At 53.7% G+C, this 140166-nt stretch overlaps 4 protein-coding genes across 4 annotated transcripts; 1 reads left to right on the forward strand and 3 right to left on the reverse strand.

Annotated features, from left to right (window-relative positions):
• The first annotated feature begins 16172 nt into the window (after nucleotides 1-16172).
• On the forward strand, nucleotides 16173-22289 carry MDFI (MyoD family inhibitor). The gene is made up of 3 exons (XM_032593339.1): nucleotides 16173-16455; nucleotides 19396-19620; nucleotides 22033-22289. The coding sequence occupies exons 1-3, from the start codon at nucleotides 16173-16175 to the stop codon at nucleotides 22287-22289; spliced, it is 765 nt and encodes a 254-aa protein (XP_032449230.1).
• Nucleotides 22290-55723: 33434 nt separating this feature from the next.
• Nucleotides 55724-61597, reverse strand: TFEB (transcription factor EB). The gene is given in 10 exon segments (XM_030315482.1): nucleotides 55724-56635; nucleotides 56638-56677; nucleotides 56679-56758; nucleotides 56761-56845; nucleotides 56847-56891; nucleotides 58057-58204; nucleotides 58786-58802; nucleotides 58804-58862; nucleotides 59477-59533; nucleotides 59628-61597. Coding segments are annotated over 10 exon segments (963 nt in total). The 5' UTR covers nucleotides 59824-61597; the 3' UTR covers nucleotides 55724-56399.
• LOC116738098 (transcription factor EB-like) lies at nucleotides 60753-110542 on the reverse strand. Its single transcript, XM_032593340.1, has 5 exons — nucleotides 110280-110542; nucleotides 62690-62926; nucleotides 62349-62605; nucleotides 61607-61683; nucleotides 60753-60757 (listed from the first exon to the last, which is right to left on the reverse strand). The coding sequence occupies exons 2-5, from the start codon at nucleotides 62879-62881 to the stop codon at nucleotides 60753-60755; spliced, it is 531 nt and encodes a 176-aa protein (XP_032449231.1). The 5' UTR covers nucleotides 62882-62926; nucleotides 110280-110542.
• Nucleotides 110543-111894: 1352 nt separating this feature from the next.
• On the reverse strand, nucleotides 111895-120625 carry PGC (progastricsin). Its single transcript, XM_030314556.2, has 9 exons — nucleotides 120567-120625; nucleotides 118375-118525; nucleotides 117972-118089; nucleotides 116746-116864; nucleotides 116065-116264; nucleotides 114326-114448; nucleotides 113566-113713; nucleotides 113075-113173; nucleotides 111895-112386 (listed from the first exon to the last, which is right to left on the reverse strand). The coding sequence occupies exons 1-9, from the start codon at nucleotides 120623-120625 to the stop codon at nucleotides 112234-112236; spliced, it is 1170 nt and encodes a 389-aa protein (XP_030170416.1). The 3' UTR covers nucleotides 111895-112233.
• Between the last annotated feature and the right edge of the window lie 19541 nt (nucleotides 120626-140166).

Consider the following 140166-nt stretch of genomic DNA (forward strand, 5'->3'; position numbering starts at 1 on the left):
AGAGAGAGAGAGAATCTTAAGCAGGCTCTACACCCAGCAAGGAGCCCAATGTGGGGCTCGACCTCATGACCCTGCCATCATGACCTGAGTGGCACGAAACCAAGAGTGGGACGCTTAACCGACTGAGTTACCCAGGTGTCCCTATTTATTTTTTTAAGACTTTATTTTTAAGGAATCTCTATAACCAACATGGAGCTTGAACTTACAGCCCTGAGATCAAGAGTCACGTGTTCTACTGACTGAGTCAGCCACGCAGCCCCCTTTCTACTTTTCTCTTGGATGATGATTCTTACATACATGTTATATTAAGTCAGTAGCACAGGCATATAATTTGTAAGTAAAGAGACACACATCGGGATTGATGCTCAAGTTTTTAGGGGCGGCTGGGTGGCTCAGTCGGTTAAGTGGCCGACTTCGGCTCAGGTCATGATCTCGCGGTCCGTGAGTTCGAGCCCCGCGTCGGGCTCTGTGCTGACAGCTCAGAGCCTGGAGCCTGTTTCAGATTCCGTGTCTCCCTCTCTCTCTGACCCTCCCCTGTTCATGCTCTCTCTCAGTCTCAAAAATAAATAAACAAAAAAAAAATTTTTTTAATTTGCCGTCAAAACAGTTTGGAAGAAGAAGGGCTGAGACAGACGCTTGTATACCAATGTTCACCGCAGCGTTGTTTAGAGCAGCCACAAGACAGAAACAACCTGAATGTCCCTCAGTACATGAATGGGTAACCAAAATGTGGTCTATCCATACGGTGGAATATTATTCAGCCATTAAAGGGAGTGAGGTTCTGATATATGCTACAATATGAATGAACCTTGATGGGGCGCCCGGGTGGCTCAGTCAGTTAGGCGTCTGACTTTGTCTCAGGTCATGATCTCACGGTTCGTGAGTTCGACCCCACGTCGGGCTCTGTGCTGACAGCTCAGAGCCTGGAGCCTGCTTCCGATTCTGTATCTCCTTCTCTTTCTGTCCCTCCCCCACTCACACTCTGTCTCTCTCTCAAAAATACAGATTAAAAAAAAAAGTTATGCTAAGTAACATAAGCCAGACTCAAAAAGACAAATCTTGTATTCATTTCACTTACATGAAATATCTAGAATAAGCCAATTCATAGAGACAGAAAGTATATCAGAGGTTATCAGGGGTAGGGGGGAAGAAAGAATAGGGAATATTATGGGTTAAATTGCATCTCCCCAACCCAAAATGATGTGCTGAAGTCCTAATCCCTGATACCTGAGAATGTGACATTATTTATTTGGAAATAGGGTCTGTGCAGATTGAACGAGGTGGAGGTCAAGAGGGGGGGCCCTAACCCAATATGACTGGTGTTCTTATAAAGGGGGGCAATTGGACTCAGAGACACACATACACAGAGGGGAGACGATGTGAATTCAGGAAGAAGAAGGCCATGTGACCGGATCCATGTGTGTCCGAGCCAAGGAATGCCAAAGACCGCAAGTAAACACCAGAGACTAGAAGACGCAAGGAAGGAGCCTTGCCCAGAGCTGTCAGAGAGAGCGTGGCTTTGTGGACACCTTGATTTCAGACTCCTAGCCTCCAGAACTGTGGGGACGATAAACCGCTATTGTGTTAAGCCGCCTAGTTTTTGGTACTTTGTCATGACCACCCTAGGAAGCGAACCCAGGGAGTTATAGCTTAGGAGTTACAGAATTTCTGTTCAGAGTGATGAAAAAACTCTGGAAATAGATAGCGGTGATGCTGGCACAACATTTCGAATGTAATGTATGCCAGCGAATTGCGCGATTAAAAATAATGTGGCAATTTTTTTGTGTTATATATATTTTACCACAATTTAAAGCAATTCATAACGTAATATACACCAAATCATTGAATTGTACGTTTTTTTCAAATGTTTATTTATTTTTGAGAGACAGAGCATGAGCGGGGGAGGGGCGGAGAGAGAAACACACACAGAATCTGAAGCAGGCTCCAGGCTCTGGGCTGTCAACACAGAGCCCGACGTGGGGCTCGAACCCACGACTGCGAGATCACAATCTGAGCCGAAGTCGGCCGCTTAACCAACTGAGCCACCCAGGCACCCCAATCAATACAGCCACTTTGGAAGAAGTTTGGCAGTTTGTTACAGAACTAAAATACTCTTACCATACAATGTAGCAATCACAGTCCTTGGTATTTACCCAAATGAGTTGAAAATTTATGTCCACACAAAAACCTGTACATGAACATTCATGACATTCTTGAAGAGGCAAAACTTGAAGAGGATAGTGGTGGTCAGGGTTTTAGGGCAGTGAAACAACTCTGTCTGATGCCACAGTGGTGGATATGCTCATTATACATCTGTCCAAACCCATGGAACATGCACCACCAAGAGTGAACCCCGATGTGAACTCTGGACTTGGGGTGATATACGGGTGTATGGTAGATGGGACCTCCCTGTACTTTGTGCTCAGTTTCGCTGTAAATTTGAAACTGCTCTAAAAAATCCTGGGGTGCCTGGGTGGCTCAGTCGGTTGAGCCTCCGACTTCAGCTCAGGTCATGATCTCGCAGTTCGTGGGTTCAAGCCCCGCGGCGGGTCCTGGGCGGACAGCTCAGAGCCTGGAGCCTGCTTCGGATTCTGTGTGCGTGTCTTTCTCTCTCTGCCCTTCCCCCACTCAAGCTCTGTCTTCCTCTCTCTCTCAAAAATAAGTAGACATTAAAAAAAATTTTTTTTAATCCAAAATCTGGCACTGTCCAGAAAAATTTTAACAGGTCAATTTATCATTGTTATAAAGTTAAATTACTAAAAAAAAAAAGTTTGGAGGTCACGGCAAGAGGACATTTATATGTGGATAACAGCTCAGAGTTAACTCACCATAGGGATGACGGCGAAGGGATGGAGGGGAAGAAGTTCTATGTGAGAGTGAAGCAGCGGTGATGACCCAAGCCACCTCCTTTCTCCTGGGGAAGATGGCACCTGCGGAGGGCCGCGGGGCTAGGGCAAGTTGCGTAACCTCTCTGTGCTTTGGTTTCCCCATCTGTGAAATGGGGGCAATACCGGTATTAGCATTAATCGATATTTACTATTTGGAACATTAAACCGGGGAACTAACGCACAGTGCTGTTCATTGTGCCTGTCGCATGGGAAGCACTTGTGTATCACCCGGAACAGCAACCACGGGGCCCTCTGAAGCCCCCCCGCACCTGCTGTGGAGTGAGCGTTGGGGAGGGAAGTGTCGGCAAGAGAGTTAACATTTACTGAGAGACAACCACGTTGTACTGGGCGCTCACTCAATTTCTCCCCCCCCCCCCCCGGTTGTGAGGTGGGAACTCTCCTCCCAGAACTGGACACTCAGAAAGTTGCAGTGATTTGCCCCCAAATCACCGAGCTCGGTAGAAGCGACCGAACCAAGATGCACCTCGGGTCTCCATGACACCAAACCAACTCATTTCCACTCTGCCAAGTGCCCGGGTACCCCGATTACCAATGAGACAGAGGAGAGGTGCAGAGGGTCGTGTCTCCCTATTCGGCAAGCCGCTTGGAGGTGACAGACACATCCTGAAGAATATCACAGTTCCCTCCACGTGCTAAAGGCTGTGCCCGGAATGGAATGAGCACTGCATGTGGCCTCAGAAAATGTGGCACAAGTCCCAGCTACATCCACTACTAGTTGTGTGGCCATGAGCAGGTCACTTTACCTGGGCCTCAGTTTCCTCGTCTGTAAAATGGGCATAATAACTAGGCAGACCACACGGATTTTGAAGGAAGCAACAAACCTAGAAATGTCTAGCAAGGGGATGGCATACAGGACATACCCAGTGCACGTTTACTGAATGTGACCTACCACCAAGAACAGAAGAGAGGGACAGAATCAGGCCTGGGGTCCAAGCTCACATGGCATCTCTTTCAGGAAGGCGGGGATCAGAGCTCCATTCCCCACACGGTGCCCATCAGGGAGGGAGCCAGGGAGGCGAGCTGGAGGTTCTCAGTTCCAATCCAGCAGCCCCCACTGCACACAAACACACCCTCTTCTACACAGCCCTCTGCCGGGAGGTTGCGCCACAGTGTCCCGTCCCCCCCGTCCCCCATTCCCCCGGGCACAGCAGAGACCACAGCTGCGATCCAGCTGCGGAACCGGGCCCAGCCGCTCCCGACTGGCCTTGAGCCAGAGACAGGAAGCCGGGAAGAATTGTGCATGCCTGCCGGACACTGGAAAGGGGTGGACACCAGGGGCTGAGCCCGGGCCAGACTTGTGAGCGCATTGTGTAGAAAGGACTAGATGGGAGAGCTCCATGGGGTCACGGTCACCCTTCATTGCCCGGAGGGCTCTGGGTGGGGGGGGGGGATTTGATAAGCCCCAGGAGGCTGGAAGGAGCACTGGTTTGGGAGTCTAGACACCCGGGATTTAGTAAGATTTTTCAACCCATTCACTGTGTGACATGTAATCAACCCCTTCCCCCTCCGGCCTCTTGGGAAACTGATCTATTGAGCTCTCTGTGGCAGACGCCCTCCAGGGAATACACTGGCAGATGAGACAGAGTCCCCTCTCTCCCGGAGCTTTCCTCCTGCCCATAAACAAACATGTGGAAGAGAAAACATGGCGAAAAGGTCGTGAAGAAAAAGAAAGTGGTGTGAGGGGACAGTGAGGGGTCCCGGATGGCCTCTGAGAAGGTGACACAAGCAGAGGAGACGTGGAAGTGAGGAAGGGGGCCGTGTGGAGATCTAGGGGAAGCACATTCTGAGCAGGGAGTGGAGCAAGAGCAGAAGCCCTGAGGCCGGCACGTGAGGCAAGGAGAAAACACGAACTCAAGAAGCAGCCAGGCTGGAAGAGAATGAGCGAGGGAGACGAGGGTGGTGGTAGGAAGAACCCGTCTCACGGAGCCCGGAGGCCACTGTTAAGCACTCGGCATTTTACTCTGAACCGATCAGTGGGCCCCAGGAGAGCCAGGCAGGGACAAGGGGAGCAGAGCCCGCCTGGTGTGTGTGAGTGGGTGGGAGTGGCATCTTAAACCTCCACTCATTTGCCCTGGGGTCCTACCCAGGTCCTTCGGGGAGAGTGGTGTGTAAGGCCTAGAGTGATCAGGGCACTTGGCTCAGATGAAAAACGTCAAGGGGCATCAGAAAAAACTCCATAATGAAGGGGGGCCTGGGTGGCTCAGTCTGTTGGGCGTCTGACTCTCAATATCGGCTCAGGTTGTGATCTCACACGGTTGTAGGATGGAGCCCCGCGTTGTGAGGGCGGAGCCTGCTTAGGATTCTCTTTCTCTGCCTCTCCCCTACTTGTTCTTGGTCTCAAAATAAATGAACTTAAAAAAAAGAAGAAGAAAACACCGTAATGACAATAAACAGTATCTTCCTGCAATATATCTAAAAATCAAAATTAATGCAAAAAATCCACGGTGCACAAAATGCCAACATTTTGTAAATCAATGCAGGGTCTAACCCTGAACTTGCACGATCCTGTCTCCCTGGCTTCACTCTAACCCCAGCCCTGGTTCCAATAAAACTTTATTTACGGAAACAGGCAGCTAGCTGGCAGGGCTGGAATTTGCTGATTTGGGTGTTTAAAATACTAAAATAATTGGATTAAAACGTTATGTATCTTGGCATCCTTCTACATTTTGCACCCCAGCCAAGTGCCCCGTATACCTTACCCTAGTCCTGCTCCTGGACAACAGTGAAAGGATTGAGTTCGACACCGAGGGCCCCAATATTCATCCCTCCTGAAGCTCAGACAGATGCAAAGATTTCACCAGGGAAACGTATGGATGGTGGGGCTGGGATGTGAACTGTAGTCCCATGACAAGGCCCACCACCTGGCCATCACATCCTACTGTGCTCTGTCCTGGAATGTTGATTTCGATGAGTGTTGATTTTTTAAACCTTTATTCATGTATAATAAACACACAACGAAGCACATGTACCTGAAACGCTCACCTTGCTGAATTTTCACAAACTGAGCACACCTGTAAAACCAGCATGTGGGGCCGATTCAAAGCCTATTTTACATTTCCAACAAAACAAACATATTAGTCCTGGGCCAGATTCCTAGGACTTGGGCGCAAGCAGGCGACTTGGGACCCTAAGGTCGGGGGACTGGACTGATCCAGAGTTTAGGGGCCCTGAATAGAGACTGAGAAGGGAGAAACGGTGCCCATCTAGGGGGTGTGGTTGAAGAGGGGGCCCTGTGGTGCAGGAGAGGGCAGACAGAGACGGTCCCTGGAGACAACGTTCCCCCCACCCCCTTGGAGGAGGGCGAGGCCCACGCCGCTGGCCCAGGTAAGCCGGTAAGAATGCAGCAGTCGCCGAGCCGGGCGCGGGTGCGTCCCGGTGACTCAGCCCTTGCCAGGAAGGGGGAGTTCACTCTGCTCTCCAGAGCTCCCAGACCGCAGCCTGGTCCGGGCTGGCTCCCGGGGCGCCAGGCCAGGGCCCCGCAGCAGGCAGCCCGGCCCCGGGAGCGGGACCTTTCCTCCAGGCCCTCCCCCCCCTTCCGGTCGCAGCCACCTGGGGTCATCACAGGGACGCGGCCGCGGGTGGCGAGAGCGTGGCGAGCGAGCGCCGTGGGGCCACGGCAGTCCTGCCCCTGCCGCGACGGCGCCGCAGGGGCCTTCGAGCGGCGTAAGTAGCGACTGCGGGGGCTGGAGGAGGCCGAGGAGAGGCCCCGAGTCACTCACTCGGCTCCCGGTGTCCCAGCCCCCTGCTTCAAGCCCGGGCTGGAAGGCGGGATTAGGCGAACTGGCCTGGCGCCGCCGCCTCCCTAATTGCTCACTGGCCGGCGTGGTGGGGCGCCCAGACTCGGCTCCGAGGCGGCCCGGGTCAAGTGTGGCCCAGACGCTGTCACCCCAGCGTCGGCCCCACCTGAGGATCATCCCACGGGCACGCCCAGCGGGCCGCAGGCTCCAAGCCCTCCCCCATTCTCGGGGACCTGGTCCCGGGGTCACGCTGAAGGTCCTCGCCCCCCACCCCCCACCTCGGGCTGTCTGATGGCGGCTCCTTCCTGTCCCCACGGCCCCGAGGAGGGACTCAGCTCGCGATTCCAGATATGCTGTCGGGCTGTCCCTGCCTGGAGGGGCCCCTTCTCTCTTTCCCGAACACCCGAAGTTTGGAAGGCCTCAGACTCCGGTCTGGAGCCAAAAGAAGGGCTCAACTCGGAGAACCTCTCTTTGCCTCCAAAGTTGGTTTTCTGACACAAATTCCCACGCACAGCTGGCAGGGCCGGGGCAGGGGGCGGGGGTGGGGGGGTGCGGATTAGGGATGCTCGGGGCTGCTACCGGACGCGGGAGGCTAGATGGTCACTAACCGGATTTCCCGGAGGGACAGCTTCTGGCGGAGTGGGCACGAGGTCTGTGAGCCCCAGGCCCCAGGCGGAGGGGGTGGGCGAAGGGTGCCCGAGGGCCTTAATCACTCCCATCTTTGGGACAACAAGATTTGGGGCCACAATTATTCAGACCATTGGCTCGAGGTGGTTGTGGTCACAGCGGTTTCTCTCTCTCTCTCTGTCTCTCTCTCTGTCTCTCTCTCTGTCTCTCTCTCTCTCTCTCTCTCTCGTTCTCCTGATTTCCCGAAAACTTTTGCAGAGTTTAGGGCAGGAGAAGGCGAGGGCGCGGCCCCTGGTGCGGCCCCTCGGGGCGCTGGGCCTGGGGGCGGGCGGAGATTTGGGGAGACTGGGGCCCAGCCCCGAAGTCGCGGAGGAAACGCGCGGAATCGGCTTCCTGTGGGGGCTCCGGCCGCGGCGCCCCGCGGACAGACGTGTCCGGCCCTGGCAGCGCCCGGCCCGGCGCGGGGAAGGGACGTGGGGGTGGGGGGGAGGGGGCGACGGGGAAGCCGGGGAGGGGGCGGGGAGAGGGTGGGCCTGGGAAGAGGGGAGGGGAGAGGCGAGCGGGGGAGGAGCGAGGGGGCTGGAGAGGGAGAAGGAAGAAGGAAGGGGGCGAGCGGCGCGAGCTGGCGCCGAAATGGGAGAAAGGAGCGAGTGAGAGGGGAGGGGGCGCGGGGCGAGCGGCGGGGAGCCGAGCGGCCCCTCGGCTGGGGCGCCCTCCGCAGGCGCGCATGGCAGCCTCCGCGCCGTGATCTCCGCCGGCTGAGCGAGTAGCGCGCAGCTTGCACGAGTAAGTTGGTCGGGGGACCGCGCTGGAAAGGGGGGAGACGCGCGTCTGTGGCCCGATCACCCCCCCCCTGCGCGTTCCCCCCTCCCCTGCTGGCGCTAGGGGAAGGTCGGCCTCGCCCGCTGAGCCCTGTTTTCTGCAGGTCCCGGGCCGATGTCCCAGGTGAGTGGCCAGCGCCCCCCTCACTGCGACGCGCCCCATGGAGCCCCCAGCGCAGCCCCGGGCCCAGGTAGGACCGCGGCTGAAGAGCGAGACTGGAAGGGAGCGGGGTGGGCGGCCAAGCCGGGGGAAGGAGGGGTGGGGGGGGTGGGGGAGTTGGTTGGGGGGATTTGTTAATTCTCATTCCTCCTCCGGGAGACGCGGGGAGACGGTTCCGGGGAGCTTGGGTGGAGGTGGGGGTGAGGAGACTGGGTATGGGGACTGGGTCCAAGGAGAGTAGAGGGCTGGGATGATGGGGGCAGGGCCGAATGGAGACCGCGGCTGCGCCAAACTGGCTCCAATTACCCCCACTCCCAACACCAGGCGCGCGCGCGCGCACACACACACACACACACACACACACACACACACACACACACCGCGGTGTCTGTCCGTCTGGGACTTGTGTCCCAACCGTTTCTGCCCAGTGTGTAAATATTTATGGGGGCCTCAGGCTGGGGTTGGGGTGTCTGAGTCTTTCTCTCCTTCCCTTCCCCCAATCCAACGAGAGCCTAGCGCTTCCAGAAAACTTTTGTCCGCCGAAAGCTGCTGCAGGACCCGGCCCCTCCCCTCCTTGCCATCTTGTCTCCCTCGTCTTCCTCCCCACCCGGGCCTCGCCGCTCCCACCCTGCAGGCGCGCGCGTACACACACACACACACACACACACACACACACACACACTCCAACCAAGTGCCCATAGCTGGAGTGAAATGCCCCTTCCCCCACCTCGCAGGGTCTGTAACCTCTCTGGGATTCTTGCGGGAGCCTCCCACCCCAGGAAGGCTTTGCGACTCCCAGAGAGATACGGGGTGGGAGCCCTGAGGCTGTGGCTCTCAGTCCATTCTCCTCATTGTGCAGATGTAAACTGAGGCTCACAGTGGCACGCGGGGCCCGGGAGAAGTGGGGATTTGTTGGGGGGCAGTGTGGCGGAGAACAAGAATCTAGGCCCAGATTTCAGGACTTCAGCTCTAGGTTAGTCTCATATTCTTTTGCCTTCCTCTCACCCACCCCCACTCTCCCTTTCTCCCCTCTTTGAGACCCTGAATAAAGAAGGTCTGGTCCTGGGTATCTGACACCAACTCCCTGCGTAGCCTTGGACAATTTCCTTCCCGTCTCTGGCCTCAGTCTCCACCTCTGCCCATAGGGGCCTGTGTGCCTGTTGGAGAGGCTGTCACCTCCCCAGGTCTATCTGGTGCACACCCAGGGCCACCTCAGTGGGGCAAGGACAAGTGGGAGATGTCTGGCCAAGGGCCAGCGCGTAGATGGGACTCATGTGCCTGCTGAGTATCCCCGCTAGCCCTCAGATTCTCTCTCCTCTTTGTGGGGCCCTTGGAGCAGAGACTTCTGGAGAATAAGCTCCTCCAAGAAGTGGACTCCTTCAGCCTGGAGAGAGAGGTTGGGGCGAGGGCCAGGAAGGATCTTTCTCTGTGTCTGGGAACCTCTCTCCCTCTCGGCTTCTCTCACCCCTCCTCACTTTCTGGGCCTCTCCTCTTTCTCTCCCACCCTCTCTCTCCCGCCCTGTCTTCTTTCTCTGCTCATCTGTTTTCTCCGCTCTCTCCCCCACTACCTCCTTGCAAGATCGACTCTCCTGTGTGACCCATTCCGAGTGCTAGCAGGGAGCCGAGGGGGCTGGATGTGCTCAGGGAGGGTGGGCCACCTGGAGGGGTAAACTCTAGGCTGTAACTTAAGGCTCCCCCGACCCAGAGCCCCAGCGAGCCCCCTCCCCAGCCTGAGCTGGGCCAGACAATGTGGCTTTCATAACTCGAGGAGGCCTGGCTCTGCCGCCTTGGGAGAAAGAACCCTGCTGCCCAGGAAGCCCAAACCGCAGGAGACCCAGCCAAAACCCCACAGACGCCGAGACCAGAATCCCCCACACTCCCTGCCGAGGGCTGACAGAGCAGCAAGGCCAGAGCGCTGCCTCTGGGGGCCCTGCTGGCAGGACAGCCTCGGAGCAAGTTCCCCCCTCCCTCAGCCACCCAAGATGCAGACGGGGTGCAAGGGGACTCAGGGTAGCTCTGGCTGGGGCAAGTGGCCAAGCCCCCACACCCTTGGCTCCCCCAGTACCTCCTCCCCACCCACCCCTGTGAGCCCCGGAGAGCCTGGCTCCCTTACCCACGGCAGATTTCTGTCCAGCACTGGGGCGTCACATTCCTGCTTTTGGTTCTAAATTGAATTTCCTGGGGAATTGGAGGCTTCAGACCTAAAATAAAACCAACCCGACCCAGCCTAACTGGCCAGCTCAGGCTGTCTTCAGTCCTCAGCCTGGTGGCTGGGATTGGGACTGATGTGTCACAAGTGTGCATCCAGTGAGCTCACATTCTCGCCTTCTTGGAGTCTGGAGCCAAGTGCTACCCCTAATCCTCACCCCCTCATTTCTCCCTCCTGCCCCTGACCTGGGGCATTCCAAATTCCAGGACTCAGTCCTCACCAATGGAATATTTGTCGAGTGCCCACTGGGGGTGCAGAGATGAACCGTGACACCACGGGAGCAAGCTGGGGAGGGCTGCAGTCTGTCTGGTCAAGGAGCTGTGACCTCACTGTGAGATATAAGTAACAACAGGTGTTAAATGGGTCCTAAGTTCTCAGGAGAGGGGCCACTCCAAGGAGGGACTATTGGCTTGAAGATCAAGGGAAGGCTTTCTAGAGAAAAGGGCGAAGCTGGAGCTGGGCCATGAAGGATAGGTTGGATTGGAGGAGTGGGAGAAGGGAGGGGTAGGGCCTTCCGGTCAAGAGGAGTGTGTAAGCAAGGGTGGATTGGTCAGAAGGCTCGGTGGTGACCTGAGACCATGGAGAGGTCCAGCTGCCTGGAAACAGAATCCCTGTCCATTCATCAGGCTGAAGATGTAGACTGAGGGGCCTTGAATGCCAGGCCAAGTAGAGACTGGGGTCCGAGGTTCCAGTCCCTACCCTCTGAGCAGAGAGATCCTGTCCCTCTCCAGAGACGGGCAGAAGTCCAAGGGGGAGCAGCCTGAATCCACTGCTCACAAGATAATGGAGAGGGCTGGGTTTGAGAGACCAGGCATTGGAGCTCCGGAACAAGGGCCCCAGAGTGAACCCATCCCACCGAAAGAAATTCCCCGTACTCTGCGGTCCAGGAGCACCCCTCACCTTGGAGGACAGCAGGAGGAAGGAGCCCCCAGGGCTCCTGCTGAAGTTGTGGGTCCCCCTACCTTCCCTCTTGGGCTTGCAGATTTAAACGGGACTTTTCCGCTCCCTTCTGGGAGGCCTTTCCAGAACTCAGGGCATTGGCTTGAACCCTATCCTGTGTCAGGGAAGAAAGTGTGTCAAGGCAGAGGGACTGCTGCCTTTCTATAGTTCCCTCTTGTGGATGGAGACCCTAGAGAGAGATGCAGGGCTGGGGCTTGGTCTCTTGGTTGAGCACTTGAGCTCCACCTCTCGTCTGACTTTTCTGCTCCATGGGCTTCTAGGGAAAGCTGTTTCCTGGTCCAGCACCTGGGCACTGGGCCATCTGGGTAGTATCTCGGTCATAGCTCAGGTCTCCCCGCCACTTCTTTTTTTTTTTTTTTTTTTTTTTTAAATTTTTTTTTTCAACGTTTATTTATTTTTGGGACAGAGCCCGCCACTTCTTAATGCCTCCTCATTTTGCTTCCGTGTCTCTGGGCACTCAGCACGAGTTCCTTGTGCCCTCGGGGTCGCATCTGTTGGGTCCCCTCCTCACTCCAGGAGGCCTGTCCTCTGTGTTTCCAGGTCACGATGACTGGAGTGGATTGTCTTTCCTCCCTAATAACCTTCCAGGTCTGAGCCTTGCCCCAGAATGGCCCGTTTCCTCCAGGAGGGCCTCCTCGGAACTTGGGCTGGGCTGTCTAACTTCCTGTCTGCACTGGCCTCAAGGTCACCAGCCCCATAGGTGATCTACAAGGAGAGACCGCCAGAGAGTGGCGACACTAGGGGTGGAGGGCAGAAATGGGGACCAGTCTCCCTAACCCCGCTTTCTCACCTTTATCCCTTTCCAACCCTGGAGGGGGGCCAAGGGAGCTGCAGTCCTGGCTCCCTCTGTGGCAGAACGGATGGTGTCATCCCGGTGCACCCCAGTGACCTCAGGAGAGAGCCTGGGAAGCGACCACAAGGCCCCAGTTCTCTAGGCTCACCAGCCTCAACGCCACCAAATGACTGTGGCTTCCCTTGTTCACGATGTAACCGTTCACCCTGGGATGTTGGCTTCCCGCTGCTATTCTTGAAATGTCTTTTTCCCCTTCTTTGCTGATTATCCAAGACCCAGTATGGTCGTTGTCTTCTCCGGGAAATGTCCTAGAGACACAGCATGCACACTCACCCCTGGATGAGTGCCCATCTTCTGTGCTTCCACAGCCTAGCGTACCTCCTGCCCCCCAGTGTGTGTGACCGCCCCCCACCCCCCACAGAGAACTCCTGGGGCAGTGACCTGGTCTGTCTCATTTTGGTCTACCCAGCACTTGACGTATTGTAAGTCGCATTATAGCTGCTTAATAAATGTTAAACCAATGGCGGAGGGAGGGAGGGAGGGCAGAAGGAAGGAAGGAAGGAAAGGGAGGGGGAAAAGAAGGAAGGAAGGAAAGGGAGGGAGGGAAGGAGGGAGGAAGGAAGGAAGGAAGGAAGGAAGGAAGGAAGGTGAGAAGAGAGAGAAGGAGGGAGGAAGAAGGAAGGAAGGAAGGGAGGAAGGAAGGAAGGAAAGGGAGGGAAGGAGGAGGGAAGGGAGGAAGGAAGGAAGGAAGGAAGGAAGGAAGGAAGGAAGGAAGGAAGGAAGGAAGGAAGGAAAGGGAGGGAGGGAAGAAGGAAGGAAAGGAGGTAGGGAAGAAGGGAGAATGGAAGGATAGAAGGAAGGAGGGAGGATGGATGGAAGGAAGGAAGGAAGGAAGGAAGGAAGGAAGGAAGGAAGGAAAGAAAGGGAGGAAGGAAGGAAAGGAGGGAGGGAAGGAGGAAGGAAGGAAGGGAGGAAGGGGAAGGAGGGAGGAAGGAAGGAAGGAAAGGGAGGGAGGGAGGAAGGAAAGCGAGGAAGGAAGGGAAGAGAGGGAGGGAAGAAGGAAGGAAGGAAAGAAGGAAGGAAGAAAGGAAGGAAAGGGAGAGAGGGAAGAAGGAAGGGAGGGAGGAAAGGAGGGAGAGAAGAAGGAAGAATGGAAGGATAGAAGGAAGGAAGGAAGGAAGGAAGGAAGGAAGGAAGGAAGGGAGGAAAGGAAAGGAAGGGAGGGAGGAGAGGTTCATGAATGGCCCCCTACATGCCAGGGCACTGCTGAACATTTCATCTACTCTTTGAAACCCTGAGGGATAAGCACTAGGACCTGTCTTTACACACAAGGGAACACAAGTTCTGGTCACTTGCCCAAGCTGGTTACTGATAAAAGCCAGGGCTTGGGTCTTCCAGCTCCATGCTCAGGCCTTTTTCATGACACCGCATGGGAGGGACAGTGCTGGCTGTCAGGGCCATAGCACGGTGTCTCCAGGGCCAAAGGCTGGAACGGGTCAGGCTCCTCCCTTCCTGGGAGTTAGGACTCAAACCCTGAACCTCCATGTTCGTGCCAGCTTGGCCTTAGCCCCCAGGAGCCATGTCTGAGCTGTTGTCTAGACCAGGCTCAGGGCTGGGAGAGGTGCCATCTGGTAGGCGTTGCTCCTCCCCGGGTGTCTCTGTGCTCACCTGCTCCTCTTGTCCCACCCGTATGATCTTCCAGAAGGCGTTTGACTCTGCTCTCGTTACCCCAGGTAGTGAGGGGGCGTTCACCGGGCCCAAAGAGTGGGTGGGGCTGGAGGGAACCCTCCCCCTGCCTCCCTGGAGCAGCCATGGTCACCGTGAGGCGCACCCAACACATAACTCTGCTGCCCTCCAAAGATTCAGGAGCCCTGCGCCCCCCTCCCGCCCCGGCTCCTGTCTCTACGAAGGGCCTGTGGTTTTCCCAGGCAGGTGTGAGCACGTCCCTCGGTCCAGTGCTGTCTGTCCTGTTTACTTGGGTTCCCGGGGCCTCGTCCCCTTGGCCATGGGGACCAGGATCTTTGGAACAAGGATTGCTCAGGGCCCAGGGAGGCAGCGGAGCCCCTGGATGGATCCCTCCCCTCCGGCTGCTCCCACCCCCCAGACCTGCATGCCCAGCCCTCATCGACTCCTCTGATGATCACCCTCCTCTCCCTACCCCCTTCTTTTGGAGAAGGATGGAGAAGGACAGCGTATGCATGCCCCTGTGTTCTCTGTGACTGAGTCTGTCTCTGTTTCCAAGACTAGTCTTTGTCTATCTCTCGGTCGCTCTGGGCGTGTCTCTCTCGGTCACTTTGTGTGGTGGGCACAGGCGGGTGTTGATCATTTACTCTCTGGGTTTCTGCCCTTTCTTTTCCTTCTCTGCCTGTGGCTCTCCTCTCCCTGTGCCCTTGTGGTCTCTGTGTCTCTCTGTGTCTCTTGTTTCTACGTCTCCCCTGCTTCCAACATGGCATGCAGTGGGGGGGGAGGGGGGGCGGGGAGCACCCTCTCTGAGCCCCTGTTACCCTGAATACACAACCGGTGGTCTGATGACAGGATCAGGCTGCACCTTGTACCCTGTAATTGCCCGCCTGGCTCCGGGGCCCCATGACCCCCGACTTCACCCTCCCGGCTCCCAGCTTACCCTCAGTCAGGCCTTCCCGCACCCCAGGGGTGGCACCAGGGGGACTGGGAGTCCAGGCCCCTTTCTGCCGCCCTCCCCTACCTCCCATCCCCCTAATCCTCTTGCCCTGGGCCCAGGGGGCCCTAGTCTTGCCACCTCAGGAGCTGTGGGTTTGAAGGTTGCTCCATTTCTGCCTTCCGCCCACCCTGCACTGAGGGGCTGAGCTCCTCACTGTAATTACATGTGGCTGCGGTCCGCCTCTTCCCAGCCTCCTGGGCCGGCTCCCTGCCTCTCTTCCTGCCCGGCCCCTCCGCCTCAGGCCCGTCCTTCTCCTCACCCCCAGGTCTCTGATTCCTTCTCCTGCTCTCATCCTCTCTATCTGACCGGGCTTCGCCCTATCTGTCACTCTCGCCCTTCCGGTAACCATGTTCCCTTCTCTGTGGCCTCTGCCTCTGTCCCCATCCTTACCTGCCTCCCCCTCACTTTCTCTCTACTGAACCTCCCTCCTGTCCCAGGCTGTCTGTCATGGGGCTTCTGGGGGCTCCCTCTTTCGGTGCCCAAACCTGCCTTCTGATGCTGTCTCTCTCTCTCTCTCTACCTTTCATTGTCCCTTTGGTTCTTCCCCTGTCACTCTTTTTTCTTTTTTTTTTTTTTTAATTTATTTTGAGAAAGAGAGAGAGAGTGAGTGTGGGGGAGGGGCAGAGAGACTCCCAAGCAGGCTCTGAACTGATGCAGGGCTCGAACCCCCAAACCACGAGATCATGACCTGAGCTGAAGTCATGAGCCCCCCACCCCCATCACTCTCGATGCCTGTCCCTACTCTCCATCACTGACCATCTGTCTGTTCTCTCCTGCTCCGCGGTTCTGCCTCCTCTCCCCACTTCCCCTCATACTGCACATCGCCGGGGTGCCTGGGTGGCTCAGTCAGCTGAGCGTCCGCTTCCTGATTTCGGCTCAGGTCATGATCTTGCAGTCTGTGGGACTGAGCCCCGCATCGGGCTCCACACTGACAGAAAGGAGCCTGCTTGGGATTCCGGCTCCCTCTCTCTCTGCCCCTCCCCCACTCGTGCTCTCTGTCTCTCTCTCTCTCTCTCTCTCTGTCTCTCTCTCTCTCTCTCAAAATAAACAAATAAACATTAAAAAAAAAAAAACACTGCACATCTCTGGCCCCTTTCCCTGACAACCACATGGACACATGTAAACACATGCACTCACGTGCACACACACACACACACACACACACACACACACCCTTGATCACTCGTGGGTTTTGTTTTGGGAACTTTCTATTTTGGAGCCTGGCACCGTTGCCAGATAGGGTAAGGGCTGGGTAGCTGGTACAAAGAGACAGAGAATGAGGGCTCATGGCATTCTGGGCTGTGGGAAGGGGACCAGGGCTGGGCAGACAGGAGGGCACCAGGAAAATATACCTTCATCGTCTGATTTTTCTCTAGCCCAGACCCAACCCCTCCTGCCTGAGCTGGAGGTAGTAACAGGACCCACGCACCCTGTGGAGGCAGCGCTGGAGGAGGACTCCCTGGAAGAGGCGGCACCCCCCATGCCCCAAGGCAATGGCCCTGGGGCCCCTCAGGCCCTGGACAGCACTGACCTCGACGGCCCCACAGAAGCTGTGACACGTGAGTCCTAGGGAGCCAGGGGATGCGGGTGGCAACATGGAGGGGTCGCGCCAGGGAATCCGATTCATACGGGCTGGCGGAAACGCAGCCGTCGCCCGCGGGAGCCTAGCACAGGGCCAGGACCTTGAGGGGTGGGCGACGGAAAGGCCTGTGACGTGGTCACTGTCCTTTCTGTCTAGGAAAGAGACCGCCACAGACAAAATGACTGGTATAAGATCAGTTCACAAGGAGTGTGGACAGGCTCCAGGCGATATGGTTCAGGACAAGAGGGCGTGTGGCCGTATGAAAGGAAGAAGGGGGCTGGGGGTGCTGGGGGCAGGGAGCCAGAGCAGAGCCCCGCTGGATCCCACCCTTCCGGGCGTCAAGGGTGAAGAGGCAGGAGAGGAGCCCCCAGCTGCCCTGGGCAGAAGGGAGCCCACCCCCAGGCTTGGCTCGAGGAGGCCTCCGAGGAGGTCCTGGAGGGAAGGAATTCTTCCCCTTCGCTCTCAAGAGAGGGGGAGGGGCAGCCAGAGCCATTTGTATTTAATAATAAGATCCACAGAATCCGAAGACACATTTGCACTTTCCAGCCTTCTCTCCCTAAAGGATCTCACGAGCTCTTCAAAGCAGCCTGTAGCGAGGCAGCAGGATAGCTCTTGCCAAGTCCATTTTACAGATGAGGAGACTGAGGCACACAGAACCACTCAGCCTGGACACAGCTGGGGAACTCGGGTCTCCCGGCCCAGTGCTCTCTCCTGTGCCTTCCTGCCCAGCTGGCAGGGCTCAGCAGGGAGCTGCCTTCAGCCAGGGCATCTGGGGCTAAGTTGGACTCCCTGGAAGTCGGGGTTACTAAATCCTGCTAGCGCACTGCCCTCAGCCTCCTCTAGACACACCCACCAGCAGAATCGAGAGAAAGAGGTCAGCGCCGTGGCCACAGAGGAGGGGGCCTGGATGGGAGTCGGACAGACACCTCTGTGTCTATGGGCCCGAGTGTTTGCTCTGTGACTCAGTCCCCACGGCCACCCCCACGGCTATGGCCACAGGCAAGCTCTGTGTCTGCCCGAACCTCCCAGGGCCCTCAGCTCACCACACACTCCCGCCCTCTGGTCACTGTGCCCATGTTTAGGCATCAGGGCAGGGGGCACGGAAGCTGGCCAAGGACTCGGGCCGGTCTCCCGCCACCACGGGGCCAAGAGGTGGGAGCAGGATGATTCAGGCCTGGCTGCTTCCCATGGCCTTACCCCTGTTTACCCAGATGCAGGCACCAGCCACACCTCAGGGCCAAAGGCTCCCAGCGTGGAGCTGCTCCAGAGCCCTGCTCCCATCCTCTCCTGACTCCCCACCTGGTCCTCGGTTCCTTTCTCACAGCCTCCATCCCCTCCCCACTCCACTTCCTCGCTGTGGAAACTTGGGCAGGTTTTACCCTCTCCACACCTCAGTTTTTCCATCTGTGAAATGGGGCCGGTAATAGTCGATCTGTCACAACTACGACACAGAAAGCTCTCGGCACGGTGCTGGTACCTCATCACAGCTCCACGCGTAAGCTACTGGTTCCGAGACTAGCGATGGTTGTGATGTAGCAGCCTATTCCCCAGTCCTCCGTCTCCCAGCCTCTGCTCCCTTCCTGCCTCTGCGTCCCGAGACCCAGCTCTTAGCCTCCAGGCCGGGCCCACCTCCGACATTTACTAGTTGTGGGACTTTGGACAAGTTACTGTACTCCTCTAGGACTCCGTTTCCTCCTCTGTGAAAGGTGGGTCCTGCCCTATGGAGATACTCAGAGGCTTTGGTGAGAGAATCAGCATGACAAGTGCTCAGAAGGGTGGAGGCGAGCAGTCAGTACTCCCTGACTGGATGTGACCGCCGCCATTTCTTAGAAGGCCCAACCAGGGGACGCTTCCCCAGTCAGGGGACGCTCCGAGGCCACCTTCCCCTCTCCTCAGCCTGCCGGGACCCCAGTGCGTAGAGATGGGAGTGTCCCGCACTTACACATTTACAGAGTCCTGCCCAGGGATCAGCAGCCCTGAGTGGCTGAGGGGTCCCAGAGCTCTGCTTCTCCCTCCCCTCCCCCAAACACACACACACACACACACACACACACACACACACCCCTCCCCTCATCTCTTGTGAACAGAACCATGCCATCCAGGTGAGCAAACCTGAGGTGAGGAAAGGGACTGGGTGCTTTGGGGGGGGGGATCCCCAGACCCAGCTTCCCTGTACCCCACTGATGAAGCTGAAGTTTGGTCCCTCAGCCTGAGATGGGGACTCAGAGAATTCCTGGCCTCGGGGACCCCCCTCCCCTCCCCCCCCCCCCCCCCCCCCCCGCTGGCCTCTCTTCCCTTGTCACCCTTCTCAACCAGACCCCCAGGGCCCCACAGCAGACTCTGCCAGCCACCCCACAGAGGCGGACAGGGCAGGGGAGCCGAGGGGAAGAGAGGGGCTGTGAGGGCCCCTGGAGTCCAGGGCCAGGGCGTTCATCTCCAAACAGATGTTTCCAATAAATCACCCAGCACACGAAGGGCAAAAACAGCTGGGGGCTTGGCAGGGGCCGAGGTGAAGGTTAACTGCTTCGCTGCTGTCCTTCCTCACCCCAGCCAAACAGTCCTTACCCCTGACCACCGCCCCTCTTGCCGAAACCCCAGGACTCCAAGGGCAGGAGAATGGAGTTCATGTGGGGTAAGAAGATGGGGTCCAGGGCTCTGAGTCCCTCCTCTTGCCTTGCACCTCTGTCTTTTCTGGAGGGAGCACTGGCCTGGGAGTCATGGGCCAGGCTCAACTCTGCTATTTCCTGGTGTGCCTCCGGGCACGTCAGTTCTGCTCTCTGGGCCTCAGTTTCCCCATCTGCAGAATACAAGGCCGGCTAGTTGGCCTGTGGTGTATCTAAGGACCGGGCCAGAGCTCTGGGAGGTTGTGGCCCCCCACCCCGGGGTCCCCCATTAACCTTTCTCATTATCTCTCTAGGCCAGCCTCAGGGGAACCCCTTGGGCTGCACCCCTCTAGTGGCGAATGGCTCAGGCCACCCCTCGGAGCTGGGCAGCACCAGGCGGGCGGGGAATGGTGCCCTGGGTGGCCCCAAGGCCCACCGGAAGTTGCAGACGCACCCGTCTCTCGCCAGCCAGGGCAGCAAGAAGGGCAAGAGCAGCACCAAATCTGCTGCCTCCCAGATCCCCCTCCAGGCGCAGGAAGGTAAGCACCCCATCCCACCTCTCCCTGGGAGAGGCCTCCGAAGGCATGATGCAGCAGCATTTTCACCAGGTTGCTCGTTAGAAGTTCGGTCTCAGCCCCACCCCAGGCCTACCGGCTCTGAACCTCTGGGTAGGGCCCAGGAGACTGGCCTGGGAATCTGGCCAACTACACCTGGTGGGTAAATCGAGGCACGGCTGCGTTCTCAAGACCAGCCCCTCCCCATCTCTGCTCACGGAGAGTTGCCGTAACAAGGAAGAAAACCATGTGGGCTGAGCCTGTGTAAGCCACCCCGTTTCTGGAAACACAGCTTCCCTCAAGGAATGGACCCTCTGTTTAGTGAGAGCAGGACACCCAGCAGAATAAAATGAGGCACCATCATCAGATACTCACATGGGGGTGCAGCGAGGACTGTGTGCTCCGGCGGGGGTGGGGGGGGGGCGCCGTGGTGCGGCGGGAAGTCAGAGAACCCAGATATGCCAGCCATCGTTCCTGCAATGCAGAGGGGCCTCTGCAGGGCCACCCTGGGCAGCCAGCTTTCCTGCCTCATGAGGCATCAGTTCAGCATGGGTGACGGCCCCCTGTAGCTCAGTGGTACTTGACCTTCACCCCAGAATTTTTAAGTGAGCCCTGTCCACTCCGGGGGACTCCGTCCGGCCTGGTCTTCTGCGAACAGGATTCAGTGTGCACATTTGCACGTAATGTGTTCACCAGCTTTCCCATAGAACAGATTCTGCCCAACAGTCTTAATTATGAAGGGAGTGTTCGTTCATTTAAAATGTACTGCGCATCTGCTACGAGCCAGGCCCTGTGCTGGGTAACCAGTCCGTGGCCTCTAAAGCTCTCATGAGAAAGACAAACGGGTAATCACCATATGGGGTGATAAATACACTGACAAAGCCACACACTGGAGATTATGCAAACAACCCCAGGGGACCCCACACCAGCCCAGAAAGCTGGGGGAGGACGAGTCTGGGCAGGCTCCCGAGGTGTCTGAGCAAGCTTTAAAGGGTGAGTAGGAGTATCTAGCCAGGAGGGGCATTAACACAGAAGTGAGAAATGGCTAGTTTGGCTAGATCATGGAAATTATGTAAGGAATGGGGAAAGGTGAGACTCCAAAAAGGCAGGGGCTCTGGGGGTGGGAGGCACCTGGTTAACTCTACCCTGGACCTAGACTTTATCTGGAAGGCAATAGGGAGCCATTGAAGGGTTTTAAACAAGGTAGTGACTTCCATCAGATCTGCATTTGAAGAGAACGCCCTCATTCAGTTTGCAGGTAGTTGCAGGGGCTCCGAGCTGTCCCTCCACACAGTCCCTCCACACAGAAATGAGGCGGGAGAGTCAGATCCCCCGTGGTGTGAGACTCTCTGGAGGGGAGGCCAGGGGCCCACCTGCCTCGTGCCCAGCCCCTGGGAGGGATGCCAGCTCAGCATCCTGGCAGCACACTGAGTGGAACCAGCCTGCCTGGTTTGGGTTCCCAGCTCCACCGTTTCCCCGCTGGCTGCCCAAGGGTAGGCTCACGCGTTAATTCAGCTACCATTTACTTACCTCGGTGTCAGGCACCTTCTAGGGACTAGTAACATGCCAGTGACTACAGCAGACAAAGACGCCTGCCTTACATGTTAGTAGGAGGAGAAAGCTGTGCAGAGCCATGGAAGGTGATAAGTCCTGGGGGTAGGGAGGAGGCGAAGCAGGCCAGGGGCGGGGCTGAAGGAGCTGGGGTGCGGCCAGCAGGTCACAGAGATGGTGGTTGTGGAAAGCCACAGCAGAGTGATCCAGGGGGACAGAGTGTGGGAGGAGATCAGGTCACGTGGGACCGTGGGGGCCACTGTGAGATCTCTCTGAGCACGGGAGGGATGGACTCCACTGAGGTTTTGCAAGGGTCCCTCTGGGCTACTGTGTGGGGAGTGGGTGCAGGGAGGGGTAGTCAAAGGCGGGGAGTGGGGTGACCAGTGAGGGGGCTGTTGCAGTTGCCCTGGTGAGAGAGCAACAGAATGGCAGGATTCTGCTGGGTCTAGTTTGAAGTGACTTCTCTGTGCCTCAGTTTTTTCATCTGTAGAGTGGGGCTAAGAGAGGCCCCATCTCATGGAATCCTTGCAAGTTTAAATGAGTTTCATTCATACCCAACACTTAGAACAGTGCCTGGGACGGACTACCACTCGGTGCGTGTGTTAAATAAATGACTCAGGGTGTCGAAGAGCGGGCCTCGGGATCCAGACCGCCTGGGCTCAGACCCTGGCTCTGAAGCCAACGGGGCAGGTGCATGTAACTCTCTGTGCCTTGGGGTCATGCCCTGGAAAGAATCCCCATTTCTCTGAGCTGTGGGAGGGTAGGGGAGCGCTCGTGAGGCCCCTGTGGCTGGGTCCCTGGCCCCTTGGCTGTCTCACGGCCCTGTCCCCCCACCCGTGCCCGCAGACTGCTGCGTCCACTGCATCCTGTCCTGCCTGTTCTGCGAGTTCCTGACGCTGTGCAACATCGTCCTGGACTGCGCCACGTGCGGCTCCTGCAGCTCCGAGGACTCGTGCCTCTGCTGCTGCTGCTGTGGCTCCGGCGAGTGCGCCGACTGCGACCTGCCCTGCGACCTGGACTGCGGCATCGTGGACGCCTGCTGCGAGTCCGCCGACTGCCTGGAGATCTGCATGGAGTGCTGCGGCCTCTGCTTCTCCTCCTGACCGCCGCCGCCCCCGCAGGGTCCCTCGCGCCCGCAACCCCGGGGGGCGGGGACGCGCGAGGCCACCTCCGTGGAGGCGGCGGGGGGGCGGGGCCGCTGCAGCGCCGCCTCCTCGCGGTTCCCGGGACCGACGGTGACCCCGGACACCCGGCGGGCGGGCTGGGGTGGGAGCCGCGCCTGGCCCCGCGGCCTGGGCTGCGGAACACTGTGAACGTGGGGCGCAGGGACGCGGGGGAGGCGGGGCCGGCGGGCGGTGCGCTCCTCTACCTCTCACCGCCCCTGGCGCCCGCCTCCCGCCGCCCAGGCTCCGAGGACAGCAAAATGTGAAGTGAGACACCCCAGCCCGCCCTGGGCCAAGCCCCTCCCCAGTCTCCTTCCTGGGACCCGTGGGGGCCTGACCCCTGCGGTGACCCCCGAAGTCCCCCAGAGGGCAGGGCTGGGCCAGAAGGGACGGGAACGGTATAGAGACGACTGGAAGGGGGGAGAGGGAGGGAATGGAGGGAGGGTCTGTTCTATTTGTTGCTGTAAATAAAGTTATTTGTCCAGCTCAGATTTCCTCGGCTCTCGTGACTACTCACGAGTCCACGGACCCCGAGACTCCGAAGCAAACACCCACCTCCCCCCTCACACACACACACACACACACACACACACAAAGCACCCAAATGGATGAGCCTTCCTTCTGGGGTCCCTTCTCTTCATGTTCCCTTCCCTCCTTCACGGTCCCCCGAAAGGCAGCAAGGGTACAGACTCCCCACCATTATTTCCCTCTTCCCATCAAAGGGAAGGGGGGAAGCCCAGGGAGGGAAGAGTTAACCCTTGGCATAGAATTAATTAACAACAGATGTGTTCGGGTTTTGATTAATTAATCTCCTGCTGACTCCTGCTTCTCGAAGCCCTTTCCGTGATGGCTCTGAGGCTTGGGTGCCGCCTGTGTCGGTGGCAGAGCAGTGTCCGGGGAGGGGTCGACTCAGGACGGTGCAGCCTGGGCTTGCCCCCCCGGCTGGCCCCGGAAAGCAAGCGTGGCTTGCATGGGGGTCACTCAGCCCAGCCTCCAGTCCCCTGATTGCCAGGGGGCCTGAGGAAGAAGAAAACTGGCAGGACTAGCAGAAGCCTGGGAGGCCCCATGGCCAGAGCCCTCCGTGTCTGCAGGCAGGACAGCACTGAGCACTGCAGGAGGGGGTTCCAACACTGGGGAGGCCTGGCTGGGCTGAGCCTTCCCTACCCCATCCCCGACCAGGAGAGAGTCAAGAGGGGCCCAGGGTGAGTGAGAGAGAGAACATCCCGTGGTTGGACTTGTACCATCTTGAGGAGAAGACAGGGCTGCAGAAGGCCTTGTAAACTTGAGAAATGGGTGGGCACCGCTTCCAGGAACAAAGGCTGGAATGGCCCAGAGGAATTCTGGAAGGAAGGAGCTCAGAAAAAGGGCCAGATGAAATCTCAACTCTCTTAAGGAGTGTCCTACGAAGGAGCAGCCCATGACTTTGGGAGGGGAGTACAGTTGTAGCAGGAGGAGGTAATAAGAGGTGGTGAGAAAGATTTCCCCGCCGGCCTCCCCTACACCAGCTCCCCCCACCCCCCCACCCCCCACCCCTGCCTCCCATGCACAGGTACACAGCCCTCACTTTCCCAACATCAAGGTTTCCCCGACCTCTAAGACCACATAGGAAACTCAGGACCCGGAGAGGAAGGGGCCTGCCCAGGGTCACATAGTCAAAATGGAAGCCAAGAGAGAAACCCCATCTGCTTGGCCCCCCAGTGTTCATTTATTTATCTGTGTATCTGAATTTTTGTGCTTAGTTATTGCATGCCCAAAGTACGAAAGGCTCTGAAGTCTAGCCTGTGCACATACAAGCCTTTACACCTATTTTCTTCCTTCCTTTTCTTCCTTCCTTCCTTCCTTTCTCTCTTCTTTTCTATTTTACAAAGATGTCAAGGTTCTAGACACATTGTCCTACACTGTTTTTATCCCTTGACCATTTGTCCCGGGGACCTTCCTAGCACACTGAAAAGCGGCCTGAAGTTCCACTGAAGGACGAGCCTCCGTCCAGCTCCCCGGCTCCTGCTTAGTCCCTTCCAGTTATTTCTCTGCTACAAACAAGGACATGCGCTAACATGCCCTTTTCCGTGAACAAGCCGTGCTGTAGAATATTTGAAAGGTGGGATTGCTGTGACTTTGACACGGCCGCCCTGTCGCCCTCCATGGCCACAGAAGCGCCATTTTTCTCACTGCTGTGGCTCTTTGTCCTGAGGAGGGCGGACAATGATGGGGGGGGCTCCCATTCAGTCCCTGCTCAACCTCAGGTCTTCCCGAAGGCTGGGGTCTGAGGGATGTGAGGGAGGCCGGGAGGAGGGGTGGGGTGCTCCCGACCAACTTGAGGTCTGGTCCAGGTGGGCAGGAAGGCCCCCTCCCTGGCCCTGGCCCCTCATGGGGACCGTGGCAGGAAGAGGTGCCTCTGCTATCCAAATATCGATTTCCTGCTGCAGACTCTGGGCTGTTTTCTTTAGGACAGTGGCTGAAACCTGAGAGGCTGAGCTGGATGGGGGCGGAACAGGGGCAGGATTCAGCCAGCCTCCCCCAGCACGCACACACACACACACACACACTCATTCACTCACACTCACAGACTCTCCTTGCAGTCACGTACCCACATACGTTCTGCAAAGCCACACGTACCGCACTCACATGCACACCACACCCACATGTATATGCACTCAGGCTCTTCACATTTTCAGAGCCCACAGCCACGGCCAGCCCTGGTCAGCCTGGGGCTGTGCTGCAGAGCCCAATGTCCACTCCCGCGGGTGCGGGTTCCAGCACTACCTCTGCTGCGGGCCCCAGGGAAGAGGCTCTTTCGCTTGGCCCCATGTTCTTTATGTAGACAATGGGACATCAGTGAGACTCTGGAAATCTAATGGTCACCACAGGGTTGGAACAGGAGACCAGCCTCCTGTGGCCCAGGAGACTTCTTGACCGGGCACGCATCATGTCCTGAGCCGTCTAACCCAAGACAGGCATTACCACACTGATGGGCGGAGAAGCTGGTGAGGCCAAGTTCAGTTGTCTCTGGCCAGGACTGCCCGAGACCACCAGGTGATCTTGTGTGCCAGACTCAAAAGATTTTGCCCCATGAGGGAGCAAGTAGCATAACGAGGGGCTGGCTAATGAGGGGAGGGGTGGGCAGCCGCCCCTCTGCCTGCATAGCGGCTATCAGCTTCTCCCCATTCTTTAGCACATTTCATTAGCATCCCAATTAAATAGGCTGGTACCCAGAGCTGGGCGGACGCAGCCACACGCCCTGCCATTCCATGGCTCTGGGGCTGCCAGGACGGGACACCTGTAAGCAGCCTGGATGCTGGATTGCCTGCGGCCACTCCTGCCCTGGGACATATGCTAACACGCCCCTCCCCAACCAGGGAGACTAAGGGACTGAGGGCTGGCCTCTCGAGCGGCTCCAGACACTCCCCATTGCTGAGCAGTGGGAAGGCGGTGTGGTGGCTCTGAGGACTGGGCCTGTGTGAGGAGGGGTGGGGAAGAAGCAGGACAGGAGCCTCAGGCTACACGTGGGGGCAGCAGAGGGGACAGAGATCACGGACCGGGCCCCTTGTCACCTCCATGTGTTGCTTCTCTCCATATTCTGACCCTTCTGGAATGATGTGGAGACGCGGCATGGGGTGGTCCCATGGGCACAGCCCTCCTGTTGACCCAGCCATCCCTTCCCCCTTCACCTCCTGCAGAGGAAAGCCCCCTCCCGGCCTTCTCCCTGCCCCTCTTCTGGTTTTACTACCTTTCCCCAGCCCTGTAGCAGCCTCTACAGTCCACAAGGCCTGCCATCTCTGGCTGTGCCTCTCTCCAGGCTACAAGTTCATTCCCTCCTACTGCACACGGGGAGGGTGACAGTCAGGGGTGGGGGGGGAGGGGTGGGAAAAGGAGGCGTGTTCATGCACCGTGTCTACCTGACATTTCTCATTTTGCCACCTCGGGCCCCAGGGTCCTCCTCATCCCTGGGCCAGTCACCGCGTCAGGGGATGGAGGGCTATGATGGGCCAGGGCTCTGTGGCCAGGGACAGTGGGTTAATTGGCTGCCCCTCCAGAACCATGTGGAATCCAGGAGCGGAAGTTTCTCGAAGAAGTAGGGGTGCCGTAACAAAAAAGGGGGGGATGGTCTGGCAGATGAAAACAACAGAAGTCACGATGGGCTCAGACTACTGCGTGCGGGTCCAGAAGGGGAGGCCTGGCCAGAAAACATGAATGGTCAAGTGCAGCTCAGGGCATGTGGCCAGAGAAGAGAAGTCAAAGACAGTGACCTTCAAATCCCTGAAGCCTGAGAGGAGAGTGGGGCTTATTCTCGGGCTCCAACAGGCAGAGGAAGACCGAGGGGTGGACATACGGGAGAGAGAGCTCCCGGCTCCAGGCAGGAAGGCCAGCTGGAGAGCCAGCAGTGAGAACTGCCCTCAGGACAGCGGCCCGCGACGGCGGTGGGTGGGGCCTCCCTGTTCCAAGGACTGTTCTGGGGGAAGAGGGGTGTGGACGGGGTCCCTGCCTTGGGGTGGACTGGCGGCAGCGGGGAGCAGATGGTGGGGGTTGTGTCCAGGCGCCCCCTCAATTCCCGCTAACTCAGACCTTCCACGCTCAACAATGCAGACAGCGGCCAGCTGATGAGAGAGAAGCAGGGGTGGAAGGTGGAGGGGAGATAGCGGACAGTGCAAAGTGTCCGCAAGGTCCCGGAGACAGAAAAGCCACGCAGGCAGGCTGCAGGCCCCGTCCCTCAGCTCCTCCCAAGGTCACCGGCCGTGGGCTGTGGGGGCAGTGGTGACCCTCATTCTGGGTCCCTCCGGTGCCTGGAGCCTCCACAGCTCTGGGCAGCTTGGCATTCATTAGGGGCTGGCTAATGGCTCGGAAGATTGGCCAGGGGCGCTGCTGAATAGAGACCTCGGTGAGATTTATTCCTAATTATCTCATTTGTCTCCCCCCATTACTCTTTATGGCTGGGATTTATAGGGCCATTAGTGGGGCCCCGGCCAGGCCAGGACGAGCGTGAGCCTTGAGATGCTCCATAATAATAACAATAACAATGCTCACCCTGGCCAGATTAATGGGGGTGCCTTCTTGTCCTCCCCACCCCCTGTCCTTGCCGCCCACATGTCCCTCTCCCTTCTGGGACCCCCTGGTCTTCAGCACCAGGTCCTCAGCCACCTGTGGAGTTCAAGCCTGTGGCCTCCCCGTTCCCCCACCCCAAGCTTGTCTCTTAGCCCTTCTCACGTGCTACCTTTGGGAACTTCATGGTGATAGTCGGGGGGATGTGGATTCCAACGGTAACGCCTCTGAGACAAGCCTGTATCAGTAATAGATGTATCAGTAATGGATGCGTTTGGCTATAAACAGCTTAATCTGAAAGGACATGCGTTGTCTCCTTAACTAGAAGTATAGAGGTAGGTGATCCTGAGCTAGTCAAGAGGCTCAAAGATGCCTCTGAGGAGCCTGGCTTCCCTCCTTCTTCTCCGTCATCCTCAGCATACGGTCCCTGTCTCCCCTCCCGCTCACAAAGTGGCTACCATAGCCCCAAGCATCAAGCCCACACACAGCATCCACACCAAACAAAAAAAGGCAGGTGGGGAAAGGAGGCCTTCTCCTCTCACACCTTTTATCAGGAGAAGGAGATCATTTCCAGATGCTCCTCACAGGTCAACTTAACTCTGCCCAGACTGGGTCCCATAGGGTCCTAGGTGGGGTTCCCCCAGAAGCAGGCCCCAGACAAGGCTTCGAGTGCAAGTAAGTTTGTTCGGAAGCAGATTTCAGGAAACATCAGTCGGGGAGCAGGGAGTGAGGCCAGGAGGGAAGGCAGCCGACAAAGGGTGTGTTAATTGGTTACCACTGCAGGCGACTGGCACCCAATCTTGGAGGACACGTGCCTTCAAGGGAGCTGAGGTGTTTATACACCAAACCCACAGTCACTGGTTGAGGGCTGTTCCCAGAGGAACGGCAGTTTTCTGGCAGTCTCTGCCCAGTCGCGCTGCTGCAGGAACCTTCCTGGCAAAGGGGTAGAGTTGCAAGCGGGCAGAGTTGGCCAAGGAACTCTTTTTCTCACTGGTAAGGCCCGAGCGGATGGGTGGGCCCCATCACCGGTGCTGGGCTTGACGTGACAAGCGGACAGACCAATCTGGATTCACTGTTTGGCTGGGAGAAAGGGGGCTGGCCGGTGGGGGGGGGGGGCTGCCATAGGGTCGCCCCAGCCTTTCCCCACAGCCTTCCTCACCGGGCAGGAGAGGGTAGTGCAGAAGAGAAGGGTCTTCCCAGAAAGAAGAGGGAACTAGGGGCACCTGGGTGGCTCAGTCGGTTACGGGTCATGGTCTCACGGTTCGTGAGTTCGAGCCCCGCGTCGGGCTCTGTGCCGACAGCCCAGAGCCTGGAGCCTGCTTTGGATTCTGTGTCTCCTTCTCTCTCTGGCCTTCTCCTGCTCATGCTCTGTCTCTGTCTCTCTCTCAAAAATAAATAAACATTAACAATTTTTAATAAAAAAAAGAAGAGGGAATATTTAGTAATGAGTACTGCATTTATCATCTATTGTTATGTGACAAACCCAAACCTAACAGCTTGAAACAATAATGAAGACTTTATTCTTCCCCACTGTTTCTGTGGGTCAGGAATTTGGACACAGACTGAGCTAGGCGGGGTCTGCATCAGGGCCTCTCTTGAGGTCGCAGTAAAATGTTGACCAGAGGGGCGCCTGGGTGGCTCGGTCGGTTAAACGTCCGACTTCGGCTCAGGTCACGATCTCACGGCCCGTGAGTTCGAGCCCCGCATGGGGCTCTGTGCTGACCGCTCAGAGCCTGGAGCCTGTTTCAGATTCTGCGTCTCCCTCTCTCTCTGCCCCTCCCCTGTTCATGCTCTGTCTCTCTCTGTCTCAAAAATAAATAAACGTTAAAAAAAAATTAAAAAAAAAATGTTGACCAGAGCTCTGGTCATCTGCGAGCTTGACGGGTTGGTGGCTCCCTTACAAGGCCAGCAAGTCTGTGCTAGCCATTGGCAGGGGCCCTTGCGTGCGTATTCCCCAGAGGGCTGTCTGAGTGTCCTCATACCATGGGCAGCTGACTCCCCCCACGAGTAGGGGGCAAGAGCCACAATGTCCGTCATGACCTGGCCTCGGAGTCCCCCACATCTTGGAAGCTGGCTACCATATTTACTATGAACCAGGGTCCACAGCCCATTTAATCTTCATTCGGTTGTTAAAAATGCACCTCTAGTTTCTATATAGCATGCCAGGCTCACTCCAGTGCTCAGCGCTCATGATCCCTCTTTTACAGATGAGAAACAGGAGGTGGAGACGTTACCTAATGTTTTCAGGCTGATTCCCCAGTGAGGCACGGCACTTCTGGCGTCAACACCTGTATTTGTCCCATTTCACCACGCTGCTTTCTGGAAAGCAGAATGTGCCCTGTGCGGGGAGTCAGGGGTCCTGGGTTACGGTACAGGCTCTCCATTAACATGCTATGACACCTGGGCCACCATTTCCTATAGCAGATGCCTCTATTCATTAGGACTGTGTCTGCTGTAAGCTCATTTCTCCCTCCTGCAGATAAGTCTGGAGATGGTAGTAGGGAACTGCCAGAGCGCTCTGTGCCTGGAGGTTCCCAGAGCCCCAGGCTCCTTGCAGGTCATTGCTCGGCTATGGCCCTTGTTCTCATGGTCCACTATGGTGGCGTCCACATTCCTGGCAGCAAGGGGAGAAAAGAAGAGAGCAAAGGGCACATGCCACAGATGCCTCTTAAAGAAGATTCCTGGAGGCTGCTGCGTGCGACTTCTGCTAATTTCCCATTGTCTAGAACTTAGTCACATGGTCATGCTCCACCGCAAAGGATGCTGGGAAGTGTACTCTTTATTCTAGCGTACTCGTTATGCCCAGGTGAAATTTCTACTATTTAGAAAAAAATGGAGAATGGATATTGGGGGATGGCTAGCTGTTTCTACCCTAGCCAACAGCCATTAGCTTCTTCCCTTTTTTTTTTTTTTAACAGATCCCTAATTTAGTTCGCTCTCCTCCAAGCAGCCATGAGCTTCTATGAAAGCAGGCCTCACCTCCAGGGAGTGAATTATGATTGATCAAAGCCAATCATGTGGTCTCACTCCCTTGCTAATGATATACTTTAAAAAGGGCATATGATGTATGGAAACCAATTTGACAATAAACTTCACATATTGGGGAAAAAAAAGGGGGTATATGATACCATCTCGGCCAATGAGAACTGAAGGCAAGTCTCTAAAGGCTCTTGGACACAAGACAAGAATATTCCCATTTCTGCCTTAGTGATTGTTGCCTGCATGTAACCTAGGCAGAAAGAGTCACCTTAGGAGTGTGAAGGGAGCCAGTCTAAGGGTCAAGACAACCCTCCCAAAAATTCTAGAGTGAAAAGAAGAAAAAATATCTGCTTCTTAAGACACTTTTGAGGCACTTGATTAACCAACCCTGCCACCACACTACCTGTAAATACTACCTGTTCAGAGAATCATCCTATGGCAATTCTTATTTAAGCCACTTTAATCGGGCTTCCTAATTCTTGTAGCTAAAAGCATACTGACTTATGAACACCTATATACCAACAAAATGGAAAACCTAAAAGAAATGGAAAACTCTTAGAAATATATAACATACCAAGACTGAATCAGAAAGAAACAGAAAATCTGTGTAGACCAATTACTAGTAAAGAGATTGAATCAGTAATCAAAATCTCCTGATACAGAAAAGTCCAGGACCAGATGGTGTTACTGGTGAATTTTGCCAAACATTTAAAGAAGAATTAACACCAATCCTTCCCAAACTCTTCCCCCAAAAATGAGGAGGAGGGAACACTCATTCCCAAATTCATTTTATGAGGCTAGAATCATCCTAATACCAAAACCCAGAAAAGGATACTAGTAGAAAAGGAAACTGCAGGCTAATAACCGTGATGAAAAGTTCTCAATAAAATACTACCAAAAAGGATTCAACAGCACATTAAAAGGGATCATTCATGATGATCAAAAGAAGTTTATCCTTTGGGTGAGAGAATGGTTCAACACACACAAATCAATCAATGTGATACACTATGTTAATAGAATCAAAGAAAAGAATCATATGATCATGTCAATAGACACAGAAAAAGCATTTAACAAAATTCAGCATTCACACATTCACTCATGATAAAAACTTTTTTCCTTTCTTTATTTTTATTATTTTATTTTTTCAATAATATTATTTTTAAATTTACATCTAAGTTAGTTAGCATATAGTGCAACAATGATTTTAGGAGTAGATCCTTAATGCCCCTTACCCATTTAGCCCATCCCCCCTCCCACAACCCCTCCAGCAATTCTGTTTGTTCTCCATATTTAAGAGTCTCTTATGTTTCATTCCCCTCCCTGTTTTTATAATCTTTTTGCTTTCCTTCCCTTACATTCATCTGTTTTGTATCTTAAAATCCTCATATAAGTAAAGTCATATGATATTTATCTTTCTCGGACTTATTTTGCTTAGCATAATACCCTCTAGTTCTATCCACATAGTTGCAAATGGCAAGATTTCATTCTTTTTGACTGCTGAGTAATACTCCATGGTATATCTGTGTGTGTGTGTGTGTGTGTGTGTGTATCACATCTTCTTTATCCATTCATCGTGATAAAAGCTCTTAATAAATTGGGCATAGAAAGAACATATCTCGACACTATAAAGGCCATATATGACCAGCCACAGCTAACATCATACTCAGTGGTGAAAGGCTGGAAGCTTTTTGTTTAAAATCAGAAACAAGACAAAGGTTTCTACTCTTACCACTCCTATTCACATATTACTGGAAGTCCTAGCTAAAACAATAAGGTAATAAAAAGAATAAAAGGCATCAGAATTAGAAAGGAAGAGGTGAAATTGTCTCTGTTTGCAGATGGTTTGGTTTTATATATAGAAAATCCTAAAGACTCAACTGAAAACTGTTAGATCTAACCAATGAATTCAGTAAAGGTGCAGTATACAAAATTAATATACAGAAAAAGTGGCATTTCTATACACTAACAGGACATTTTCTGAAAAAGAAATAAAGAAATCAATCCCATTTACAGTAGTATTGAAAACAGTAAAATACTTAGGAATAAATTTAACCAAAGAGGTGAAAGATCTCTACTCTGAAATTATAAGACATTGATGAAAGAAACCAAAGAAGACACAAATAAATGAAAGATATCCCATGTTCATGGATTGGAAGAATTAATACTATTAAAATGTCAATACTACCAAAAGTCATCTATAGATTCAATGAAATCCCTATGAAGATTCCAGTGGCATTTTTACAGAAGTAGGAAAAAACATTCCTGAAATTTATATGGAACCACGAAAGACCCCAAATAGCCAAAGAAATCCTGAGAAAGAAGAACACTCCTTTATTTCAAGCTATACTATAAAGCTATAGTCATCAAAATGTAATGATACTGGCATGAAAACAGACAAATAAACAAACAAACAAAATGGAACAGAATTGAGAGCCCAGAAATAAACCCAAGCATGTATGGTCAACTAAAGTTTGACAAGGGAGCCAAGAATACTCAATGGAGAAAATAGAGTCTCTTCAATAAACGGTGTTGGGATAATTGGATATTTACATGGAAAAGAATGAAACTAGACCCCTATCTTACACCACTCAGAATGGATTAAACTCTTACATGTAAGACCTGAAATCATGAAACTTCAAGAAGAAAACATAGGAATAAATCTCCTTGACATGAGTCTCGATAATGGCTTTTTGGGTATGACATCTAAAGCACAAGCAACAAATAAAAAATAAATAAGCAGGGCTACCTCAAACTAAAAAGCTGCTGCATAATGAGAGAAAACATCAACAAAGTGAAAAGACCACCTACAGAATGGGAAAAAAATATTTGTAAACCATATATGTGATAAGGGGTTAATATCCAAAACATATAAAGAACTCATACAGTGGCACCTGGCTGGCTCACTCAAGGGAGCTTGTGATTTCTTGGTTCTCGGGGTTGTGGGTTCCATGTTGGGTGTGGAGATTACTTAAATAAATAAAACTTAAAAAAAACACACACACAAGGGGCGCCTGGGTGGCTCAGTTGGTTGAGCGTCTGACTTCAGCTCGGGTCATGATCTCACAGCTTACGAGTTCGAGCCCCGCATTGGGCTCTGTGCTGACAGCTCAGAGCCTGGAGCCTGCTTCGGATTCTGTGTCTCCCTCTCTCTCTGCCCCTAACCCACTCGCATTCTGTCTCTGTCTCTCTCAAAAATAAATAAACATTAAAAAAAATTTTTTAAACACACACAAGAACTTAGGGATGTCTGCTGGCTCGGTGAGGGGAACATGTAATTTCTTGGTCTTGGGGTTGTGAGTTCAAGCCCCATGTTGGGTGTAGAGATTACTTAAATAAAACTAAACACACACACACACACACACACACACACACACACTCAGGGACTCAGGGATGCCTGGATGGCTCAGTTGGCTGGGCGTCCAGCTCTTGATTTCAGCTCAGGTCATGAGCTCAAGGTTTGAGGGATTGAGCCCTGGGTCAGGCTCCACACTGTCAGCAAGGAGCCTGCTTGGGATTCTCTCTCATCCCTCTCTTTGCCTCTCCCAACTCAAGCGTACTCTCTCTCTCTCTCCCTCTCAAAATAAAGAAATAAACTTTAAAAAAATAAATATTCTGTTTATCTCTTAAAAAAAAAAAAAAGAACTCACACAACTCAATAGTAAGGAAAAACATAACCCAATTTAAAAGTGGGCTAAGGGGGCGCCTGGGTGGCGCAGTCGGTTAAGCGTCCGACTTCAGCCAGGTCACGATCTCGCGGTCCGTGAGTTCGAGCCCCAAGTCAGGCTCTGGGCTGATGGCTCAGAGCCTGGAGCCTGTTTCTGATTCTGTGTCTCCCTCTCTCTCTGCCCTCCCCCTTCATGCTCTGTCTCTCTCTGTCCCAAAAATAAATAAACGTTGAAAAAAAAATTTAAAAGTGGGCTAAGGACCTGAATAGATGTTTTCACAAAGAAGATATACAAAAGGCTAACAGGTATATTAACAGGCTCAACACCACTAGTCATTAGGGAAATGCAAATTAAAACCACAATGAGGTGCACCTGGTGGCTCAGTTGGTTTGAGCATCCAACTCGTGATTTCAGCTCAGGTCATGATCCCAGGGTCATGAGATCCAGCCCCTCATCAGGCTCCACCCTGAATGTGGAGCCTGTTTAAGATTCTCTCTCTCTCTCTCTCTCTCCTCTCTCTCTCTCTCTTTTCTTTCTCCCTCTGCCCCTCTCCCTTGCTCTAAAATTTAAAATAATAATTTTTTAATGTTTATTTTTGAGAGAGACAGAGAGAGAGAGAGACGACCACAAGCAGGGGAGGGGTAGAGAGAGAGGGAGACACAGAATCTGAAGCAGGTTCCAGACTCAGAGCTGTCAGCACAGAGCCTGATGCGGGACTCCAACTCACAAACCATGAGATCATGACCTGAACCAGAGTTGGACGCTTAACTGACTAAGCCACCCAAGCACCCCTAAATTAATTAATTTAAAAAAAACACGATGAGATATCACCTCATGCCTGTTAGAATAGCCATCATCAAAAAGACAAGAGATACCAAATGCTGGGGTCAGTGTGGAGAAAAGGGAACCCTTGTGAACTCCTGATGGGACTATAAACTGGTGCGGCCACTATGGAAATCTGTGTGAAGGATCCTCAAAAAATTAACTCCCTATGATCTAGCAATTCCACTTCTGGGAATATATACAAAGGAAACAAACACTAGCTCAAAAAGATATCTGCACCCCCATGTTCATTGCAGCCTTATGTCCAATAACCAAAACATGGAGACATCCTAACTATCCATCGATGGATGAATGGATAAAGAAGCAGTGGTATATATGAACAATGGAATATTACTCGGCCATAAAAAATGAGGAAATCCTACCATTTGCAAGAACATGGATGGACCTTAAAGGCATTACACTAAGTGAAATAAGTCAGACAGAGAAAGACAAATACCTTATGATCGCTTCTATGTGGAATCTGAAAAAAAAAAAAGTCATAAAAAAAGAGATCAGACTTGTGGTTACCAGAAGCAGTGGGTGGGGGAGAGGGAATTGAGGAAGGTGGTCAAAAGATAGAAACTTCCAGTTATAAATAAGTGCTAGGGATCTAAGGTACAACATGAGGACTGTAGTGAACGCTGCTGTGTGATATATAGGACACACAGTAAATCCTAAGAGTTTTCATCACAAGAAGAAGGTTTTTTTTTCCTTCCTTTTATTGTGTCTATATGAGATCATGGGTGTTGGCTAAACCAATTGCAGTAATCATTTCACAATATATATAAATCAAACTATCACACTGAATGTCATACAGTGATGTATGTCAATTATTTCTCAATAAAACTGGGGGGGGAACCCATACTGACTAATCTACTTCCCTTCTCTTGGCATTCATTGTTCTATGAGGAGAATGGAGAGGTTACCCCCAAATCTCACTTGCCTGGTGAGGAAGAAGCTCTATGTCTACCATGCTAGTGACAGAAATCCTATGCAAACCAGCTTAAGCCACAAAGGAATTTATTGGCTCTCATAGCTGTAAGGAACACTCTGGTATTTGTAAAATTAAGGAAAGATTTTCAGCAATTAGTGGAAGCAGCAGACCCAATGCCTCAGGATTCACTCTCTCTCCTTCCTTCTGTTTCATCTCTGTGACTCCTTGTATAAGGATTCCTGGGGCTCCTCAGTGTCTCCTATTGCAGACGATTCTTCTCCACATTAGTGAATGGAGGAGAGAGGAGGGCAGGTAGGAATCAGAGGTACCAGCACATCCCCAGCAGGAAAAGGGCTCTTTGTATAGTTTTTCAATCCTAGGAGAGGACTCTGATGGCTCTCCTGGATCATATGTCCATTCTCTAGATGAATTGCTGTTGCCAGGAGCATTGGACACACTGATTGATCAGGTGGGGGTCGTCTGTTTACTTCTGTTGGGGAGGGCCTGTAGTAACTGAGAGTCTCATCAGAACCACACACAGGGAAGGAGGAACAGTTTCCCAAAGCGGGGGTATTGTTTCCGAAGAAGCAGGGAAAGGCTGCTGGGAAGCCATAACAAGACAGGTGTGTAAGACATAACCTATGCCCTCAAGAAGAGAGTCTCCAAGTGGTTCTTTTCTACTAAAACTTGCTGTGCACCTTACTGTACATTGAGTGAAACCAACGCCACAGCCCAGAGAGGGGGCTTCCTACTGAAAACCTCCAGGGGCCATGATTCACTCTGATTCTGGGTGAATGGTGCCCCTTGAAGCTGGACACTCTATGGCAACCCTGAACTTAATAATGCCTGGTTGGACCAGGATGGGTGGCTGAGCCATGAAGGAAGACAGCCATCTCTTGGGGTCTTGTCCTAAAACTCTAGCCAAAGCGGCCACTCCATTTTGGATGACGGCTCTGTGAGTCAGGACCAATAGGACAATTCAGAGTATTGCAAATTGTGAGTGTGTTTGGAGAGTTAGAGGGAAGATTTAATACAGGGAATGGGTGAGAGCACATGGGTGGCTCAGTCGATTGAGCGTCTGACTCTTGATTTCGGTTGAGGTCATGATCCCAGGGTTGTGGGATTGAGCCCTGTGTTGCTCAGCATGGAGCCTGCTCAAGATTCTCTCTCTCTCTCTCTTCCTCTGCCCCTCCCCCACTTGTGTGCGTTCATGCACATGAGGGTCCATGCTCTCTCTCTAAAAAATAATATAGGGAATGGGTTTGGTGGGTGGTGGGAGAACTGAGAAGCCAATGCAGTGGGAATGCACCCAGAGATTAGTAACGCTAGGAAGAGATGGAGAGAAAAGAGGAGGAGGTGGTGTTACCAGAGCCCAGAAGCCAGGGCCACGTGGAAGGAGATAAACCACTGCAGGGGCTGTCTGGCAGAAGCTGAGCCCGTGGAGGAGGGCTGCCCTGGTGAGCTGGAGGCACAGAGAAGACACACTGCCTTTGGAGAGGCCACCCCAGGCAAACAGAGAGGGAGACAAATACCCTAACTTCTCCCTTTCTTCTGCCACACAATGTCCTTCCAGTGGTCCCCACTGGCTGAACTCAGCAGGGAAGATGAAGCCCAAGAAACACGAGCAGCAAAGGCCATCATCCCTGTGAGGCCGAGCAGAACAGAGTAAGGACAAGGAGTGGATCTGAGGACAAACAGGCAAATGATAGACACAATGGTCAACTGGCCCCATCAGAGCCTCTCCCCTGGGAAGAATGCAGACCCCCAGAGATCATTTTCATGCCACCTGCTGACATCGTGGTGCCAGGAGCTCAGAGTCCCTGAAGGACTACCCATCTGTATCTGCACGTTCCTGAGCTTCCCACAATGATCCTCTGAAAGTTCCTCACTGTACAGCCTTTCAGCCTGGCACCCCGCACTTCTGGGAATCTGAGCTGCTGCTCCTTCCAGACCTGGCCTGAGCTGACAGGATGAAGCCCACGGGCAGAGCGTTCCAGCTGTGCGGCCCAGAAGGCAGAAAGCATAGTGCAGAGGAGGCCAAGCCCATGAAACCAGGCCTGGGGCCAGGAGGGAGGGAGGCCCTCTCACGGCTTCCTAACCTCATCACCACCACCACCACCACCACCACCACCACCACCACACTTCAGGAAATATTCTGAACTGAATGCAAATGAAAACACATGTCAACATTTGTAGGATGCAGCTAAAACAGTTCTTACAGGACAATTTATGCCACTACCTGTCTTTAGTAGAAAAGAAAGATTTCAAATCAGTGATCAGAACTCCTACCCAAGGGAACTAGAAAAAAGCAAAGGAAGCCTGAAATAAGCAGAAGAAAGGAAAGAATAAAGAACAGAGAAGTGGGGCATCTGGCTGGCTCAGTCAGTGGAGCATGCAACTCTCAATGTCAGGGTCATGAGTTCAAGCTCCACATTGGTCCTAGGAGCTTACTTTGAAAAATAAATAAATAAATAAATAAATAAATAAAGTTGCAGAGGCATCCTGTTTAAAAGAAAAAAAAAAGAACAGAGCAGAAATCAATGGAATAAAAAATAGAAAACAATAAAGAAAATGAATAAAGCCAAAAGCTCATTTCTTAAGAAAAATCCAATAAAACTGATAAACCTCTAGTCAATCCAAAATCACCAAAAACACATTTATAATAGCATTGAAAACTACGAAATGCTTAGTGATAAATCTAACAAAAGATTCACAAGGCTAGTACACGGCAAAATTAAAATACATTGTGAGAGAAATCAAAGAAGAAATGGAAGGTTATATTGTGTCCATGGATCAGAAAAACTCAATATTGTGAGACTGTCAATTCTCCCCCCAAAACTGATCTATAGATTCAGTGTAATCCCAGTCAAAGCCTAGTCTAGCAGGCTTTTATGTGGAAATTGACAAGCTGATACTAAAATTCATATATGGTGGGGCGCCTGGATGGCTCAGTCGGTTAAGTGTCAGCTCAGGTCATGATCTCACAGCTTGTGGGTTCGAGACCCGAGTCGGGCTCTGTGCTGACAGCTCAGAGCCTGGAGGTGCTTCAGATTCTGTGTCTCCTTCTTTCTGCCCCTCCCCCACTCACACTCTGTATCTCTCTCTCTCTCTCTCTCTCTCAAAAATAAATAAACGTTAAAAAAATTTAAATTCATATGAGAGCGGGGGCGCCTGGGTGGCTCAGTTGGTTGAGACTCCCAACTCTTGATTTCAGCCCAAGTCATGATCCCAGGGTCATGGCATTGAGCCCCTCATCAGGCTCTGTGCTGACAGTGCAGAGCCTGCTTGGGATTCCCAGTCTCTCTCTCCCTCTGTCTCCTCCCCTGCTCATGCTCTTGCTCTCTCTCTCTCTCTCTCTCTCTGTAAAATAAAAAATAAACATAAAATTCGTATAGAGAAAAAAAATGGTTTAGAATAGCCAAAATGACTTTGCAAAAGAAGGGACAGTTTGGAGACTTACACTATCTGATATAAATCTACAGTGACCAAGGCAAACAAATAGATTGATGGAACTGACAGCCAAACAGATCAGTGGAACAGAATAGAAAGTCCAGAATTGACACGTATGGCCAATTCATTTTCAACAAAGTGCCAAAGCAGTTCAGACTTTAAAGGTGCCAAGACATGGATCATCTTTTCAACAAGGGATGCTGGAACAAAACAATTTTTTGACAATTTTTTCTGTAAAAAAATAAGTGTCGACCCATATCTTGCACTATATTTAAAAATTAACTCAAGGGGCGCCTGGGTGGCTCAGTCGGTTAAACGTCCGACTTCGGCTCAAGTTGTGAGCTCGAGCCCACATCGGACTACGTGCTGACAGCTCAGAGCCTGGAGCCCTACTTCACATTCTGTGTCTCCCTCTCTCTCTGCCCCTCTCCTGCCTACTCTCTCTCTCTCTCTCAAAAATAAATAAACATTTAAACATTTTTTAAAAATTAACTCAATTTAATTGAGTTAATTAGGATCATTGGCCTAAATATAAAACCTAAAGCTATAAAATTTCAAGAGAAAACATAAGATAAAATCTTCACGACTTTGGGTCTGGTAAATACTTCTCAGGACAAACAAAAAAGCATGAACCATAAAAAGAAAAAATTGATAAATTCAGCCTCATCAGAATTAAGAACTCTGGCTATTCAAAAGACACACAAAGAGAATGAAAGTTAAGCCACAGACTGGCATAAAATATTAGCAATTCACATCTGGTAAAGGACTTATCTGTAGAATAAATAAGGAACTCTCAAAACTCAATAAAAAGAAAAGAAACCCAATAAAAACGGGCAAAAGATTTGAACAGACAATTTACCAAAGAAAAAAGGTAGATGGCAAATACACACATCAAAAAATGTGCCTGGGGCACCCGGGTGGCTCAGCCCATTAAGTGTCTGACTTTTGATTTGGGCTGAGGTCATGGTCTCACGGTTCACGTGTTCAAGCTCCGCATCAGGCTCTGCACTGACAGTGAGGATCCTGCTTGGGATTCTGTCTCTCTACTTCTCTCTCTGTTCTTCACCTGCTCGTGCTCGCTCTCTCTCAAAATAAAGTTAAAAAATGTTCAACATCATTAGTCATTAGGGAAATAAAATTAAAATCACAACAAGATACCGCTATATACTGATTAAAAAATGGCCAAAATGGGGGCCCCTGGGTGGCTCAGTAGGTTGAGTGTCCGACTATTGATCTTAAGTTTTGTGAGTTTGAGCCCTGCATCGGGCTCCATGCTGACAGCTCAGAGCCCGCTTGGGATTCTCTGTCTCCCTCTCTCTCTGCCCCTCCCCCACTTGTGCTGTCGCTGTCTCTCTCAAAATAAATAAATAAACTTAAAAAAAAATAAATAAAGGGGTGCCTGGGTGGCTCAGTCGGTTGAACGTCCGACCTCGGCTCAGGTCATGATCTCACAGTCTGTGAGTTCGAGCCCCGCGTCGGGCTCTGTGCTGACAGCTCAGAGCCTGGACCCTCCTTCAGATTCTGTGTCTTCCTCTCTCTCTGCCCCTCCCCCGCTCATGCTTGCTCTGTCTCTGTCAAAAATAAATATAAACATTAAAAAAAAATTTTTTTAAATAAATAAGCATAAAATAAGCAAAAAATGGCCAAAATGAAGACGGGCCATACCAAAGACTCTGGAGGGGTGGAACAACGGTAAACTCACATAGGTTGCTGGTGGGAATGTCAAATGATACAACTCCTCTGCAAAACAGTTTGGCGATGTCTTTAATTTTTTTTTTAATGTTTATTATTTTGAGAGAGAGAGAGAGACAGAGGGCGAGGAGGGGAAGGGCAGAGAGAAGAGAGGAGGACCACAGAATCCGAAGCAGGCTCCAGGCTCCGAGCTGTCAGCGCAGAGCCCTTCGCGGAGCTCGAACTCACAAACTGCTGAGAATCATGACCTGAGCCGAAAACAAGAGCAGGCCGCTTAACCGACTGAACCACCCAGGTTGACCGACCCTTATATCCTTGCAGTGTTGGCCAGTGGTTTCCAAGGAGCTCCTGGAGCTCAGGAACCACGAGGGGGGACACCCAGCCGGTAGAAGGCATGAGGGATGGGAGGCAGAAGAAGAGAGCTCAGATCACCTAACTTGTTTTCTGGGCAAAGCCCCCAGGACACAGAAAACCAAAATGTTGTGATAATGTATTTCTTCCCCAAATTTCATCCTGGCAGAATTACTGGCCAGTAATTACCTAGCAAATTGGAGAATCTACCAGGACCCCATTTAGATACCTGAGGACATAATTGGTCCCTAATTAGAAAAAGTTGTCAAACGGGAACAATTATCTCTCTCTGTTCCATTTCCTCCCTCTCCCAGCCTAATCGTTCCGTTTCCCCTCCCCGCCATCGGGCCTCCCTGCTACTCCAGCTGCTGGCAGTGTGGTAGGAAGACAGAAAGGTGAAAGGTGGCAGGCTCCCCTGGGCCCTCCCCTAGCGCCAAGCCCCCGGGGGTGGGGGGTAGCACTAGGGGCCCCCGCTGTGTTCCCAGGGTTCTACCCGCCTTGTTTTCCGAGGGCCTGTTTACTTGTCTCCTCTCCCACTAAACTGTAGGGTCTCTGCAGGCAAAGTTTTGGCCTTTTGTCCTTAGTCTCCCTGTCTCCAGACCTAGCCCAGGGCCTGGCTTCCAGAAAATGCTGAGAAAGGACTGTTGAAATGCAATGCTGACTGAGAGTGATGGGTGGAGTGTCTCCATCCAAGCACAGCTGGAGGCCTACGGCCTGACCCTCGCTTACCCTGTCCTAGCCCAGAAAACCACCATCCTGCCCGCATCCGGCAGAGGAAGTCCGGCAGGAGGTATGATCCTAGCCAGCATCCTACATTCTGCATCGCTCCGAAGTTGAGGACAGTCCTTCCGGGTGGAGGAGTCAGGGAAAGCTGCATGGAGCAGCTGGCATTGGTTTGGGAATTTGGAGTTCCGGGGCAAAGCCAACAGGAGCCATCCAGACAGTCGGAGGCGGGCAGCTCAGGCAGGTGAGGGGGCCAGGCTGGCTGAATTATTGAGGTGCTCCAGGAAGGAAGGAAGGAAGGAAGGAAGGAAGGAAGGAAGGAAGGAGGGAAGGAAGGGAGAAAGGAAGAAAGGAAGGAAGGGGGCCCCTGGGTGGTTCAGTCGGTTGAGCTTCCGACTTCAGCTCAGGTCATGATCTCGCTGTCGTGGGTTCGAGCCCCAAGTCAGGCACTGTGCTGACAGAGCTTAGAACCTGCTTCGGATTCTGTGTGTGCGTCTGTCTCTCACTGCCCCTCCCCCATTCACATTCTCTCTCTCCTCTCTCTTTCAAAAATAAACATTTAAAAAGTTTTTTTAGGGGCGCCTGGTGGCGCAGTCGGTTAAGCGTCCAACTTCAGCCAGGTCACGATCTCGCGGTCCGTGAGTTCGAGCCCGCGTCGGGCTCTGGGCTGATGGCTCGGAGCCTGGAGCCTGTTCCGATTCTGTGTCTCCCTCTCCTCTCCCTCTGCCCCTCACCCGTTCATGCTCTGTCTCTCTCTGTCCCAAAAAATAAAATAAAACGTCGAAAAAAAAAATTTTAAAAAGTTTTTTTAAAAAAGGACCGAACAAACGAGGGTGGGAGGAGCTGCAATAAAGCTTGAAAGGCCGCCAAGGAACCCAGGCTCCCCACAAGCATCGGGGAACAAGCCAGCAAAGGCATTCCTGGAAGATGAAGCCGGAGTTGGCACTCATGACAAAATCAGGAGGAGGAGATCAAGTAGATCAAGTGACACGTAGACAAGTAGATCACACCAAATGCCTCCTCATTTGTCTGAGCGATTTCACACCTAGAAATTTACCCTCAAACTTTTCAAGATTGAGGTCTTATGTTCAAAGTCTGACGGTCTCGAAGGTCTGATGTCCATCACGGTATTATTTATAAAGTAAAAGAGTTGCGGGGGACGGGACATTATGCTAATGAAAGAAGACCACCTAATGAGCAATCCCATTTCTGTGAAATGGCCGGATTACCTATAGCGACACAAAGCAGATGGGTGGCTGTCAGGGAGTGGTTGCTAACGGATCCAGGGTTGAGATGAAAATGTTCTAAAATTAGACCATGATGATGGTCACACAACCCCTTCTATATACTAAAACCATGGCGTTGTACATTTAAAATGAGTGAATTTGGGGCGTCTGGGTGGCTCAGTCAGTTAAGCGTTCGACTCTTGGTTTTGGCTCAGGTCATGGTCTCACGGTTCCTGGGATCGAGCCCCTCATCGGGCTCTGCACTGACAGTGCTTGGGATTCTCCCTCTATCTCCTTCTCTCCCTGCCCCTCCCCTGCTTGTGCTCGCACACGCTCATGCTCGCTTTCTCTCAAATAAATAAATAAACATTTTAAAATATATATAAAACGAGTGACCTTTAGGATTTGTAAATTATATCCCAGTAAAGCTGTTAAAGGTTTTGAACAGGGCAGGAGGAAAAGGTTCAAGGCAGGGGGATTCTGCACACTGTGAGGAAAGGCCATGGACAGCTCCGGACAAAACGATGCTGTCCTGCAGAAGGGACCCCTCTGTAAAGGGTGTGAAACAAGGTGTGTGGGGGGAGGGACTGGAGAGCCTGGGAAACAACAGGCTGGAAGCTGAAGGGTGACAGGGAAACCTGCTGAGCATGACACTCCAAACACGACCATTGTCCAAATGTCCTCCTTATGGACACACAGGCAGGGCCCCGCTGTCCAGCATGGCACAGAGGCAGCTGTACCCACAGCCTCCTGTCCGCAGGAGGGTAACCAGCCTTGCTATGTATCCAGCCGTCGGGCCAGGTCATGGTTGAGTGACAGAGGAAAATGGGGTGCCCAGGTGGGTGTGTTGAGGGGGGTGGTCAGAGGAGAGAGAAATAAGGAAGCGGCAATGGAAGTCTCTGGAAAGGGGGCGGGCAGGAGTTTAGCCAGAGATACAGAGCCCCGCCCAACCCTCTCCAGCCTTCGCTCCTTCCACCTCCAGGGCTGAGAGCCAGGGCGTCCCAAAGGAAGCCCGGAGTGGGTGGGTAGCAAAGGAGGAAGGGGAAGGAAATGCTTATCCATCACCTTCTTTTTGGCCAGCATGCTTAGGGTCACTGTACGTACGCACGACGACGGGGCTGTTCATTCGTTCAGTCAACAGATACCTAGCGAGCACCTACTCAGTGCCAGGCACTGGGGAGAGAGCAGCAAAGTCTCTACTGCGCAGAATTTTCATTCCAAGGATGGGAGAGGGGCCACAAGCAAAAGAGTAAATGTATCGTTATGTCAGGTGGTGATGATTGCCACGAAAGAACAAGTGACAGGGGTGTGGGGTGACATCTCATACAGGGCGATCACAGAAGCCTCTCTGATATTTGAGCAGAGACCTGAATGAAGGAGGGCATGAGCCTCACAGATATTGGGGGAATGGGCAGCATGGGCAAAGACAAGGGCTCTGAGGATCACGCTTGGTTCTTTGTGCGCTGCGGCTTTTGCTTCCCTGGCTTAGACTTGTACCGCACGTCGTGAGTCTGAAGTCCTGGGGTTTAATCCCAGATCTGCCACTGAACTGGCTGTGTGACCGTGAAATAGAGTTACTTAGCCTCTCTGGGCCCCAGTTTCCTCCTTTCCTCAAGGGGAAGCAGCTGAAGTTATAGGTGTGGAGAATGGGGTGCCTTAAGGGCCCTCTTCCAGAGGATCTGTGCAGGGGAGTGGTGACTCCTGGGTGACCAAACCCTGGTAGTGAGGGAGAGCCTCACAGGACCCCAAAACCTCCGTGCCCAGAGCCAGTGGGGGTAGGGCCAGGCGGCAATGTCACTGACCCCAAAACTGGAGGACGTACAAGAGGAAGTGGGGCTCCCCTCCGCACCCTTCGTCCCTCTTTGCTTCCACCTTCCCACTCCCCCCCACCTTTCCATTCCAGAAGCTTCCAGCATGAGGGTCTTTCAGGCTTCTCCAAAGAGGGGACTAATTAGGCTTAATTGACATAGCACTAATTAGCTTCTTAATTACACGGAACCACATGATTAGCCATACAGCAGACATTAATTGTTCATTAGGAAGCAACCTCCCCCTCCCCCTCCCCTTTTCTAGGACCTACCAGTTAAGGCACCCTAGGGGCCTATGGTAGGCAACAGCCCCCGCCCCAGCTTAGCCCTGAATGCCTTCTGGTGCTGGGGGCGGGGGGGGGGGGGCAGCTGGAATAGATCGCACTGGCTGGCCCTGGCCTGAAGTCAGGTGTCCCCTTTGATAATAATATAGACAACACCAACTGCTACCATTTTGAGCCCCTTAGGTTCAGGACCCTGCAGCCTTTCTTCTTTAAAACCTCCTGGCCCAAAATCAGGGTGGAAGTGTTTTCTGGAGCCGTCTCGGGGTGAGGGGACCCCAGGGCAGGCCCAGCTGGGCAGTGAGGGAAGATGGAACCAGCATTCGTGCAGTGCCCACCTTGTGCCCATCACCTCCCACAGCTGAGTATCTAGAATGTCCGACACCCAACAGAGCAGGTGCTCTCCAGACGAGGAGACGGGCTCCCTGGGGTGCGAATGTACCCAGGAGGTTCACCGCTGCTGAGTGCCGGGGCCAGCTTCAAACCTGGGTCTGGCTCCGAAGCCAGGCCACTTCCCCTGGTCCTGTGGCCCTCCTGCAGAATTTTTCCAGTTCCCACAATGTTCCAAATCGGGACCTCGAGCGGAAAGGTGCCGCTCCTGGATCCATTTGCCACCAGGAACACAGCTTAACTTGTCTGTAGAGCCAGGAGCAGGGCCCTTGAGGAGTAGGGACAGGCTGCCTGGGTTCTAATCCCAACTCTGCCCTTCCCAGCTGCGTGACATTGGGCACCTTACTCTCAACCTCTCTGTGCCTCGGCTTCCCTGTCTGTAAAATGGGGATAAGGATAGCGCCACCCCGCCCCACCCCTGCAGGCTGGTTGTGAGTTCTGGAGCTAATGCATGGAAAGCGCTTGAGGGAGGGCCTGCCTCACTACCAGGGTTTGGTCACCCAGGAGTCACCACTCCCCTGCACAGATCCTGTGAAAGTGGGCCCTTAAGGCACTGCACCCCATTCTCCACACCTGTAACTTCAGCTGCTCTCCCTTGAGGAAAGGAGGAAACGGGCCCAGAGAGTTAAGTAACTCATTCACCGTCACACAGCCAGTTCAGTGGCAGACCTGGGATTAAACCCCAGGAATTCCAGACTCCAAGACCTGCTCTAAAAATCTAAGCCAGGGAAAGCAAAACCCACAGCACACAAGGACCCCAAAATTTCCTTGTGAGCCAGCACTCACAAGGGCAGCCGTTACTATTTTCTGTGATAGAGGTTGCTGGTACCTCCAGGAGAGCATCCTGGGATTTGAGGTCCCCCACCCCCTCAGATTTCCTGGCCGCGTGTCTGGCCTTCCTAAGACCTCCAGCTTCCCTGTCTCCAAGCTGTCACCTCCCTCTTCCAAAATTCTGCCCCCAGATGTGACCCTTTCTATACACTTCCCTGCCCCAGTCTGTTCTGATCCTAGCCGGCCCTCTCGGTGCCCAAGCATATCAGGCACCAGCTCATCCACATCTGGAGGTGTGGACAGGAAGAGGAGTGACACTGTGTGTGGATATAGCAACCACACATCTTGCTTCTTCTAGAATAGTCCATTTTCACCTGTTGTCCTCGTGTCATTAACAGTGACTTACTTCCATTCTTAGAGTGCCCTGGTTGGACCTAGATGATATGACCCCAAAGTGGGACCCCTGCCTGCCCTGCCTGCCACGGGCCAGACGCAGCACACGCCATCTTGGGGGTCCTCAGCTGGGAGGGGGCGGGGGGCGGGTTGTCCCAACAGGAAGAGGGAAAAACAAAGTGTGGAGAGCTGAGGAGGACTTCCCAAGCCTCCACCACTAGAAAAGGGAGGCGCTGGGAGACGCCTGGTGGCTCAGCCAGTTAAGAATCTGACTTCGGCTCAGGTCATGATCTCACGGTTGTGAGTTCAAGCCCGTGCCAGGCTCTGCACTGACAGTTGGAGCCTGCTTGGGATTCTCTCTTCCTCTCTCTCTGCCCCTTCACTCTCATCTCTCTCCTTTCTCTCAAAATAACTTCAAAAAAAGTGCCCTCAAGAAAGAAAGGGAGGGAGGAAGGAAGGAAGGAAGGAAGGAAGGGGGAGGTGTTGGGACGCTAACCCCGTGGCGGTTAGGGGGTGCTTCTCCTGCCCACCAGGCTCCTCCCTGCTCCTCGGGGTTGGAGGAGGGTGCCGTGATAGGAGGGCCTCACGGGGTGAGGAGGGGCAGACATACTTGTGCGGGAGGTGGCCTCCAAGTTGGGTCTTCAGCTGGGCGGGGTTGGACACACTGGATACAAGCAGAGTATGAGCAAAGGCATGGCCAGGGACCCGTGTTGCAGGAACAGCACCTCGGTGTCTGCGTAAATGTAGGCCGCCTGTTGGGGCGGAGGTTGTACAGGTGACGAGTAGATTGGGAGCAGGTGAGAGAGAGGAAACTATAGACGGGCAGGGAACAAGGGCAGAGGCCAACTCTCCAAAGAACTACCCAACCAGAGGTGGTGTATTCCATTCTCTGTTTCCTGCCACTGGCCTAAAGACTTGAGACTCCCAGGATGACAGGGTCCCCGGATGCTTGAGCCGAGAGCTTCGGAGAGGCTGGGACAGTCACATTGGCTGGGCATTGAAAAACACACCAGAAGCAGGAAGAGCTCGTGCAAACACTGAGGGAGAAAAAACATCTGTGATCTTGTCAAGGATGGTGAGTAGACAGCTTGTCAGGCCCTGGGGCAGTTTGATGGACATGAGGCCAAGAGGAATATGGCAGCCTGTCTGAGGAGAGCCTTGGACACCCTGACGAGAAGCTTATTCCTCGTTGAGGAGTCCTGGGGAGCCAGCGCCTGGGGCACGACCATGCTGGCTTCGGGGATGGGATGGGCAGAGGTTTGCTCACTGCCCCTTGTCGCCTCCTCCCACAGCTTCTGGCCCTCCCGGAGTCCTCAATCAGGTCCCCTTCCAGACAGCCAGGCCTGGTCTCCAGGGCCGAGATGCTCAGATGCCATACCCCTCCCCTAACCGGGTCCTTGGAGGCGAGAGCGTGAACGATGCCCAGGCACTGCCCCTGTCCTGGCATGCTGTGGGCAGTGCCAGCCACCCACACCGCCACCCCACGCCCCCACCCCCAGGTCCCTGGTGTGCTGCAAGAGACACAGCAAGTAGGTCAGGACCGTTCCTCCAGATGCTCACTGGCTTCTCATTATCTGGAAACTGTTACGTGTGTCAAGGAAGGCCCTCTGGGGTGTTTTACCATCTGTTTCTCTATTTCTGTCACATGCCGCTCTCCCACCTGGAATCCCCCAGCCCTGCGTCCCTCTTCCCTAAAGCCTTCCTGTCCCTGCGCAAGTTGTCAAGGCTCTCTGTGCCTTTTTCTCCCTGGGCATAAGGTGGACACGGCAGTACCCGCCTCTGGGGGTCGCGGAGGACTCACGGGGTTCATTCATACAAAGCCCTTAGCACAGGGCCCAGCACAAGTAGGTGCTCCATAAACAGTGGTTAGGGTTCTTCTTCAAGGCCAGCCCAAATCTCTCTTCCTCCACGAAACCTCCCTGACTACCCCAGCCTGAGGTGGGCACAGCCTCTTCTGCCTGTCGCCGCCCGCTCCTCGGCGCTCGTCTATCCTGACATGCACCCTTTGGTCATAACCAGACACATCGCCCTCACATTTACTGGGCGCTAAGTGCTTTACAATCTGTTAACTCTTTTGACCCTCACAACGTCCCTATGGTAGCAGGCTCACTATCACTACCCCCATTTACAGAGGAGGAAAGTGAGAGCACAGACAAGGTAAGTAACTTGCCGGAGGTCACACAGCAAGGAAAATGATGGGCCCAGGCCAAAGACCTAAGCAGTCAAACTCCAAAGCCCATGCTTTTACCCCGTACTGTAATTATAAGTTGATAAATGTTTGGCAGGGGGGCGGTGGGCAAGATATATATCTGACAAGTACCCACGGGCTCCAGCTTCCCGGTAGGTACACTTGGGGCTCTATACCAGGGCTGAGCGTGTGTTCCTTGCACACGTATAGTGTGTGTGCAGAGATGTGTCTAAAGGCTGCACGTTGCGCGTATGCAGAGCTTAGACACCACGTGTTCGGTGTGTGCACACGTGTAGTGTGTGTGTGTGTGTTTCTGCAGGGGGGTTGTGGGAGGGGACATCTCACTCCTTTGTGTGGCTGTTGGTCTGTCTTAACAACAAATACTGCAGAGGACATGGAAGAGGACTTATTTCCTCTTCTTTAGCGATTGAGGTGCTGCTGGGGCCACCGGGTGGCTCAGTCAGTTAAGCGTCTAACTCTTGTTTTCAGCTCAGGTCATGATCCCAGGGTAGTGGGATCCAGCCCCGAGTCAGGCTGTGCGCTGACAGCCCGCCTGGGATTCCCTCTCTCTCTGCTCGCGCACCATCTCTCTCTCTCTTCTCTCTCTCTCTCAAATAAATAAACATTTAAGAAATCGAGACGCTGGAGCCTGGAGTGGTTTCATGGCTAGTGCACTGCGTGTGCGTGTGTGTGTGTGTGAACATCATGTGATCCACGCCGGCACACTCGTGCGTGTATCTGCCTTTGCGAAGCACCCCCGTGCGTACGTGTGTGCCCACAGTGCTCTGGTGAATATCTGCACACGCACTGAGACGTGCGTGTGCGTGCCCAGAGGAACTCTGGGATCTGTGTGCGGTAGATACGTGTACGCGTGCATGCACGCGCGTGCGTGCACACGAGAGGCACATGTGCGGGTGTACATAACAGGAAGTGTGGTTGCCAAGATTGCCACGTGCAGGGAGGCCCAGCCCCTGCGGCTGCGCGATCTGGCCACAAAGGCTCCGTCTCCCAAAGCTGTTCCTGAACCGCAAGGAGGGGGTAAGGATGCCTGCCTGGAAGGAGGGCCAGGAGGAGTCGAGATAACAGACGGGCGCGCAGCGGGCGCGCGATGCGGGCACTCCTGCTTGAGGACGTGTTTGTGCGCACATGTACGTGTGCGTGTCCTGAGCGTGTGGTCCGTGTGGGCCAGAGTGTGGAGTGGGGAGCGGGGGGGGGGGGAGCAAGGACGGTGTGAGCAGGGTGTGAGTGTTGAGTGCACACCCGGGACGGGGGGGGGGGGGGGGGTGCGGGGTGCCCCAAGCTGGTGGGGGTGAGCCGGTGGGGGTGCACAGTGGTGTGATGGTAGCGTGTGTGACCGCGTGTGCCGTTGTCCCACGCTGTATGTGCGCGCAGGGGCTGTGCCCCAGGCCCCTGGTTCTGGGTGGGGTTGAGGGGGGTATCTCTGGCTGTCAGGCCGCGCGGAGGGTGGGGGGTGGCCCTGCCGGCGGTGATTGAGCCCCCGCTCTCCCACCAGGCCTGCCAAATACAGCGAGACAGGGTGTAATTACCGGGCACTTACCTCGGCCCTTTACCCCCCTCGCCGCGGCGCGTGACACACGACCCGTCAGCTCCGCGTTGGCACCATTAAGGGGCCTCATTAGCATCCCGGCTCAGAAGCAAAATTACCCTCACTGCTCATTTCAAGATGTCATCAATTTTAATTTAGGGCCCAAAGATAGTACAATGGGAAGGCCCTCCCCAGCCCGCTGCACCACGGAAAGGGAGGAGAGGCTGGGGGAGGGGCTGGAGGGGCATCCGGGGCTGAAGGGGGGGGGGGGGCGGAGAGGGAAGGGACGGGAGAAGGGAGGGGAACAAGGGGCTGAGCGAGGAGGGCAGGCAAATGCTGGTCTCCTCCTGGCCGGGAAAGGTCTCCAGGCCAGGACCTCTGCTGGTTCCCCCCCGACCCCAGGGGAAAAGGAATCGAAGGCACAACCAGGGCAGGGCCCTGACCCACCCACCCCTTCAAGGCCGTCTGAGGCTGTGCTGCCGGAAGCCACTTCGTGGGCAAGATGCTGGGCCCAGCGCTTCCTTTCAGTTATTCCTTTATCCTCTCGGGAGGTATATCCCCCCCCTCCCTTACGAGAGAGGAAACCAAGGCACAGAGACGGTCCCTGCATGACATACAGAGCCCACAAACCAGGTCTGTTTGGCTTTGCTACCACCCCTCCCTTCCTGGACCCAGAACCTGCGGCCCTTGGGACGGTCTTCCCGTAGCATGCCTGGGCCCGTGGGTGGAGGGCAGGGGCAGCCTCCTCATACGGTGCCCTTGCCCCGGTGTGTGGAATGCCCCCTCCCTCTCCTTGTCAGCCTGGTTCCTCACGGCTCAGCTTAATGTCACCCCTCCCTTCCAACCCCTGGCTGAGTCCTCCCCACGGCTTCTGCCTCTGTCTCCCTGCCCCCACTTGCTGCGGAGAACTGGCTTCTAGAGAGCAGGGGCCGCCCCTTCGCCACCCAAGTGTCCCCAGCACCCAGCAGGGGGCCGCTCAAAGTGGGGTGCTGAGTGAAGCAAAGACCAACGAGCAGTGGGCTCAGGACGAGGTGGGCGGGGGGTTCGAGAAGGGCTATTTCGGATCGTGAGGGGCACAAGAGCGGGGCTTACCACAAAGGTGAGTTGAATGAATGAATGATCGAACACCTGAGTTGAATGACCAAGCGGGTGGAAAGTGCCTGTCCCTGGTCCCTCCAGGGACAGAAAATGTAGCTATTCCTTCACCAAAGCCTGGCGGCTACTTGACCTATCAGCCCTCGCGGGCCATCTTCATTGTAGGAGCTGAGCCTTGGGCACAGGCCACGCACTTGAAGATCCTCTTTCGACCAGGAATCCACAGGCGGCCCCACAGGCCGCTGGCCAGTGGAACAGATTTTCCAGAAGGCCTGGTTGGGAGGTGGGATGAGGGGGCAGGGTGGTGGAGGGGAGTCTTCTCGTTCTTTCCAGCCAGCTGTGTCCACCTCAGTCTGCCTTAACTCATAGTAGGGCTCGGGGCAGGTCTCTGACTCCTGTGGGCCTCGGTTTCTCCAAATGGAAGGAGGAGGCCATAGCTCATGCCTCAGCTCTCCTGTGATAAGACAGCAGGAGGAGGGCTGGGCCTGCGGACACAGGCTGAGGGGAAAGGGCACTATGTCTCTGTGCCTGCCCTCATCCGGACCGGGGCCGGCGTGCCTCCCCTGCTGCCCACCAGCCCCTCCAGTCCCTGGCCGCTGCAGGGGTGAGAGGAGAAGGAAGGGCCCCATCCTGAGCCCCGAGACAGGGTCCTCGCTGGCGGCGGGCGCCGTTCCCCGGCCTCACAGAAGACGGATCGCTCCCTTAATCACTCTGGAAAAGAACCCCAAGCCGATATAATATTATAATTAATTAATTCACTAAAAAGGTATTAAATTTCTCTCCCCCCTGTGGATATTATCTGAATTCATTGACCTTTAGAAAAATCACCCTCTAATTGTAACCAGGTCCAAAAGCATTTGCAGCCCGTCCCTTTTACATTAATAATATCTTCCCGGACCTCGGCTCTGGCTGCTTAAATATTGTATAAATTCCACTGCCCCCCTCGGAAAAGAGAGAGCAAGAAAAAAGATGAGGCTAAAGGAGCCTGGGAGGGGGTGGGGGCTGGACCCTGAGAAGTGCGGGTCCCAGCAGGTGAGGGACAGGTGACTCCAAGGGGCTCTTTCTAGCTGTTCCAGCTGATACGCCAGGTGGCTGGGAGAGGCAGGGGAGGGGAATGGGCTCTGAGGTAGGGAAGGGGGTGTGGGTTGGGAGCAGGAATGTTAAACTTGGGGTTCCTTTCTAGGGGACTATGTGTTGCGGGGGGGAGGGGGAAGATCCGGAGTGTATATCAGATTCTCATCCAAGTCAGTGGCTCCAAACAATGAGGGAGAATCTCGATTTAGTGTTCTATTTATTTTTGAGAGACAGAGAGTGAGCAGGGGTGGGGGCAGAGAGAGAGGGAGGACAGAGGATCTGAAGCAGGCTCCGCGCTGACAGCCACAAGCCCGATGCGGGGCTCCAGCTCACCAACTGAGAGATCATGACCTGAGCCGAAGTGGGACGCTCCACGACTGAGCCACCCAGGCGCCCCAAGAATCTCGATTTAAAGGAGCAGTGGGTGACGGAAATCCCAAGGAGGACACTGAGGAGGTAGGCACTAAGGAACACAGAGCCGGTGCCGCCCCGGCCGGGCTTCAGCAGTGCCCACATCCGCTCCCGGCCGTCTGTCCAAACGCCCAGGAGGGGAAATCTCCGTGGAAGGCAGGGGTGGAAGGCCACCATCCTGTGTATACACACCAGTGCAGGTGTCTATCTTGGTCTGTGGGCTCAGATCTCCACTCCTTCATGGTACAAGGAGGTGAGAATCTAGCGGCTGGCGGGGGGGAAAGAGACAGACACAAGAAAGGGAGCTGAGGATGACGGGATCCTCACGTCCAGCGCCCTGCCTCCAGCTTTGGGGCCCCTCGTGCGACCTAAGGGTGCAACGGTTTCTTGTCCTCCCCCTACTTAGCTTGGACTCCTTTCCCAGACCCAATCCCACTTCACACTTTTGCTTTGTTCTCAAGGCCTCGGGGGCTTCCTCAAGTGAAATGAGGGGGTCGGATGGATCCATCTGTGCTCTCACACCAGCCTGTTTACCCACTCCCCCTTGAAAAAACTAATTTCCCCCTCGTGAGGCCTTGAAGTCTGGAAGGGTGTTGTCTACAATAAAGAGCGCGAGTGAAGAAAGCATTCACGCCTCTTACTGTATTTAACCAGAGATGTCCATAACCACCAGTTGGCAGCTGCCAGCCTGACTCTACTGCAGCCACAAGCTAAGGGTCATGCAGACCAGTCTCAGATACACGAACACTTTCTGGTGGCTTGTTGAGATCCTGGAGGTAGCACCTGGGCCTGCCTTAACCAAACCCACTGGGCTGGCAGGGCCCCCTGGCAGACAGCTTGGAATGTACAATGAAGCTGAGATTCCACGATTTCCCACCAGTGGGCGCCCGCAGCGGCCAGGTCCTGGCTCTGCGGCGCCCTCTTGTGGCCAGAACTCCACTCACACCCTAGTCCTGCCCAAAGGCCCTGCTTCCCAGCGGCAGGTGGGGCAGTGCTGAAGGACCTAGGGGACCGGAAGCCAGCAGGCAGGTGAGGGGGAATACAGGCCATCTTGAGGGCCGCATGAGGAAGCAGGAGGGCAGCTACCCAGTTCACTGACTGAATCCCTAGGATGAAGGAAACAGGGGTAGGAGAGCGTTCTCAGTTTTGCCTTAAGGACTAGACTTGGAAGTTCCCAGACCCCTACCCGCTCCAGTGTCAGCGTGACCCAAGCCTGCGCCCATCAGCTATCCCCCAGAGTCCAGGGCTTGCCCCAGGAGGGCCTGGGCTCCCAAGACTGCGGGGTGAGGGCCTGGAACTGGAAGGAGATGCCAGCGCTCAGGGCTGGTTCAACCTCTCCAAGGTCATCCACGGCTCCATCTGACCTTCAGATTAATCCTACAGCCTCCGCCAGCCCCGCCACCCTCAGCACCCACACACCCGGCTCCCTTTCCTCCTCCCCCCTCATCGCGTTAATTGCTCCAACGTTGATTTGATCTCCAGTTCTGCACAGAGGAAATTGCCCTCTTAGCCACTTTCATCCTGGGATTTAAATTTTTTTTTTAATTAGGCCCCTTTGGCCTCCCAGGGCCCCGGGAGGAGAAAGCCATTTTGGTCTCTGCCTGAAGACTGTGGGAAGTCGAGAGAGAAGTAGGCAAAGCCCAAAAAGACCCTCTCCTCCCTCCCCGACACCTGGGCCCTCAAGAATCTGCCACCCTGCCCCTCACTGCCCCAAGTCTGTCTTCCCATCCCGCATGAGGTCGTAAAATCCCAGGATCTGAGAGCAGAGGTGCATGGGAACTATTCTGGGGCCGGGGAACAGAAGCCCAGAGACAGGAAAGGATTTGCCGAGGCCGCCCTGGCAGACAGACACTGCCAGAGTGGAGAATAGGGCCACTCCCCGTCCCTGACTCCACCCAGCGTCTGGTACCCAAATTAGTTCAGTTGGGTCCCTCTTTCCCCAAACCCAAGGACTCAGCCCCTCAGTGACTAGGGAGCCTCTCCTGCTAGAGACTCTGTCAAAGAGCAGAGGGGCTGGCCTTGCCTCCACGGAGCAGGCAGCTTGACCTTCTCAAGCAGGTGTCAGCCCACTCAGGGAGGGAGAAAAATCTGGAGAGGTCACCACTAGCACAGGCATTCAGGAACAAGAGAAACATGTCCCCCACCCCGGGCCAGGGGCAGCCTAAGCAGCAGCTAAGAAGAAAAGACTTGCTTTATAGCAACTGGCCCCCACATCATCGGGCTCAGCCGTGTCAGGCCACAGCTGGGGCGTGGAACCAGCGTGGCTGCAGTGCCATCTTGTGGCCACAAGGAGGGACACTGTCCCCCCTTCCGTCCCTAAGCTCCCTAAGTAAGGCTACATCTCCAGCTCCCCTGGAGGCAAGTCTGGGAAGTGGGGGGAACCAGGTGATGGGCTTGTTCCCTCCTTTCTGTAACCCTTACCCCGATCCCCATAAAGGGCATTGGAATTCGAAATCCATAATGGTGCGCATTGGGTTGAATCCTCCCCGGTTGCGTCAGCCCCAGACACACACTCCAAAGAGACAGAGGACAAGCAGGTACAAAGCACAGTGTTTACTAAAGGCACAAAGTGGGGAGCCTGGGGGGAGCTGCTCTTCCAGCAGTGACCCCACGCTCTAACTTGAACCCAGCGCCCCCTCGTCCAGCCACCCCCCGCCCTCACACCACCCGGTAGAGAGCTGTTAGCACCAAAGGGGGGGTGGGGGTGCCAGGCTGGAGGACAGACTTGTTGCCATCTGAGTCCCAGAAAGGCAGGCCTGGACACCCCTGGACCAGTCGCTGCCTCAGAAAAGGAACTTCCTGAGCCCCCTGCTCCAACATGTCCTCCTTCACCGGCGGGGTTGGGGATCAGACTCAGAAGATGAGACAACCCCCCCCACCCCACCCAGGACCTCCTCTTACCTCTAGCACACCCGTCCCCTCCCTTCCCCTCATGATTTCACCTCCAGGAGCCAGGCTGAAGGCCTGTTCCTTCCAACCCCATCAAGAAGGCTGTCCCTGGGAGTACTGAGCAGGCCGGGGGGGGGGGTTGATTCTCGCTGACCCCCACAGGCTGCCAAGCGGCACTAAGTCCAAACAGGGGCCGACAGGAAGGAGTGAGGCAGGCCGTTTGCTACCTCACACACAGTGCAGCCCAAAGGGTGGGAGGGAGGCGGGCCCCGGGCCTCCCAGCCCCCAGGCCTGCCCCCGTTCCCCAGCATGGTGGCAGCCAGGGTCACAGCACGTCGCCCTCCTCCATGCTGAAGCTGCTCCGGCGGCTACTGGCCTTGGAGGCCCTCGGGGACATGGTGGAGAAGAGAGGGTCGGAGCCCGCGGTAGCAGTAGTGAGGTGTTCGTCCAGGAGCATGCGGTCCAATCCTTCTTGGACAGGTTGTGGGAACGGGGAGCTGTGCTCTGGCCCCAAAGGTTCGGGGTAGCCTGGGGGCCCTCATCGCCCCGCCCCAAAGCTCAGCCGTGGCTGAAGTCCAGGTGGTGGAATGGGGAGGGTGGCTGAGGTGGCTGGGGCCGGCAGGGGCAGCGGGGCCTGGGGGGGCAGAGCCGGCAGTGGCTCAGGATCCGGGACCTCGGCCTCCACAGCAGGGCCTCCCCCGGGCCCTCATCACTGGGCAGCTCCTGCTTCCCAACCTGCTGGGCCAGCTCGGCCATATTCACAGCCGATGGTAGAGGTGGTGGGGAGGCCGTGCACACGAGCCTGCATCTCGAGCTCCTGCAAAGTGAGGCAGAGAGAGGGCTGGGGGCACACACTCATGGGCCCCAGCCGCCCTTCCCTGGGGCCCCCCCCCCGCCGCAGCCCCTTGCCCTTCCCCTGGCTGCACCCAAGACCACAAAATGGCTCCACTGGAAGCAAGTATAGGCTTCTAGAGTCTAGAACCAGTGTTTTTTCAAACTACAAGTCACAACTCATTAGCGGGTTGTGAAACACTGTAGTGCCAGGCCTCTTGACCAGCTCACCCTCTATTTTTTTTTTTTAATTGAAATAGACTTGCCTAGACTAGACCAGAATAGAAATTACCAGAATGCACTGCATCTATTAAGAAGGAGGGTTCTTTCATGAAACTTTGATTTTTCACTTGGAGTGTGGCTCTGTGTGCTGGATTGTAATGTCAGTGGTATTACCTCCTATGAGAAATAGAAAAGTTTAAAAAGCTGCCATGCAACCGCCCTTTGTGTAGATGAGCAGCCTCAGATCCAAAGAGGACAGAGGCCCTGAGCACAGCCAAGACTAGAACCTTCTGCTCCAGATGGTAGGAGTGACTCTCCCAAGCCTTCTGTAGTTTCTCTCCAGTGGTGAGACTTAGCGTTCCAAATAATTCCAGCTCTCTGCCTTCCACACGAGGTAGGCTTGCACTTCCCTGCCCCCTTGAGGTTAAGTGTAGGCATGTACTTGCATTGATTAAGGAAATGTGAGCCGGGGCGACAAGTGTCACCATAAGAGCTACGTGGCTGGGTGGCCCAGTCCCTAAGCATCCTGACTCTTGATTTGGGCTCAGGTCATGATCTCACGGTTGGTGGGATTGAGCCCCATGTGGGCTCTGCACTGACAGCGTGGAGCCTGCTTGGGATTCTCTCACTCTCTGCCCCTCCCCCACACGCATGCGCGCGCGCTTTCTCTCTCTCTCTCTCCTCTCTCTCTCTCTCTCTCTCCCCCTCAAAATAAATAAATAAATTCTAAATGAGGGTCTCACAGAACAGAATCTCTAGCTGGTATCTGTTGCTTAAAGTTGCTGGGGATTGCTCGTTAGCCAGCGTTCCTTCCATTCTCATTCCTCCAACTCCTGAAGTATAAGCCCTGCCCCTCCCCCCCCGGGGGAGGAGCCAGGCCCCCGGCAGGAGCCAGAACTCCTCCAGAAGTCCAAGGGCAGGGGCCGGACCTGGATGCGGAGCAAGAGCTGCTTGTTGGTCATTTCCAGGCGCCGAGAGTGGGTCTCCAGCTCCCGGGACTTCTGTAGGTCCTTCTGCATCCTCCGGATGTAATCGACTGAGGCCTTGAGGATGGTGCCCTTGTTCCAGCGCACGTCCCTGCGGGCCAGGCAGAATCACACGTGCAGGCTCAGCGGGAGGAAGGAAAACCCCGCTTTGGTTCCAGAAGCCGATGCCGCAGGTCTCCCAACTTTGCCCACGGAACCCCAGACGCGCCCCGCCCCCATCTGTGGAGAAGACCGTGCTCCCATCTGAACAGGACAGACCCTCGCGGGTGACTCTTGCCAGTGCCCACCCCGGTAATTCCGGGGAAGCAAGCAATGCCGAGCGGCCTCCTTCCCAGGCCTTCCATTCTGGGCCGCCCAAACCCACGTCAGTTCTCAACTCTCTGGACCCCTCCAAGCCAGTCCAAAAGCCCTCACCAAACGATCCCAGCATGACACCTCCTCCAGGAAGCCCCCACCCCTGCCTCACTTCTGGGATTTTGCTCCTCCGTCTGGAGCTGTCCTGATAAGGGAGGGATCTTTTTTTTCCCAAATAGATGATAAGCTCTCAGAAGGGAGCAACCAAGGGATTCTCTTCCCAGCCCTTGCCCTGGGCAACCAGGTCAGCCGCTGCTGCCCCGCCCCCAGCCCCTAGCGTCGCCCGCCGCCACCCCCTCTCCCTTAGAAACTGCTCACAGGTCGTTGGCCTTGGGGGATCAGCATTCCCAGCTCCTTGATGCGGTCATTGATGTTGAACCTCCGCCTCCTTTCAACTAAAGGTAACAAATCCCGGAGGGAGCAATTAGAAGGATGGGACCCCATGGGAGCAGAAGGGTCCCCCCGGCCCAAGGAGGGGTACTTGGCCCTTCTGGGAAGTAATGGGTGAGGAAGGGAATGGGATCACTATGGGAAGGAGGGGCCCCCGGTGCAGATGGATACAACCCAGCGGCTCTGCGAGGCAGTAAAGCCGGCTGGGGGTAGGAGTCTCTGCCACATGACCCAGAACACCTTCCCTGGCTTCCTAGGCTGCACACCCTAAAGACAACAATACATGATAAACCCATTCACTCTGAAGTGCTGGGGATTTCATGAATGTCTCTTCTCCGGAGCCCCTCTCCCACCCCCATCTCCCAAAGAGGGCCAGTGGGAGGAAGGCAGGGCTGAACCCAACAGTCATCCCAGTGCAGATTTAAGGTCTCGTGTAGAACCCAGGCAGGTCAGAGTGGCTTTTTTTTTTAATTAATAAAAAATTTTTAATTAAAAAATTTAAAGCCCCAATGAGGGCTCGGGTCCAGGTGGCTTTTTGGGTAGCTCAGGTGAGAGTAAGGAGGAGGGAGGCAGGGAGCAGGAACCCAGGGGGTGGGGGTAGGGGGTGTGGGGGGCTCACTTAAGTTGTGATTGTCTTTCTTCTGCCGCTCCTTGGCCAGGGCCCGGCTCTCAGCATCTGGAGGCCAAGGAAAGGAGAGAGGAGCTGAGAGGGAGGGAGAAGGACAGGGAGGAGTAGGGAGCCAGGGCACAGGCAGGCAGGGAGGTGGTACCTGTAAGCTCTCGCTTCTGGGTCAGGTCAGCGGGGCAGGAGCTGCTGGTGACGCCCACCAGGGAGGCTGTGACCTGGGGGTCACCACTGTACACGTTCAGGTGGCTGCTAGACAGGGGCAACTGTGGGGTGAGGTGGGGAGAGGGACCCGGTGAGCAGTCCCCTCTCCACAGGGGCCCCTGCCCAGGGCCCATCATCCCAGGAACAGCCTTTCTTTCCAGGGACGCCCAGGGGAGGCTGTACTGATGTTCCCGGCCACACTTCAGCTCACAGGGTCTGCAGCCAGCACCAGGATGTCAAAGCTCCACCCTGGGCCTCTTCACTGGGCAATTCTACTGGAAGTCTGTAAGGTTGGGAACTAAATAAGGTGTGGCCCCTGCCCTCCAGGAGCCACCAGCCTAGTGGCTAGAATCCTTGCAGAGTGATCAGACCAGGTAACAGCCCTAAGGGCCGACAGGGGAGGGGATGAAGTCGTCCCAGGCATTTGGAAGCCCAGGGGAGGAGCACCTAATCTGTTTTTGAGTTTCTGGAAAGTTTCTGGAGGGCATGGAACTTGAATTGAGTCCTGAGCAAAAGAAGTGAGGGAAGGGCGGACTGGCAGGGGGACGGCTGAGCAAAGACGCGGGGCTGGACAGACAGAGCTGGGGTGGGGGGGGGGGAGGGGGGGGGGGTCACAAGTAGAAGCTTGAGCTGCAAGAGTAGACAGCATGATGTGGGCAGGGCAGGAGATACACCCTAGAGTTCTAGATTCGACTTGCAAAGACCCTGGCATATTGCAATGGGCAGCCAGTAGGGGGATAAACAGAGGCCTGGCAGGGACAGACTTGAGTTCTGGAATGATCACCCCAGCTCCTGCCACAGGAACACACAGAGCAAATCACAGGTCCAGAACCCTAGGTGGGCACACAGGTGCCCTACCAGATACCCGGCCTAAAGGGACCGGACACTTGTGCAGTCTGGCTTTCTCTCTCTCCCCCAGCCTTCCCTGCTCTGCTGGCAGTAGGTTTCAGACCCAACTGGCCCTGACCAGTTCTGCTAAGCCACTGGGCAATGTCACCAGGGCAGTGGGGATTAAGGACTGACTGTGACTTCCCACTGAAAGATTTGGGGGCTTCCCCTCAGTGTCCTAAGCTGGGGCCAGGATCAGGGTCATAGGGTCAGGCCAAGGAGCAGGAGCAAGCAGCTGAGGTTCAGGACCTTCCAAAAAGGGGTGGGGACACCCACATTCCACCTGTTCCGTGTAAACGTGTCACCCTGTGTGGAGCTAGCCCCCAATTTCCTGCCTTATCTCATTTTCCCACAATCCTGTGGGTAGACGGCATCACCCCCATTTTGCTGCTGAGAAAACTGGCGTTTAGAACAGTTAAGGGACTTCCCAAGGTCACAGCCAAAGCCAGAAGCTAGGCCTCTTGATTCTAAGGCTGACTCCTTCCCATCTGCTTCTTCACCCCTGTCCAGGAGGCCCAGAGAGCATTCACACTCCAGGAGGCTGCTGGAGGGAGGGGACAAAGCCAGCCCCCTATCACTTGTCCCGTGGAGTGAGGGACACAGGCCTGTGCCCGCTGGGCCCTAGGCTTTGCGAAAGAGGGATGTCCCAGATCCCAAAGGAACTCATCAGCTCAGGGCCACACTGCTCCCCTCCAGGAATGCTTTCCCTGCTCTGCTGAGGCCCGGCACCAGTCCCTCCTGCCCCCTCCCTAACCCCACCCAGGAAGCCTTCCCAACTGCCCAGCCACCACTCCCCACTTGAAGCCCGCCTCATGCACACAGGCTAGACACGTCTCTCTGGATTCATAATTCTGCTCAGCCTTGGGCTCTGGTCACGTGATTTGATGGAGGCGACTGTCATCTGCAGCAAGATGGGTCTCCCTGGGGCCGGTAGTCGGGGGGAGCCTGTCTCTAGTCTCCCCAGGCTCAGAGCCACTGTAGAACCTCTACCTTCTCCCTCTGACACACCCACCCCACCCTGGCCAGCAGTACCGTGTTGGCATCTGAGTTTCAGGATTGATGAAGCCCAGGACGTCATCCAGACACATAATGTTGTCGATGACATCAAACTGAAAGAGAAAAGTCCATCTGGGAGGGCCCACTGGGAGAAAGGCACAGGGAAGGGGCACTGGGACAGCCACTGATCTGAAGGGACCTTGGAGCCCACCTCACTCAACTGGCTCATCTTGGGTGGATGTGAAGGAAAAAGGTTCAGAGAGAGGATGAGTTGTCCAGGTCCCACAGTCCTCAAGGCCAAGGCCAGGGCTCTTCCCAAGGAGCCAAGATGCCCCAGGGAGAGTGCTTTATATACCCTCTGTCTGGACATGGCTTTGCAGGTGTACTGGGCTTTCTAGTAGGAGGGTCCTGTTTCTCCCTAGTCAAGCTTTCAAAAGTAGGGGTGAGGCTTTTCCTATGAGACTAAGCCTCCCTGAGGTCAGGACTATGTCTCCCCCTCAGACTGAGGCTCCCTCAGGATAGGGCTGTGTCTCCCCCCTCAGATTGGGCTCCCTGAGGGCAGAACTGTGTCTCCCCCCCGCTCACACTCGGGTCCCTGAGGCAGGGCTGTGTCTCCCCCGCTCAGACTGGGGTCCCTGAGAGAGCAGGACCTCCCCCTCGGACTGGGGAGGGACCCTGACAGCAGCACCTTGCCCTTGCCATTAGACCAGGAGTCCCAGGAGCACAGCACCTGGCACCAGCTCTGCTCATGGCAGCCCCTGGCCAGCTTCTCACTCACCTCCCTCTCGGGGTTGGAGCCAATGTGCAACCATGGCCATGGGGCTGTTGGGAGCACTGTTGCCAGCTGAGGAGGACATCACGTGTCCGGCCCGCACCCCCGGGGAGGCAGCCGGGCAGGGGCTTCGGGGAGCCCTGGGCGGGGGCTGATGTGGGCGGCGAACTTGTTCCCGTAGGTCTCGGACAGGTTACTCCCGCACCTTCTGGTCCCGGACTGCTGCGGTGGTAGGAGGTAGGGTTCTCCAGGTAGGACTGCACCTGGGAGGGGGGAGAAGGCAAGGGTTCTAGGGCTCCTAGAAGCAGGGTGGGAGGGGACAGGCCCCACCTCGGGACACGCCCTACCTTCAGGACCTCCCCAGGCACAGGTGGCGGAGACTGGAAGTGGACGGGGGTGTTGATGGCCGGGGTGGGCGGCCCACCCAGCTGCTGCTGCTGCTGCTGCGCTGCTGCTGCTGCAATGTAATGCATGACGGCCTGCTGCTGCATGCGCTCCCGCTGTTCCTCCTGCTGTACCTGCTCCCGCATGAGCTGCATCCGCAGCCGATGCGCGACGCCATGGCGGCCACTGGCACTGGCTCCCTGTGGGCAGGGGGAGGGGGGCAAGTCTGTGAGGCACGCGTCCTCTTCGGAGCCCCGGGTCTTGGGGAACTGGGGAGGCCAGGTGGAGGGGGTCGCACCCGTTGTACAGGAACAGACACTGAGGCCCAGAAAGGAGAAAGGATTTGCCGAAGGCCACCAAGCAGGAGAGTGACGGAGCCGAGACTTGAACCCCAGTGTCCTGGTTCCTGGGCCAGAAATGGAGACCCTCTTTTCTTTGTTCATTGCAGCTGGTCGACCCCAAAAGGTTGGAGCCGACCTTGACTCCTCTCTTTCTATCACACCGCATCCTGGCAGATCTGACCTCCACCTGCCTGCCCCATGTGGGCCCAGCCTGGACCTTGCCTTATCTGGCTTCCTCAAAAGAGCCTGCCAATGTTCAGACACCCTCCTTTCTGGCCCCCACAACATTCTACTTGCAACTCAGGAATCAGGGGGATCCTGTTCAACCTAAGTCAGATCTTGTCCCTCTGTCTGCTCAGAACTGTCCATGGCTCCCACTTCACTCGGAGTAAAACCTGAAGTTCCACCCTAAAAGGCTCTCTGTGATCTGTCCGCACATCATGGGCCCCTCTGACCCCATCTTCCCCTACTTTCTCACTTGTTCCGCCTGATCCAGCCACACCCGCCAGCCTCAAACACCTCACGCTCCCAACCCCTGGGCCTTTGCACTGGGATGCCCTTCGGTCTGGGATGCCCCTCCCCAGACACCACTCATTCCTTCACCTCCTCCAAGGCTCGAATGTGACCTTACAGAGACCTTCCGTGACTAACCTGTTTGAAACTGCCAAATTCCTCCCCCGTCCATTCCCTATGGCCCCTTCCTTCTTTGTGTTACTCCATAACACTTATCATCATCTTAATATTATGCATTTTTGCTTGGTTCTTTCATTCAATGTCTATCTCTCACTAGGAATGCAAACTCCCCTGAGGGCAGGCATTTTGCCTGTCTTGTTCACTGCTCTGCCTTCAGCCTTTAGCCCAGGGCCTGGAACACGTAGTTGTTCCACCAACGCGCGCAGGGAATGATTACTATTTATGAAGCAGGCACTGGCAGTGCGGCGACAAGCTAGCTGTAGTCCCTGAGCTCATGGAGTCTGCGGTCCAGTGAATGTTATAACCCGGGGCCTGCAAGAGTCCAGGGAGGGCTTCCTCACCTAGCATGTCGGCCCTGATCGTTGACGGGGTCACGGTAGGATGGGGGGCTAAGGCCCCCAGGCCTGGTGAAGAAGCAGGGAGGAAAAGACAGAGTGAGTCCTGTAGCTGGGCCCATTCTGTCCCTAGCTCACGAGGGACCCTGGCACCTCCCTTCTCCTCTCAGCCTCTGTCTCCCTGTGCACAAAATGAAAAGGTTGGACCAAATGATTTCTAAGCCCCACCGCCCCGCTAAAACACTCCCTGAAAGGTGCAAGCCCCCAGGGATCCCCAACTCCCATAAAGGTTCTGGCGGAGGGTCCCATCTCCAGGGTCTTTGCAAGAGGCAGTACGATGTCCTCTGGTTGAGCGAGCATTAGCAAACAGGGCAGACGCGAGCTTAATCCCAGCTTTGCCGCTTCGCTGTGTGACCTTGGGCAAGTCACTTAACCTCTCTGAGCTTCCGCGTCCTCATCTGTAAACAGTTTCTACTTCAGAAGATTGAGGGGCATGTTAAATGAAGATAATGTGTCTTGCACAGTGCGTGGCACTTGGTAGGCGGAGTGGGTGAGTGAAGAATAATCACACGAGGCCTGGCAGGTGTCAGCTGTAGTGTAGACCAGAGGCCAGAGCTGCACCCCAGCATCCTGAGAATGAGACCCAGAGCTCTGAGAGGGGAGGGTAGCAAAAGAAAGCAGCATAGCCTAATGCCAGACATGAACTCAGTCGGCATTAGTGGAAGGTACTGGCAAATATTCAGCGAAAATCACTGGATCATGGACATAATAATAATTTGCATCTATTTGAGCATTTCCTGGGCGCTGGGCGCTGTTCCAGGCACTTTAACCTCAAACAGCCCCATGAGGCAGCCTTGGTTATTATTCTCCTTTTACGGATAAGGAGAAACTAGAGGCCCAGGGAAGTTACGTGTCTGACAGAGACAGAGATGGGACCCCAACCAATTTGGCTCCCCAGCCCGTGTGGGCAGGGGTCGGGGATGGGCAGGGGCGGAGGGGACTGCTGTGTCTGTGCAGAGCTGGGAAGCAGCCTGGCCCCCGTTGCACGTCTGGTTGGCCCAGGGCCAGGAATGGAGCCCAAGCCACATGACCCCCAACTCAGGGCTCCCTCTACCACCATGGATGCTTCCTTGCAGAGTGGGTCCACGCCATCCGCCTCAGAGCTCTGCGTACTCAGGGACCCTTACTCACCTTCCTTCCTCCCTTCTCTGCCCCACCCCCGCCACCCGGCCAGGAATTAGCGAAGGGGCTGCCTTAGCCCCAAGTGTCTCTCCAGCTCCCAACAGGACCGTCCCCAAGGAGAAAAGAGCAGTCACCACCCCCCCCCCCCCCGCCGCTCCCCCCTTTCTCTGTCCTGCAGCGGGGATACAGCTGCTGCCTCCACCCCTTTCCCGTGCTCCTAAAGAGTGGTAGCCTGTCTTCCCCATCACCAACTCCCCACCCCACCCCCCCACACCCCCACCCCCCCCACCCCCCCCCCCCCGCACTGCAGCCCTGCAGACCTCCCGGGCTCCAACCCCAGCCCGGCCCGCTGCCCGCAGCTGCACGCCCTGCACCCCTGCATGCTCACCCACACAGCACTGGGGAGCCTGCCCCTCGGGAACAATCTGACTTCAGTTGGTCCCTGCTGGGGGGCGGAGGGAGCGGCACGGGGCCTGGCAGTGCCAGCCGGCACGGGGAGGACTGGGGGAGAACGAGCCCCTTGTTGCTCCGACAAAGGGCTGGGTGCCCGTCCCAGGCTGAGCCAGAGCTGGCTCTGCTACAGGAGAACCTGGGCTAAGTCCGGCTCGGCCTCTCACTGGCTGCGCCAGCCTCAGTCTGCTCATTTGTGAAATGGAGGCAGGAAGAGCCTCCTGGGAGGGGGATGTCGGAGAATGGTGACCCGCGAGGCGTCTGGGCGGTGAAAGGTGCTTGTAGCCTTAGCCTGTCCACTGTCCTCTGACAGAGGGTGGCTCGAAGACGGGCAGAGTGAGCCTTCCCCTTCCCCCACCCCCGTTGTCAAAGCTGTCACCCCAGTCACAGGGCTGCTTCCTCCCTCCGTGTCCCAGCCTCCTCCCCTGACCCTGCCTGGGTCACTCTGACTCTGAGCCTGGCCTGGGTGGGACGGGTACAGGGCTAAGGGAGGGACTTGAGGGGATCTGAGGGCAGACAGAGGTGGCCCATATAGCCCCTGGGCATGCTAACCACTCCCTGCCCAGCCCTCAAGCACACCTGCTCACTCTCAAAGCCATTCATAAGCAAACCCCACCCCGCGCCGGTGCCCGGTCTGGCCGGGAAGAACCGGGAGTAGGGACACAGGAGAACCAAAAATGACCCCCGAACCCTCCCCACCATTCGACCTCCAGATCCACCAGGCCTGGGAAGGGGTCCACCATTCATGCATTCGGTAACACCAGGGGCCTGGAGTGCCTGCTGTCTGCAGACACCAGGGCTACGTGCTTCCCTGAAGAATCTTCTCCCCTGCCCCCACCCCCGAGTAACACCCTCCTCCTGAGGGGACCAGGGGGGTCTAATGCCCCAGAGAACTCCTGCCTCTCCCCAGTCCTATAGAAAATGTGGCAGGGACTGAAGTTTTAGCCAAGACAATGAGAGCCGCCCCTCTCTGCGCCCTCAGAACCCACGGGCTTTCCCCACCACCCCCCTCCCCCTGTTCGCCCAGAACCTCCCACGTAACTACCCCTGACCTAAGCTGAGTCTGGGTTCCAGCTTAGTGTGACCAAAATGAGCTTCCCCGTACAACAGATGCGGCTGAAGCAACCCCCATCCACCCGCTGTGCCCATACTGGCTGGGTGACTGGGAAAGCCACTTAACCTCTCTGTGCCTTGGTTTTCTCCTCAGCCAAATGAAGCCCATAAGGGCACCTGCCACTTGGGTTATTGTGAGGATTCAGGGAGACACCGTGGGTGCGTGGAACTCCCTAGCATGCCCTTAGGCCTCTGATAACGGACAGGCACTGGGCTCCCCCTCAAAGGCCGTGCACGTCTCTGGTCAGGGCAGGGCTGGTTTCATGTAAGCCTATGTGGGGGCCTCCCTCATCAGCCATTTACACCTTAGTATGAACAGGTTCAGAACCTTTCCTGAGGAAAGGGGACAGGGGGAGGGCAGAGACAGGGAAAAATCATGAGGGACAGGCAAGGAGACAGAGGATCCCAGCACAGGAGAGCCTCAGATAGAAAGATCTCAGGGGCGCCTGGGTGGTTCAGTGGGTTGAGTGTCAGACTCTTGGTTTCAGCTCAGGTCATGAGACAGAGCCCCACATCAGGCTCTGTGCTGACAGTGTGGAGCCTGCTTGGGATTTTCTCTCTCCCTCTCTCTCTCTCTCTCTCTCTCTCTGTCCCTCCCCAGCTCGTGCTCTCTCTCTCACTCTCAATGAATAAATAAATAAACAAACTTAAAAAAAAAAAAGATCTCAAAGATAGAGCATTGAGTTGAAAAAGGAAATCTCAGAATTAAATGCACAGCCTGAGCCCGTTTAGACAGGACGTAGGTAAACATACAGAACAGATTAGAGAAGGATCAGAAGGTTTCTTGAATGCCTGCCCTGGGTCAGGGATGGTCTATGTGCTTTCGCAGGTCAACTCATCCATTCTTCACAACAACCCTATGAGGTAGCTACTATCATTGCCCCCCAGCTTCCAGGGAGGAAACCGAGGCACAGAGAGGTGAAATCACTTGCCCAAGGTTACACAGCTGTTAAGCAGCACGATGGACATAACCCAGGCTGCCTGGTTCACAACCACTCTTGAACTTCTATTCTGGGCTCCCCCAACGCCCCCCCCACCCCCACCACAAATGTTCAGAGCAGTCACCTTTGGGGTAGGGAGTGGTAAACAGGGATTTTTTTCTAGTCTCTCATTCTTACTTTTTTTGTTGTTGTTACATTTATTTGTTTTTGAGAGACAGAGAGAGACAGCGTGAGCAGGGGAGGGGCAGAGAGAGGGAGATACAGAATCAGAAGAAGGCTCCAGGCTGTCAGCATAGAGCCCGACGCGGCGCTCGAACCCACGAACCGTTTGATCATGACCTGAGCCGAAGTCGGACGCTTAACCAACTGAGCCACCCAGGTGCCCCACTCTCATTCTTACTTTTGAAGCACTTAAGTCTTACAGGGTGGCTGTGTGCCACTTGTGTGATTCTTTTACTACAAGGGGCAAAGAAAGCAGGCAGCTTCCAGCGTTTGTGAGGAGCCCGACCTGCTTCCAGTCACATGCAAAGGTACAGTTCCCTCGGTGCCACCCAGAGCCTGGCCTGAGCCCTGCCCTCCTCAATGCGATGGTTGTTAGGCCAGCTGAGGACCCTGGGTGAGGACGCCAAGTGGCCACCAGTGGGTCAGAAGTCACATGCCAGTTGGAGCTGAAGGGCCAGGACCCGGGGTCCAGCTCACTTCCCATTACAGCCCCAGACGTGAGCCTTCAGAGGGAGCGTGATCACGCAGTACCCCTCAGATTGCTCTTGGCTGAGCCGGGACCCCTCCGTTAGTTGTGGGGCCTGACCTTCCCTGGGGATTTTTCTGCCTTCCAGGTGATCCTTGAAACCTTGGAACAGGAAGGGGCCCCCGGGGGGCTCGGTCGGCTGAGCATCTGACTTCGGCTCTGGTCATGATCTCACGGTTTGTGAGTTCGAGCCTCACGTCGGACTCACTGCAGTCAGCACAGAGCCCGCTTCGGATCCTTTGTCCCTCTCTCTCTCTGCCCCTCCCCTGCTCACACTCTCTCTCTCAAAAATAAATAAAAACATTAAATGATAAATAAAAATAAAACTTGGAGCAGGAAGCAGAAAGCATATACCCCATGACTCAGCAACGTCATTCTGAAGTGAATGCCCAACAGAAAAGCATCCATGTGTTCACCGGAGGACACGCGCTAGAACGTTCTCAGCAGCACTACCGGAAAACACCAGATGTCCATCAGCAGGGAAATGGAGAAGGGAGCTGCGGTACATCACCACTGGAATGCTACTTGGGAATGACGGTGAGCCCACTATTGCTACACACGGCACAGACGCCTCTTGCAGACCATGTTAAACAAAAGGAGCCACAAAAATGCGTACGGCACCTTCAATGTCTATGAAGTTCAAATGCAGGCAAGACACATCTCCTGTGTCAGGATACCAGATGGTCAAATAAATTCTGTGGTATTCTTCCTGGTGGATTGTTTTGTTTGCAGTGAGTAACATGGGGATATGTCAGGTGACAAAAAGTAGGATGCAAAGTTGTATATAAAATTTGATCTGGGGGCGCCTGGGTGGCTCAGTCAGTTGAGCATCTGACTTCAGCTCAGGTCATGATCTCACAGTTCACAAGTTCAAGCCCCACGTCAGGCTCCCTGCTATCAGCACAGACCCTGCTTCAGATCCTCTGTCCCCCCTCTCTCTGCCCCTCCCCTGCTTACTCTCTCTCTCTGTCTCAAAATGAATAAACATTTTTTAAAAATCTGATCATCACCATGTACAAATATGCGTAGAAAAACCTCTGGGGAGGAAATATATAAGAGTATCATGGACTTCTTTTGGTGATGCAATCATGAGTGATTTTCTTTTTACTTTCTGGAATGTTATTCTTTTTCTATAATGAACACGTATGTGTTTCTAATCAGGAAAAAATATTTTATACTAATAATTAGAAATACGCCTATGGTGTACTTACTATAGACGATGTGTGTTCGAAGCACCTTTTATTTCATTATCACAATTACTTCATGACCTGAGTACCAGTACTCTCCCAGCCCCCACCCCTTCCCACTTACAGATGAGGAAACAGACACAGAGAGGTTGTGTTACTTGCCAAAGGTCACAGAGCTAATGAGTGGGGAGGCTGGACCCTGGGGTTTTGAGTTAGGCCCCTCTGTCCTGGACTTGGGGGTAGGAGTTGCCACATTTTATTTTAGGGATTCCCACTGAAGAAGTCCCCTACAATCAAAGGGTTTCACTAGCTGATCTCTTTTGCCCAGCCCAGGGGCTATAGGGTGCCCGGGACGATGGAATGGTCTAGAATCCCCAAACACGAGCAGAGAAAACTCTGCCCTTCCTCAAAGGGCAGAGATAATTTCCTGTATTCCCAGAAAAACACATGTCTGGTGGCTGAAACAACAAAGAATGGGAGCCCAAAGGCCGGGATGCCTGTTTAAGCCATTTATTACTTTCTGTGCCTCTGTGGTCGGAAGAAGCTTTCTTCTGATCCAGGCTGTTACAAACTAGCAGTTGGGCGGGAGCTGCCCCATGGAGTTGGAGGGAAATCAAACCAACCACTAAAGGAAGGCCTCCTGAGCAGGTGCTGAGGCTCCCGGAGGCAGGGGGAAGGACCCCATGACCTCTTGCGTAACCTTTCAGCCTTGGGAAGGGAAGAGAGGGGAAGATTCCAGGCCCCGGGTTTGTTTTGTCTTCTCTGAGCTCCCTCTGGCAGAGGCAGTGGCAAAGGAAGGCCTGATGAATGAGGATGTGCACCACGATCCCCGTGCCTTGGGCCGTGGCCATTGGAAATTACCAAGGTGGTCACGGGTCCCTGCAGGGCCTGGGGGTCATCAACTGGCTTGGACTCAAAGAGAACTAGGGGTGGGCGGATGTCATAAGATTCCCAGGAGCCGGCAGTCCTGCCCGCAAGATGCTGTGAGAACTTGGCATCCGAAGGCGTGGATGTGAGTCCCCGCCTCGGGCCTGACTCAGTGTCTCAGCCTAGCCTCAGTCTTCCCGTCAATCAAGTGGGGCTTACCAGCTGGAGCCACCTCTCCCAGAACAGTTGGGATCTAAGTTGGGATGCTGGGTATAGAAACCTCTGGCAAGGGCAGAGGAGACATGGGCAGGGGAGAGATGTCACCGCTTTGTCACTGTTCACTGTCCCTTTGTCCATGCCTGTCTAGGGCATCCCTGAACTGTCTTCTCTTACTGCTCCTCTTAAGTTTCTTTTGAGAAAAGGGACACACACACATACACACACACACACAACATATCAAGACCCCTATGGGACTAGGGCGGGAAGGCCTTGGGCCAGCTTTTATAAGATTTTCTTTTCCAAAGCTTGTATATCACATAATTCACCGCAGTGCTATGGGAGAGACAGGTGGGTAATAATGATCCTAATTCCAGGTTTTAAGAGACCAGGAGCAGACAGAGCACTTAGCACGGTGCCCAGCACACTGGAGATACTTCATAATTCAGGTGGTTTGTCTGAATCTGGCCCAGTGGTTCTCTACATGTCATGAGAGGCCAAAGTGGGGCCCTCCTGCTTCCTCCAGTACTGAAAAAGAGAAAATGGAAACCACACTCACCCTGGGTAAGTGTCCACTGTTTGATCAGAAGGTATCTGGTACCAGAAGCAAGAATGAGGTTGGCGGTCCACGCTTTTAACATTTTTATCTTAAGGTTTTGGCCTTTTCCCCTTTATCCCAGCAAAATGCACAGGTTTAAAGTGTAAGGCTTGATGCATTTTTACAAGCGTGTATGTCTGTGTAATCACCATCTAGACCAAAATGGAGAACGTTGTCATCACCCGGGAAAGCTCCCTCCAGGACCCTCCCCTAGAGGGAACGTCTGGTCTCACCTCCATCCCCTGGCTTGAGTGCCCCCCCTCCCCCGCCTTGGACAGACATAAAGACTATTATGTACGATGTGGTTCTCCCTGTCTCTCATGCAACATAATCACTCTGCCAAGTGCCAAGCCTTGGCACAGGCTGGCCAGTCCTCTGTTTGTGATCAGTAAAGATGGGGAACAAACAGTGGAGGAAACTAAAGCTCCAAAAGGGTGGTCTGCACGGAGCACCTGAGTGGCGGCACAAACTCAAACCCAGGATGTACTTGACTCTGGCATGCAGAGAACCTGCCTCTAGGGAACCCACCGCAGGAGGCTGCAGGGCTGGTGGGGGGAGGGGGGAATAGGGGCTTGTTTTTAAATCTCTGAATAGGGGCAGGAGGCAAGGGAGGAGGGAAAGGAAGGAGAGGGGAGATGAAGGGCAGCCACAGCTCCTGGCCTGCTCAGTGGCCGCCCCGTGCCTGCAGCTCAGGCCCATCAGCCCCACGTCCCAGCGCACATCCCACAGGAAAGGGTGGGAGCTGGTGCCTCCTGGCTGGCCCGCCTGTTGGCCCGGGGCAAGGCACAGCAGTTGTGCTGCAAATGGAGAGCCTTCAAAGGCGATCCCAGACCAGAGAGGCGCCAATCCTGTCCCAAAGGCACCAGCCGGACCCTGGCATGAAGCCTGCCCCAGGAAGACTGCCACTGAGGGACGAGTAACTGGGAAGCATGGAGAGAAGAAACTAGAAAGGTCCTGGTCTGCCCTTGTGTTATGCACAGATACAGCCCAGCCACACATGCAGACCCTCTGTCTGCCTGTCTCTCTCTCTCTCTCTCTCTCTCTCTTTCTCTCTCTCTCACACACACACACACACACATGCACACACACATGGTCATATCCCTCACCCCGCCCCCTCAGTGAGCAGCTGTCTCTCTCCTCTCTTTCCCTGGCTCCCCTGTCCCCATCTCCTCTGGCAGACACTTGGTCCATTTGAACATCCTGCCTGTGGCTACACTGCTTTGTTCTCCAATTGTTTCCTGGCCACCTACCAGTCTCCACAGGTACAAAGAAGCTTCCAGAGAAATCAGCTTTCTTTTTTTTTTCTTTTTTTTTTTTTTTGGTTTATTTTAAGTATATTTATTTTGAGAGAGACAGAGACAGCGCAGGTGGGGGAGGGGCACAGAGAGAGAGAGAGGAAGAGAGAATCCCAAGCAGGCTCCATGCTGTTCAGCGCAGAGCCCGACGTAGGGCTCAAACCACAAAACCACGAGATCATGACCTGAGCCGAAACCAAGAGTCTGACACTTAACCAACTGAGCCACGCATGCACACCAAATGTTTATTTATTTTTGACAGAGAGAAAGAGAAAGAGAGAGCAGGTGCACACAAGTCAGGGAGGGGCAGAGAGAGAGGGAGAGAGAGGATCTGAATCAGGCTCCAGGCTGTTAGCAGAGAACTCAGTGAACCTCAAGACCATGACCTGAGCCCAAGTCAGACGCTTAACTGAGTGAGCCACACAGGTGCACCCCAGAAGTCAGCGTTCTTCTTCTGAACCTCTACCCCATCCCACCCATCGGAATTCCCAGAACGAGACTCAGGGCCCCAGAATGCTGCTTGCCCAGTGACCCAAGGCATGCTCAATTATCACCTGTTCTCTCACTCAGCAAACACTCCTGAGTCCCTACTCTGGACAGGGCACTGAGCTAAGCATGTGACCCACATCAGATTATTTGTCCCTCACAAACATCTCACAGGACAAATAGCATCTCTGGCAGATAAGAAAACCAAGACTCAGAAAGGTTAAGTGACTTGTCCAAGGTCACATAGCGAGAACACGGTGAGGTGGGCATGCAAGCCCGGGTCTCTCTGAGGTGCATGACCACCACCAGTTTCTTTCCTGGGGAAGAAACCAGGGGCCAATAGCGAAGGTCCACGTAGGTGGATTATTGTCCCCCTAAACTCCCAGCACTGCCCCATGCCCCCGCCCGCAGTTACCCTCAGTGGGTCTTACAAAGGGTTCCCGGAGAGGCCTGCACACCCCTCCCAGAAGCCCCCAAATGCAGGCCAGACCCCATCCGCCTGCAGAAAACTCTCTTTGCTCAATAGCTAAGACTGATCCACTCCCAGGGGCTCAAGAGACTAAGCTGGGAGATCTGGATCTCACGGAGGCAGTTACCATGGGCCATGAGGAGGCAATGGGGGGAGGGGGAGAGTATATCAAGCTGACTGGAGAGAAACACGATTACATGGACAGAGGCCTGGCCTGGACTGCAGCAGGGGCAGGAGGGGCCCCCCAGATCCAAAGGGGGCCGAAAGTCTAGGGCACGGACTCAAGATTGGGACGCCAAGGGTCCCAAGCCCCTGACCTCCCCTGCCCACGCTAGCCAGCCCACCTCCCTCTCCCTGTTGAAGGAAGACCAGCTGACCTTCTGTTGGGTGCTAGGTCAGCCCTCAGCAAGGAAGAGGAGACCTGACAGTTTTGATGCCTGGGAATGAGTCTCTTCCAAAAGGGCTCCTTCAGCCCTGAACCAAAGCGTCCGACACTTCCCAAGGGCACAGTGGGATGAGAAGACCTGCATTTGGCTGTCCCACTGCCCAGCTGTGAGCTCAGGCCGGTCCTGCCCCTCGCTGGGCCTTGGACCCTGGCTGATACCATGAGAGGGCAGGACGGAATCCCTGGCAGGCCCCTTCCTGCTCTGTCTGGGCACCCTGAGGCTCCGGGCAGCGTGGACACAGCCAAGGCCAAGTGTCCACGGAGCCAGCCTGCGGGGCCGGGAGCGGGAGAGCCAGGTACCGCTCCTCACTCTCACTCCCACTGCTGCCGCACACACACGAACTCCCTCTCCAGGCCTGCGGCAGCCTTGGGGGTCCGGCCTCTGCTTTTCTTTCTGCTCAGGAGACAGCAGTCCCACCCACCCGCACACCCTAGCGCTCTGCCCTCAACGCGGGCAAGCAAGGCTCTGTGACTCCGGGTGGGAGAGGATGCAGGCGCGGGGCAGCGTGCGGGGAGCACACGGAGTGGCTCCCACCTCCCATCCGAATCCGAACCCCTGCCCTCCCTGCCCTAGGCCCGGGTCCACGGCACGCCCGACCCACCAGCTCTGGCTCCGGCCCCTGCTCTTGGGGGGGCTTCCTCTGCATCCTTGCCGCCCCAGCCCCACCCCAGCCTCTCCAATGCCCCGTGGCTTGGCTTGTATGCCACAAACGAACCACCGTTCGGCTTCCTCTTCAAGAGCTGAATCGGCCTCTGATTACTTTGGAAACAATCTCTTTGTAACTGAAGTGTCCAGTGAGACAGTGGCAGAGGGGACGGGAAAGGAAAGAAGGAAGGAAAACACCTACGAGTGTGGCCATGGCGTGAATGTACAGAGAGGGTGGCCTCTAGTCTCCCAGGTACAAAGCAACGGGAGTTCATTATTATCTGTACTGAGCGCTTCCTATGCACCAGGCACTGTTCTGAGTTGAAATATATTTCTGATTTAATCCTCAAAGCAAGCCCACCCACCTGTGAGGAAGTAGCAATATAGCCCCCATTTTAGAGAGAGAGCAACTGAGGCACAGAGAGGCTGACCATCTGCCTGAGTTCACACAGCTGGTAGGGGTCTAGAAGTCTGCACACCCAGCCTCTGGCCCAGGCTGGTGAGTGCATGGACCATGGCAGTGTGCTAGATGCCCGTTTGAGGAGTCTGTCTGGAAAGGGCCTGAGGAGGCAGGTGATGGCAAACCCATTCGTGGAGGGGGGCCCTGGGGTAGGCAGGTGAGACAGGATGCCAGCCTCATTCAGCTTTTGTCCTTCCAGAACTATCCCCCATTCAGTCCCTGCCTGGCTTTGCCACTCACCAGCCGTGTGACCCCGGGACAGGAACTTAATCTCCCAGAGCCTCAGTTTCCCCATCTGTAACACCGGATGGTGATAATGCCACCTCCCTCAGAGTAGGTGAAGGAGGGATCAAGGAGCTCAAGTGTGTGATGCTCCTGGCACCTAGGGGGTGGCCCATAGGTGTTAGTTCCCCAGCTAGGTGAGCAGTGCCAATCTGGCTGGAGTTTAGATGGGACAGGGCCTTATTAGGCCTCACCACTCAAAGCAGGACCCCCAGGCATCACCTCCCCTGGGAGCTGGTTAGAAATGCAGGCTCTCTCAGGCCAGCCCGGACTCACTGAATCAGAATCTGCTTCTTCACATAGCATTCTAGGAGATCTGATGGGGGAAGTCATTTGCAGCCTTCTGGGGGCTTGGTCACCTGGTTCCAAGTATAAAAGTGGGTGACGGGTGGAGACAGTGAGGAGGTGCAGGCCCCTGGCGGGAAGACATACTTGCAGGGACAGCAGGGCTCTCTTGAGCCCCACGGTGACCCTGAGCGCACAGCCCTGATTCTCGGGGCCAGGAGCCAAGGTGGAGGCAGGATCACAGGGCTCTGGGCTCCAGGCTGGCTGTGCATTTAACTCATTGCTGTGTGTTGTATAGAAGGCAGGGGCGTGCCGAAGCCCCTGCAGGCGGCCTAGGAGACCTTACTGCCTTAGCCTTGCTCTCACCTGCCTAAGCCCCAAATCCATCTGAGCAACGAGAAGCTTGAGTCCTGCTCTCTTAAGGTTGACCAGGACCCACATCCCTGTCAACTGCAGTAATTGGTCACCTGCAATGTGCCTGCTGACCACCCCCCCGCCCAAGCATGAAATCTACCACTCCAGGTTGCTGGGTGAAGCTCGGACTTCAGGGTCCCCCCAGAGGCAGCAACACACAGTGGAGGCCATGCCCATTTCTGACGCACACACTCTCATAGGGCAACCGCAAAGCCCACCCTCTGTCCCACCGCACAGCTTCAGGTGGGGGCGGGACCCCTGTCCACCCTGCCCACAGGTGGGTAATGGCTCTCACCTCTACACCTCCACGTTCAGTTCAGAAACACACACCCTACTGACCTCTTTCGCCACCGCAGACTGGACTGCCAGGGGCCCCCAGGCTCATGCGGGCTCCAAAGAAAGCCTAAAACGTGGGGCCAGAACCTCAAGCAGGCCTAGGATGCCCAAGAAAGACCCATAGATTAGGGGGATGAGTTGGGGCTGCTGCAGGGTATGTGATGTCATGGGTTCTGGAAAGGCCCTTGGCCCCAAAATATCTCCACTCTGGGTCCGGAAATCCCTCCCGACGCTCTAAGAGTCCCTGCTGGGAGAGGCTGTCCCCTGAAGGCCTTGTAGATCACAGCTCCAGAGAGGGAGAGGCAACTGACAGTTGGCTTGAGGGTGGTGAAAGATGGGCGGGGGAGGGTGCGTGCGGACAGACCATCATCTCGCCAGGGTGTCCTGATCAAGGGCTCTGAGCTCCAGCCAGGAGGGGGCACTCTGTCCCCCAACACCAGAAGGCTGGCTTCCTAGAAGCCAGCACCTCTTGGCCGGGAAGGGGGTCCAGCAAGGGGAGGGACATTAAGCACCCCCACCCCGCATGCCAGGGGAAGTCAAGTCCCAACCCAACTGTCCCCTCGAGGGAGGCAAAGTGCTAGTGACCAGGAGGGGGCGGGAGCCCTGAGAGAAGCGAGGTGGGGGACAGGAGGGGAATTAACCAGGTTCCAAAATAGCACGGCTGGTTCTGCCTCGCTTCACCCTGTGCAATGTCTGGCAGCTTCTGCTTTCGGTCTGACTCACACCCGGTGGAGGCAGGACAGGGCGGCCGGCGGCGCAGACAGAGGCCGCGGGACAGCCACAGACCGTCCTCGGCTCACTACAGGCACCTACCCCGCTGGCCCTCCTCCCCTGCCCGTGCCCCAGGCTGGGCTTCTGGGGACACGAGTGGGGCACAAAACCAGGGGTTCCCTCGCCTGGGTCCTGTCCCAGCCCTTGCCCACCCCAGGGCCTCCCCGGTGCTGGCAGCCGCCCCAGACCCCAAACTCAGCTTCACCTCTGTCCTGCCCGGGGACACTCCAGTTGGCCCCTCCACCCCTCCTCCAACTGGAAGATGCCCCGCCAGCCAGCCTCGCCCCCCACAAGTGAAATGTCCTCAGTGGCGACTCCACCGTGACTACCTACGGAGGAGTAAGCTTCGTGCCCCTGCCCCGTCTCTGCCACACACGCAGGTGTGGGAGGGCCACCCCAGTCTCACGCTCCAGATTCGCACAGCAGCTTGCCTAACTTTTGTTTCTGTCCGCAAATGCAAGAAGCACCCTGCCGTCAGCGGGGCAGAGAGAGAGGAACCAAGTGCCCTGGATTTTGTGCCTGTCGGGATGGGGGAGGGGCACACCCCTCCTCTCTCCCCCTTTCGTGATCTCCCAACCACCGCGTCCTGTGCCTCCCCAGCTTCCCTCCTGGGGAGGTGAGACGCCTCATACCTCCGCCCTGGACCAAAGTCGCTTAAGCTCCAACCCGAGCCACCCATCGAAAGCTTCATCATAAAGTCCACCTCTGGGGCCCACGCCAACGGCATCTGTCCTCCCGGCCCTCACACCAGTGCACCAGCCCCAAGAGCGCAGCCACCTTTCTCTGCAAGCGGGGCAGGTGCATGGCAGACGAGGAGAGAATGTCAAAGGTCGTGAGGTTGGCCATCACGGGCGGACGAACTCCTGCGGCCCACCCTGACACCTGCGCCCCGACCAAACCTGGAGGGAAAGGCGGAGGGTGGCCGCTGGAGAGAGAGGTCAAGGAGCCGAGGCTCTGGCAGGCCCACCTGCCGCCTGGCGCCCCACCGGGCCCAGCACCTGCCCCCTGCTCGCCTCCTGCCCTCCCCCCACCACCACCCCCAAGCCTTACCTACGCACCACTTCCCTCTCTTAACTCTTCCCATGCCCTCGGCCCCATAAGGCTTCGGACTGCTGTGCGAATCTGCACGGTGGGAGCAGGAGTCAGCAGGGAGGAGGCCCCTCTCCAGGAAGCAGGCGCCGGGCAGAGCCCTCACCAGGGACACAGAAGGATGCCCTTGAATAAAATGCCCCCCCTCCCATTGCCCCGCAAATTGCATCCTGTTCCTCATAGAGACACAGAGGGAGGGCACCAGAAGACAACCACGTGGCAGCCATGGGGCCAGTGGCCCCAGGAGGGGAAGAGGCAGGGGCATTGAGAGAAAGGAAAAGGAAGTCAGAGAAACCGCTACAATCACAGTCTCAGGATGCTGGGGCTGGGAGGGGACTCAAAGGTGGCTCCAGGCTCCGTGCCACCCAGCACATCCGTCCCGCCCTCTGGGAGCGGATGGAGCCCAGAGAAGTGCACTTGCCTCGGACGGGGCCTGGAAATGGCTGCCGGTGTCTGACCTACGGGAAGGACCTCATGTGTGCTGGGTCCCTTTCCTCTGCTGTGAGTGCCTGGAGGGATCCTAACAGCTTCCTCTGCCACACAGTAGGAGCTCCTTAAGTATCTGTTGAACACAACGAAGGTGGCCCTGGCGACTGGCTCCAGGGGGCAGGGTCTGCCCAGGGCAGCTGAGAGTGGCAGCTTCGTGGGCCTGGAGAGAAGGGCGCTGGGGACACGGGGCTTGACAAGAGGCATACTCCAAGGGACTCCCAGGCCTGGGTTCGGTGGGTGCTGCTGAGGCCATCAGGGCTCCGGCCACACCCCCTGCCAGCTGCTGGCACCCGCTTCCATGTCAGAGCCAGCATCCCGTCTTCCCCCAGCAGCTCTTAGTCAGAGACCTTGCAGGGCTAGTGAAGAGACACCCATTCCTTCACCCCACTTCGTCCCGGGGTTCTACAGGGGCCCCCAGTGAGCCCAAGCCTCAGATGTCACAGCAGTCACCTGCTCCCAAACACACATTTTCTTGGCTTCCTTCCCTTCCCTGTCTACCCAACCCCACCCATTCTACCCCACTGCGGGCTCTTCCTGGGGTCACCTCCCAAGTAAACTACCTGTACCCACATCCTTGTCTCAGCCAGTGGGCCCCGAGGAGGAGGTTAGGACCTGTAACGGAGCAGCTAACTCAAAAGCTTAGAAAGAAAGGCCAGTAAAAGGGCCAGCCTGAGAGCCCAGCCATTGGGGGAGACTGGGTGAAGTGGCCAAGCGTGCACCTAGAACTTTCCCGCCTGTTAGGGGTAAGACCTCCCTCGGAAGCAGAGTTGGCAAGATGGAGCGAAGAAACAAGGATGCGCCAGCGTCTGGCACATTCTATGACAAAGAAGTATCCATTCCAGGGGTGGTTGTGCCAACACGTGGTTACTGGTGGCAAATGCCAAGAGGGCTCGGGGCCCTGCATTGCCCCCCAACCCCGGGATGGACCAAAGATGGAGCTAGAGAACTCCAGCATTCCAGAACTTCGGCAGGCCCATTCATTCGATGGCACAGCTGTGATGTTCCATGCTAAGAACTATGCACTGGGAACACCCGGGGTCGGGGGGGCCACTTTGATACCACACTAAGAGCTTGTCTTTCCAGGCACGGAGAGCTGAACGTTCCAGATGTGTCCCTTACTGTCTGTGCAGCGTTCAGCAACTCACCTCACTTCACGGGGCCTTGGCGTCCTCATGTGCAAAATGCTGAGAATGCCCGTCTTGGAGAATTTCTGTAAGGATTAAATGTAAAACACCTAACACAGGTGCTCAGTAAATATCTGATGAACGGGCGGCTATGCATGCATGAGAGCACGGACAAGGTGCATGGGGATATAACGGATGCGTGCGTACGTCTATAGGTAGATGGATGCTGGGGAGGAAACAATAGTTGTCTGCGGTCTGATTCCCGTCTGGGTCCATATCCTCTCTGCCAAACTTAACAACAAGAAAACGAAGGCCCACCACTCTCTGATTTATCGGCTAGAGAAATCTGTATCTCCGTGTATCAGGTTGACAAATTACAAGTAAGATCCTCCCGATGAGCCACACTGTGGGACCCAGTCGTTTTCTGAAGGGTGCAGAGAGCCATGTCAGAACAGGGAACATCCTCCGGAGACGTTCTCCATCGCGCCAGTACCCTGTGTGGTCCCGCCAGGCCCATATCCCATTCCTCAAAGGCTCAACTCCACCCAAGCCCTACCCCAGGGAAGGGGGGGTCGGGGGCTGGGGAGAGGGAGAGGAGGCCAGACAAAGCAGGGCAGGGGAACAGGCCAAGACGGTGGAGCAGAGGACGCCAAGAACGTGTGGGACGTGTGGGAGGGGGTGAGCAGGAATCAGAGAGAAGGGGCTGAAGAGCAGAGAGAAGGGTTTGTTGTCTTTGGAGGAACAGAGAAAGGAAACAGCCCTGGGAGAACAAGGGAGTGGACACAAAATGGGCTGAGCAACAAAGAAAAGTCATCGCCTGCTCCATCACCCCCAATGGCGCCCCGCTGTCCTCCAGAGTCCAAACTCCCTACCAGGCCTGGAGGCATCCAGGATGCCCTTCCACCACGAGCTCTGGGCTCAGCTGAGGAGGCCTCCTCGCTCCCTCTCCTCCGCCCCATCCCCCTTCCTTCTGCAGAATGTCCAAACATCGCTCATCTCCGGAAGCCCTTGGACGTGTCCACCCCTGTGGCCTCGGACGGAGCTGTATTGGCTGGTTGGTGGGAGCGGCATAAACAGAGAAAGCTGAGCCCCAGCAGAGTGGGGAGGGAGACAAGGCTCCGGGGCAGGGGGTGGGGGGGCAGTGGAAAAGGGAGCTTCCAGTTTCTCTCTTCCCCACCTGTTCCCACGGCCCAGCCATGGCGTTACACAATCTTGTGGTCACTGCAGAATGCCCTGTCCATTTTTAAGAGGGCTGAGGTGGCACTGAAGGAGGGGACCAGGCCGCATGCCCAGGACGACAGGGGACAAGGAGGGTGGGCCAAGGGAAGGGAGGAGCTTCAGCTCTGCCCAGCCCCAGGGGTCGGGGCTCGTGGGGTAGAGGTAGAGCCCCAGAGAGTAGGAAATGGGACAGACCCCATAAGAGTGGTATCTGGGCACCATCCATCTTGCCCTGAGGGACATGGGCAGAAGCGGGACCCCCCTCACAGCCTAGAGCCAGGCTGCCCCTCTGCAAGCTGCCCACAGCCTCAGAGGTCCCTTCAGGCTGGGAAACCTGAGGAGATGGGGCAGCTCAGGACGGACTCTCAGAATAGAAGCGCCTGGACGCCTTGGCAGCCCGCCTCCAGGGGCATCTAGATTGGGGAAGGGGGCCTTCCCCACCGGTCTGTGGAGCAGAGGAAAAGAGTGTGAGGCTCCAGGCCCCAGCCCTCGCCACGTCTCACCTCTACATTCCTGGGCCCTCCCAAGAAGCACAAGAGATACACGATGCAGGTGGAGGGGGGAAACTGAGGCACAGAGCTGTCTTCTAGATCTGGAGACCTGCTCTGCCCACTCAGACACCTACATCATCCTTGAAAATTAACTACCATGCTTCTCCCAAGCACATGGGGTTCCAGACCGTACTGCTCCTGGGCCCCCTTCCACCCTGGGAACATACACTTTCCAGAAGTGGCCTGCCACAGTCCCCAAAGTTGGGCTGTGAAAAGAAGGCAGGCCTGCCTTTTCTTAAACCCCGAGCTGGAAGCGAGTTCCAACGCTGGTCCTGAGGCCGCCTGGGCTCAGCCCTGAGCTCTACCGCTTGGTAGCTGTGTGACCTTGGGGAAGTCACCTTGCCCCTCAATGCCACGGTCTCCTCATATGAATGGGGGATAACGCTCCCTGCTCCTGTACCTCACACTTGGTGAGGAAAGCAAATGTATTCATTTGGCTCCTCAAGGGGCCGAATGGTCCCGGCCCCTCCACTCAGGACACACCCACCACCCCGATCACTAGGCCTCCTTTCCTCCCCACCAGGGGCCCAGTGGCTCGGGCCCTGGCAGGGGGTGCCGAGGAACTGAGGAGCCACTGCTATTGATAGAGCTGGTGCCAGGCCCATGGCGGGCACAGAGCCCAGGCATACAATGGGGCTGTGTGTACACCCAGCATTACCCTGGAGCAGAGCTGGGCAGGCCGGCATCTGGGGTCAGGCCAGGAATTCATTTCCCTGGAGAGGGCCTCCCCATCCCTCCCAGGCGGCACAGCCCCGCTGGGGGCTGCGTAGGAAGGCAGGCACCACCCACGCCCTCAGTGAGCCCAGGCAGTGGAATGGGGTCGTGCCCAGTGCCGGGCACTGGGGAACAGGGACTCCTGGATCCAGCTGCCCCACTGGGCTGCTCACTCAGGAGGCATCTGGGACCCATTATGTAACTGGGGGCTGTGGCCTCCCCTGTGGGCAAAGGGAAGGTAGTCTGCGGGGCCAGGAGAAGGTGCAAGAAAAATCTGCTGCGACCTCTCCCCAGACAGAGGGCCTCAATCCCAACACCACACCTCCCCACGTCCCCGCCACCAGCTTGCTGGGGCCCTGGGCTCAGCACCAAGGCCCCGGGTGCCCCAGGGGAGAGAAGCCGGGCTCACTCCCCAGGGGCATGAGTCACCAGCAGGGCTGCAGCTGGGATGGCAGAGCCGGTGGGCAGGTGGGGCCTCTCCCCTCCCCTCCCTGGCAGGTCTTCTCAAGCTGGAAAACCACTGGGCTGGTAATGGGGTAATGACCACAGCATCCCGGCCTGGGCCTCTGCAGGCTACTTCCTCCGGCTTAGGGGATTACGTAGTGCCAGGAATCGAGGCCTAGATGCCCTCCTGGTCCCCACACCGACTCCTATAGCTGCGGGTATGGACCAACTCCCGAAAACCCCCTGAGAGGGGTGTCAGACTGCAGATCAAGGCAGTCCCTTATCCCTGAGGCAGGAGGAGGGGGAACAGGGGCCTCTGGCAGGCAGGTGGGGGAAAGGAAGGAAGCCAGGCCACCCCATACCTCAGACTGTGGCCAAAAGGCAGAGACGGAAGGGCTCCTTTGCATGAAATCACTTTCCATTCTTCTCAGAGCCCTGGCGGCTCCCAGCAACAGGAGATAACTGCCCTTGCTCCCTCACTGCCACCGTTCACACCACCCCCTCACACCCAGGCAGAACAACACAAATATGTGCTCTGTGGGCAGCCGCCCACACTCCCAGAAGGTCACACACAAAGGTCACGGTGGCAGCTGCAGCCCAGAGGACACAGTCAGATGCCCACCCTTCCTCTCACACCCACAGGCCGAGCCCCAGTTCCAGCACATCATCTCCTGGGGGCCCCATCCAGAGACCTGCAGCACCCCAACCTTCACTTCAGGAGAACTTGAGGGGGCTCCTGCCTGGGGAGGGGAAGAGGAGCCCCCCACCCCCCAGCCAGGCCCACGTCACGGAGCTGTGTGCGGGCGTGCGTGTGTGTGGATGCGTGTGTGGATGCGTGTGACCTGCCCTGACAACTGAGGCTGAGAGCCAGAAGGGACCTTCTGAGGCTGAGCCTCTCACGCTCATTTTATCAAGGACAAACTGGGACTCTGAGTGAGGAAGGCTGAACCTGGACCCCAGAGCTGAGGGAGCCTAAGGCTGGCCAAAGCGGGGGACAGAGGAAAGGGTAGGAGAAGATCTGCCACTTAATCAGAGGTACTGCTCCTCTGGGATACTGCCCCGGTGCCACTCCATTCATTCATTTCAAATATTTCTTGAGTACCTGCTATGTGCCAGTGCTGTGGCAGGGGCCCTTCTGCCCCATCTCAGCCCTACCACCTCCCCCTGCATGGGTCACCTCCAAGAGCCAATGCCCATCAGATGACAAGAGGCCTGGGAAGTCACCCACCAGAGATTTCCTGGGCTATTTCTAGCAGGAGAGCCCTGTTTTCAGATAAACTTTACCTAGAACCTCGATATGTATATAAAGCATGAGAATAAAGCAGCTCTATGGGGCTGAGGGGGGTGGCCAGACCACCTGGCCTCCAACTGGGGGCCTCCCCCATGCACTCAAACAGTCCCCAGATCACTCCCTGAGGCTCTGAGGAAGTCTCAAGACCAGCTTTCTCTGAGCTCTTTGTGTTACAGAAGCCCAGGGGAAGCAAGAAATGTGTGCAGATCACACAGCTGAGGGAGAGCTAGGATCACAGCCCCCCTTCTTCAAGCCTCCAGGCCAAGCTCTCCTCCCTGACTCCCAAGGCAATGGCACCCCATCCCCCTTACGGGAAAAGGACCCAGCAATGCGCCCCGCCCCCCACAAAATTTCACAGATTCAGTTCCCACCGTGTGCCCAGCAAGAATTCTATGGCCTGTGATCATATCTGTCTTGTAGGTAAGGAAATGGATGGTCACAAAAGTTAAGTGACTCATTCAACCCATGAAGGGGAAAGCCCACATCCCAACCCGCCTGTACACTCTCTATCCCTTGCTGCAGCCCTGCAGGGATCGCCATCACGATGCCGGGGTTATAACCACTCTCTCCGGGCCCCACCCCTAGCTTCACTTCACGCAGAGAAAAGCTGAGAAGCCTCCTACCCAACTCACTCCAACACACAGAGGGGGCACACACAGAGCTTCTCATTAGTAATAACAACAACGAAAGTGGTAAGAAGGCCACCACCTCCTTATTATATAGCACTTCACACGTTATTCTGTTAGTCTTCAAAACACTGTACTCCCATCCTTGTCCCACAGATGAGGAAACTGAGGTACAGAGAGGATGACGACTTGCCCAAGGTCACACAGCTAGGAAGTAGCAAAGCCAGGCCTGGGCCCCAGGCAGTCCAGCTGTATACCCGTAACCACTGAGCCACACTCCTCCCCTGTAAGGTCTGCCAGCGTCTCTTCTGGTGGTGGCTGTCACAGGGGCCCCAGCTTGGGGCTTGCCTCCCTCCTGTGAGGTCCCTCTCTGCGGGCGTCAGAAGCCAGCTGGAACTTCTGAGCGGTGGACACGGGAAAGCCTACCTGGTAAGTACCATCAGCTCCTGCTGGGGGGCAGGTAACACTCATTCCCTGCCCCCCACAGGGGCTGGACCTGGAAGGATGAGACAGTGGGAGAGCAATCAATGCACAAGCACAAATAGGACACCTACTGCGTGCCTGGCTTCAAGTCGTGACAGGTGCGGGACATAGAGGGCTCTGTCCTCGCCCTCCTGCCAATGGCTCCAGTCCCCGGCAATGCCCAAAGGGGTCGCCCCTGCCATCCCTACCCCCTTCAGTACTGGCTGCACCAGATGTTGGCAACACTTAGAAACAAGGCTAAAAATAGACTCTATAATGAGTCAGCGCTAAGAATAACTCAGGCAAACAGCCCTGGGGGGTGGTGGGGGAGAGGACACTCCTCCTACCTCCCAACCCAGCCTGGCCCACCTCCCGGCCTTTCCTTTGGAGCCCACCACAGTCCACAGAGGGCCTAGGGGACTTAAACTCCCAACTGCTGAGTTGAGGGGACATGGGTGCACTCACACGCCCTCCTACCCTACAGGCCCGGTGGCCAGCCACCCTGGGCGAAGGCTGGGGGTTATCAAAGGGGTGGGGAGGGCTGGAGAAAGCTACCCAACTCAAGGCAGACCTGTGTTGGTGCCCCAAGATGCTTTGACCTTCTCTCCCCAACTTGAACACCAACTTCCCCACAGAAAACTAGGAAACCGTGCCCCCAGCTCCCTCCCCTATGTCTCACCTGCAAAATGGGTCCCAGAGTCAGGCAGACTGGCCCACCTCATAGGTGACCGGGGAGCTGAGACCAGAGAGGACAGTGGCACAGTAAAGGGCAGATATCCAGTGTGGGGGCTAAGTCAGAATCGAGGAGTCCGAACATGCCAGATCCCATGGCCCAGGGCCTTGGATTTCCCGTTGTTCTTCCCTCATTGTGCCCCAGAAATGATAGGAATAGTTAGACTCATGGGTATCCGTACATGAATTGAACATGAACAGAGCACAATCACATATGGTGTCAGAGCTGAACCTCTCAACAGCTCCAGGTGATAAACCAGGTGATGAAGTTTCATGATACAGTTGAGGAGACTGGGACCCAGGAAACCCAATTAACTTGGGCCCCACAGCTAGGATACAGCCTTATTGCCATCCATTAGCCGGGCAGGTAACTCCCTGGAGCGTGTGTGCTGGGCATAGACCCGTCTCCCATCAATGGATGCCCAGAGGGAATAGGACACCCTCTAATGCGCTGGCAGCCAGAGGGGAGGGGCCAGAAAAAGGCGAGGAGCCTTCAGGAACAGAGCAGCACTACATACAACATTTCTCTGAGAAGAACACAGGAAGGAGGGGATGTCACGGGCAGAGCACTGGCCATGAAACCAGGAGCCCTGGGATCTAGTCCCAGCTTTACTAGAGATAACTGCATGATCTTGGGAAATCATTTCCTAGGCCTCACTCCAGGTCTCAGTTTCTCCATCTGGAAAATGGAGCTTTGGACACCAGCCCTTTGAGCTATCCTGCAGGATGTTGAGACCCCCGTGTTAGAGGTACACAATGAATATCAGCATATCAAAGGCTCTGACAAGTCCTCCAGCAAAGAAAACCGTTTTGCTTTTTTTGACTCCCACTCTCCCATCCCTGCTTGGCCACCAAATCCTTCCATAGAACACATCTGGGGAAATCCTGGAGTAGGATTGGGGTCTCCTGGAGTAGATTTGGGGCCACCAATTCAAACGCCTATCAAGGCCAGCAGGAAACATGAAAGCTTGGAGCAGGCCCAAACAAAATGCATCAGGACTTTGAAGTTAGCTGCAAGCCCTAAAAAATTCCTGGCAGCTCTGGAGGGGGCGGGGAGGAGGGGAGGTTCAGGGAGTTTAGCACCTCTGTTCTATGAAGTCCTCCTCAGGACCCACTCAGGCTTTTGATCCCAACTGTTCCTCAACAATCCTGTTAAGAGGGGCAAGAGAAAGAAAGCAAAACATGTCACTTGGCATTTTGAATTACAGGTACTTAAGAAACAACAGGTAGAAGGGGCGCCTGGGTGGCTCAGTCAGTTGAGCATCGGACTTCGGCTCAGGTCATAATCTCGCGGTTGGTGAGTTTGAGCCCTGTGTCAGGCTCTGCGCTGATAGCTCAGAGCCTGGAGCCTGCTTCAAATTCTGTGTGTCTCTCTCTCTGACCCTCCCCTGCTCATACTCTGTCTCTCTCTGTCTCTCAAGAATAAATAAAAAATTTTTTAAAAGTAATAAAAAAAAATAAAGTTAAAAAAAAACAAAACAGGGGCGCCTGGGTGGCTTGGTCGGTTAAGCGTCCGACTTCGGCTCAGGTCATGATCTCACGGTCCGTGGGTTCGAGCCCCGCGTCAGGCTCTGTGCTGACAGCTCAGAGCCTGGAGCCTGTTTCGGATTCTGTGTCTCCCTCTCTCTCTGCCCCTCCCCTGTTCATGCTCTGTCTCTCTCTGTCTCAAAAATAAATAAACGTTAAAAAAATTAAAAAAAAAAAAAAAAACAGGTACAAGAAGGGCCCTCTGACTCTCCTTCATGCCCCTGAGAGCAGGAAATAAATCTCCCAGGTGAAAGGTACCCTCTCTGTACCAGAGGGTGGAGAGACATCCTTATCTCTAGAAACAGGGAATTTGGGGCCAAAAAGGCTGTATAAACAAATCTTGTTGCTTCTTTACTAATTAGCTACCCTTAGCCCAAACCCCTTTGTTCTGTTCATTCTTCACAATTTGTTCCTTTATCTAAACTGCATAAAAGCTGCCTGCTTTGGTCACTTCTTTGAGCCTCATATTTTGGGGGGCTATGGTACATACAAAATTAAATTTGTTTTTCTTCTTGTTAATCTATCTTATGTCAATTTAAATATTAGACCAGCCAAAGAACCTAGAAGGGTAGAAGGAGAAAGTTTCTTCCCCTACAGTTTTGCTGTCCAGCACGGGGCTCTTCACTGGCTGGACAGTGCTCACTCCGGAAGCAGCTGAGAGACTCTGGGACCTCGAGCAGGAGCCAGCAGAAGGTAAATTTTCTTACCATGTCAGTCTCTTAGATCTCTGCCGGCTGGGTCTGGAGAAAGCAAAAGTGATCAAGTCCTTTTCATTTCTAAATATTTGTGTAAACTAGTTCCTTAGGTACAGGGACTCTGGTAAAAGTGTGTTGTAAATACTTTTGTCTTCTATTGATCCTCTTTCAACCAGAGATTGTCATTGTTTTCTTTTGTCTCTGTCTTTTGTGTCATTTGTCATAAGGAGGAGAACCATGGGTCTCCTTTCCTTTCCTCTTATTCTACGTCCTAAGAGCTTGGCTTTGTGACCAAGGAGAATATTTTTTCTGGTGGAAACCAGCAGGGACATGCATGGCCCGTCATACATTTGATGGCCTGTTGAACAGACTGGGGTTCCAAGACATGAGGCCACAAGCAGCACTCTCTTTGTCTGACAATACCAACTCTCGGGGGAATCACAAGGGGGTCCCAATCCATTAAAGGCCTCAGTCATCTCAACCTGCATTGTCTTAATAGTGCTGGAAAAGTCTCATACCAGTAGCACCAACCTGGTGTCACAAATCAGCAGGTCTGTTACTAGAGACATCTAACGTTCCCAGAGACTCCATTTTCACCACATCATTATTACCACCTACGACAACAGAGGTCTTTGTTTTCTTAAAGTAACTCTGGGAATGAACTTTCTGGATCTTGCAAGGGCTGCGACTTTTGCACCCTCTTTAGGAACACCTCTAACGTCCATGTAAAGCCATGAAAGGGCTTATTGGTTTGAGTCACTATTAAGATTAATATAAGATCCTCCTTGTCAATGACAATGGATTCTTTGAATTGGACAAACTTCTATGTTAAAAAAAAAAATTAGAGAGCTCTCATTCTAAATAATTGTCTTATTGGTACCTATGGATAGAGCAAATTAAAAAGAAGATACAAAGGAATATGGTGGCTAGCCTTAAGGACTTCTTTAACAGCATGAAATTACAAAGCCCGTTTTGTCTCTACTTGGAGAAGATCCTACCAAATTTAAAGAAGAGTTTGAAGGATTAGTGGTCATTCACAACCCCACTCACAGGGACCTCAACTGGCTGCTATGGAACGATCTTCCCAGCCATGATTACACCATAGTTATCAGACAAGCCAGATGGCCTCCTGGGGAAAAGCACCCCTCCCCCCTTCACAGAGAAAACAGATGACCAGAATTTCTTCCAGGCCCTCCTACAAATGATCAGGAAATGAATCAGCTGGAGGCCAATGTTCAATAATGAGAACAATAATAGAGGCTTTCCCTCCTAAGGTGAATTGGTCCAAGAAGGCCTTTGTTAAATGCCTTAGATAGACTTTTGGGCCTTCCTTAAATGCTTCAGGTAGACTTTTAGACACACTGTTTTAAACCCTGAATCTCTAGAATAGTAATTTTTCCATCTCAGTTGGAGATCAGCCCGATATAAAGCAGCAAATTTAGGTGGATGGGCAGATCAGTCCCTTGATATTCAGGCTGCAGTCTAGTCCTTGGGGAATTGGAAACATCCTGCGAATTTCTACAAAGCCAGAAATGTGGCTCTGGACACACTTCAAATCCCACCTGTCTTTACCAATCCCCAAACCTCACTTCTTCATCTCAAAATGCTCGTGATATTGTAAAAGACCAGGACATTGGAAATAGAATTATCCTGCACTTAAGAAAAAGCAGGAAAATTTTAACTAGGAATTACTCTAGACCTCTGATAAGAGGCAAATATACCCCAAAACTCCTTGGAAAAGACTTAGATACTTTTATTTTTAATGTTTATTGATTTATTTTGAGAGAGAGAGAGAGAGAGAGAGAGAGAGAGAGCACGCACAAGCAGGGGAGGGGCAGGGGGAGAGAGAGTTCTAAGCAGGGAACACCACGGTCAGCAGTCAGCGTGGAGCCAACATGGGGGCTCGATCTCACGACTGTGAGATCATGACCTGAGCTGAAATCAAGAGTCAGATGCTTAACTGACTGAGCCGCCCAGGCACCCCACCTTAGATACTTTTTCTGTGCCTTCGTTATATAGAATTTCTATTCCCATCTTCTCTAGCACCTAAGAGCCATTCTTTGAAATGCAAACTTTAGGGAGAAGTCATTCATCAGAAGGATGAAACGATTTGAAAATTGGGCTAATGAAAAATCTTAAGTGTTAAGTTCATATTGATCTGGGATAATCTTTGGGAAATAAAAGCTTGTTAAAGCTTGTCGGTTTAGTGAAAATAGACATGTCTTCAGAGTTATTAGCATTAAATATGATGCAAACATACAACTTTTATTCTACCAGGGTTTACTGGTCAAATACGTTTGTGTTTTCCCTGTCACAACATTTGTCAGCAAGAAAAATAGCTTGGGATGATGTCTAAGTTTGTCTAAAGTCTCATGAAGTTTTTGTGGGTAATCTGAACGTAATGTTTGAAACAAGTAATTTCGATAGATGAAGGAGATAAAAGTGTTTAGGTAAACTTTCCAACAAGAATTGTGGTTTATATTATGTCTACTTAAAAATAGTTTCCCAAATCTTTTGATAACTTCTACCCTTACTGTTGCTAAGTTAAATAATAGAAATTCATTGAATATCAAGATCATTTCCAAATGAGATAAAATATTAAACATTAATTATGGAACATTAGTTTACCTAATTTTATCTCCCTATTATGGAGGAACTAGAGATGTCTGGGTCTGTTAATAAGCATGTCTTGGTGACATTAAAAGATTTGTACTACTAAAAAGGCACATGTTTCTAGAAATTATAAAATATATTTATACATTTGCTATTTTACAGAATGCTGGTGTAACATACAGTTCATCATTTTTTACTTATTAGTTTTCACTAGAAGTTATAATTTTTAAGGGTTAAAAATCTTAATATATGTAATTAAAAACTACTAGAAATAGTAAGGGAAATAACTATATGCAAAAAAGAGTAGGGTGTGGCTATTTTGGTTAGAAATGGCATGAGGTATGAAGATACATTTTTGTTGAAGGAACTAAAAGCGACTTTATCCTAAAGTAGAGCTAAGTTTTTTCACAATGGGATAGAAGAAAAGGAACAAACTGAATGCATATAAAAAGTTAAAGAGAGAGAGAGAGTGAGAGAAAATTTTACCTTGTGTGACCAAGCTGGCTAAAATCAAATTGATATTACAAGTGTTTTTAAAAATAAGCTTTGGGGGGCGCCTGGGTGGCGCAGTCGGTTAAGCGTCCAACTTCAGCCAGGTCACGATCTTGCGGTCTGTGAGTTCGAGCCCCGCGTCAGGCTCTGGGCTGATGGCTCGGAGCCTGGAGCCTGTTTCCGATTCTGTGTCTCTCTCTCTCTCTGCCCCTCCCCCATTCATGCTCTGTCTCTCTCTGTCCCAAAAAATAAATAAACGTTGAAAAAAAAAAATTTTAAAAATAAGCTTTGGGGCGCCTGGGGTGGCTCAGTTGGTTAAGTGTCTGGCTTCGGCTCAGGTCATGATCTGGCAGTTTGTGGGTTCGAGCCCCTCGTCAGGCTCTGTGCTGACAGCTCAGAGCCTGGAGCCCGCTTCAGATTCTGTCTCCGTCTCTCTCTGACCCTCCCCAGTTTGTACTGTTGTCTCTCTCACTCTCTCTCAAAGGTAAATAAATTGTTTTAAAAATTTTTAAATAAACTTTAATATCAATAGCTTGCCTATTATAAAACTAAGGCTATTAAAAGGACAAAGTTTTCTTTGACTTTTGGTCTGCTCCTGATAACAGATTATAAAAGGTCTTTTTTTTTTTTAACCTTTTAAGTTTGTCTTTACTATCAGACCTTTGATTACTTAAGAAAACTAAGTCTTCTCAATATTAAAAGAGCCAAGTTTTGCACACAACTATAGAATCTTCTGTATTTGCCTTTTAAATCTTTTATTGTCACTTTGGTTAACTAGGTAAGTAAGTGTTGTTTGATGATGATCTATGATCCTTCTGGCAAGTATGCAAGTCTTTTAATATTTTTGACAAACTTACCCCAGATCAAATTCTAAATAAAGTCTTTTTGACTTCAAACTGACTTTGGGACTTTCCAGAGGGTCTCTGGAACATCTGAAAGATTCATTCTTTCTCTCTCTCTCTTTTTTTTAAACAAACAAAAACAATTACAACAAAATGTAAGAGGTGGTGGGAGGGAATTTTAAACTAATTAGACCTACTTGTAATGTTAAATCACATGGGAAGCATTCTCAAATAAAATTAAGCCTTCTTTATGTTGTATTTGTATAGGGATATGTTTTAGGTGTTCCAGAAATTGTATAAAATTCCTAGAAATCTGATATGTCCTAATATAGTCTAATTCTAGCTATTATCATAAGATTTATGTCTCAGCAATAACCAAAAATCCTTGTCAATAACATTGTAATGAGCTCTCATCGGATCTTTGACCATAGGCATTTTTAAGTCTTGTCAGTTATATAAGTTCTTGTTTTATTCTGATACTTTTACAAAGGTGTTTCATTTTCAGAAAGATTCATGGAAGGGACTCTGACAAATACTCTAGAATACGGTTTTCTACTAACCTTCAGATCATACCCCTGAACTGGGTTAGAAGTGACAGAACTCTGGGGCACCCACGTGGGTCAGATGATTGAGTGTCTGATTCTTGATTTCAGCTCAGGTCATGATCTCACGGTTCGCAAGTTTGAGCCCTGTGTCAGGCTCTGTGCTGACAGCACAGAGCCTGCTTGGGATTCTCTCTGCCTCTGTCTCTCTCTGCCTCTCTCTCTCTCTCTCTCTCTCTCTCTCTCAAAATAAATAAATAAATAAATAAATATTTTTTTAAAAAAGTAATTGACAGAACTCTAAGGAAAAACTGGATTCATAAAATTGTTAACAAAAGGTCAATATCAACAAGGATTAATTACATGAAACGGAATTAACTGATAAAGATGATTATCATTTTTATAACTGTTTACTTAAAACATTGTTGGATCTTTAATGCTTATTTTTTCCAGATTAAAAAAAAACACATTTTTTTCTCTTAAGCTAACCATGGACTTACAGCAATTTGGTAAATTATACTTTTGTAATTAGAATTGAAACGTTTACCTTTTTCTCCCTATCTGCCGTCTCCAGACTTCGAAAACTCTTAGTGAGTATTTTTATTTTCACGACAATATAGCTATTTACACAAGGTCAATAAAAATCTATTCTCCTAGTAACAAGACACAATTGGAAACATTGGCTTTGGAAACCAAGGCTTTGACTGGAACGTCATATTTGAGGGAGAAATGCACAAACTGGGTATGACCAGAGAGCTTTAAGGAACTAAGGTTGACTTTATGGAGCCCATAAAGCCCCTTGGAAAAATCAGCCTGGTATCGTGCTTACAGGGTTCCCAGCAGCCTCACCAGGTGAGTAAGGAAAGTCACTTCCTGGCAGGTGCAAAAACCTCACTACATTTGGGAGAGTTGGAGAAAAGAGGAATTCACCTAAATCTCAAGTGACTGCAGGAAAAGCTTGATGACAAGTCCTGGACTCAGCTTCCCAGCCTCGAGAGGCTTTTAAAAGCCCAACCTGAGATTCCTTGTGAAAAGTTCCTACAAAGCATATGAAAAGATGCTATACAGTCAATTGCAATTCTTGTTGCATTTATATAAATAAGTTAAATTCACTAAACCTCAGCCTATTTTGCAAACAAATTTGATGATCTTTGATAGAAATGGGGGTAACTGTAGAGAAAAAAAGTTGTTTCAATGAAAAATTATAGTACACTTTTTGGATATCAGGTTCTAGTGCTGTTAATTATCAATGAAGTTTTGTTTTCTACCCATAGAACAACGGGATTCTGAATTCTAGTTTCCTCCAATATTTGGCTACCGCTCTCCAAACTAACGCTCCCAAGTTTCTTCTACTCTTAACATAGAATCACTAAAAGCAAAAGCTGCTCTCTTCCCTTCAGCCCTGCAGAGTGTGAACAACTTGATAGAAACTTCAGAGAAATCACCACAACAGCTCATGTGCCTATTGCTGAGGGCGCCATGCAGAAAAGATCACCGGAGACTTTCAAACTGCAAACCAGGAAAATCTGTCAGATTGCCACTGTGTGCCCTCACTCCATCTGAAGAGGCTTTGAGCCTGACATCCAGAAATCTCAGCTGGCTGCCTTCAGAACTCACAAACTGGGATCATAGTCTGCTCTGATCATTAACCTTGGTTTTTCTTTTCTGTCCATAAAAGTGCCTTATTAAACACCTGATTTCTCACACAACAGAGGCCTAACTTTGGGAGCCCAGGTGCATCACCACCCCCTAAAAGGAAACACAACCATTTAAATGAACTGATCTGTTTCCAAGACTAAAACATTAACTCAGTGAAACGATGGGGCACTCCACCGGCTCAGCTTTTCGACCGTGAAACCTCTTGAAGTTTCACAGGTGAAAATGAAGAGGAACAAAATATGCCACCCCAAAATAGGCCACTCTGGCATCTTGATTATGTTGAATTAAAGTTACTCAAGGAACAGTGGTGCAAGAAGGACACTCTGACCCTCCTTCGTGCCTGTGGGAGCAGGAAATAAATCCCCCCGTGTGAAAGGTGCCCTCCCTGTACCAAGAGGCAGAGAGGCAGCCTCATCACCAGAAACGGAATTCGGGGCCAAGAAGGCTATATAAACAACCCTTGTTACTTCTTTGCTAATTAGCTCCCCCAAGCCCAAACCTCTTTCTTTTGTCCATTCTTCACAAATGTATTGTTTCTTTGTCCAAATGGTATAAAAGCTGCCTGCTTTGGTCGCTTCTTTGAGCTTCCTATCTTTGGGGATCTTGTTCACACAAAAATTAAATGTTCTTCTGGTGATCTATCTTCTGTTAATTTAATTATTAGGCTAGCCAAAGAAGCTAGAAGGAAAGAAGGGAAAAGTCCTCCCCTTCCCCCAGCCCAAGGAAGGAAGGAGTCAGTACCCTGTGTCACACAACCGGCCCAGGGTCACCCAGCAGGTTATTGCTGCCAGCAGGAGCGGTGATGAAGCAGACGGTACTTACTGGGGCCCTCATCATGTGCCACGGGCCACCTCCATTATCTCACATAATTCTTACAACCACCCTTGAGTAAAGCCCTGATGTAATCCCCAGCTCTCAGAGCAAGAAACTAATGGTCAAAGAGATTCAGTCACTTGTGTCCAAGGTCACACAGCTCGTCAGTGGTACCACCCAAATTTCAACCCTGACAGCCTGAATCCACAACTCACACCCTCGGCCCAGCTCTGTCATTCACTCTCACCTTGGGTGAGAGGCTCAACCATTCTGGGCCTCAGTTTCCTCAGCTATAAAACGGGATAACAGAAAGACCTGTGTATCAGATCTTATTGTGTAGATTGTATTTGCAAATATACAAAAGGGCTTAACACAGCGCCTAAGAGCAGGTGCTCAATATATATGAGCTACCATTAAACACCATATTCCACCGTGGGAGCTCACGCCTGAGCCTCTGGGCTCTGGCCACAGCAGGCTGGAAGCCACCCATGGCTTCCTGGAACTTGGCCTCTGCCAGTCAGTCCCAGAGCACTGCCCCCCTCACCTGGCAATACAGACTTCCAAGCTGGGGCTCCCAGGGGACCTCGTGTAGGGGAGGACTCTGGGAACCGGGGTTCCCAGACCCAGGTCAAACCTGGGTCTCATCCTCTGAGGTTCCTAAAAGGCCACCTCCCCCTCAGAACTAGGGATAGTCCCAGCTCACCACGGGTCACAGGCCTCTCCCGATCACAGCCCCATGGCCCCAGGTCACAGGGTGGGGAGGTGGGGGCTCTCCAGTCAGGCAGCTGATGTCCTCATGACCTTCCCCAGCTCTCTCAGCCTTAGAGATAACACTGACAACCCACCCAGAGCCCTTCACGCTTCCTACAGCCACCTCATCCACAATAGGTCACAAGATTAGCATCACCAACCAGAAGGCCAGCTGCTCAAGGGTTAGTATGCCCACTTTACAGATGAAGAAACTGAGGCCCCGGCTGACCCTGGGCAGGTATCTAAGTAACAGACTTCTGGCCCATGGACCAGGGCTCAGGGCTGACTTATCCAGGTTCCAGGTCAGACTCACTCAAGCCAGCTGGGGAAGCAGAAGGGAGAAGGCTCAGGAGGCTCCCAAGGTCCAGGGGAAGGAGGAACTGGCTAAGTCATGGGCCTTGGGGCTCACTGAGTCATTGTAGATCCTGTGAGTCTTGGCGATTGGAGGACCATCAATAACCCTGAGTCCTCCTCTGCCCACCCTGCCACAGCCAGAGGAGACAGGCACAGCCCTTGTCCGGTGCCCTGGGATGACCTCCACCCAGCCCTCTGTTCTAGCTAGCATGGGCACCTGCATGGGTCTGGTCCTACAGCCCTCCATTGACTGGGAGCCTCCACCTGCCAACGAGGCTCTCTAGCTCCAGACCCCGAGTCAACCATTCACCCCGGCCATTGTCACCCCATACCGTCCCCATCCACTGCTTGTCATCACCCAGAAAGCCCTCCCCAACCAGCTCCCCCTCTGCCTCTGCTGACCCCCACAGGGCCCGCTCCCTCACAAATGCCATGTTAAGAATTGGGCCCAGAATCTTAGTCTGGCCCCCAGAATGTGGTGTACTCAGTAGGTGCCCCATAAGCATTGCACAAGAGGGAGATAATCTCTAAGGAGGTGACCCCAAATACCGCGATCTACAGAAAAATATATCTTATTTGGCCCAGTACACACACACACACACACACACACACACACACACGCCCCTAGCACATATACCCATGCACATGAACACAAAATAAAAAAGTTAGACAACACTTGCCAATACTGTGCAAAACACTTGGATGTTCTCTTTATTCTTTGTTATTAAAAAAAAGACCCCCTAAGCTGACTTCATGGCCAGAAATTCGGGTCCAATTAATGGCCTTGATCCACAGTCCAAATTATAGCCCTCTCAGGATATCCATGTGGCCTAAACTCCCTGCCCAGCACATGGCCGTCTCTACAACAGGTGTCTAATAAAGTCATCCATTCGTCAGACTCACTCTGGGCCAGGCCTGTGCTAAGCACTTTACACGGCATCTCATTTCTCCTCGTCATCACCCTGAGAAGTAGGGACACTTACCACGCCCATTCTGCACGTGAAGAAACGGAGGCCCAACGTCACACAGTAAATGGCTCAGGCAGAATTCAAAGCCAGGTGTATCTGAATCTGGAGCCACATTCACCACCCACCACACCGCCCACCCGCTGAAGGTCTTCAGCCCCTCTCTCAAGTCCACACACTGGCAGGAGGGACACCCGAGGAAGTCCACTCCAATGCCAACTTCTAAAAAGCCATTCCCTGTGTTAACTCAACTCTATATTAGTTGACTACCTGATCGGAGACTGGCCGGAGCCCACAGGACTGGCGGCCAGGCTTCTCACCTTCACAGCCGACCCTGCTCCCTCCTCCCAACCCACTTCCGGCAGAACCCAGGAAAGGGGCTGGGCTGGGGGCCGTGCATCTGACTCAGGGCTCCCATGGACCATTCTGCTGTCCCTCCTCACTGATATCACTTGCCCTGCGGCAAGTCACTGGACCCCTCCCTCTGTGCCTCCATGTCCCCATCTGTGAAATGGGGTAATGACAGCACCCACCCTATTGGGTGACTATGAGGGCTCAAGGGGCTGATGCCGGTCAAGCACTTGGCACAGTACCTGAAATGAAGTAAGGCCTGGGAAATGTGAGCTCTTATTATCATCATCCCTGGTGCCAGCTCAAATCCCTGCCATCAAAAATAGTCACATGAACACTGGGCAGTTTTTTGCTGTTTACAAACATGCTTGGGTACCAGGAAAGCATCTGCCTGTGTGGAGCCCTTACTTGCTGGGTTCCAGGCGCTGCTCTGAGCACTCTACATGAATCAGGTCCTTTAATCCCCAGAACGGACCCACATGGTAGGCGTTATAATTGTCACCTCTGTTTTACAGATGAGTAAACTGAGGCACCAAGAGGCTAAGTAGCTTACCAGGATCACATAGCTGCAGAGTGGCAGGGTCAGAATTCGAACCCAGGGGGACCCGCAGAGTGTCTGTTCCCAATCCCTGAGTCAAGGAGGTATTTACTGTGGCCTCACCCGAGCCTCAAAATGAGCTTGGAGATGTGAGGACGAGGCAGGGAGTGCTTAAACTGCCCAGGGCTGCCCAGCTCCTCAGAAGTGGGGCTGGCAGCCAGCTCCTCTGAATCCTGGTTTCCCACACTTTCCACCATCCCCATTCCCCCCGAGCCTGGCCCAGGGACCCCTCCTTTGTGCCACCTGCTTCCCCAACCCCGACCCTACTCGGTATCTCCCGTTCCTCTTCGAAAGATACCCCAATGCCAGTTCAGCCCTTGGGGCCTCATCCCCACTCACCTACCTCCCCAAAGACACAACACACAACACACACACACACACACACACACACACACACACACACACACACATTCATGTGCACACACTCCCTCAGACCTGGGAGACGGAAGTCCCCTGGAAGGAGGACCCCTGGAAAGCTCAGCAACTTGGGGGGCCAGAGCCCAGGCCCGTGCCCCTGCCCCGGCGCAGGCCCCAGTTTCCTCATTTTCCCCAGTGCTGTTTCTCACCCAGCCCCCTGCACCTCAGCCTGAGAGGAAGTTGCACAATCCCCTGGGAGCTGCAAGTGTGGCCGAGGATTACTCACGGCGCAGAGGGAACCGCACACCCGCCCAGAAAGGCTTCACATACCCACAAGACTACCCAACACAGACGGGCTCCCAGCTCCATCTCACCCCATCTCCCCCACTCTGGGCTCCAGGACCCCTACAGTGCGCTCCCTCCTCCCAGACTGACAGCCCCCCACTACTCACACAGCCTGGCCTCAAAATGCATAGGTCCTGCTGCACCTGCCCCCCCCCCACCCAAGATGGAGAGGCACAGAGCGGGGAGAATTTTCAGGAAGCCTACTAGGTCCAATGCAAGCCCAGCCCTAACCTATACACCCTCCCAGCCCTTCCTGGAGACATGTACCCTCTCAGCCCAAAGCCCCACGGTCCACCACCTTCCGGACTGACCACATATCTGCCACCTTGGTCCTGGGCCTTCCCAGGGCTTCCAGACACCCAGTTCACAGTCTTGCTATGTAGCCCCACCTTGAAATGGACCCTGAGACCAAGGTTATTCTATGAAGTTCTGGGAAGATAGGAGCCGCCATACAATTTTCACTTGTGACAAAATGTTCTTGCTCAACACGTGACTTCAGGGGTTCCTCACGCCCAAAGTACTTCTCTCACAGCCTGTCAAAGAAATTTGACATTTCGCTAGCGCTTCTTTCTGGTGTCTAAGGGAGTCCCACCTTTGATAGGTAACATTCCTTGCCAAGAAAGCCTGGCAATTATTAAGCCATTGTCAGTCACCTAGACCTCAGGGTGGATGAGTTTACTAGACCCTTTCAATGAGAGTATGTTTCAGGAAGAGGCACTGCAGTAGGAAGAAGATCAGGCTGGCTGTGACCCCTGGAGAAGGCAGGAGATGCCACTAAGGTGAAGCGCGCCCCAGAACAGGGAGGTGAGAGAGGCTCAGGGAGCTCTGACCCAGACTCTGACCCAACCCTGGGCCCTCTCTGGCATAACAACTCTGGAAGGGCACAGACAGTGAGCAGGAGACGGGCCTGGGTGCGCAGAGCCCCCAAGAATGACCTCTGACTCCCATCCCTTACGGCCCAGACTTACAACGGGGCCTCAGATAAAGAGTGTGATAGGCACCTCTTATCACCCCACACAACCTTGGACTCCCACCCAGTTCAGGACAAAGTCAGAAATGGTTTTACCTGGGCCCCAGGGCTCCCCCAGAGAGCCCCTCATTTCTGCTGCCCTCATCAAAAAGGCTGGAGCCCTCAGGGCGGTTCCCCTACAGCCCTGAGGCCTGGAATAGCAGGAACCAGGGCGAGCCCACAGCTGGTCGCCTGACACCTCCAGTTCAGGGGACAGGGAGCACAGTCAAGGGGGAGGGGCTGGGACCACAAAGAAAACAACCAGCGCAGGCCCCTTTGCAGGGATGCTTCCCAAAGTGTCTACACAGCCACCCTCCCCCCCGAGTCCTGACCACAGCCTCAGGAAGGGGCGGGGGCAGGACCCCTCGCCACCCTCATTTTCCCTATGAGGCTTGAAGCACTGAAGTAGCTTCCCCAAAGCCATGTAGCAAGTTTATGGCAAATCTCAGTTCCTGGCTCTGTTCCCAGATCAGAATTTCTCAACCTCAACACTGACACTCTGGGGCCAGATAAGTCCTTGTAGGGGGCTGCCCGGGGCATTGTACGATATTTAGCAGCATCCCAGGCTTCTACCCTTTAAGTGCCAGCAGCATTTCCTGAGTTGTGACAGCTAAAAATGTCATCAGACATTGCCAAATGTCCCCTAGGAGGCAAAATCGCCCCCCGGTAGAGAACTATTGCCCTAGGGGACCCGGAAGGATAGGCACCTGTCAATTCTAAGTTGCATGGTATCTTCTGAGGGCTCTAGCCCTGTAGCCTTCCTCCTCCTTGGCCAGATGTGTTGGGCAAGAGGGCCTGAGTCCTCTGTGAGCTTAGTACCCTCTGGGCAGAGGCTGCCCCATTGCGGGTCTCCTCTGAAGACCATCTTCCCACCCCTCCAACCTCCAGCCCTTCGCTGGCATTCAGTATTATAATAGTCTCTCGGCTATTTTGGTCACAAACTCTTATGAGGAAAAAATGACGGGCACCCCCAGTGCCTGCTTCTTTCCTCACAAACTGCTTATAAATACCAACGTATGGATATATCGTGCGGGTCAGCCAGCATCCACAAAAACAGGTCTACAAAAAAAATGAGAAGGGGAGTGAGATGAGAAGTGATACCCACGATGAGCTTCTGTTACGCACTCACCAGCACGACAGCCATTAAGTAGTCCACCAACACCAAGTGTTGGCGACAATATGGAGAAACGGGAACTCTCAGGTGCCACTGGTGAGGAATAATTTGGTACAGCCACTTAACAAAACGTTTCCTAAAGGTGAAATATGCATTGTACACCCTGTGCTCTAGCAATTGCACTCGGGGTTATCGGCCCTCTGGAGAAGGGTACGCACCGACGCACCAGGAAACACATACAAGGATAGTCTTGACAGTAGCACTCACAGTAGCCAAGGAAGGAAAGCAAACCAAATGCCCGCAAGTGGCAGGACGGATGCAAACACGGTGGCAAGTGCATGCCGTGGAATGAACTGCGTGTACAGCCGTGAACGTGGGCTCTGCGGAGCAACGTGGGTGAACTTCACAAACGCACTGAGTGGACAAGACACAACGTTAGAGAACATGTAAGGCATCGTTCTGGCTGTATCAAATTCAAAATCAGGCAAAGCTACACTCTTTTGATAAAGATTGCAGACATCGGTGGTTACGTGATAAGAAAAAGCAATTACTGATTACCAGAAAGATCAGGATAGTGGTTACCTCGGGGGGAAGGGGTTGTGACAGAGGCGAGGCTCACCAGCTGATTTTGGAGTGCAGGCTACGTTCTGTTTCTTCACTGGGGTGGTGGCTGCCTGGGTGTTCACTTTTACAATGACTTATTACGGTGTGCATGTATGTTTACGTGCTTATCAGCACTCGTGGTGTATTTCACAAAAAAAGGGGGAGACAAGGGTGGGATATAAATAAACAGAAACAGAAGTTCTACTATTATCTTCTCACACCCGACTTTGAGAACCACTGTACTTAGGCCCCACAAACTGGATGAGAATCTATAGCTAAGTCACGGGGCCGGAGTATCCGGAGATGCTCAGGGCTGTCCGTGGAGGGGCTCCCCCAGCTGGCCAGGGAGCCAGCTCTGGCTCCTTGCATCTCCCCACCACCACTTTGGGGGTGTCCCAGCCACTGCAAGCCCCTGGCTCCTCAAGGGCAGGGGGCTACCTCAGGCTGGGTGCCTTCACACCCACCTCACTCTGCCCTGGGTGAGATTCCTCTGGGCGCCCCCCTGCCCCCCCCCCCCGACAGCAGGGCTCAGAGATTCACACTGGGGAGGCACTGAAGGAGCCCTCTGAATACACCAAAAGGAGGGAGACAGAAAAAAGAAATTAAGAGGGAGAGAAGGGGTGAGAGAGCAGGAGAGAGAGACATACATGCATGGAGGGCCAATGTTCCACATGCAGTGGAAGTCAATGGAGGTAGAGAGGGATGAGGACGTGGGGAGCAGAGGAAAGGGGGAAGAAGGGATGATGCTGGAGGCGGGGGGAGCAGAATCACTGCCCCAGGCTCCTGGTCAATTCTTGGGGCTCAGCAACAGGGAGACCCAAAGAGGTCTGAGTGGTTGGGCCCAACTGAGCACCACATCCCCTATGGCCCAGGGCTTCCGAGTGCAGGTGGGTGGCCAGCCACCTCCCTGTGGCTCCTTCCCCCTTGCACTCAGCAGCCACTAGTCCTCCTGGAAGGAAGGACTCTGTCCAGGACTGAGGCTTCCCACGTCTGCAGAGGTGACTCCCAGGTAAGAGGACCCAGGGAGCAACAGAGCTGCCCTTTTGGGGGTCTGGAGGGTGCATAGGGCTGGCCAAGGTCTCCATGCTTGCATGAGCCCTTTTGTAAACTCTCTAGACCAAGGAAGAATGCTTTTCAGAGCAAAGAGCATACATTCATTTAGTATGTAATTCTGTACTATCTTAACACCAATCTGCCTTTCTCTGTCCTCTGGTTAGTGAAATTCCCAGTGAGGCTGTCAGCTTTGAGGGAGGAGCTGTGTTCTTATTCCCACCCACCCTGCTTGGCCGGCACAGTGTTAGCTACCCAGAAGGTGCTTAAGGCCATGGGGTGCCGGAGAGCCTCCCTCACGCTCCCCAGGCCTCAGTCCTCTACTCTCCAAAATATAGGGGTAGTAGTAGCCAGCTGGCTACTAAGCCTCCCAGCCCCACAGCCCCAGTCGGCCCACGGCAAAGCCAGCCAGCACCATGCTTCAGGGGCAGCTGAGAACACACCTGGCTAGAGCCAGGAGAGGACAAGACGCGACAGGGGCGGGACAGGATAGTGTGTCACCTCCTGGCCACTCCATACCTCTGTAGGGGGGCTGGGGCAGGTGCTGTCCCCAAACCAATGATAAACAAGGCAGAGGACAGGCTGTGACTTCCCTTGGCAAACAGGAGAAAACAAACCAGAGCCCCACCCCACAGACCCACTAGTAGAACCAGGGGTGGGGGGTGGGGGAGGGGTTGGCAGTGGGGGAGGGTGGCGAAGGGGGGTTGGGAGGGGTGGGGGGGCAGGGAGGTGCTGTTGGCAAACTCTCTACAGGAAGAGACAGATGGTCAGCCCCAAACCAGAGTGAGGCTGGACCTGGATCCTGGGGAGGGCAGGGACTGGGGGCAGAGCTCCTTCTTGTCCAGCTATGTACCTGTCCCTGAGTTTTAGTACGTGAAGTTGATACCCTGCCTGCAGGGCAGAGACCCTGAGTAAAGTGTTTGTTGTGTCCTCATTTCTGGGCACTTGATGGGGCTCAAGTCACACCCATTCACTCACTCACTCCACAAAGATTTACTGAGCACCCACTGTATACCGGGTTCTCTTCTAAGCACTGGGGATAGGGCACCTCTTCTCGCCTCCCACTGGGGTTTGCCCCAGCTCATCCAGCTTCCAAGGAAGGAACAGCCCCAAGAGCCCAGGGGTGAACCCCCAAGGTGGCCTGACTATCTGCTGTCCTGAAGGCCCAAGTCCTCCTAGAAGATGATGGAGACACCCTTACATCCAACAGTGACACCTCCTCCTCCCTCCACCCTCCCAGCATCTCCAGTCTGAGGAAAGGAGAAGGGAACAGCTGCTTTTTGTGCATGTTTTATCATTTTTTAACTTTTTTTTTAACATTTATTTATTTGGGGGGGGAGAGAGAAAGAGAGAGAGAGAGAGCATGAGAGGGGGAGGGGCAGAGAGAGAGGGAGACACAGAATCTGAAGCAGGCTCCAGGCTCCAAGCTGTCAACACAGAGCCTGACTCGGGGCTCGAACCCATGAACCGTGAGATCATGACCTGAGCTGAAGTTTAACCCTTAACTGACTGAGCTACCCAGGCGTCCCTATCTTTTTTTTTTTTTTTTTTTTTTTTTTTTTTTTAGCAAGAAACACAATTCAAACAGTGATCCAATACTTGCCCACCATGGGGTAGAAAAGTAAAATAACATGATGGGTGTTTCTACAGCCTCATTTCAACAAAGTCAAGGGCCACTCTGGATGCCCCCCACCCCCACCCCGTGTTCCAGCAATGCCACTCTGGCTCCAAGCACTTTTGCAGGAGGAGCTTTAGACCCTGCCCCGTGTTCTGATGACTCCTGGGGACAGTGCTGTCCTTTGTTATCCACCTCATCCCACTGTACTTAAGCAGCAATGATTTTCTGAGCACTTGTCCCAGAGGGTCTTGTGCCAAGACCACAAGGCTGGACAGTGGTCAGTTTAATGGGAGGTGGGGGCAGGGAGGCAGAGTGGGCAAGGCAGGCCGATTATACCAGGGACTGGCGGTCACCAAATGGTTTCACAGTGGTCCCTGCCTCGTGGGACCTGGCTTCAGAAAGGAGACAGACCTAAGAGGCCCAAAGCAATCAGAGACCCAGGAGACAGAAAGCTCTTGGCTGGGTAGCTACAAAGCAGCGGGTTCTCAGAGTGTGGTCTGGGGACCAGCAACATTAGCATCTATCTCCCAAGGACTCATCCGAAATACAAATTCCAGACCTACTGGAATTTGCAGACCTACTGATTCCAGACCTACTCAATCAGGAACCCTGGTGGTAAAGCCTAGCGATTTGTGTCTTAACAACTTCTCCAGGCGATTCTGATGCCCAAATTTGAGAGCCACAGCCTTGGAGAAAGGGCATCAGAATCATTTGGGGAATTTTTTTAAACTTTATTTATTTATTTTGAGAGAGAAAGGGAGATCACATGAACAGAGAGGGCAGAGAGAGAGGAGAGAGAGAATCCCAAGCAGGCTCTGCACAAACCATGAGATCATGACCTGAGCTGAAATCAAGAGTCAGGCATTCAACCAACTGAACCACTCAGATACCCCCATTTGGGGAATTTTTAACATATTGATGCCAAGGCTCCTCCTTCAAGAGTCACATGCTCTCTCTCTCTCTCTCTCTCTCTCTATATATATATATATATATATATATATGATGGACTGAGGATTTGGACAGGGGGAGGGGCGCAGAGGAGTGTGTATTAGGAGAAGGGACCAGCATGAACAAGGGCTGGGAGGAGGAAATATGGACTATGGATTTCTGGCAAGTCTGCTAGAATTAGGGATTAATCCCCATGGCATCACATTTTACTTTAGGGTCTCTGCCATTGGGAGAAAAGCCAACAAGGAGGCTTGCCCCCAAGGAAGCTGGAGGGGGGCAGGCATGGTCAGACGTCCCTTCTCCCCTCCTCCTCATGCCCACACTTAAGGGCCAGGAAAGAAAGCTGGTGATGACTCTGCCTCTTGCTTCTGCCCCTCTCAGCTACCCTCTGCTGTCACCCCCTGCCCCGTCGCCCCACAGTAAAGCACTTCCTGTGGGCACAACAAGTCCCAGATCCTGCCCTGTTGCTGGGATATCATGGCTGCCTTCGGTCACACTGCAGCCAAGAGGATCTGTACATCTGGTGCAGAGGGGAGGAGGGGCAGGCAGCAGAAGTGCAGGGGAAAGCCATGGGTCAGGAATGGGGAGTAAGTGGCCAAGCCAGATGCTACCCAAGGAATCCCCAGGACCAGGGCCAGGGCAGGGTGGGGCAGGGGTGCCAGAGATGCTGCAAGCATTGCCAAGTTCCCTCTGCTACCTTGTCAAATGTAGAGACCAGGTGTGGTCAACAGGGAACAGTGGGGGTTGCGGCCAGGGAAGCCATAAAGCGCCCCCCGTAAGGCATTTCGTTTGAGGATGTCAGACGTGCGGCGGAATCCTGCTTGCAACCCATAGGTCTTTTTTTTTTTTCTTCACTGGAGCTCTCTATGCCTCCATTTCCTCACTTGGAAATGAGAAATAAAGAAATAAATGAGCCGTAAGAGTCCATTATGATAACACTTTTTTGAGCATGACACCATTCGAGGTCCTGTACATGCAGCGTGCAGCAGAATACTTAGCCCTCACTATAGCACTGTTAGTCTGGGTGTGCAAACAGAGGCACAGCAGGGTTAAGCAGCTCGCCCAGGGCCACACAGCTGGTAAGTGGCAGAGGTGGGATTTCAAGCCAAACAGCCTAGCCCCAGAGCTCATGCTCTTAACAATCTCCTGGCTAGGTGGCACTTAGCTAGTGCTCAGTACATGCTGGCTGTGACTATGTCCCAAGAAAAACTGGCTGGTCACACCACCAGGGCCAGCCTATAGCTACAACTCTACTGAGTGGACTTCAGCAGTACCCCCTACCCCACCCCCCACCACACACACACACACACACACACACACACGACACGTCCCTCCCTTTTGGAAGCCTCTCCTGTCCAGGTGCCTTTGCCAAAGATAGGTAGAGGGTTCACATTGGAGGGCACCCCACAGATGATCTAGGTACACAGATGTGGAAACTGAGGCTGAGAGGAGCAGGGACCTGCCCCAGCCACATAGCCTGTCAGTGAGAGGACACCAGTATGCTCACGACTTTGGCCGCAGCTCATTCTCCCTCCATAGCTGCTACAGACTTGTCCCCACATCTGAGTAAACACGTGCCTAGTGAGGGCTTTGCTGTAAGTTAATGTGTGAGGTTACCAAGGAGACCCAGGAAGCCTGGTCTGAACTCCTCTCCCCGGACAGGTCGGGAGAGCTCTCGGCACAGAACTCTGGTCACCTGTGTCAGCAGCTCAGCAGCACTGCCGGGAGACAGGTGCAGTCCTGGGGCAGAGGCCTCAGCAAGCTCCCACCCCTGCTCAGAGCAGGACACCCTGTTGGGGAAGAGAAGGTTGCCAGACCACCCTCTGCCCACCTTTTCAGACAGAATGCCTAAGAAACCCTGAAGTGGTCTTCTTTAGAGATTGAGAACATGGATTTTGGAGTCACTTGGGCCCAGGTTAGAATCTCTACCACTCTGCAGCTGTGTGACTTCAGGCAACTTGCTTAACTTCTCTGAATCTATGTAATGAAAACAATCATCCCTACTTCATTCCAAAGAGCAAACACACAATATAAATGTTGGCAACTATTGTTTATAACTTTATTAGGATATTGTTCTATTAGAGCATAGAGACGAGATGAATATTCTAATAAAATATCGTGTGATACTCTCATAGACACACACGTACACAATTCATCTGTACACATGTATCTAGATACCTAGAATCTCATAACCACACACACAAAACTCGTATCAATCTCACTCACCCACAGTGGAACACACAGCAACCCTATGGACTCACCATGTACCAGGCAGTGCTCCACCCTGAATTCTCACAAGAGCCCAGAAGGAGCATGTGTTTGTCTCTCTCTTTTTTCAGATGAGGATATACACCTTACATGCATATGCACTTGCTGCATCCTGGGACGTGGACACTTCTAGCAGCACTGGAAATCCCGAACTCCCTCCCTCTGGAGCAGAGGAGGTCAACCCAATTTCCACGGTCATCTCGAGGGCAGCCCCAAGCTGGGCCCCAAGTGCTGACTGCCCTCCATCCCTAGGACAAAGGCCCAACCTGGCTTTCATGCTAGCTGCGGTTGGGGAACCCCCCTGCTGCCTGCTGCCGGTAGAAACCAAGTTGACTTTGAAAAGGAAGAGACAGAAGCCAGGGGGTGGCTGAGCCACTCCCTGTGGGGGCAGGTGCTAAGTAACTCTATAAACTCCAGCTAATGATACAATTACAGCCATAAACAAAGCTCCAAGAGGAATCAGGGCCAGAAGCCAGACCCTCAAAGGACAGCCAGGCCTGAAGGGTGGGAGGCTGAAAGGGGGCCTCACTGGCAATGGAGGTGGGCATTGGGTATCCCAGCATCCCAGGCCCCTGGATGGGCTCCTGCCTGCCCTAGCCCACCCCCTGTCCATCTGACTGTGAGTCACCCTGCCATCAGCCCCCGGAAGCCCGGCTAGTTTTCCATGAATGTAGTGTTCACCTGAGGGGATGTCCCCTGCCCCATGCCCTGCACCACTTCCGTGGGAGCTGGAATAGGATTCTGATTTGTCTGCACCTCGCAGAGGGCAAAATAGCACTGTAGCTGTAACAGGCCTTGTAAACTGTAAGTAACGTTGGCTCCCTTCCAGAGAAGCCAGCACAGAGTCACCCAAACGGCACTTCATTTACACTTTCTGGTTCCCAGTTCTCCCACCCCAGCAGCCGGGGGCGGGGCGGGGGGGGGCAGGCAGAAAGAAGGTGGCCAAGTAAATTGCTTTTACCCATGACTGGGTAAACTGAGGCATGGCACCAGCATACCAGCAGACTACCACGCAGGACTCTCCCCTCCATTGTGTCTAAGACTGGCCTTTATCGCTGGCATCTCTCCCCCGACTGTGATCTGCCTGAGGGCAGGGTCTAGAGGCTGTCCACCAGGCTGGGCACGGAGAAAGCCTCAGCGCGAACAGGCTAAGGAGCCAAGAACTACGTTCTGATCTGAGCCAACCGCATCTGGCCGCCCAAGAGGAAACCAGAGCTACCTCCTCCCCCCACCCCAAGAATTGCCAGGTCTTGGGCCAGTGGAATCTTGGACCGGGAGGGTGCAGGGGCCCGAGCCCACATCGGAGAAGTATCACTAAGGGCCTGCATCGGCCTTGCCCCTTCCCTGCTCAACTAAGACCCCTCACTCAGGGTGGGGTCTGGGCGGCAGTTAACACTTCTCCGGCGGACGCAAAGCCAAAGAAAGCACCGCATTCAACGCCAGTCCGAAACCGTTCGCGCCGAACAGTCCCCAGAACAGACGGGCGAGAGACTCCCGGCTGGAGTGGACTGTGATGGGAAGGGCTCCGCGGTGAGCGGCCGCCAGAGAGCGGGGAGGGGAGCTCCGGGCAGTGCGGACGCGCGTGCAGACGAGCCCCGCCCCGGGCGCCCTCCCTTCTTCCCCCCTGTGCGCGGGGCTGGGGCACGCCAGGCGGCTGCGGCGCGAACCTGCTCGCGCAAACCGGAGCAGCTCGGGGCAGCCGTGCGTGAAGCCAGAACCCCTGGCCGAGAAGGGGCCAAGGGGCGGGAACGGAGCTGACATCAACCCTCTCCCTTCAAGGAGGGAAGTGCACGCGCGGCGCCCGCGTAGCTGACCCGGGTTCGGGGAGGTGGGGAGAAGACTGAGCGCGGACTTAGGGGGCGGGGCAGCATGGGGTTGGGCGGTGCGAACTAAGGGAATAAGGGGAAGGGGGCGTGTTTTCCGGGATTCGGGACCTAGAAGGTGGGGGGTACTCGGGGACGGGCAGATGGCCGGGAGCTCCCGGGAAAGTAAAAAGAGGGGCGCGCGGAGGGCGAGCTCTGGGCTTGGGGCTCCCACAGGTCGGGGAATAATGCAAGGAGGAGAAAAAGACAGAGCTCAGGGATACCAGGGGACGCGGGCAGCGGCGGCTTCTTCAAGACACCGAGGGAGAAGAAGGGACGGGAAGGGGGGTGGGGAGGATGGTACTTCCACCCGCCCCCCTCCAGCCCGGGGGCGTGGCGCCGCCCCGGCCCTCCCACTCCCCCGGACCATCCAGGTTGGGCCTGGCCGGGCCAGACTCGGCCCCCGCACACCTCCCGGGCCTCCGGCGCCGTCCCCCGTACCACCCGCCCCAACCGCCTCCGGTGGAGAAGGAGTAGGCGCAAGGCCCACACGTCCCTCAAACTTGTTGCAAGTTCACTCCCACGCCTCCCGCCCCTTCGACTCCCAGCTCCGGAGCCGGGAAGGCCCATGCCCGCCCCGGCCCCTCCCGCCTGGTTACATAAGGTCGCAGAGAAGCCGCCCCCGGCCCGGGCCTGCAGTGAGGGGCCGGAGGAGTTCCTGGGCTCGGCGGGCAGCGCCGCTCCGGCCATGTGCCCAACGTCTCGGGCTAGACGGACAGCGGGGCGGGTGGCGGCGCGGCGCACACACTCCCTCTCCCCTCTTCAGCCGGCGCCCCCATCCACCCACCTGTCTCCCGGACCCACAGAATCAGGGCGGGGGAGCCTGGGTCCGGGGTTCCCAGCCTTCCGCTCACCCTTTGGCCCTCGGTCCCTCTCACCTATCTCTGAAGGTCAATCCGTCCGCCGCCTGTCCCCCGCGGCTCCGGCAACTTGTCCCAAGTTCAGGTGTCCGGCCCGCGAGCTGCGCCTGCCGCCCCCTCCCGGACTCCTCCGGCTCCGCGCCACCGGGAAGGCCCGCCCTGCCCGCCCTTTCACGCTGCCGTCGGCGCCGCCGCCGCTCCCTATGTCCAGCCCGCGGCCGCCGCCTCCGCTGTCACCGAGCCCCGCGTCCGGCGCCAGGGCTCCCACTGTCAATCCGCACCCACTTCCCGCCGCGCCCGGCAGAGGGCAGCACACGCCCCCCGCGGTCCCGCCCCGCCCTGCTCCGCCCCTCGAGGGCCTACCGCGGCGCCCGCGGGGAAATGTAGTCCCTCCCGTCGGTTCTGCCAGGCACGCCGGGATTTGTAGTCCCACTCTGCGGGCCCTGGCCTGGGTACGGGGGACTTGGCATTTAACTTGGAACTTATGTCGCACTTCGTTTCTGCCCCTTTTGCAAGTTTTTTTCTCTTCTCAGTCAGTGATGCCACGCACTCCAGCTCCCTATGTACACCCTGTGGCCTCTCTGACCCCAAGGAGAGGCCTGCAGGAGGCTGTCTTGCCTGGAGTCTAGGAAGGATATAGGGTCCCAGATAGTGTGCTGTTGCTATAGAAACTACTGCATGGCAAACCTCAGTTTCCCTCATGTTTGGGAGTGGAATGCCAGACTTGGATCTCGTGCTTTCACCCCTGCACCTGAACATAAGGGACAAGGCTGGGGTCAGGCTGATCAAGGACAGCATGGAAAAATATGTCCAAGGAGCCTCCCTCCCTCCCATTATGAGTTTTCCAATTATACGCCTCCTCAAGCCTCATCAGTCCTACCTGGCTGGTGACCCCCACCACCATGCTACAGGGAAACATTTTGCAGATCTACTTCATGTCATTCCCCTGTTGGAAGTTACATAGCTCTGAGCTACCCTTCTCTGCTTTCCCCACTTCCTCCTCTGCCTAGTACCACGTAGCCCCAGATCTGTGGGTCTTTGGCGGGTGGCTCCTAAGGAGAACAGGAATGAAATCTAGAGGGAGAAAACATCTCTTGTTCACTTCGTTACAACAAATGGGCTTGATTTCCCGGTGATTCCAAGTAGCTATTGCTCTTGTCCACAATTAAGGGCCAGTCCTTCTTCAAACAGACCCTTGGGGCGTAAGGGTCTAGGTGTAAATATGATCAGTTTCGCTCAACCCAGACCTTCTGACGCCCTCTTGGAAACAGGTTCTGGTAGCATCACCCTCCTCCCGGAAGGACCCATGATTGCCACGAGTGCACACAGGCATCCAGCATCTCTCAGAAATTCCCAGTGCAAACCTGATCACAGGTGAGGAGCCAAAGGCCTAGGTGTAGGATGCATTGGAAACCCCAGTCACAGTGCTAGAAAACTTGCCTGGGGTGATTCTGGTGGTCATTCTGTCAATTAAGTCAGCGGAGCATTTTGGGTGGTTGGGGTAAGGCCCCTTGACCCATCACAAAGGAATGCCCTGCTTCAATGTCAACTACCACTGTCTTCTCTCTCCAGAGACAAGCTGTGAAGAGACTCCAATCTCTGAGGGGTAGAGGGACCATTCCCCGAGCCCTACCTCATGCCCCATCCCTCTTAGAATCTCAGTAACCCTCCTCCCCCCTCCCACCCCCGGCCACCACAAACCTCCTAGCCGCTCAGGGAGAACACGGTCCAGTAGAGGCAAATCTACGCCTGACTCCCACTCTTCCCCCCCATTCTTGTGATAGGAGCTGCCTTACAGGCCACAACTGCCCTCTAAAAACAACACGCTGGCCAACATGGAAAAGAACTATTTATTATGAGAGAAAACCCAAAATCTAGAAAAAGAAGGCTGAGTCCAGAGAAGAAGCACACAGAGAAGCTCGGGGTGGGGGATCTAGAGGAAGAAGGGAGCCCAGGCGTCCAGGCACTCAGTCTAGGCGGCAACGGCAAAGCCCACCCTCTTGTTGCCAATGTCGAAGATGGAATAGTAGGACCTGAGGAAGACGTCCCCGAGGATCCACAGGGGCTGGCCACTGCTAGAGGGCAGGTAGGTGGCCTGGACTCTAATGGCACAAATGTCATTTCCCTGCACAGAAGGGTAGCACACATTCACTCATGCATGGACAGAGCCCTGCTCAGCCCTGAGCCCCAGGCCGGGAGCACAAACGCAGAAATGAGTGAGCCAGACGTTCTGCCCTTGAGGGCTCACAGGCCAACTGAGCCCCCAGAGCTGGGGCGGTGGGAGAGAGGTCTGGAATGGGTAAATGCACACTGCGGTAACCATCTATAGTCTCCTCTCCCCAGGTTCCCCTCCGCCTCTCTTTTGCTCCCCATTTGGAGTAGGTCAGCCTGGTTGGCAAAGCCTTGAAGCCAGCCCAACTTGGCTTCCAAACCTAGCTTCACGCTGGCTCTGGAGCCTTGTGTCAGTGTCTTACCCTCTCTGAACCTCCAAGTTTTCACTTGTAAAATAGAAATTAGCGCCTCCCTCCTTGAATGCTGTGACATCCCGGTGGGACAGCATAGGCAAACAGGGCTGACTCTAGCTAGTGCACCACAAACAACCCAGTGTCCCTCCACACTGATTAATAATAATAATAAATAACAGATGACACTCTTCTGTGTCACAGCCTCGTGCCCGAGAAGGGGTTTGGAATCGGTGGGTGGACAACGTGAGGCAGCATTGCCAGGAGCTGGGAAATGGCACGTGGTGAGGAGACCCAGCGCTTCCGGCTCCCAGCCCCTCCTCACACCCAGTCACATCCCTGCAGACTTACTCTGAAGAGGTACGAGGAATATGGCAGGGAGAACTGCACACGATTGATGAGGAAGGTCAAGGTGGGCAGGCTCTGGACGTTGTTACAGTCCACCATAAACTGCAGAGAGGAACGGGGCCCAAGGGTCTCATCGTCCACATCAGAGGACCTGCCAGCCCCACCTCAGCCACCTCGGCCCCACATTCCAGCTCTCTTGCTCTTACTCCCAAGCCTGGCAAGTGTTGAACCAGTTTCCTTTGAGGAGCTGAAGCTCCAAGGAAATTTTGCTGAGTAGTAACCTCCCCATGTCCCCTCAGGACAAAGTGCCAGCCCCCCCTGAATCCGCCTCCGGGCCCACAGCCCCAGGCATCCCAGAGCCCCCCACCTCCAGTGCTTCAGGGCAGCTAGAAGCATGGAGGCCAAGAGTTGGGCTGTTCCTGTGCCGGAGGAGGATCATAAATGCCTCCTGGAGGGTCTCTCTAAAAGAAGGGGGATGTCTCCACCAGACGCACCTGTCCATACTGGTCCGCCTGAGCCCCTGTAGCCTGCAGAAGGTAACTCAGGTACTGCTGGGGAACCGTGAGCAGAGATGTACCTGTGTCCACGATGGCCTCGCAGCCCTGGGAGCACCAGCCGGTGGCATGGCCACCAATGAGGAACCTGAAGGTGAAGAGACGAACCCCCTCAGCACCCCCAGCTCAGGGCAGCTGGGAAGTGGGCTTTCCCCACCACTGAGGGACAGACAGCTACAGCCGTAGAATCAAGGTGCACCTCAGAAAAGTAGGACTCTGCAGAGGTCAATCCAGCCATCCCCCTGACTTACACCATACCAGACTCTACCCAAAGCCACCTAACAGGTCATGGAATGTCTTTCTTACCAGTTCCAAGGAAGGTTCTAGAAACACTGAAAGCCGGGGTCACTGATTCTTTGTGAGTACGTTGAGCACATTGATCCCCCCACATACATCCCAGTTTCTAATCTCTAAGCACATAGTGTTGGACCACAGGGTCTATGTTTGGAATTCTAAGACCTACCCTGTATGTCGCCCCCACCCCACCCCATTTTTCCAGGCTGAGCTGGACCTTCGATCTCCAGCAGAGGACAGCTGTAGCTTTGTGGGGACAGGCCTCAGAGGTCCTCTATCCCCACCTGCCAGCAGTACCTTCCTGTGTGTGTCCATCTCTGTGTATTTGTGTGTGTGTGTGTGTGTGTGTGTGACATGAAATGCCTCAAAGCCTGCCCACGTGCCTGGGACCCCACCATAGACTCACTCCTCAAAGCCAATCTGCCAGTAGCGCTCCTGGGTGACGGGGGCCCAGTAGATCGGACCCCTGTGCAGGCTGTGGTCGATCCCCCCGAATATGAGAACTGCTCCTTTCTGAGGGTTCATCTGTCTGCAGAAGGCAAAGAGAAGAGTGAGTCAGGGAATGACTATGGAAAAGATTTCCTACTGAGTAATCACTCTCAGAGGGAAATAGAGGTCCTGCCCTGGCTGCAGGCTGGGGTAGGGGGGTCCCCGAGGCGGGTCTGTGTCTCCCCCTCGGATTAGGGCTCCCTGACAGCATGGCTGTGTCTCTTCCCTCAGGCTGGGGCTCCCTGAGATTTGCTCTGTCTCCCCCATCAGACTCCCCGAAGGCAGGGCTGGGTCTGCCCGTCACAATGGGACTCCCCATGCTGTGTCTACCCCTCACACCGTGGAAGCCTGAGGGAAGGGACTTTTGTCCCCCTTTTTGACTGTAGCTCCAAGCTGAGCCCCTCAGCATTCCCATGCCTCAGGTTCCAGATACCGCTGCCCCACAAGGCCCTGCTTCAGGGAAAGCCACTGGTTGTATAGGTTCCCTGTGCACCCCCCTCCCCCCCACCCCACATGCCCTTCTCCTGTCCCTTCCGCTTCTTGCTGCTTGGTGTCATATGTCAGTGGGAGCCTGACACTGAGCCCCACTTGTCATTTTTCTACTGGGACCGGAGGGAGGTAGGTCCTTGGCAGAGAGGAAGGGAGGATTTTTCGTGTGTGTTTCAGCCTCCCCTGGTGGTTGAACCTGAGTGTGGAATTGGACAGAGTTCCTAAGGGCTAAACTCAAAGCTAATTGTAATCAGAGGTAGAGAGTTAAGTCCCCAACATTAGAAACAGAGTAATATTGTTGAAAGTCATAGTCAAGCGATTAAACCCCAGATAGCAGATGCTGACTATCTCCAGAAGGTGGCTGACTAGCTCTGGAGAGGAAAAGAAGGAAAGTCCATTCCAGGCCACTCACCCCTGCCCCCACCCTCTGGCTCCTGGGCCATCGCTTGTGTGTTGTGAGGAAAACAACTTGTCAGGGGCAAATGATGAAGGTAGACCAGAAGGCTCCAGGACGTGGCTAGAACAATAGATCAAAGGAGATGAGGCCATCGATTATTATACAAAAGAAGTGTCCAGGTAGAAAATATTGGCTCAGAAGGCAATGAGCTAATGGAGGCTCTGGGCAGCAGGTAAATCCAAGATGTATCGAGAATCAGCAGCCACACTCAAAGCTAAGTTCACCCAGAAGAGGGAAAGATTCTGACCTGGACTAGAGATGCAAAGAAAAGTCAGAGTGGGCTGGGGACAGACGCAGGGACGGGGGAAAGGGTGTGGAGTGAGGGACAGTTCAGAAGCCCAGGAAGAAGGGGCGCCTGGGTGGCTCAGTCAGTTAGGCGGCCGACTTCGGCTCAGGTCATGATCTCGTGGTCTGTGAGTTCGAGGCCCGCATCTGGCTCTGTGCGGACAGCTCGGATCCTGGAGCCTCCTTCGGATTCTGCGTCCCCACTCTCTCTCTACCACTCCCCCACTCGTGCTCTGTCTCGCTCTGTCTCTAAAAAATCAATGTTAAGAAGCCCAGGAAGAAAATGCTAGACACGGGAGTAGCTGGAGCCATTCCCTGATGGGAGCCCTCCAAACCCCAAAGCATTGAGCCTCACCCTTTTCCAGGGTCTGGGGGAAAACGGAGGGAGTTGCCTGGGAACTAAGGACACGCAAGCAGTTTCTTACCTGCCCAGGTAGAAGCTGAAGACTGGGCTGGAGAGGACGCCTGCCCGCAGCATGCCCTGCAGGGGGGTGGTGGTCCTACCCTCTGCCAGGGAAGGGAAGGCCAGGCCCATGATGCCATCAAACTTTGCATGGAGGAAATAGGGACTTGGCTCAAGCTCACTCAGGCCAAACTGCTGGCTGGGAACCTGGATGCTCTGGACCTGGAGGGGGCGCGGGGGATGAGAGGTGATAAGTGTAACTCTACCCACCTCCCCCAAACCTTCCCCCCGCAGAGGCTCCCTTGATCATCCCTCCATCGCCTTTGCCCCTTGCCTTCTTGACCGGTCTCACAAGAACCACTTTCACTCTCAAACGGCCTCACTGAGCCCTGCCGCCCCCCCCCCCCCGCCCCCGCCCTTCATCTTCCCTCAGCTTTAAGCCTCTTAAGGAGAGGACCAGGTGTCCTGGGAGCCTGGTACATGATTCAGTCAGGGAGGGCCGGGTGACTGCACGAAGGAGCCCTGGGGGGGTACTGATTTCCCGGCCTGTACGCAGTAAAGCACTAGGAGTTTTCCCATATTTTCCAGCATCTCCATCTGACCTCCCATGAGACGGTGAGGTCTGTGAGGTTCCAACCCGGCTCAGAGCCCCAGGGACAGTCCCCACATCCCGGGGCAGGGAGCACCCTGCCACGTGGCTCACCCTTAGAGTGTCATAGCCGTAGATGCCGCGGAGGCCGCCACTGCCGTATCGCACGGAGAAGATCTGCCCGTTGCTGGAGTAAGTAGAGGACGCGTTGGAGTTGAAGTGGGAGTGACCGGCTGCAGTGGGAGGGAGGGTTTGGGGAGGCAGGCTGGCAGGGGGAGGGAGGTCCACCTCTGTCCCAGCCTGTGCTCACATCCTGGGGCCTCAGCATCCCTGGCCACGGAGTCAAGGGGTGGCCAGCCAAGGGGGTTCCCAGCATTGGCCTCAAAGCCCCCTCTGATTTACAGACCCTTGGGGTGCCCTTTGACCGTGACCCTCCGGGGCAGGATGCATAGACTCCCTCTCCACCTCCCTGGTTCCCTTTATATCCCCACCCCACCCCCATCAGCTGTAGGAGCAGGTGAACCCCAGGGCATGCCCGCACTCCCCCCACCCTCGCCCCATCAAGAAACTGGTCACACCAGGAAGCTGAGAGATTAGGAACAAGGCCAACGAGGCATTCTTGGGAGAAAAAGTGTCAGGACCCACACCCCAAAGCTCTGGCAGGGACCAGGGCAGCCTTAAGGAGGGGAACCTGGCCTGTCTTGAAATACAGCTGCAAGGGGGTGCCCCGGTGGCTCAGTTGGTTGAGCGTCCGGCTCTTGATTTTCGCTCAGGTCATGAGCTCATGGTTCGTGCTATCAAGCTCGGGGTCGGGCTCTGCGCTGACAGTGTGGAGCCTGCTTAGGATCCTCTCCCTCCCTCTCTCTCTGCCCCTCCCCTGAATGCTCGATCTCTCTCTCTCTGTCTCTCAAAATAAATAAATAAAAACATTAAAAAAAAAGAAATACAACTACAATACAGGGACCACATCCTATACTGTTGTCCCATGTGTCTAGGGAGACTCTCAATGAGAACTTCGTGAAGAGTGGAGAGAGTGGAAGAGAAAGAATGTTGTAGATGCTGCTGGGAGGGAATGGCCTTGTCTGCAGTGAACAGAATGGAGCAGAGAGAAGTGGGCCGGACCGACCAGAAGGGTCAGGCTGGAGCAGGTGAAGGAACCCTCTGCACACGTGTGGGTGAGAGGGAAGGCAAAGTAATCACCCAGCTCCACGGCCGGCCTCTTCTCCTCTCTGTCTTGCACATGCCCCTTGATCCTGGCCAAGTCCCTGACTCTCAGGATGGAAGCGCCCCGACCTCACAGTCCCTCACCGGCCACCTGTCCTTGCAAGCCCAGCACTTACCACAGGCCTGGCTCTGGCAGTGGACAGAGGGCACCCACAGGCTGGAGGAACCAGTATCAAAAAGGACAAGGAAGTTCTGCGGAGGAGTCCCAATGCTGATCTCACCAAGGTAGAGACTCTGGGGGGGCCATGGGGCAGGCTGTTAGCTCTGCAGGGATCCAGGGACCCTCAGGCCCAGCCAGACCTCCATGGACGGAGCCCCTGCCCTATAACCCACACCAGAGGGAGAGGCCCGAACCTCGCTCCCGTACTTTCCCAGAACACAGAGCCCTTCAGGCCAGTCTGACAGGCCCCAGGGGCTTGATGGGAGGGTGCAAAGTAGATGGTGCAGCACACCCCCAGGGCCTGGCCTCAGACTTTGCCGGTAGAGAGAGGGAGCCCCAGGGAGGGCGTCAGGACTCACATCCAGGAAGGCCAGGGGCTCGTAGACGGCACTGAGGTTGCCAAAGTGGTACTTCTGCACAGGGTCGTGCTTGGGGGTCCTCAGGAACTCCCCCAGTAAGCCCTTCTTCTTCATGGTCTCCCAGAGGGACTCTCGTTTGCTCAGGGGGACTCTGCAGAGGGACTGGGGTCAGGACGGGGCCTCCCTCATTCCTACAGCACCTCTGATGGTCCCAGTCCCTTCTCCCCCCTACCCACCCGCCTCTCCATCTCCAGCCACATGCCCCAGACTCCCTGCTCCTCTGTCCCGTGTGCCCATCTGCTCTGGCTCCAGCTCTGGCCCTTTCTCTCTGTCTCTGTCTCTGTCTCTTTCTTTGGGTCTATCCCTCTGTCTCTTTCTCCCTCTGCCTCCCTCTTTGCCTCTCCCTCTCTTCTTTCAAAAATCTTCTCAGGACTTGTTCCAAGATTCAGAAAACAAATACCTCCACCCATGCCTGCCCACATCTCATCTCAAGGCTCCTCATCCTTCCCTGGCCCTCTGTTCTCAGGTATCCCATAAATTCCTTCCCAGAAAGGGGAGGGGACTTCGGCCATTACCCTTGGTAGGATATACGCTTTCTCTTTTATGTAAGCTCTGCGTGCAACGTAGGGCTTGAATTCAGGACCCCGAGATCAAGAGTTGCGTGCTCTACTGAGTACGCCAGCCAGGCAGCCCAGGATATGTGCATTTATAAGAAAGATTTCAGAGATGGCAGAGCTCCCCCCAGATCCTCTGCTATGGTGGTCCTCAGGCACCTGACCCCGGCTGATGTGACAGAGCATGGGTAGAGGGGACAGCACTAGACTGGGACTCAGAAGACAGGGGCCCAGGTCTGCCCACACTACTAATCCCCTAGCCTGGGGCTCATCACTGCTCTTCTCCAGACACCAGGCAATGCGGAAGTTGGCCTGGGTGGTCTGGGGCCCAGATCAGCTCTGGAATTGGAACTTCTGAGTTCTGGGCTTCTGCCCCCATCCCCTTGGCTGTCCTCCTCCAAGACCAGCTTGCTGTCATTACATAAGGGGCCTCTGTGGGTCCACCCAGGCTCGTTCCAGACTCCAGAAGTGCTGCTTCTTTCTTTTCTTTCCCCATCTGAATCCCCATTCCGTCAGGACCCCTCATTCTTCCGAAATTCTTAGCTACAGCCATTCACATTGAGCTGTGAAAACTGACGATTGCTTGGCTCACCATCTCGACAGAATTTGCATATCGCAAACAGATTTCTCAGAGGAGCTGGAGGCATCAGTCTTTAAGGGTCACATAGCAAGCAGTGTGCAGGCCGGGAGCGCTCTGGAGGTCCTGGACGCCACGCCTCCTGCTCCCTTTCTTCTGACACCTTACCTGGCACGTAGACATCACCTTGCCGCTGTTTCTGCTTCAATGATTGTGCCATCTGCGCTATAAATTTTGGGCCTTAAGGCAATTTTTAGCAAATGTCTGCCTATCCAGAAATAATCGTTCCTTTCTGCAGGAGGAAAGCAATCCTGCCATCCGGGGTCTGTTTGGACAGCAGTCACCCTTACTACCCTGTGCCGGGTCCTTCTTTTCTCATCAGAGGGGAAAGCGCTTCTGCTTTTCCCTTCGCCCAAAAGTGCAACCACCAACAGAATTAAGTCTGCAGAAAGGCATGTGGCCCCAAGTTAAAGATTACAGGGGAAAACCCCAGGATGCTGAAGACAATGAAAACAAAGCCCAGGAGAACAAGAAATGAATTAGCCCCCGCAATCACAAGGTGTGCGGCCTCTGCTTTTGTTACCAGAGATAGCATCACTCACACAAATTGCTGAGATGTTTTGCAGATCCAGACCAGGGAAGGGAATGACCACCCAGTCACAGTTGATGAAACCGGACAGACCAGGGCCGGAAAGACAAGTCAATCAGTCCTGAAGTTGACCCGATCCCTGACCCATCAGAAGAACCCACGACTCTCAGCCCCCTACCCTGCGTTCAGCATTAGCGCCCCGTTCTCTGAGTGGTGTAACACCAGTAAAGAAGCCTGTCTTTCTTCACCGTGAATGCTCAGTGTCTGTCTGTTGTAAAGGCTTGCTGGGCATCTAATGGACAAACTCTCCTTTGGTTCAGTTGTAGACGTTTCCTGAGGGCAAAAGTTGTAGCCCCTTCTGCCTCGGACGCCCCAACCCACACCTGCTCCGGCAGCCAGGCCCCAGACTCACTTGACCACTGCGGCCTCCAAGAGCTGGAGGCTGGCCAAGGCCACCACCATCCACTTCATGGTTCTTGTTCCCAGCTGGCCACAGAGGGAGAGCCACTCCAAGTTGACTGTTGCAGTGGAGGGAAGGCCCTGAGCACTCCTTCTGCCTTTATACCCCCCGGGATCGAGCCCAGTCCCTGCCTCCCGGCCCTAGGCAAAAGTGTGACCTCAATCCCGAGTGCACCCTGTGCTCCGGGTGTCTGTGGTTTCTGTGCATTTTCCCTCTGGAGGGTGGCCACAGAGCACTTTCTTCTTCTGCACTTTTTAATACAAGCAGAGGACGCCAAACAAGTGTGCGTAAGAGTTGCCATAAGATGGGCTGGTGAGGATTTCTTCTTGTCCAGGAACAGTGGCATGATGTGCGCATTTTGGGGTGAGGGCCAGGGTCAGATAGACTGAGGGCCGTAGGGCCTCCACGGGCAAGTTTTCACATCCTCAACACTATTGCCATTTTGGAACATATAATTTTTAGGGGCGGGCGGGGGGCTGTCCTGTGCACTGTAGATGTCTAGCAGTATTCCTGACCTCTATGCACGGGATGTCACCAGCAGGACCCTAGTTGTGACAAACAAAAATGTCTCAGGGCATGGCCCAGTGTCCACCTAAGGGGCAAAATTGTTGAGCATCCCTGGTCTGGACACGATACACTCGGAAGTCTGGCCAAATCCTGGTTTCCAGCACGCCCCAAGACCTCGTGGGATGCAATTTGGTTGACTGGGGGATGATGGGGCCGGTACCTGGGATGATGGTAATGACCATGGGGTAGTGAGGGCGGTGTTGATGGTGGCGATGACGGCAATATCCTTAGCTCTAAAGCAGGTGCTGGGGCTGAGATGCCAGTGGCTGAGGTCAGAGCTATTTGCAGCAAAAGGGGGTCAAATGGAGAGATTGTCATCATGGTTCAGCAGGTGCTGGGGACACACCCCTGATGTAAATTACACTGGCCCCTGGCTGTTCCACTTGTACTGATTTGCAACAAAGGGAGGCCTGGGGCAGAGGTAGAGGAGGAGGGGACAGCCAGAACTTGCCTCTGTTCATTGTCTCTCTTCTCCGGCCCCTTTAGACTTCCCCTGTCTTTAGCGCTCCTGAAATGCCTGTGTCCCCCAGGGCTGTCAAGTGCTGCTTTTCTGCCCCTGAGTCTAGTCAACCCAGGCCTCTCTCCCTCGTCTGCTGGCCCTCCCTGCTTCCTGGCTACAAGTTTCTCATTGCCTGAGATGATCCGGAGCTGGCCCAGTGTGCACCAGCCTGGCACAAGAGAGCGCCCACTTTGGGGGGAGTAGAAAAATATCCCCGTGTCAAAACGCTCCCTGCCCCCTTGTAGCGCACACTCAGGGCCCCAAACACATTTGTCAGGCCCTCAAGCCCCACACCAAAGGCCATAACCGGGCCTGCAGACACTGACATGACCCAGCCGGTGGGGGTTTTCTCCTTGGCCACCAGCATCCACCGTCCAGCCAGAGCCCCAGAGCCTCCCCTAGTCCTACGATGGGGGAGGGGAAGAGGGCACTAGAGGTCTTCCCAGGCCCGGCCCAGAATGGGATGCACCTGCCTGATTGTGTCCCTGCAGTCCCCAGGGTCCCCAGGAGTCCGAGATGGAAGGAAGACAAGGGAATGAAGAAGTGTTTTCCCCAGAGCAGGGGACCCGAAGATTTGGAAGAGTAAGCCAAAGAAAGGCATAGGTTCATTGGAATCTTGACAAAACCTATGAATACACCAGAACCAGTGGGATCCCCTAAGTTTTGTGAGGCCTGCCAGACTTCCCAGCATGGGGCCGCCAGGGACTATTTCCTTATCTGGTAGGACCCCAGGAGTCTGCCACCTGCCAGGCTAACCTTCCCCCCAACCCCAGCCACACCACCTCCCTTTGAGCATCCCTGGCCCACTGCTTCAAGCCAGGCCTCCCTTCTTGGCTGCCAGGCCCTGGGGGGTCTGCACCCCCTACCTACCCAACCTGATCTTTGACAGCTCAGCCAGTCTCCTCAGACATTCCAAGTCCTCATCTGTGTCTGTCTCAACCCCGAAGACCCAGCCTCCCATATGTGGAAAGCTCTCCCTTCTATGTGTCCAAATTCTGCTCATCCTTCAAGTTCTGTCCTCCAGAGCCAGGGATCCACAGTCTGAGAACTCCTTAGAAGTCATCCAGGGATGTGCAGTTGGAGGGCCCCTCTTTCTACGCAGGACAGAAGCCCCCTGGCCCCGGTGGCTCCATCCACGTTTCTCTTCTGCCCCTAAGTGCCGCACATCCAGCTGACGCTCTCCCCTTGGTGCTGGATCTCACACCGTCTCAGATCAGTCCCAGTCGTTTCCTGGGATATGTTTGCCTCTCCCCCTAGACTAGAAGCTTCCAGAGGACAGAGACTGCCACTTGTACCTCCCTATGCCTGGTCGAGAGCCCAGGCAATGCTGAACAGTAGCTGGAATCCAAGGGGTTGTCCTCGATGGGACGTGGTTTATCTCCCCCGCCCCATTATCCCAACACTGTGATTCCCCCCTCACACACACGCACGCGCTCCAAAGGGATCTTGTCAAAATCCAGGACCTGGCATCCTCTCAGAGCAATTGTCTCCCAGGACAGAGGCACTTTCTCAGCACCCTCTGGTCTCATCTCCTTCTGAGCACCACCTGCCTCAAAACTCATCAAAGGCCCCTTGTGGCTAACTGAATGAAACCCAATCTCATCACCCTGGCCTTGAGGTCACGCTGAGTCTGGTGCCTTCCCCCCATTTCCGTGCTCATCTTCCACCACTAACCTACACATACTCTATTCTCCAGCCAAAGAGACCACCTGGCTTTCTCCCAAGGATGTTATTTGCCAACCTCCATGCCTTTATCCATGACGTGCCGTCTATCTGGGATGCCTTCCTAAGCATCTGCACCTGCAAAACCTCCTCCTCCTTCAAGAGCCAGTACAAACGCCACAAAGCCTTCCCCACTGTGCCCACCTACACTCAACCTGGCCCCTGTTATGGAGGACCTTGCCTTTCCTTCCCGTATGGTATTTATTGCGTACCGTCTTCTATCCCAGTGACTCGCCCCCTATCCTACCACCCGTAACTACAGACGAGGTCTCTCCCTGAACACGCGTCCTTCAAGAGCTCATTTTTCAGAATGTCTACAGAAGTGACACTGGTTGCTGGGAGTGTCTCAGGAACAAATGGCAAGGACCCGGGGTGCACACTCGCATGCTAATCCTTCCTCTCCGGCAGACATCATTAATCAAACGTATCACTCTTTCCCGTAGTGCTGAGCCAAGGCTCTAGGATCCTTCCCAGTCTAGCGCCCCATTCAGCCATTCTCAATCGATCTTGAAATGAGAATCCCCAAGCCCTTTAATGGAGGGTGGGTGGGGGGTTTTTTCCCCTTAAATCCGACACTAAGTTTCACTTAGCGTCCTATACATACTACTTTTTAAAAATCAAGGCATCTTGAAACTACAACTCTTCGCACTGTTCCAAGTTAGCCTCTCACTGTGAATGTACACACTTAGGTTTAACATAGCTGTAATCAGTGTGAAACACTGCTTCTGTTCTGCTCTTGTACGAAGATTCCTGCGGACACATTTCCGTGCAGTAAGAAAAGCACGTTCTTATCACTTTCGATGGCTGTATGCATTGAGTGTCCTACCGTCCTCATTGCTGGGATTACATAGCCCCATTAATTTGGGCTCATTCCAATTTCTCATCACTATCAATAGCACTTGGGCTCAGAATCAAATAATTATCCAGAAGAAGAGAGTAGTGAGCTCATTATCAGAGTCATTTAAGCAGAAGCTAAAGGGTATCTTTTTTTTTTTTTTTTTTTGAGAGACAGCACAAGTCTAGAAGGGGCAGAGAGAGAGAGAGACGGACAGAGGATCCAAAGCCAGCTCCGTGCTGAAAGCAGCAAGCCCAATGCAACATGGGGTTCAAACTCACGAACCATGGGATCGTGACCTGAGCCGAAGTTGGATGCTCAACCGACTGAGCCACCCAGGCGCCCCTAAAGGGTACCTTTTAAGACGTAGTGGTTCAGGAGTCTCTTGCAGCTGGTGGAAGATCGGGCCAGGCATCTCAGTCTCTCTCTGTATTCGATCCCCTGAAATAAGCCCACACAGCTAAATGACCTCACTGCAGCCCTGGGCACAGGTGCTCTATAAGACTTTGGCAGCCTGGGTGGCTCAGTCTGTTAAGCGTCCGACTTCGACTCAGGTCATGATCTCACGGTCCCTGAGTTTGAGCCCCACGTCGGGCTCTGTGCTGACAGCTCGGAGCCTGGAGCCTGCTTTGGATTCTGTGTCTCCCTCTCTGCCCCTCCCCTACTCACACTGTCTGTCTCTGTCTCTCTCAAAAATAAATAAACATTAAAAACAATTTTTTTGAGGACTTTGGCAGCCTGTCTAATGAAGTTTACTTACGGCTTCAGCTGCTATATTGGTTTTTCCTTAAATTTTGTATCTATTTTATTTTTTCTTTTTTAAATCTGTTTTATTCTTATGTCGGGAGTTTAATCAAAACGACTGGGGACAAAACAAAAAACAAATAAAATCTACTGGGGACATACTGGTCCAATTTTTTTTTCAAGTTCAAGAATTTATGCATTGTAATGTTTTTATTTATTTTTGAGACAGAGAGAGAGTATGAGCAGGGGAGGGGCAGAGAGAGAGGGAGACACAGAATCCGAAGCAGGCTCCAGGCTCTGAGCTGTCAGCACAGAGCCCGATGCGGGGCTCGAACCCACGGACCGTGAGATCATGACCTGAGCCGAAGTCGGACGCTTACCCGACTGAGCCACCCAGGCGCCCCAAGAATTTATGCATTGTAAAAAAAATTTATTTTGACATAATTTTCTACCTAGAGAAAAGTGGCAAATGTAGTACAGAGTGCTCCCATATTCCTTTTATGCAGAATCCCCTGATGTTACCATCTGACATCATGCCATATTGCAGTGATCAAATCCAGGAAATTTACCCTGAAAACCAATCAGTGAACATTATGCTAATTTCACCAACATTCCCACTAAGGTCCTTTTTCTGATTCAGGATTCGATCTAGGTCCCCACTCTGTGTTCTGTTTCCGTGTCTTAGTCTCCTCCAGTCTGTGAGAATTCCTCAGTTTTTGTCTTTTGTGACCTTGCCACATGTCAAGAGCGCTGAGCAACCATTTTGTGGAATGGCCCTCAGTGGAGGCTATTCTGATGTTTTCTCATGAGGCGATTGAGGGCATGGATTTTGGGGCAGCAAACACTGAAGAGATACCCCCTTGTCAGTGCATGATATGAGACCTACATGCTATGGATGTGGCTCATACTGGGGATTTGACCTTAATAACTTGTTTCAGGCGAGGTCTACCAGATTTCTCTACTGTACAGTCACTACCTTTCCCTTGATAATTAGTGAGTATCTTCCGGGAGATACTTTGAGACTATGTAATACTGTTTCTCATCGGTATTCAGCCCACTAGTTTCACATGTTACCGATTCTTGCCTGTAACTATCCATCCTGATGGTGTTTGCCTGGTGGGGCTTTTCTGTATCCATTTACTCCTTCCGATTTATTATTTAGAGTTCTACTGTAAGCAAGAGCTGGGTTGAAGGTTTTAAACTGGACACTTCCTTACCTGCCAAAATATCCCCTCACTGAAGGTGTGCTGGGCTGGGCATTTTATATTTGGATGATTGGGCCACCCTCACGACAATCCCGTAAGATGGGTTACCTTATCCCCATTCTACACGGGAGTCCATTTCATCCATCTGTGTCTCAAACAACTAGAAATTGAGCTCCGTGTATACAAGTGGAGAAATAGACTGATGGTTTTTTCCTCTGGTCTATTGATTAATATACCTTTGCTCCCAGACCGCAGCTTGTCTGTCTGGCTTAGGTGGAAAGGGCGGGGGGCACTGGAGGGGGGCAGGGCATTTCACACTGCACCCCAGCTGCCGGAAGGGGAAGGATGGGGCAGAGCTCCGGGGTCAGATGGAATCCAGACACCACTAGGACCTTTTGGCTTCTTCTCATCCCTGCCTTGCTTCTGTCCCCCACCGCCCCCTCTCACTACGTGCTGGCTTTCTCCACATTACTGACCACAGACAGCTGACTTTCACACTTCCAGAGAAAGAATGAAACCAGAGTTCCCTGATGAATGCCTTGAATTCCTGACCCACTCCTGGACCAGCCATCTGTGGCCAGCAGCAGGGCCCAAGGCAACCTGGAGGCTCCCTCGGGAAGCATTCTGAAGAGTGAAGACAGGCGAAGTCCCCAGAGGAGGTATGGGATGTTTCTGGGCAGATCTCAGAGATGTCCATGCACGTGCATTTCTGATGACATGTGGACCCTGCCGCTAACTCTTCCTCACCTCTCTTTGCACAAGTTACGGAGTGTGATGGTGACATGTGACATGCAATTGACTCTAGAAGACCAATCTCCACCACTTGTTGACCCTTTGACCCCAACCATCACTCACCCTTTCTGAGCCTGAATTTCCCTGACCGTAAAATGGGGATAATATCATCCCCACAGGGTTGCTGCAGTAATCCAATAAGGTCACAATTGTGACAGTGCCGGTGGGGGGGATGGGCAAGCCCCCTATAACCGTCAGTTGAGTCAGAATCGCCCTTTTTAATGGGGCAGGGGCTGGAGGCAGGAGCTAAAGAGGAAAGGGGACTTTGGGGAGTGCCCAGAATGTTCTCTTTCTTGACCTGAGTTCCAGTTCCAAGGTCTGTTGAAGTCAGGGAGCTGTATACTCACGATATGTACACCTTTCTGGATGCGTATTGTGCTTTGATTCACGTTTCATAAAGTCACATCTCAAACAGAAGGAAGACGAGAAAGAGAAAGGAGAGAAGAAAGGAGACCGAACGCCTGCCCTTGGAAAACCCCCAAAATGAAGGAGGGAGGGTGTCCCTACTCAGGGAGTTCCCACCTGATGGGGACAAGGCAGGTTCCCTGCGACAACACTGTCCCCAGTAGCAGAGAAGTAGAGATGCCATCAGGGACAATATGGAGCGCGTCTTCTTGCACAGCTATGGACTGACTGTAACATACGTATTTTTTTCACTACACAGAAGTTTACTGTGAAAGTAAATTAAGCGTACAAACACGCACCATGGCTAACGGTGGCAAAAGCCGTGTGTGATAGCTTAGGGCAAGTTTTAACGGAGATGAATTTAGAAAAGATGATGTCATGATCGAATTTTGCCGAAACCTAGATGATGGGAAAATATCAAATTGCATCAATCACTTAATAAAAGTTTTCAAAGCGTGCACTATTGGAGAAAAGGGGGCTTATGATCTTAATGCCAGCATGAAGACAGACGCCAGCAGCACTGTGCTAAATGACAGGAAGAATTGAGTATTTATAGAAGGCTGGTGCTGTGGACATTGACTAACACGTGACCTTAGTTACTGGTGGAATGAACGCCCTTAGCTAGAAGCGATAGAGAAAAATGTGCCATCATCATCATGGTATTAAAAAAATTAAGTGCAGGAGTCAAAAACCAAGGAGCTCTGTGATAAAGTAACCCTAAAACGAAGGGCCACTCAAAAGGCGATTCCCTCAGGGGAAATTAGGGCACTGAGTATGTAAACATGTGGGCTGCACAACACTAAATACCAACCAAATTCATTCATAGTACTAGTTACACAAGATCAGCACGGTCTTTTGTGATGCATTATTGTTTGTAACAAATTGAAGCACACTCCTTACCATGCATGACTCCAACTATATAACAAATGTATCTATTTTTTAAATTTTAATGTTTATTTTTGAGAGAGAGAGAGAGACAGAGTGGGAGCAGGGAGGAGAAGAGAGGGAGGGAGACACAGAATCCGAAGCAGGCTCCAGGCTCCAACCCGTCTGCATGGAGCTTGACGCGGGCCTCAAACCCATGAACCTTGAGATCATGACCTGAGCAGAAGTCGGATGTTTAACCAACTGAGCCACCCAGGTGCCCCTATAGCAAATATTTTTATTCTGAGATACAGGATATGTTTATGAATTATAAGACCTATATATACAATGAAAGTCACACCTCCCTCGTCAATCAAATATATGTGTGTGTGTGTGTGTGTGTGTGTGTGTGTCTTTTAAATGTGATGACCTTATTCAGACTTCAGTCCCTTTTCTAAATTGACCATGTCAGATTTTCAAACTCTTTATAATGCCATTCTAGTATGATAAAATACATTTTTTCAAAAATTCAGACATGTAGTAACATTTAATGAATATGACCATGAAAAATATTTGTAAGGGGGTGCCAAATGACTTAGCACTTTTTTCCAGTCTTGTAGTTAGAAAAAGGGGTGGAGGGTGCACCTGGGTGGCTCAGCTATTTAAGTGTCGGACTCGATTTAGGCTCAGGTCATGATCTCACCATTTGTGAGTTCCAGGCCCGAGCTGGGCTCTGCACACTGACTGCAGAGAGCCTGCTTGGGATTCTCCTTCTTCCTCCCTCTCTGCCCCTCCTCCACTTGTGCTCTCTCTCTCAAAATAAATAAATAAATAAATAAATAAAAATACAAAAAGGGGCAGGGCACCTGGGTGGCTCAGTCGGTTATGTATCCGACTCTTGGTTTTTTGCTCAGGTCATGATCTCATGGTTCCTGAGTTCAACCCCTGCCTCAGGTTCTGAACTGACAGTGCAGAGCCTGCTTGGGATTCTCTTGCTCTCTCTGTCCGTCCCCTGTGCAAGCACGTGTGCGTGCACTCTCTCTCCCTTTTTCTCAAAGTAAACTTTAAAAAATACACACAAATTCATGGGGCTCCTGGGTGGCTCAACTGGTTAAGCATCCGACTTCAACTCTGGTCATGATCTTGCAAGTTGTGGGTTCAAGCCCCATGCCAGGCTCTGTGGTGACAGCTCACAGCTTGGAGCCTGCTTTGGATTCTGTGTCTCCCTCTCTCTCCGCCCCTCCCCTGCTTGTGCTCTGTCTCTGTCTCTCTCTCAAAAATAAACATTTAAAAATATTTTTAACCCAAATTTATGACCCGTTGTATATACACCACATCTTCTTTATCCATTCATCCATCGATGGACATTTAGGCTCTTTCCATACTTTGGCTATTGTCGATAGTGCTGCTATAAACATGGGGGTGCATGTGCCCCTTCGAAACAGCACACCTGTATCCCTTGGATAAATACCTTGTAGTGCAATTGCTGGGTCGTAGGGTAGTTCTATTTTTAATTTTTTGAGGAACCTCTGTACTGTTTTCCAGTCTCCATTCCCACCAACAGCGCAAAAGGATTCCTCTTTCTCTGTACCCTCGCCAACATCTGCCATTATCTGAGTTGTTAATTTGAGCCATTCTGACTGGTGGGAGGTGGTATCTCATTGTGGTTTTGGTTTGTATTTCCCTGATGATGAGTGATGTGGAGCATTTTTTCATGTGTCCGTTGGCCATCTGGGTGTCTTCTTTGGAAAAGTGTCTGTCTATTCAGGTCTTTTGCCCATTTCTTCACTAGATTATTTGGGGTTTTTTGGGGTGTTGAGTTTGATAAGTTCTTTATAGATTTTGGATACTACCCTTTATCTGATATATCGTTTGCAAATATCTTCTCCCATTCCATCGGTTGTCTTTTAGTTTTGCTGATTGTTTCCTTCGCTGTGCAGAAAGTTTTTATTTTGATGAGGTCCCAATAGTTCATTTTTGTTTTTGTTTCCCTTGCCTCTGGAGATATGTCAAGTAAGACGTTGCTGTGGCCGAGGTCAAAGAGGTTGTTGCCTGTTTTCTCCTCAAGGATTTTGATGGCTTCCTGTCTTACGTTTAGGTCTTTCATCCATTTTGAGTTTATTGTTGTGTATGGTGTAAGAAAGTGGTCCAGGTTCATTCTTCTGCATGTCGCTGTCCAGTTTTCCCAACACCATTTGCTGAAGAGACTCTTTTTTCCCATTGGACAATCTTTCCTGCTTTGTCAAAGATTAGTTGGCCGTACGTTTGCGGGTCCGTTTCTGGGTTCTCTATTCTGTTCCATTGATCTGAGTGTCTGTTCTTGTGCCAGTACCATACTGTCTTGATGATTACAGCTTTGTAATACAGCTTGAAGTCCGGGATTGTGATGCCTCCTGCTTTGGTTTTCTTTTTCAAGATTGCTGTAGCTATTCGGGGCCTTTTCTGGTTCCATACAAATTTTAGGATTATTTGTTCTAGCTCTGTGAAGAATGCGGGTGTTATTTTGATAGGGATTGCATTGAATGTGTAGACTGTTTTGTGTAATATAGACATTTTAACAATATTTGTTCCTCCAATCCACGAGCATGGAACGTTTTTCAATTTTTTTGTGTCTTCAATTTCTTTCATACGCTTTCTGTAGTTTTCAGTGTATGGATTTTTTTACCTCTTTGGTTAGGTTTATTCTTAGGTATTTTATGGGTTTTGATACAACTGTAAATGGGATCTATTTCTTGATTTCTCTTTCTGCTGCTTCATTATTGGTATATAAAAATGCAACCGATTTCTATACATTGATTTTGTATCCCGCGGCTTTGCTGAATTCACATATCAGTTCTAGCAGTTTTTTGGTGGAGTCTTTTGAGTTTTCCACATAGAGTATCATATTGTCTGCAAAGAGTGAAAGTTTGACTTCCTCCTGGCTGATTTGGATGCCTTTCGTTTCATTGTGTTGTCTGATTGCTGAGGCTAGGACTTCCAACACTATGTTGAACAACAGTGGTGAGAGTGGACATCCCTGTCGTGTTCCTGATCTTAGGGGGGAAGCTCTCAGTTTTTCCCCATTGAGGGTGTTATTAGCCTTGGGTCTTTCATATATGATGGCCTTTGTGACAAAGACACCACAACTCTAACAACTGTAAACTTAGTGTTAAAAGGCTCTGGCAGACAGCTCTATGCTGCTAGGTTTTTAGCTTGTAAATAACGCAAGCACATCAGCAGTTTTAAAATGCCATAGAAAACACGGAAACAAAATAAATAACCAAGAACATCTATCTAAAATGAAACTGTGTAACCAACACATCTAAAATGTGAAAAATAATTAGAACTGACTGGGGGAAACATCCCTCTGATAAAAGTTTTAATTCCTTGACTTGTTTTTTTTTTTTTTTCTTGTTTTTAAATGACAAACTTTTAAATTTATATGAGGATAAAAAGAGCTTCACAAGTGGAGAGTTTAAAAAATCCCTAGTATGGGGCGCCTGGGTGGCGCAGTCGGTTAAGCGTCCGACTTCAGCCAGGTCACGATCTCGCGGTCCGTGAGTTCGAGCCCCGCGTCAGGCTCTGGGCTGATGGCTCGGAGCCTGGAGCCTGTTTCCGATTCTGTGTCTCCCTCTCTCTCTGCCCCTCCCCCGTTCATGTTCTGTCTCTCTCTGTCCCAAAAATCAATAAACGTTGAAAAAAAAATTTAATAAAAATAAAATAAAATCTTTTAAAAAAGAACTATGTTTTACACCATAACCTTATACATGCATCCATATGATACATAATTAACACAAAAGCCTCACTGCCCCCTACAAAATTCCAATCCATAGTATATGTGCGCACCCTAATTTTTCTCTTTCATTTCCTCCTAAAGCACTGGTTCCAATCAAATTTGATTTCAAATGGGTTGTGAACTGCAATTTGAAAAACACTGATGTAGACCTCATTGAAGCCACGTTAAGCGCACATGCACACACACAGTGTTGCACACTCAGCCGTCATTTCACACATAAGTGATTCATCACAAGTTTTTTAAAAATATTTTCTAATGTTTATTGATTTTTAAGAGAGAGAGAGAGCAGAGCATGAGGGAAGGAGGAGTAGAGAGAGGGGGAGACACAGAATCCGAAGCAGGCTCCGGGCTCTGAGCTGTCAGCACCAAGCCCGACGCGGGGCTCAAACCCACGAGCTGTGAGATCATGACCTGAGCCGAAGTCGGACGCTTAACCGACTGAGCCATGCAGGCACCCCTCATCACAGGTTTTGGGAGAGCAGGGTGGTGTCTCCTCCTTCCTGGGTGTCCCGTGGTGGAGTCAAAGAGGATGCTCGATGCGTGTTTGCTCATTAGGAGCAGGGTGAGGGCTGGGAGAGAAGAGGGGCACAGCCCAGCACATTTGGAGGTGCAGGAACCTGACGAAGACCACCATGCCTCTTGCTTTGGTTTCACCCCCTTTCCCTGGGCCAATGGAATGGAGACACCCCGCAAGCAGTAAGTGCCAGGTCTCCCACGTCTCAGGGTTAAGAAAAGGCTGAGTGATCGCTTGTGGGAGTGAGGGTAGTACCTGCTCCCGGGACTAGTTCCCGGGATTTGAGGATTCAGCGCCCAAGGAGACTGCTTTATATCCCTTCTGTCTGGACATGGCTTTGCAGGTGTTCTGGGCTTTCCAGTGGGAGTCTCCTGTCTCTGGCTAGGAAAGCTTTCAAAAGTAGGGGCGAAGCTTTTGCTGTGAGACTGGGGCTCCCTGAGGGCAGGCCGGTGTCTCCCCTCTCAGACTCTAGGTTCCCTGAGGCAGGGCTGTGTCTCCACACAGATTAGGGCTCCCCGAGGGCAGGGCTGTGTCTCCCCCCTCAGACTGGGATCCCTGAGGAAAGGAGTTCTGTCCTGCCCCTCTGACTGGGGCATGTGAATGGGGGGCAATGTGGGCTAAGTCAGGGTCTATTTAGGGTTACTGGAGCGGGGAGGGGGGGCTGGGGAATAGGAGAGACCTTGAAAAGGCTGCAGATTAGCCGAGTGTGAGACCCTTGGATCCAGTGGCCTTGGTGAGCTTAGGAGCCTAGTGTGTGACTGTGTTCGTACGAGGCAGCACTGAGGCTGCAGGTGCCCTTGTGTGGGACGCCTGGGGGAGAGCAAGGGGCTAACTTCAGCTGAAAGGTAACTTCAGAGCCTCCCACTCTGGCTTCAGCTTCCCTCTTCCCTACATGTCGCAAGTGCAATCGTAGAAGATCTCCTAAACCTGGCTCACGTTGTGTGCAGACCCCCTCATGCCAAAGGCCTTTCGAACCACTGTCCAGGAGCCCCTGACTGGCTCAGTCACAGAGCGTGGGACTCTGTATCTTAGGGTCGTGAGGTCAGGCCCCACGTTGGGGATGGAGATGACTTATTAAAAAAAATGCTGCCCATCCCATTCGTTAGTGGGTGGTGAAGTCAGGTGGGTAGATCCTGATGAGGGTTCTTTTTGGAATGCAACTGACCAGTCAGTTATGTAGCATAGTGCAGCTATGCGGGGCTTTATGCGTGGGTGTGTGTGTGTGTGTGTGCGCGCGCTTGTGCATCCTGGCTCGTGAGGCAAAATGCTGAAAGGACCCACACTCACACTGTCCGGGTGCACACGCACAAACATACCTCCCGGGGAGGCATGCGCTTGCACGGAGGTGCTCACATCCAGCCTCGGGCTGCACGCGAGCCCCTGCTCCCCACAGAGGCAGCTGCGTTTCCATGTGCGCAGACCCACCTCCCTCCGAACAGGGCAGGAAGGAAGAGCTCCCTGTTATCCTCCTCCTGGCCATCCACCACCCCCACCCCACGCCTCCCTTCCTTCCCCCCACTTCCTCTCTTCCTCCATACCATCCTGCCCTTTCCTCTTCCGCCCCTCCCTCCCTGCCCACCCCCCTCCCCGCTGGGGCTGTCCCCCCTCAGCCCTTGCTGAACAACAGCCGGGCAGCCCAAGACCACCTCTCAGCCCAGCTGAGGTCCAGGAAAGGTCCTATATGTGACTGTATTCCCCAAGGCAGAAATGAGGACAAGTGGCCTGACTTGAACACACACGTTTGACATCGGGCCAGTCCCAACTGCCCTGTTCGTGAGGTCACCCTGTGGGTGTGCATGGCCTCGGTTTCTCCCCCCAAAGAGAGTGGCCCACCTTGGCAGTGGGGCTGGGAACTTCCAGAGTCTCCCTCTGGTTCTTGACTGGTCTCCCCTTTAAGCTTCCAGGCCCGCCCAGAGGGGTTAGGAACCCATGCTCCTGTGCCCATGTCCTCCTGAGACCCTACAGGGAGGGCGCAGTGGGGAGCTGAGCAGGTAAGACAGGCTTCAAGGAGGGGTTGTTTGGACCCTGCTAGACTTAGCCACACATGGGTCTCCTTGCGTGAGTGCTTGGGTTTGGGGATTAGGAGGCAGGGAGTGGGGGAGTCCTATGTCGCAGGCTTGGGCATATCAAAGGCCAGGGAATCTTTTTTTTTTTTTTTTAATTTTTAAATGTTTATTTTTGAGAGAGACAGAGAGAGCATGCACGCATGGGAATGGCAGAGAGAGGAGACAGAGGATCCGAAGCAGGATCCATGCTGTCAGCACAGAGCCCCATGTGGGGCTCAAACTCACGGAACCACAAAATCATGACCTGAGCCGAAGTGGAACGCTCAACCGACTGAGTCACCCAGGTGCCCCGAAAGGCCAGGGAATCTAATCAGAGAATAAGGAATGAGAACTGGAGACCGTTCCAAAAGTTCCAAACCAAACACTGATAATGGATCCAGGAAGTTCCATGTCTGGAGCTGGGACTGTGGTCCCTGCCCAGATCCCGGTCAATCTAAGTCAGCTTCTGGAGAGGCCGGTCTGTGAGTGACAGTGCACAGCCTGCTAGGGCTTTCCCTCTACTCGGGGCTCCTTGTGTGGACCATCTGGGCAAGGCGGGGGTTGGGACCCAGGACAGGGAACTGGGAACAGGAAACCTCGGTAAGGACCTCCTTCAGCGAGTGTGGACACCTTTCCCCAACACTTTGACACCTGGAGTCTTGGCTTCCCAGGACCACTACACGGGGAAACCAAGACCTGGAGCAGGAAGGGGGACCCAAAACCCCAGGGATTCCTCATGCACTTCATGATGGGGGGAGAGGAAGGATCCAGAAGCCTTTGATACTCCCGAAAACTACTTCTATTGCTTTTTTGACTGACCATCCCCTTTTCCAGGTTCTGAGGAGGTCTGGTAAGGGTCTGGCTGAACTTCCCCTAAATCCTCCTCATTCTTCATGGTCTGCCTTCTTCAGCAAGCTTTCCTCCATCACTGGCTAATGCTGTGACACCCATAACAGAGCTAAGCTTGGCTCTATGCCAAGCACCCATTGAGGGATTTATGTGCGTTTTCCCACCTAACACAAAACACTGTAAGTGTTATTAATTTCCCTTAATAGATGAGGACACAGGTTCAGAGAGGGAGAGTGATCCGCCCAAGCTCACGCAGCTATCAAATGGCAGAGACACGCATCCCACATACTCCTGTTTGCATGAGCTTCACTTCTCCCCCTGCAAGATTTGGAGAGTCAGGGCTTTGTCAGGACTCAGCCCACACAACCCAGATTCCGAATCCTGGACCCACTGAGGCCAGTGTTTTGTTGAGAAATCAAGACCACTAGACTTATGTGATTGTGCACTGTGACCCCCCCGCCCCACCCCCAACCCTGATATATCAATACATTGATATATTCCTCAGGCCCCTTAGTCCCAGGGGGAATGGAGCTCGATAGGAAGGAGGCCAGAACCATCGTATTAGGCTAGGGAGGCAAAGAGCCTCAGAGAACACCTGGAAACTCTTTCCCACTCCTACCCAGCCCTATGCCCAATGCCCTCTGCTCCTCCATCCAGGCTCCCGTTTCCTTCTAAGCCCTTCCCAGATTTGGCTGCCCAACTCTCCCCAGCACCCAGGCCAAATTCCGGGTGCACTGCATTTCATTCCTTTCCCCCGAGAGTCACAGTCCCCAAGTACCCTTCTCCTTGCCCCCACACCATGTCCCGGCCATACTTCTTCTGGGGCCCTCTCACCCAGAGGGGAACCGAGCCAGGGTAAAAAGGGCAGGTGGAGGGAGGCAACAGAATGAGACCCCCAAGGGACCATGCCTCCCTAGCTGAAGGGGCAGCCCACAGGGAGAAGAGATGGGGGAGGAAACACCCCCATCAATCAGTAGGCCCCCAGTGGGGTTAAGGGGCATCCCACACTGCTCATTAACTGTCATTATGTTAATGATCCCGTAAGAATGAGCCTAATGAAGGGCGCCTGGGTGGCTCAGTCGGTTAAGTGTCCGACTTCGGCTCAGATCATGATCTCACAGTTTGTGAGCTTGAGTCCCATGTCGGGCTCTGTGCTGACAGCTTAGAGCCTGGAGCCTGTTTCCAATTCTGTGTCTCCCTCTCTCTCTGCTCCTCCCCTGCTCATGCTCTGTCTCTCTCTCTCCTTCAAAAAAAAAATAATAATAATAAAAAGAATGAGCCTAATGACAACCTCCACCTGCAGCATGAGCCAATACTCTCACACACCTGACCTCCCCAGCCCCTCTCCATAGGCCTCCACAGGGCTGTAGGTTAGCAATGTCCATCTCTGGAGAAACTGAGCCCAGAGAGGCCAAGAGAGGGGTTCACCCAGTGAACAAGGCAAGTGGCAGGGAAGCTTCTGTAAGAGTTAGGCTGAGGGCCCCAAGTGCCGCAGCAAAACTCATGATCCATGGCCCACGGAGAAGCCCCTCCCAGACCCTTCTTTCTGACGCTCCCAGTCCCCATCTCTGGTCTCCTGTCATTTCCATGTTCATGGCTAGAACTAGTGCCTCTAAACTCCAGGACAGACCCAACTACCAACAAGAAATGTCACCTGAATGCATGGACGGTTTGGACTTTGAAGTAACAAGCCAAAGACTCTAATATGAGCTGGCAGTTGAGGGCGAGGAGAACTGTAGGTGCTCACATGGAAAGACCTGAGGGTTTCAGACCACATCTGTGGTCTCAAGAGGCAGAAGGGCCAGTAAAAGGAGCGCTAACGTGGGTCGCATTCACAGAAGTATAATGTCTAGAATAAGGAAGGTGTTGAGTCAAGGGGAAGGGGAGGGTCAAGCCTGGGTAATGTGCTCAGTTCTGGGCTGAACTAGATCACAGAGGGGGTGAACAGAGGGGTGGATACGTCTCTGGTTATGCCAGAAAGAACCACGTCCTGGTGAAAACATCTGCCATTTACTGAGCACTTATTATGGGGTAGCCACCATGGTTCATGCTGGGCAGACAATTCTCTTATTTGATCCTCACGGTTTCGGGAGGGAGGGACTGTTATTGTTTCTATGTCACAGGTGAGGAAACTGAAGCACAAAGGGGTCCAGCTATGAGTAAGTGGTGACACCGAGTGCTGAAGTTCAGCACCCTTGGCAGAGAGACTAGATAGCCATGTGTGGATCCGTGAGGAGAATTAGGCCCCAGTGAGAGGCATTTAGGGACATCATAAGACCGACTGCGTGGAGGCCTTTAGAGATAGCCATCTCCCCCTCCGGGAAAGCATGTGAGCAAAAACCTGATCGGCATCTCCAAGAGTCCTGTCTAAAGGATCCCTAAGAGTCTAATGGCTCTTAGCTCAGCTGAGCTACGAGATTCTATCCTGGACTCTGATTCTGCAAGTACAGAGCCCTTGGGGCCCCACACAGGCCCTCCGCCCCTGCTATAGCTCTCTCTTCGCTTCAGTCTCCTTTCTGGAGTCCCAGGGATCCCTCATTATAAACCCCCTCCCCCGGTGAGGATGACTCCCCTTTAAGGTGTTGGCCACAGAGCACCCCAGAGCTCAGAGGAGCCCTGGCCTAATTAAAGCAAGCCTTCTGCGAAGCTGAGATGTGTGTCAGGAGAGGGCAGAGGGTTCCCAAACACCCATCTCCAGAGCGGGAGTCATCCCAAGGCATTGAAGGAGTAAAGGGGGCAGACCGTGGCCATCAATAGACAAATGGATACGGAAAATGTGGTGTATACACACACACACACACACACACACACACCCCGGAATATTACACAGCCATGAAAAGAATCCCATCATGCCATTTGTGACAACGTGGATGGACCTAAAGGGGTATAATGCCAAGTGAAATAAGTCAGACTAAGAAAGACAAATACCGTATGATTTCACTCGTTAAGTGGAACCTAAGAAAAGATGAAGAAGCAAAAAGTAGAATCAGAGTTACGAATACAGAGAACAAATCGATGGTTGCCAGAGGGGAGGGGTGGGGGGTTGGGCAGGTGGGAGAATGGAAAGACACACGTCTGGCATGCAGCCCCAGCTCAAGCCACTAATTACCTTCATGGCCTGAAGCAAGTCCCTTTGCCTCGTGGCCTGTTTCCTCCTCTGCACAGTGGTGATAACGAGCCTGTCCGGCGAGCCTGAAGAGATAAATGGTCTATAGGGGCCTATGGAAAGCCGGCTGTGTTTATACCATTAGACAGCGCTGTTATTACCCAGGGGTGGGCTTGGGGAGGGCCCCTCCTGGTCTGACCTGAAATGTCACTCCTGGACAGGATGCTGGCCCCAGTCCTTTCCTCAGGGCAGCCCAGGGGGTGGGTAGAGCCTGTTTCTAAAGAAGAGAACTGAGCACTCAGCAAACATTCACTGATGTTGGTGATGATCTCTGAAATGATTCCATCAGGACGCCACGCCCCGCCATCAGCAGGGCACACGCTCCGACACGGGAGCAGTGGTCGGCCTCCCGGGCCTCACTCCCACCCTCCGCTTTCCGCCTGGAAAGCCATCCACTCACACCCCACCCACCCGCCAGAGGAAAATTCCTGCGGCTGATCTCGTGGGTCAGAGGCAATGACCTGGGGAGGGGAGCAGGAAGGCTGGCAGCCACCATGGGCCGGGAACCAATTCCTGGGCTGAGTCTTCTGGACCCCCAGGCTCCACAAATACGCACGCTGGAGGCTATTTTGACTTAATCTGGGGTGACCCCAGAGAAGGAAGCTAACTGTCCCTTGCACTGTTCGGCACAGGAGCAGAAGTAGGCCTGAGGTCTCGGGGACTGAAGAGCTGTGACTTCCAGTAGATTTTCCCTCTGGAGCAGCTGGGTTGTTAACACAGCTGGCCCCGCTCTGTCTACTTTCCAAACTGGTGCCGTGGTCATCATCTCATTGGCCACCTCTCACAACTAGCTCTGTGTTTTCCAGGTACAAAAACTGAGACCCACCGGGGGCAACCAGTTGCTCAAGAGAGCAGAGATAATGGGGGCCACTGGGTGGTTCAGTCCGTTTAAGCATCTGACTTCGGCTCGAGCCACGATCTCACAGTTTGTGGGTTGGAGCCCCGCGTCGGGCTCGGTGCCGACAGCTCAGAGCCTGGAGCCTGCTTCGGATTCTGTGTCTCCCTCGCTCTCTGCCCCTCCCCCGCTTGCAGTCTGTCTCTCTCTAAAACATTAAAAATAATAATGAATAATAAGATAAAAAAGAGAGCAGAGATAACAGCCAAATCAGAACCAGAACCCGGTCTCTTGACTCAAGCATGGCTCCCCCACAACGGTGGGGCCTGAACGGACCCATGAGTCACTGGCATGGCCGGGCCCCTCATCCTGTCCTGGCACGGTGATACCTGCCCCCTATCTTGGCTCTCCTGTTGGGAGAGACCACCACTTCTGACTATGGGCACCAAACGGAGGAGCAGGACCAGTGTAGGACACTGGAGAGGACATGGGGAAAGCAGGATGGAGCCCCCGGGGGGGGGGGGGGAGGGCTGCGGAAAGGATGCCATCCCGTAGTGCACCGTGGAAACAGCGCAACAAACTTGGCCTCAGCAGTCCTCCCTCTGGCCCAGAGATCAGAAGAAGGTAGAGGGAAGGGTCTGGGGTCAGCTCTGGGGTAGCACCAGCTGTACCCCTGGACCCTGCAGGGCCCCAGGCGAAGGGACTCTCTCACATCCTGTTGTGGCCAGTTCTCCA

This window comes from Lynx canadensis, chromosome B2 (assembly GCF_007474595.2).
Source record: "Lynx canadensis isolate LIC74 chromosome B2, mLynCan4.pri.v2, whole genome shotgun sequence".
Classification (NCBI taxonomy): domain Eukaryota; kingdom Metazoa; phylum Chordata; class Mammalia; order Carnivora; family Felidae; genus Lynx; species Lynx canadensis.

What these genes read in the sequence shown, in the direction of transcription:
- PGC (XM_030314556.2), bottom strand. Translation starts at nt 120,625, where the DNA reads ATGAAGTGGATGGTGGTGGCCTTGGCCAGCCTCCAGCTCTTGGAGGCC. An exon ending in TGGCAGATTGGCTTTGAGGA is followed by an intron (nt 113,714 to 114,325) that starts GTGAGTCTATGG and finishes CTTCACCTTCAG; the next exon opens with GTTCCTCATTGGTGGCCATG. An exon ending in ATTCCTCGTACCTCTTCAGA is followed by an intron (nt 112,387 to 113,074) that starts GTAAGTCTGCAG and finishes CCTTCTGTGCAG; the next exon opens with GGAAATGACATTTGTGCCAT.
- MDFI (XM_032593339.1), top strand. Translation starts at nt 16,173, where the DNA reads ATGAGGGCTCATGGCATTCTGGGCTGTGGGAAGGGGACCAGGGCTGGG. An exon ending in CCCCACAGAAGCTGTGACAC is followed by an intron (nt 16,456 to 19,395) that starts GTGAGTCCTAGG and finishes TTATCTCTCTAG; the next exon opens with GCCAGCCTCAGGGGAACCCC. An exon ending in CCCCCTCCAGGCGCAGGAAG is followed by an intron (nt 19,621 to 22,032) that starts GTAAGCACCCCA and finishes CCGTGCCCGCAG; the next exon opens with ACTGCTGCGTCCACTGCATC.
- LOC116738098 (XM_032593340.1), bottom strand. Translation starts at nt 62,881, where the DNA reads ATGCAGCTCATGCGGGAGCAGGTACAGCAGGAGGAACAGCGGGAGCGC. An exon ending in TGCCTGGGGAGGTCCTGAAG is followed by an intron (nt 62,606 to 62,689) that starts GTAGGGCGTGTC and finishes CCCCCCTCCCAG; the next exon opens with GTGCAGTCCTACCTGGAGAA. An exon ending in GCTCCAACCCCGAGAGGGAG is followed by an intron (nt 61,684 to 62,348) that starts GTGAGTGAGAAG and finishes TTTCTCTTTCAG; the next exon opens with TTTGATGTCATCGACAACAT.